General features: G+C 39.3%; 1 protein-coding gene across 1 annotated transcript; it reads right to left on the bottom strand.

Annotated features, from left to right (window-relative positions):
- Positions 1 to 7,042: 7,042 nt before the first annotated feature.
- LOC119657356 (protein singed) lies at positions 7,043 to 102,210 on the bottom strand. The gene is made up of 8 exons (XM_038064230.1): positions 101,469 to 102,210; positions 36,171 to 36,414; positions 14,912 to 15,168; positions 14,648 to 14,811; positions 14,039 to 14,134; positions 13,504 to 13,977; positions 13,095 to 13,343; positions 7,043 to 7,877 (listed from the first exon to the last, which is right to left on the bottom strand). The coding sequence occupies exons 2-8, from the start codon at positions 36,373 to 36,375 to the stop codon at positions 7,784 to 7,786; spliced, it is 1,539 nt and encodes a 512-aa protein (XP_037920158.1). The 5' UTR covers positions 36,376 to 36,414; positions 101,469 to 102,210; the 3' UTR covers positions 7,043 to 7,783.
- Positions 102,211 to 135,257: the final 33,047 nt, after the last annotated feature.

Raw genomic sequence — 135,257 nt, forward strand, 5'->3', positions numbered from 1 at the left:
AGTCAAGCTGTTTGATGGCGTTGAGTAGTCCTTTGATCACCTCAGAAATCGTTCAGGAATATAGTAACCGATTGAACTCTATTTCTAGTTTGAATACGTAGAACTACTCTGGATGAAGACGCTGAATCTGGGGAGCATTTTCTATGTGGCCTATGGACAGATAAAATATCAGATTTTAGGTGTTGATGTCCGCTAACAGAAATCCTGAAATCCACTACTGTTTGAGTGCTCACAGGATATGCCTCACCCTATCTCAAACACGCACACACATCTTTTTCAGATTCTTAGAAAGTTTGAGCAAAATCAAGACTTAGGCCTTTACAAAAAGCTCATTTGCAGACAAAAAATTGGAATACGATGGTATAAAAAGATAACAGATAATTGGTCTAGGTAGGTGAATGTAGGTTTGTTTGGTGTATTTGTAAAATACGAAAATTTCACAGGCGCATTGGATTACCTTTTCTATAAATTTCCACAACAACAGAGTAAACGTACTTAAAGTAATGGCACACGGAGGAATTTCGTCATGCCACGTAGGTTTTTTGTCCTTTGGCAAACACTAAGGTTCTACATCTATATCGATCTTCGTCGTTGAATGCCTCGAAATTGCTCCCATTATCATTACTCTTCGACAGGAGCTATTGACAAGTGGACGAGTTAGGAATACCTAGGACTGGTTAATAAGAAAATATGCAGGCAGTACTGGAGGAAGGAAAACTTAAAGGGCAGCTTATTGCTGAAGATTGAGGATTAGGAACGTTTCCTTGAAAATTCACAAGTTAATTATGATAAAGCACGATATTGAATACTCTATACGAACGAGTAAGCAAATTACCTGCAGTAAATCCTTGTATGGAAACAACACAAGAGGGAATTCCAAGTACACAAAGCCTGCTAGTGGTCAATTTCTTTGGCTAGGGTGTAACAGATACCTTTATATTTTATTTATTTGATCTTACTTCGATTGTGCTATATAACCCTGAACAGTTCAGGGTGAAGGTTTTAGCGAAAGGCGTAGTTTTGTTTTGCACACAGGGGAATGATCTGAGATGATTACTTATAATCTACTGAAGAGGTCAAATGGGGGGTAATCTTACCTACATTACTTACAGAAGACAACAACAGTTGAACGAAGTCATAAAAGGTTTTATACCTTTTAGCGGAACTATTAGATATTAATGGTACTGCAGTACCCACCGCCCACTTAAAGGATCATACAGGATGTACCAAGCTTCATAGTAAACGGTTCTTTTTTTTGTAGTTTACGAATGTTTAAGCCACGCCTTCGTCATCACCACGGCATGTCTTATGGTATTTACGATTCATGGTTTAGCAAAACGCCCATTAAAAATATTATACATTATATTGCAATGGCTGGTGCCACGAAAAAGATGCATATTGTCAGTGGTTCACAAGAGCCGCAAGCCCGAAATTGAAATTAGACTGGACCTCTTTCAATTAGGAGTCCCCGTTCACGTTCGGCGGTTATGGGAGTGCACGAAAAAAACTAGTCTGAATGAATGTCACATCAGCTCCTAGAGAGTTCTATTCACTCACAGAAAATGAGAGTGTGAGATGCAAATCCACATTGACGTATCATTAACCCTACCTTTTCATTATGAGGGTTACATCCCCAGTGTATCGTGACAAAAATGGATAAGCCTTTTGACTCCTGAATAGCGGTACTCTATGTTAGAAAAGGAAAGTCCAAAACAGAATAATCATGTTATGCTAGTTCTTTGACGACCATTTGGTTGCATGGTGAGTGTTCTTCTCCGCGTTCCTCCGTTTAGAAAAAATGTTCTTCAGCAACAACCCTCGAGACTGAATTATCTACGGAAAAACTGTATCCCATTATAGATGACTTTAAAAAAAACCTCTTTAAACATGTTGAAATGTGTAGACCCCCTACGTTGTAACTTTTAATATTTCGGTTCAATGTAGGCATCCATTTATTTGTTTGCCATTTATCAACTTTAGGTTGGCTTTTCCATAGATCACTCTGTACATATTATTATTTTGCCTTCTATTGTTTCTGTTCTGTTTTCTATTGGGGGAAAGATGGAAGGATATGATAAATGAAATGAATTTAATGAAATAGAAGAGGATAATAACGAAAACGGTAGACTCAGCTTACGGCGACTGTGGGGAACGTATTTTATTGAAATGTGACACAGCAGGGCCAGGCTGGTCTTTTATACCAATGAGTGCGGCGTGTATATAACACCCTTATCGAAATTGTTATAACATATAATATTCAGTGTTTCTACTTGCCAACCTAGCGCATCATTGCTATAGGTTGGAACATGTCAACCATTTATTCTCTTCACGAAGCATATAGATGTACTTTATCATTTAGCACTCTTCTTAGTTCTTCGCAACCATTGCCATCATAGAGTGGAATATAGCAGCTATTACATCTTAACGCACTTGTCTTCATCGGCATAGTGGCTTCATCTTATCTGCATTGGACGTTCTATGGAATCTAAACTCCAAAGTTCACGTAGCGAAGCCATTAGGAATTTTGTCCAAAGAATAATCATTAATCAAAATCACCATTTAGCTCTTACAAAGAAATAACTATTAAATTTTCAAGTAAACACAGGCTTTCGAGAAAAGCGAGTTTTCCTAGCTCCCGCGTAACAGGCCAATCTACCTACATTATCAGAAATGTGCGCGAAACTATGTAATGCAATTCAATAACTTTTTTTAGAAGGCCCGTATTTACCGGGGGCCTAGATTTTCTGCTACGGCCCTCCTCATAAAGGAATACGATTTAGAAAATATGGAGATAGACGGCGAGAAGGATGCCAAACGGATTTTCCCTTTGCGGCGCTCTAAGGATCTTCGAATAACATTTCACATTTTTTTCCACGTAAAAAGTTGAATCAGCATTAAAGCTTCCTGACCATTCCCTTGTGGAGTGTAGAACATCAACACTGCCACTTTTTCGAATTGTTATTCAAATATGAATTTCAATCAGATTGTGCTTATTACTACATAAATAATAAGCCTACAGCAGGGATATACACAGAAACGAACGCTGATGAACACAAACATCCATAACAATGGGAGTTTCTCTGGAGGATTTGTCAACGCACACAAAAATTATATCCCACATTTAACACATACGTTCCAGGACCTTATTAATTATCTGATGAACACGATGTAAATATTTATGTTAAAATATTTTCAATTTACCACGGAAGTATTTGTAGCGAAAACATTCGACGTAAACTTTTATTGACGTTGACCTGGCTTTATACCAGGTTCGAAAATTTGTAGAAAATTTTTGGAAAGGGAGTGCTACCTATTCAAGCAATATTATGTTAATCTGGTTGACGCAATTGCAAGAGGAAAGTTTCTTACTTGCAAGATACCCCTTGCAGAGAAAGCCTTCGATGGTCGATGGACAAGCAGTGCGGTTTATGTGAATAAATTACTACGTGCAGGCTTGCGCAAGAATTGAGGACTTCTATCCAGTTACCCAGTCAACATAGCTCCCCTTCTTATATTTTTTTCGTTTTTAATGAAACAGTTTGCCTCAATTTTATTATCCTCACACTTAGTGATGTACATACCGGCAAAAGCATTACTGGCATTTAATTTGTATTGAAGGTGTAGAAGTGGGTTCTACAGAAACTGCCCGGATAAAACTTGGCAGATCGTGTATGGATATGTTCATCACTTGTTTTCGATATTGAAATTATTCTTTTTTGGACAGTGTTATTATCGGAAACGAGAAGTGGATCATATACAATCATGCAGAAAGGAGCTGATATGCAATCTAGTGAACCTGGCCCCTTTGTGACAAAAACCCTCTTTGTGATAAGAGGACAAGTACAATTGATGGCGTGTTTCAAACTGGAGAAAGTATGAAGAAAGTACAAATCTATTTGAGAAAAGTATCGTAGGAAAAAGTCCATGATATAATAGCTTGGACAAAGTTCGAAATTGATTAAAACAATGCGAAATGGACTGAAAAAACTACTCATTTGACTGGGAAAAGCTATAATTATTAAGTTTAGTTGAAATTATAAAAATAGTACGAAGAAAGACTTCATTAACTTCTATTCGGCTTTGTCTGTAGTTTTTCAATGGCGAGACGGACGGAAGGGACTGTTTGTTCGCTCATTTTATTCTTCGTAAAGCTGTGGCTTCAGTCCCATTATCATAACACTTAATACTGTGCAAGCGACAAGCCAACAGCAGCAAGACAAGTAGAAAAACGAACACAAATATCTACGACGAGGGGAGTTCAAGCCCGAGACCACGAGATCGAGCAGATGACGCTCAACCAACTCTCAGGAAGGGATTACACGTTTTAATAAATGAAGATAAATTTAATGCAGTTAATTATGAATAGTGTTGTATTCGGTTTGGCGTGTATTTGAATGTTCAAATAATTTTGCTGATACTTGATCATTCAGCTACTCCTATAAACTATTTGCTGAGACTTGCTAGCACTGATGAAGGGAACAAGTGGTTCCCGAAATATCGGTTTTTGCGAAATATAAATCAACACTGGCGAATAGGAAAAACAAGTTTTTATTATTTCAAATATTTGCTGATAATAATAATAGTTGGCGCAAAAATCCATGTTGGATCAGGGCCTTGAAGTGTGTTAGAGCACTTCATTTAAGACCGTAACGGTACACTACAGTACACTGCAGGAGGCAAGGTGGTCAGCATTGCGCTCGCCCGCGATTATTACACTGATTTGACTCAGGTACTCTCATTCACAGGTGATTTGACTGGTATCCGACGTTAAATCACGATACAAATCCCACTGCCACCAGTGAGAATTGAGCCACGGCCTTCCGTATGATAGCCTTGTGCTCTAACCACTCAGCTATCCGGACACTAAACAGTTGATCATATTGGTAGAAGGACATCTCCTGCATTTCGTTAATGATATTCAAGTCTCAAACCATAAAAATGTATACGAAAGTTATTCAAAAACTTCTCGGAATAAAGTTTAGATGCACGGAATCGTCATTTGTTTTGTAAAGCCGCCTAAAAATCCATTTGATCAGCTATTTTTTGTTGGGTATGGGTTAGGCACCGGGTCTAGTCTCTCAGAAAAATGATCACACATACTTTGCAAAACCAAGTATATCTTATAAAATGGAATCGAATAGCAGTTTGCAAACATATCGGAAGCAGTCTAATAAATCAATTTAAATTTTCCACAGACCAGAAAACAATTTTCCTGAATAACTGATTATCCTTGCTTGTTTCACTCCCTAAAGTTACATTGGTAAGATGTCAGTGAAATGCATCATGAAAATTTTCCTGATTTGTTTTCTGACAGGTTTATAATCGGCTATTCGAAAAATGACAGCAAATTTCATTCCCCTTTCAATCCAAAATTTCCTTAAGATTTCTGAAGAGGCTTATAATTAGGGCCTCAAGTAAAATTTGTTAGTGGACTTTTGCAACAGTTATACTCATGTGGCTGATACTTTAGGCGGCTAGGTTCCCTCACTTTCAATAGTTTCCAAAAAGAGTAACAAATCTGAACTTGGTCGTGGAAAGGTGATCCTCGCAGTGTATTAAGAGAAGAAGTTATTAACAAGTTTCGCGATATGCTTTTGCAAGAAAGAAAGGTTAAAGATTTCAGATAAATAAACATTTCACATTTTGACTGACGAATTGCATTTGAGAAAGATAATCGCTGGTGGGTACTGCGTTGAAATAACTTCTCAATAGTCTTTGAATCTTTTGAAGAGAAATACGACTGATGTTGTTGGCAAATTTGTCACCGCAAAAGTCCTCCAAAATATTCTGGAAACTACATAGTGCAGGAAACGATATGTTGTAGTGTTTTCTTGACTATTAAGGGACTTGTATGCATAACTCCTTTTGCAAAGGGGTAGACAATAGCGAGAGAGTACTGTGTTGGATTTCTGGACTTGTTGGATAAAAATATTAAGCTAAAGAGACTACGTTTAGAGAAAAAACATTTACCAATTATTGTAATGTTAGGAAAAATACATGAATGAAAAATGAAATGAACAGATTTGCCGGAGCTGCCCCTTTATTGTCCACATTTAATTCTGTCTGGTTGTTATCCATTTCCATATGTTAAAGACGCGTTGACATTCGTATTAATAACTCATGTTGGGGGACCAGTAGGAGGTACTAATACGCCATCAGCAAGAATACCAAGCAGCAACCAATTCGCCAGTATGTACAAGTAAAACCGGTACAGAAAAGTTGACACTACCACAGGAAAATTGATTTCAAATCTACTTTGCTTTGGGAGAATGTTACCGGTAGAAAAAAATAAAAACCCAAGGAACGGAGAAAAAACACGAAAAACATTTAAACCTTGCTACAAAATGTATGAATGTTGTCCGAATTCTGATAGCAGTGAATAGAAAATGATTATCGCAAGAAGCTATGTTAGTTTTGAGTAATTTTTGGAAAATTTTCCATAAAAATATTCAAATATTAACCTGAGCTGAAGCACAGAAAAATCTATTAGTGAAATATCACCACCAGAACATAATTATTATTAGAATAAATCACCATAGGTAATTTTTACGAATGGTCGAGGATAAAATTTATTTTGTTTGGTAATATTGATGGTATTAAAAAATAAAAATAAATTTAAAAACATATAACCTGTCTTTCCTTCCTACCGAGAACATTCCAAAAAACCCTCGTAATTGTATAGGCTTAGTTGACGTAAAGAAGGCATAACCATTTATTCCTGCAACTTTAATTTGAACTTCAAAGAAATGTAGGAAATAAATCCCTTGATGAGAAGATTTGATTTTCCCACTAAAAAAAATAATTCTAATTGTTCCTACTTTCAATTACTTCACAAAAGTAGAAATTACGCCTTTAAGTAAATTCAATCTTGTGTATCGTTGTAAAATTTGTCCAAATACAACGTTTATCATGTTTTAAACCAATTCGTACGAATGATCTCACAGCTAAACAAGCAAATCACAATTTATAAGTTTAAGTACTCGTTGGTGTTATTATTGGCCACATAGACCAATCAGTTGATATTATTGAAATTAAAAAAAAATCAAATTTATAATTTTTAATATTCATTGCTATTCTCATTTTTATATATTCACTTTTATACGTTTATAAATAATAAAGAAATACATTAGAAACTAAAATATATTTAAAAATATAATATCATGCCCCTTATCGTGTTTCAATGAAATTTCCGATCAAAACACTACATACAAAACGTAAAACATGTACGATGACTAAATTTACGTTACTCAAACATTTCTTGCTCAACCAAGTTTGATCTCATAGAAATTTCATTGAACACGCTTGCGTATGTTGTTCTACCACTCTGTTGTATAGCATTACTCGTAAAACGTTTATAAAATTATTAAATTTCTTTCATAAAAAGCGTTTAAAATTGGCAATAAGCTTTTATCTCTTTTTCAGTATATTTAAATATCATCTTCTTGCAATTTTCTTTCGTCGTATAAAAGTACAAAAAGTTTTATTTTGTATTCTGCTTACAATTATTATGTATATACTTTATTTAATGTTGATTGCATTGTATATAATTTAAATTTATCATTGAAAAAAAAAATATATGTTATCAAAAAAATTTGCCACGATTGCTTCTCTCCATATCTCTCTCAGTAGGATCTTCTAGTATTCTCTCAAAGGATTTTTCAAAACAATTTTGGAATTTTTTCCACATACGTATCAACATTGGAAGTTGCAGTTTTGCAAATTATTATCATATCTTACAAAGTAAGGTAAGTTTTATTCGTTTCATTTTAATAAATAAATATTCTTAAAATTCCCACTGAGTTGCAGTCTCGGCCCCATCATCCACTAATTTGAATGCACCGTTTTTCGTTGCACCCAAATATCGACCATCGAGGGAACTGAAATTGTAAATGATAAGAAATGGTAAATATTGGCATCAATAGATAGATAATTCAATTTGAAGTGGAATGTAGCCTGTATCTCATTAGGAAACATATTGACTAACAAAAACCACATGCTACAAAAATAAAACTGAACACGTTCTTGAGATAATGATCAATCTACATTTTTAAATCCTCTTAACTTCTGATTGCTTTGGAGCAATAACATACATGGACAGTTTTGATGATAATTTATTTGAAATTTGAATAATTCGCACAAGTATAAATTGTAAGAGTTTTGACTGAGATTCTAAGCTATAACTGGTATCCATGATATTGCAAGCTCATTCTATTGAACAAATAAGCAATTTATCTTCGCCTTTGAATTGCTGAGGTAGCAAATGACAAGAAACACTTATTTAGTCATGTTCGCTAATTGGTCGCTCCAGGGCACACACAACATCGCTCTGACTTAAATTGTTATTTTTTTATTCGCTCTGAGCGATACTGTTGCTTCTTATTTGAGACTTTGTACTATTTTTGCATGTTGTCACCACTTCAATGGTGAATATCCCCAATATTCATTGTTTATATGAATCTATATTTATCGCGCGTATAATGCCTCCGTTTGTAAACCATTTTATTTTTTGGTGAAATTACCATACCGAAGAAATGCGAATCTTCGGGGTTACCCCGTAGAACACTTCTGAATACAAAAGAGAAACAGAGAAAGGAGAAAAATAATTGTGATCGAGCATCTCAATTTGATTTTGGCGACGGCGAAAAAAATTAATATCTTGGGCGAACCCTTTTTAAGGCTTTGTATGAAACAAAACCTTATTAGAATCGATTCAATGTATGTCTGTCAATTACGGAAACGGCTGGACCGATTGTCACGAATTTTGGTGAGAACGCACCTGTGAATTTCTTTGCATACAGCACTATACGACAATATTTTTCGTTGAGTTTAAAGGGGTGCTCCCAATATATACAAAAGAGGAGTACAAAATTTTTCCACAGTATATGGCCATGTGGGGAATTAAATGAAAAGATTCAATTAGCACTTTTCGAAACTGGTCCCATACTTGATATCAGGTGAAAAGTAGTGGAATGACGGCTCAAAATACGACCCCCAGAAAGTGTAACAGATTTCGTTCTCAGAACCCATCCAACACATACACATTCCGTTCAGAAGTTAATAATACTTCATAGTGTAGTCATAAGTTCTGTCAGTCAAACAAATCTTTATTTCTCACGAAGTAATAAACCAAATCTATCGAAAAGTACAGCATTAGAAAAGGGAAACATAGAGCTTTCAAGCGAAAAAAAATTATTCAAAATGGTTGCCGCTAGCAGCTATACAGGCCCGAAGTTTGTGAGGCCATGCATCGATCGCTTCACGCACGGTATGAAGGGCATTACTCGAGGTGTAAGTTCGATCGCAGGCAGTCTCCTCTAACTTAGCCCATTAAGGCTGTAGTCCAGAGGATTCAAATCTGGGTTGCCTGAGGCTCATTCATCTGCGGTTATGAAGTCAGGAATATGCGCCGCTAACCACTGCTAAATTATCTTGGCTTTGCGAGCGGCGACCGAGTCCTGCTGGAAGCACCACGGCTTTCCAGCGAATAGAAATTCACTCAATGGCTGAACTGCATCCTCCAACATCTTTTCGTACATGCTCGCATTGGTTTTGACGAACGCCTCGCAGAAACGACTGATATTCGTTTCTGCGAGGCCGTGATATGAGACGCCCCACCATACCATAACAGAAGTCATGACTCGCGGAGCATTTTCTTTGGCTTCATAACAATTATGAGCATATACTCGATCATTTTTTCGGTTGAATTTTTCCTCGATGGTAAATATTTTTTCATCAGAAAATAGGATTTTGCGATATTTTTTACCGGGAAATCGTCGAGTTCGTCGTATTTCCTTCAGTTTTGGCGTTAACATATGTCTAAAGCACCAGTATGCACCGAGATCGAGATCTTCTCGTAAAATACAACTCATACTTTGAGTTGAAACGCTCATTTCTGACGACATTTCTTTCAAAATCGCTTCCAACAAGAAGGCGAATATAATTGATAGACATTCACGAGGATACGAGGGTTGCTACTTATGTATTCAGAATCAGCTTCTTCAGTGCTTGGGTTCAAACCCCCAAAATATGGCGTAGCCTATGCACCTTCACTTCCGTTTTCCTACCACATCGCCTAAGAGCGCCAGACCTGTGTGCCGACAAAGTTTTTTGTTTGTAATAGTAGCACATCAGGCTAGTGTTCCTTGATGACACGTTGCAGACAGGTTTTCATGAACTCCAAGCGTTTCTTTGACTGACAGTACACTTTACACTTCCAATGTAGAGCAACTCCCATACAGTAACACAGAAAGAACATTAGCACAGAGTAGTCTCAACTTGATCTTGGCGTCGAGATAACTACATTTGCAGATTTTAGACAGGGCATCCAAAGGGGATCTAGCGCTGTTAATGCGTCGAGCGGCATTGAATTTGGTACCACCGTCGGCAGAAACGAGGCTTCCTAGATATACAAATTGATCGACGCCTTCAATGCTCTACCCACTAATTGAGATACGAAGAGTACAATGACCTATCAGATGGGAACCTTAGTTTTGTTGATGGTTATCTTTAATCCAACTCTACAACAATCACGTGGACTGACCCCACGGCACCGATCTTTTGACTATTGGAAATGGACTATGATTGACTTCTGGAATGTGCGCACGCTCCCCAAAAGTGGTACCAAGCAAGCAGAATGCTTACTTTCTCCAACACAAACGAGAATTCCGACGATATAATCTTTCTTAGTAGTACAAAAATGAAAAGATTCGAATTACTTGCTTTGCTCGAACACTAAATATAGCTTTTGAATTAGTAATAAAAGAAAATAAAGAAAAAAACTATCAACTAACAATTGAACTTCAGGGAATTTTAATTGCTTTAAAAGAATTAACGGATTGCATCATTTTGCTTCATCATAGGCCTGATCTGGATGGAGTCAAGAGGCTCTTCAATGACCATTTAGCGTATGAAGCCACGGTTATTTCTCTACCATTAATTCAGATACTCAGACCAATTGTAGCAACTGAGTTCTCGTCAATGCGAATTACATGTCCAATTTTTCCATGCCACTGACCCAAAGCGATATTTTTGTCTCCATTATCGCGAGGCGTCGTTCATTATCTTTCATAAACGGCCAACACTTAGAATCATAGAGGAAGGCAGGGAGGACAACAAGGAAAATTTTCGATCTGAGACGTTCGTTGATGCGTCGATCACAAAGAACGCCAGTTGCGGGACGCCATTTCAAAGTTGCGTTGATACGAACAGCAATTCCATAATACTGTTCACCATTGGCTGGTAGCATTGACCTGATCAGCCGCTGACGGTGATAGTGCCTAATTTATGACATCGGTCGCCCAAAATCCTGTTTTTTTTTCAGATCCAATCTCACTTCAAAATTTGCAAATATTTTACGATGGGTTCAGCAACCTGTGGTAGGGTATTCCTAACTGTAAAATCAGTTTGTTAAATCTATCCTAGTATGTCGGCCGTTTTTCTTTCAGAGCTCGACTTAGATGAGTTCGATAATGCTTTGATATCAACCCTTTCCTTCATTCAGTTTGAGGATAGCAAACCATATCAAGCCGATTTCACCAAATATAGAGTATGAGTTCCATTTCTTGAATATTAGACTTCGGTGTAGATATTAGTAAGTGTCAGGGTTTGCTTACGACTTTTTCCCTGGGGGTTATTGTAGTAGACCTATTGTTTATCAAGAGTCATAGTAAAATAAAAAATGCCCTTTATTTTGTCCGGTTAAGGAGCTATTCACACGTTAAAAAACCCTTTCAACGTCTTTCGATGTATCACAATTTGTCGAATAATACCTTTAATTCTGCATTTTTCAACGATTTCGACCTCGGATTTTCATCTAGTAACGTCCCTAAATATACATTTTTTACTACTTTGGCTATCCAGAGCTATCCTTGTAACGGGGAGAAAATGTTGGGCAGATACAAATTGATGAATATTTTGAAATCGTGTTATTGATATATTCACGTATGTCGTTTTTGGTCTAGCATTTTGGACGACATTTATCACTAGGATGACCTTATGGTAACCGTCGAGAACTTAGATGCACCGCCAATATTATGATAGTGGATATTTCAACAGAATGTGTAAAGTCATAGTTTTGGTTGGATAGGTTTGGCGAATGAGACATGTTACTTTATAATAAGCATGTTTTGAGCCCTCAGGAACTCGAAGGCAACAATAGTTTCAGAAAGTACTGATTGAGTTTTCCATTTGACACTCTATAAGACCATATTCAGACAAAATGCATATCTGCTTAATATCAAAGGAAAGTCATTGTTCAGACTTCAAAAACCACATACTCCTACTAATTTCGCTTCTAAACTGGCCTTAGAGGGGAGTAGGGGGACAGGGATGAAAATTATGCGGGCCTTCATATTATTCCTTAAACTAATTTCATCCTAAAAGTGGAGGCACTTTTCTTGCTGGAAGGTCGTTAAACGTGGAAATAGGAAGATCCTCCTTTAATTATCTGTAAGGCTTTGAAGCGACATTAGCTGAACTTGTAAGTATGAGACCGAAGAAGTGCTAGGAAATGGAGTATCGTCGAAGCTGGGCTTGGTCACCCGGGAAAACGTTACTCCGATATCCTTATCATTCCATACCCTTTTTTTATAGAGCAAACTAAAAGTTGAATACCATGCTGGATTTGGAAAGAATCGATCATGAAGATACGTAGATATGGTGGAAGTGCTTTGCTGAATTTAGGGGATATTGGTCACATATGTGTTTTGATTCGATGACGATAACAGGAAAGTTGAATGTGAGGCCAAACTAGGCATTGCAGTTTTGAACTCAGCTACAGAAATACAAGCGAGGCTTCCATTAGATGCGAACATTCTAATAAAGGTTGCAAACCACAAAACTGTGCACATCCCGCAGCTATTCTACTGGCGATAAAGACGAAAATGTGCTTCTTCACCGGTTGCGAATTCGAATTCAATTAACTAATAAAGAAATCGCAAATAAAAAAAAATAATTTTCTGGAACATTCGAAGCATTTTCTTACTAACAAAGCTAGTAAAACTGCTTTGTAAGATTCTCCCGAAGCCTCACAACAAGTTTCGATAAATTTTTTACTAATAACTATTGACTATATCAATGGATAAAATTTTTCTTACCGAATGCAAATCCTCGTTGGCTCCCTGAGTTCCAAATAGAATCCCTCTGCGGGTGCGTCGGCATCAACGGCTATTCCTTCGCCATCAATTCGCCAATACTTTCCACTGTGCGCTTTCAAGTTCACAACACCTTTCTGTGCTCGTTCTACGAGAATTGTTTCATACGTTGCCTTATTACATTCTAGTTTTGGATTGCTTGGTGCTTTGTATCCAACAAATCCTTGCTCGCATTTTAGTACCAAGATGGGGCTGGAAATGACAAAAATTTCACATTAAACATAATTTTCATTGAACTTGAAGAAGACACAAAGGCAAGTTGGTAAATGAATATATCAAAATCATTTTACACTTCATAATTCTATCTAAAGCTGATTCTAAACAAATTTATTCCATTGAATTTCAAACATACCGATTGATCAAGTAGAAATAGAATTTCGTGATTTCCTCTATGGTATCAGAGGTAGCAAAAAGGTGACCGGAGCGTTTTGTAGCCAAAAATTTTCCATTGTTTGCCCTGAAGGATAAGGAACCATCTCCGTGCCAAATCAGTTCGAATAGTGCATCAGCACATCTACGATTTCCAGTTGCCTGGATTCCACCACCAGTAGACAGGCACCAATAGCGATCCTGTGTTGTGCGTAATGCCCAGCGGTGAGCCGACCAATCGTATTCTAGTTGGAATGTTTCATTCTCTCCAATTTCATCTTGATTGGCGGTCACATCTACACCTTGTTTCACTGATACATATTTGGAATTCAAACCGGCAACGAATGATGCTTGGGGTAATGAATCTTCCAAAGAGAACAATTCATCGCGGGTAACTGTTTGTGAACGAGATTTTAGCACAGCCTTAGATCCAATTGGTGATAGGTATGATCCTTGACTGAAATCAATCATTTATTAATTATGTTGATCGCATATGAGAGGTATCAATTTTAAATTACCCGTCTCTCAAGGCTAAATGTCCTCCATGATATTCTGCACTGAAGAGACAATCGTCTGTACAAAGCGATTGAAGTTTTCCGTTACTGTTTAAATATCTGAAAATATATTTTGTTAGATGAAGGAGTTTAGGCGGTAGGAACAATAAATGTTACTTTTTTTTAGTAATGAAAGAAAGTGCTGGTAGAATCATAGTTTCTTTATAGCACTGACAGATATTCCGGAAGTGGTAGTTAATTTCGAGGGCTCATAAGCATCAAATCATCAAATAAAGGAATATATACAATTTTATTGCAATCAAATAGAATTGCTATCATAGACAGTTTCTAAAACTTGATACTGAGTCGAACCATTTCTGTGCCTTCTAATGCGAGTGAATCTTTTGCCGCGATAAATAATTTAGCTGTACGGGTTACCTTTTGTGGATCTCAATTAAGATGACTTATATTGTCTATCAATCATGACGTATCCCGATGTTAGAGGCACGAAGCATCTAGCAATTGAAACATTAATGCCAGAACAAACAATTTGAAGCGTTTATATTCCTTTATTTCTTACATACGAGTTGGGAGTTGGAATAACTTTTGAGTGTGTGTACAAAAATAACTTACTTGTTATTGCATGTATGCAGTGCATAGCGTCCCCCTTCATCGGCACGAAACTCAAGCGTAAAGAGTGTGTCTTCGCCCCAGGGAATGTTCGCATCGACATGAATCTCGTCTTGTGATTCTGATAGGTGTGCGAAACGTTTGCGTCCAACTGACCGTAAATTTACCTGTCAATTAAAAGGTAGAAATAGTAGATAACAAGATACACTTCAAGTAACATATTCATCTACTCGTCATTCATATCACACAACGTCACTAGTCACTAACCTGTGGTCGAGCGGCCAAATGTACTGTCCAAAATTCACCCTTGCCAGGTGTTTTAGCAGTACATACAAGTTTATCAGGTGTGCCACCAAGGAAGTATCCGCGTGACTCATTCTTTAGCGCCCAACGACCGGAACCGTCTTCTGCAATGCTAATTTGAAAGCGGCTACCGGCATCACGTTCATCTGATTCACATAGTACATTGCCAAATGAATCAACTGACAAGTATTTGTTGAGATGCGAACGAAGATAGATGATACCTGAAAGATGAGCAGATAACAGAAAATGTTGTTAGAGTATGGATAACAAAATGATATGAGATGACTGCCTAACAGGATTGACGAGTAAAAAGTATGTGGATAATTTCGACTTAACGTTTCTCTCGTTTACAGTACGATGTGGTAACCATTTACATTTACCATTTCATCAACTATTATTTTGCGTCTATTTCACATTTGTGCGATTTCATAGTTGCAGGAAAGTATGTATTTTCCTAGCAGTGTCCATGTACACGAGTAATTCGTCCCAAGAAACAGAAACAATTTGAATAATTGCAATCAAGTACGTCTACTTTACAAATAGTGCGCGTAGTAATGACTTTCCAGAAAAATATTTACATTTTCTGTTTCTGTTAGAAAACTGTTTAGTCTACTTAATTTAATGATTATAGATTTTAAATAGTGGTTCCATTTTTTTAGCTGGTAGACTTCTTTTACTACCTAAATCTATACACTCCTTTCTCAAGAAAAATGATCATAGCCAATTTGTGACAATAAAGTACGAGTAGATTCCCATTACGGGCCGAAATGGGCCCTAAGGGTCTTTCCAAAAACAATTGACACAAATATCGATTTGTAATTTTGCTGTTTTGGGGCCAACACATTGGATTACGAGCTCCACCTTTTCTAACTTGTTCCTTTTATTTATTGAAAGGCTTTGCATACCAATAGTATTGACTACTTTTGTAGAATTTGTTTTATTCAAATATGAGTAAGTAGCCATATATTTCCGTCACCATGACACATAGTGTAGATGATTTCTCACAACTTTGTGCTTCTTTCAACACGTCATTATGATATCAAAATTGAATGCACGTTGCGTCACCAATATAATCTAGAACAGTTTTCCAAATAAAAAAATAAATTGCTTGATGATGGGGACCAGATCTCGTTCCTTGGTATACATAGCTACGAGGAATACCAATCGAAGAACTGTCCAAGTTTCTTTAGAAAAAATGTATGCTTTACAACACTACCCAATACGAGTATATATGTACATGAGCAAAACTTAAATTTTGCATTTTCTGGAGTAAATTCGCACGAAAAAGGCTATTCTGACATGCTATGGCTTTGTTAAAAATGGTAGGCCATTTACCAAACTTCTTCGCAATGACGACTGGGATTCGATCCCAGAGCAACAAGATTCAGAGGCCGACGATCCAATGTAATATATACATCGTCTTTTAGTCCTTTTCCACCCCTCGATGAAAGCGTCTAGTTTAATAACCCACTTGCATAAAATGCGTTTAGCCACCTTAGGTTTAGCCGTTTCCGAGAAAAGTGCTCTCAGCTATCCGGACTACTTGACTATAAATTTCGGAAATTACTAATCAATTTCAGTACGCTTTCAATATAAAATCTCTCCTGAGTACGATCATAAGTTATCAACGGTGCTTGCGGGGAATTCCTTCTTCGTCATTGTGGTAATAGAGCCATCTTCAATTTAAGCCTACCCAATATACTGTCCCTAATAGTATCAGGTTAACGACCGGGTTCGTTGTGTGTTCGTGCCGAATAATAAATTAAGGCTTTTATATTTGCTGGTGATAATTTTGTGTGGATTTATTTTCCGAGGCATCTATAACCATGAAATCTATGAACAATATCGTTCTCTGTATAGTCATGGATAAAATCACGCGCAACAGGCCAGGATAAGCCGATTACTTGATCCAAACCGACAAAAAAAAATATAGGCAGAAAGTCGATAAGGGGAATGTTTATAGTAAGAGATGTGAGATATATCCTGACTTCGACGGATTGTGACAAGACGCCAAGAATTTATTTTGAGCGCCGAATTAGATGACCTTGGCGCAACACTGCGACTGTGGCAGATGTATTGACCACTTCAACCTGTTGTAGCTATTTCGCGCAATGAAACTTTGGCCGACCTTTTGTTACCTTAGTTGAAAAAGTGCGATAATTCTTCTAAAGAGGTGACACGGCATAAAATTAAGCCCGATCATGAAAAAGTCTTTAGAAGGAGTTGGAGTTCTAATTATTACACATCTTCAAGGTTAGTATCGATCGACCATCGCCGTCGATTATCGAGGATTGAATCAAAAAAATCTTGGAAGGCTGAAAGTGTAACCGTGTCACTTTTTCATTAGTATCCTGTGATTTGCGAACCAACCATTTCTGTTCCAACAGGATGTATTGTATAAAACTAAAAAATATAAATCATCATGTCTCCTAGGATCTGGAAGTATTTGATTTGAATTGACAATCACTGAGGCGAAATTCATATGGTAGTGTTGAAAGATTCTGGACATACAACTCATCTTATCAGGCAACCTATTTGCTCTAAAATTTAGAAAGCGCGTGATGAATATCAAACCGGGACAACATCGTCTATTCAAGCCTAAACTTAAATGACCCATGGTGAACGTATGTCAATGTGAGTCAAAAACAGAGCCCTCCCCCCCGCCCTCACTTCGGACTCGACTTTAAATTAAAATACAACCTTTATCAAATAGTGCATGGAATTGCCATTGTGTAGCAGTCCTACTGGCCATGCATTTAACTTCTGCTATTAAGTTGCCACATCTGTTACTGAGCTTACCTCTAACATTCTGCCGCATAGTTCAACAATTATGAAAATGACGCCGAGTTGAGTGCTCGTAGAATGACAGCTCATATTTTTTGTCAAGGAGCTGGTGGATTGCGATTGGTCTGCGGTAAAGCAATGGAGAAAATTCGTCAGTGAGACTTGTTGCTGATAAAAATACGGACCATTGCTACATGATTTAATCAAAGCGTGAACGCCAGGTACAAATGAAGTATACTACTTACTAATGAATAAAAAAAAAAGTTTGGTTTTGTGGCGCGGCAGGATTCGCGGCATTCGAAATTTATTGTTGCGAGCGGACAGAAGACGCCACCGGCGCTCTCCACTCAGTCTAGACCTCGCCACAGGAGTGGAGAGCAGGACGTCAATGAAAAGAAAAAAATAGAGAGTCTTCTGTCTTCGAGATTGGCTAGTGCGGCAATTAATATTAATTTAATTTCATGTTGTATATAATTAAGTGCTAAATATAATTTAATATCATAAAAACATAAAGTATTTAGCTCTTAAATCGTTACTTTAGCTCTTTTCATTAAGATAACAAAGACAAGTGCATAAATTTTGATATGGATCACGACAAGCCGACCCCGCTTGGGAGCGGGACAAAGGGTGAAGAAAAAGAAGCAGTCGGGAAACTGGAAGCTCGGCGCTTTAGGTATGAAACATTTTGTTGATCTTTCATGTAATAATATTCGGGTAGATGATGGTTTTACTTACACATAGTTCGTAGTGTATATACGTTGAACGTACCAGATATTCAATTCCATGAAAGGTTTCCAATAGTAATTTTCAATGCTGGGTCCAGTTCTGACATTTAATGCAAAAGAGAGGTGGCCAGGGACTGGAAAATGGTGATCGCATTCACGGACCCGTTCTCAGACCCTACCCAACCGAAAAGTCTGACAAAGGTCACTACACGATACCGAAATACCCTCCTTACCGATATCTGTTCCAATAAATTTAATGATAGCACAATATTTTACTATTTTTAGTAATTGACTGTGAAATCCGCCTTAATTTTGTAGTAGAATTATGAAATGTTGCAGTAATAAAGGTTATAATATAAGATATGATCCTATCAAGTGGAAATCACATTATTATTAACAAACCTATGGTAGGTCAAAGTTCTCGCTTAACTGCAAATTCTAAGACTTTAAATGTCAATATCACGGTTAAGTGAATATTCTGACACAATATACGTATATATTGCGCTTCGAGAGACGTACAAACTGCCTTCATCCAGGTCGAGCAGGCGGCGCGAGATCTTGGTCTGCAAATCAATGAAGGCAAGACAAAATATACGATGGCAATGTCAGCATCAAAAACCAGCAACATCAAACCATAGTGCTCAAATAGAAGAATAAAGATAGGAGACTACAACTTTGAGACCGTTGGTAATTTCTTTTACCTAGGGTCGAAAATCACAAGGTTGTTGGCGGCCAACAGAGCCTATTTCAGCTTACAAAAACTGTTCCGCTCGAAACGTCTCATCATAGGGTCAAAGCTCTTACTGTACAAGGCAATGATCTTGCCAGTCCTCATGTATTCCTGGAAGACTTGGATTCTTAGCAAGAAAAATTGCCAACTCTAAGCCACTTTCGAGAGAAGAATCCTCCGAAGGATTTTTGGCCGTCCACATGAGGATGGACGGTTCCGTAGCCTACACAACGACGAAATCTATTAGCGATACTATGACCGTCAGGTTGTGGACAAATTCCGGCTCAATAGGTTGCGGTGGGCGGGTCACTTATTGGGAAAGCTATAAGGCAATATCTATGGTAGAAAAAGAAGACGAGGCAGACCCCGCCTGAGATGGAGCGGCGGCGTAGGCTAGGACGCCAAGCAGCTTTTAGGAATATCGAATTAATTGACCTTGGCGCAAAACTTGGAAGTCTGGAGTTCCTTACTAAGGTAGGTCTAGACCAGATACCAGTTGTTGCGCCGTTGGTGATGATGATGATTGTGCTTCGGTTTAGTTTGGGTCTGAATATATAAGGCGGATTTCACTTGGACATAATTTGCACTCATGTCGTATTTGCGATTATATATAAGGGAGTGATTGCCATCTGTAGCTTTTTTTAGTCACACTGCTCCCAGGGCAAAGTAAATGTAACAAATGTCAATTTAAATATTTTTAATATAAGAAATATACAAAACCTTTCATACCTAAAGCACTCAGCTCGACTTGCTCATCGTACTACATGTAATAGGCTAAGATGAGCCGTCTCCTCCCGCTACATTTTATCGGATTAAAAAACCTTAACCATTTTACAAAGGTTTAAATGAAAATCCTTTCTCTTTGCCCCACAAAGCTGCAGAAAAATAAGTTTCTATAGAAGTAGCGCAGTTCTAAAAACAAACAGAAGGGCCTATAACAAAAAATAAATTGGGAAACCGGAAGCTGGACGCTTCAGATATGGAAGGTTTTGTGTATTTCTTTTATAAAATCATTTGAGGGACATTTGTCCCATGAGTACCTGGACAGAAGCGACAACCTTGACCTATTATAACTTTGTTAGTAATAGCGTGATTTCCACCAAACTCGGTAGGATCATGTTATATGTTATAGCCTGCATTGCTGCATTTCGTGATTCTTGGAAAAACTTAGGGAGGTTTTCAGCCAATTACAAAAAATTGTAGTAATAATATATTAATTTCATTTGAGTGGATATCGGTATGGAGAGTATTTCGGAGCCTAGGCACTATTCAGTGGCAGCCTCTTGATTTTTTCAGATTTTTGGCTTGGGGAGTTTCTGAAAATGGGTCAGTGAAAGAAATTATCACTTTCGACCTCCTGCGTTCCCCACCTTTCCAACAAATATCAAAACTAAGACCGGATTCTACTACTATCTGTACTATCCGAGACCTTTCAGTTGATATCCCGTCTGACTATATATGGTCCCTGGCGTATTCCCTTTGTATTCAATGTAGAATGATGTAATTCAATCCGTTAGCATTCAGACAGACAGTAAACTGATTTTAATCAGTTTAAAAAAAAAGATTTTTAAACTCTTTTCTTTTTAATTAACAGACCTAACGTTTTTAGTAATATTTAAGTATTTCTCCTATAAACATCACGGATTTCCAATCTCCTACCATTCCTTATGTACACCATATCGGCAGTGCTGATAGGCGACAGTAACCTTAAAGAAGCCATCAGAGATAATCAACGACAAGTGAGTCATTTGCAGTGACAGTGAACTATATTCTAATTGATGAGACATAACAATCATTATTTGTTATGTCTCATTAATTAGAATTATAAAGTTAGAAAGCTTGAAACTGGAGGGTGAAAAGCTTAATCAATGTATAATTTAACCTGTTAAAATAATCAATATGTACAACGAAATCGGCAGAAACATCATGACCACAAAGAAAGGACAATCATCTAGAAGAACGTTGTGAAGGATCCAATTTCCCATGTAATAGGACCTCCGCAGGGCCGTAGAGAGAGAATCCGGACCCGAAATGAAAATTATGTAAATCCCCTTTGAACCTGAACAGCAAATCTAATTTTGTTAAACACTTTGATCCTGAACCCTTCAAGAAAATTCAGGGCCCGGGGAGATGATCCGCTTCCCACCTCCTTCCTACGAGCCTAGATCTTCACGAAAACGATTTTTGATCTCCTACTATCTTTTCATTTGTCCATTCCACTGGGGTCACCTTTAAATTTATTAAACATGGTCATGATGGTAACAGCCGGTAGTTGCACAGCTGGTTTTTCGAAGGCATGTCTTTGTTACACCCATGCTTCCTTCCATGACCATTCCATTCCCAAAATGTTTACACAGTTTTCATGTTATTGTCTTTGATATCAATTTGCATCAGAAAAAACAATTACTTATCACCCTTACGAACATTCCAGTGTGTGCACTTCGACTACAAATCTCTCCAACTTCCGGAGAACAATATCACAAATGGACGGATGTTAATGTCCGATTATCTGTGCGTTGAATATAAAGTAGCCCTCGACCTTGGCTTAAGATTTATGGAAAAAACATCAACGGACAACTCTTCTGGATGGAAATTGAAAGCATTGAACAAGAAAGGAACGTAGAATATCTGATCATGAACGCAGTATGCGTTGCCCATGTATGCCGAGTGTCTTCATGTTTTCTTATTTACATCGGGGCTGAAAGAAAAATTATGTGTGATGTCTCATGCATATGACTCAAATGGTAATCGTTATTTTTACGCGGCATCCTCTTCAGACTTTAGGTTTAAGCCTATTGAAAAGTGCATTAAGACTTCACGAGCAGACTTTGGATTGCATTGGGAATATGAAGGTTGCATTCAGTTCGTAGATTGAAATGTTCGATAGGTGGACGATTTGCTGGGAACTGACAGCATTTGGATGAATAGTGATTGGATCATGTGGTCTATTGGTCTTGAGCAACATTTCGTTTCGACTGAAAATGTCACTATTCGTTGTAAAATTTACTGTTTAAATCTGACGATTTATAGTTCGGTACATTGAACTTTGCCTTTCGATTAATCGGTTTAGAAAGAAGATGGTAGTTATGGTTGAAATGGAGAGAATTGGATTCGTTGTAAATATAAATTTTAGATCATTTTGAAAGATTTGATGGGAAGAGATGAGTTCCAAGCGTCAACAATTTGGATTTACTATATATAAGAGCTTCCTAGACTGCAAAAGTGCCTTACACATAGTAGACAACGTGAAGAAGCTCATTTTCACTGAAGCGAGTACGTCAAAAATCAAAACTGCCGGAATTGGGATTCTGGAAATTCAAACAACTATTATATTGTTAACGTGTTGTTGTATAATGGAGGAGGCATGATTGGTGCGTATTTTTTCGAAAATAAGATTGATGCTAATGTTACCGTCCCTGGAGTGCACTAAAGGCATAGGTTAACTAGCTTTTTATGACCTATTTTTGATTATATGGATATGTAATACTTGTAGTTGCAACGAAACGGAACTGCATGGCACTCGGTGCCAGAAAATTCCAATATCTGTGAAAAGACCACAATGATGTAGAAATACATTCTAAACAACGTCTGATATTCGTTGATGATAAAATTCCTAGAACATGCTTTGGAAAAGAGCTATAGAATTTTCACACAAAAAGTGTGCTTCCTTTCAAAATAACCTTATTAGCAGACACCAATTATTTACTTTTGCTTCCAAATTGCATTTCTCTAATATTGAAACATTAATTCCGGAATCAAATATAACTGCCACTTTATCAGCAATTGAACCTACTAGAAATGTTACATACTTTCACACTTTCACATTAGGCCTGCAACATTTGTAGAGAACACAAACAATGACATTCGTGAAACGTGCTATCATAGTTGCATGTTTTTGTACTGATAAACCAGGAAAACACTGATTTATATCTATGAGTGATGTATATATTCTAGTAGAAATTGAATTTTAATGGTTTCTTTGGGAAGCAATTTTGGAGAGTATAAGATTAATTATTTTGTGAGAGTTTTGGTTTCATTATAGTTGACGGTATGGAATGCAATGGAAAAATTAAACAAAATTTTCCCTTTGTTCAAAAGAGTTCCCTAGACCGTATTCAATACTTCCCTTATTATCTTCCAACACCATTTCCTGTTTGTTGCAGAAGAGGAATGTGTTTGCTTTAATACAAATATTACATCCAAATTTTCCCCTGAGCTGGAGAAACTTGGAAATTCCAAGTGTTCAATATTTGCAAAATTATAACGCAGTTTGTTTCTCTTTCCACCAGAGAATAATACAGAGCGTCTTAAAAGAACATTTACATTTGTTTAGCTTACTGCGTAAATGTCAGTCATTTCCCTAATTTTTAGAAATTCAGTCGCTAGGGAGTGTCCCTCGAATGAAGAAATTTTCCAGTAATTGCAGGTTCATAGCTCCTCTTCACTCCTTTGTGGATTATAACGCATTTGTTTCTGTTTGAGTTTCAGTGAGGCTATGCTTAAATTCCTTCATTATCACACTTAATGCTATGCAAATGATAAGCCTACAGCAGTGGAACAACACAAAGATGAACAAAACATCTATGACAAATCATGATTGGAGTCCGCACTACCAACTCGGGTATCGAACCGTCAAACTGTCTATGCGTAACTTAAATGATGCATTAAATCTTGGGTTGAAGTTTTTGAGACTAGTTCAACGCTAGATAAATCCGGGCAACCAAGATCATCGAACACGGAGGAATCAAAACGAACTTTCCAATTCGCAAACGCACAAGTGCTTTAAAGTATATAGTTCAACGTTACGACGTATTTGGCCTGAAGATTATTTACCACTGCTCGTTGAGCCACGAAAATTGGTAAATGTGTGATTCTTATGAGTATTAAAGTCTTAGGATTCCAGTCATAGACTTCAATTCATTAAGTACAATCGTCATTGTTACAGTGTAAAAAAAATCTGAAATGGAAGTTTCAGACGCACATTCGCCTAAAATGACTGCATGGGCTGTCATCTTGGTTCCCGGAAGCTTTTGAAGAGGATAGTCAATATGCGATGATATTAAATGACTTTCTGTTACTGTAAATGCAAAAGTTTAAAAAAATATGGTTTCAGCAAGAGATGGCAGAGCACACACCTCTTTGCTAGTTTATCAAATTTGCCCCTGAAGTTAATCTCGAGGAGGTAAGATTCAAGAAACCAAAAATAAAAAGCAAAGGGGTGTGGACCTTGCAGACAGATTACCTACACTGGGTACTACGTGGAGTTTCTTCAAGTACTAAAGGAAATTGCCGCTAGCTGGGAGGTTCTCCTTCAAGGCAATGTTAATAACGACACTGTCCTGCACATTCATGAGTTCTTGGCGAAGCACAACTTGGCAGCGGTCTCCCTGTCTGTCCTTAAAATTCACATCAAATAATCCTGAGACTGCATCTTTCCTCCGAAAGTTATCGTTTTTGAAAAATTTTGTAACAATAGGAAGAAGGGAAAGTAAGACATCACAAGCATAAAAACATATTCTGAATGATCCAGAATTTTCCAATTTAATTCGCTTAAAATGTGTTTGATCATGGGGTGGTCTAGCGCCAAAAACTGCGACTTAGAACAAAAATGGCTATAAATTTCTCTCTCAATATAGTATTGTCATTGCCATCTCAGAGGATTTCCGTGATGACATTAAAGAAATCGAACGAGCAAGTCATCAATGCTAATGAAGCTCACCATTATATCCGCTGATCGCACTATTCACTTCTTCACTGCATACGACCGCAGATAGGTCGGCATTATGCTGAGAAAGATACCTTTTGGCAACTTCTCGATGCAACGTGTCTGCTGATGACTATATCATCATTGCAGACGACCTTAATGGTCAAATAGGTGAAAAGGCAGACGTTAACAGGTGTTGTGGGGAAGGGGGTTTGGAGCGCCCAATGAGGGTGGTGAGCGTATATTTTTGAGGACACCCATGACCTTGTACTTATGAATATATGGTTCATCAAACGATTAGTGCAACCTGGATGAAGTGGTGTTCTTTGTGATCGACGTATCAACGAACGTTTCAAATCCAAAATTTATCGATTTACCGTTCTTCCTGTCGCACCCTATGGTTCTTAGTGCGGGCCGACTATAAAAGACAATGAACGACGCAATGGAGACCCAGATATTGCGTTGAAATAGTGGCGTGACACGTTTTGATCACATCCGAAATGAGGATAACCGCGATCGATATGGGGCACCGATCGTGGAAAAATTGCGAGAGAAGCGTCTTCGATAGTATTGTCAGGTAATACGCGCTAACGAGAATTCACTTGCCAAGATTGACCTGAACATCAAAGTCGATGGTAAGCGACCAAAAGCTAGACCGAACAATGGTGGGTTGATACGCTGAATGGGGATTTGAAAGCCTCGCGATTACGTCCAGATCAGGCTTTTGATAGAACCAAAGTATCGAGGCATCTAGCCTAAAATTTTAAGACCATTACATTTAACTAACTTTTTTAAAAAATGTTTCATTTTTTATTCATTTCATTTTTGTTAAAAAGTACTCGTTTCCCAACACTAATTAGCAAATTTTCAAATATTTAACAGGTTAATGCATTCCCCTTTCGTCCTTTTTGTATTGATTTTTTGAGAATTTATATAATTCTTTAAGAGAGAATCAAGAACTATTGCTATATCCCAATTTAGGAGCTGAGGGATTTCATTTTTTGAAGACCGCTAATATCAGCAGGGTAGAATACCATTACCAATTCACGAACATATCACACTGCAGCTAAATATCTTTTTCTTGTTAGATCTTATGTGTGTGTTTGTGAGTTGTGTGTTTGAGGTGGGGGAGAGGCAAAACCTCTGAGCACTCGGACCTTAGTGGTCTATTGTACTCGATTCCCTCGTCTAACGGAATATCCTGGATTCGTTTATATATCGCAGGATTGCCGTTAGTGGATGTGATGCTACCCGCTGCAGTTAGAGCACATCAGCATCAAAAATCTGATGTCTGATGCGTCCATAGGTGGAGCAGACAAATAGAAAATGTTTCGTGGATTCCGCTTCCTCATTACAGGATGGACACGTATCATCTTGGATAATTCCTATTCTGAACATATGCCCAGCTAGTGAATTGTGGTCAGTCAGAATATCCACAATGCCTCTGCAAGTCTTCTTGCTTTTGCAACAGGATAGACTTTGCAGTATGTTTATTTGGTTCTGACAGGAAAAATTTGGTCTGTCTAGCAGCATTAAGGCTTCGCCACCTGTCATCATGGGAAGCTTGTTCCCAGTTTATGATAGCAGAATCAGCCAATGCTACCAACATTCCAATTGCTGGTTCCGATCCGGCATGGGGGAAGTTCAAGCCCCTTCTGCTAAGGAATCCGAGACCCGAAATTTCATTTCCCTCTACACCACAATGACCAAGTACCCAGAGTAAATCCACCGTATTGAATCTAGAAACAGAGTTCAATCGGTTTCTAAATTCCTGAACGATTTTTGAAGTGATCAAAGTACTACTCAACGCCCTCTTACGTACTTTGATAATGATTACCTATTGCATGTTCTCAAGCTATCAGCTAAACATTCATTCATTCGGTGCAACTAAATATTTCTGCCAGGAACTTGGCCACTATGGTGACATTTTCAAATAAGGAAGAAAGCAGACTGTCAACACAATCAGGAACCAAAAGAGGATCAGAAAACAAGTTAACAGAAATATTCCTTTTAGGAATGATGGGGTCCTAAGTCCGCATCAACTTAATGCTAGACCGGACCAAATGGGAAGCAACTTACTCCCTCTTTCCTGGTCCACGGACCCCTCGTTTAGGGCTTGCACCCAAACTTCTCAAAAAAGTGAAGCGATGGCGGCTTTACGGTTTCAGCACTCAACATCTGCGAGCCGCTACGGTCACGCTGCTCCCAGGGCAGAGGTGAGGCAGCGTCTGACGATTTGCCTCCGCCCTGGTAAGAAACCGTACAGCCGCCATCGCTTCACTTTTTTAAGTTAACAGAAGTCCGAGAGCTCAAGAAGAAATCGCCATGACATCCGTATCTGCGATCAATTAGTGCGACGAATGACCAAAAATACAAGAACCAAAATCTTCAACTTCTTATGGCAAAAAAGCAAGCCTTTTTGAATCCAAAGCGTTGGACTGAAAATCAGCACTGGAAGCATATTCTTTTTATAGACGAGAAACTGTCAACTGAGGACATCATTGAGTCGCGGACGATGCTGTTATGACATGGCGTTAATGTACTTCTACCACGTCACCAATTCGTATTGCAGCAGGACTTAGTGGTGGCCCACAAGGCGATTTTCTTCAAGCTTGAGAGTATAGGAAAAACTCTGTCGATCTGCGAGCAAGAATAGCACATCCATCACCTCTACATACCATCACCAAATTAATTATTTATCCCTAGTGATATTCACTATACACTAGTTCATTCGGTTTAAGGAGTTTACTCTATTTTCGCCCAGCTACATACAGAGTGTCAGCTTTGTAAGCAAGAGCTTGTTGATGATTTCTCAATTGGTCCGTTTGGCTTTCATGTGCCAAGTGATTGAGAAACGATCGAGAAAAGAAACCTTTTAATCATGAAGTACTGAGCTACTGAATAAGAAATGATTTTCGCTCTCCACTGTAGACTATTAGCGGATTGAATTATTCAACGACTAAAAATCAAACTTTCAAATCTTAATAAATGTCCTCATCGAACACAGCCATGCGGTAAAACATGGATTGATCACTAAATATTTGAAAAAAAAATCGACAAAGAGTAGCGATTACAAGTTGACTGCATCAAAGGTTATAATGCGATTTTCTGGAGAAAAAATTCTTGGCACCATATTCTCGCGTTCCAAAAACATTCTTTTTGTGGAAATCCTCCAGGGTCGGCGAATAATATAATCTGGTGTGCCCAAAACAAAAACTGCATAGTGAAGGAAAAGAACCACTAAATCCTTCACGATGGTACAAGGCTTCACATGCGGAAACTAACTTCAATCCAATCGAATAAATTTATTGGCAGTAGGACCCATCCTGTGGTTACTATCTATTTGAACCGTTGAAGGAAGAACTCCGAAGATCGGAGGTTCACTAGCCATGATGAGGTAGAACTATTTATCTGCTGTTGGTTACAGACTATAAATTTCAACTTTTTGTGATTCTTGAGTGAGGGAATTTCTAAAACCTGCACCAAAAACGAAAAAAATCTGGTTGGCCACAATGGAACTGAATGTGAAAATCTAGGATTAGTGAGAAAGTTAGCCATAGGGTTAAATTTATTAGCCTGCACATGAAAATTTCATCTAAAGAGATGCATTCGGTAGCAGGGAATATTGTGGCATATTTTTTTTGCATAAAAAATCCATTAGGATATGACGCCAAGGTAGACCACCGCAAAGTTGTTGCCCACGAGACGGGTTATGAAGCATTTCTATCTATTGAAGACGAATTGAAGTCAGGTTTTCATATAAACACTTTAAACCATGCACGAAAATTCTGACCTACTTCAGGAACGCATATTATGTTTTCTTGAGTTTTGGTAGTAGCTTGAAGGAGGGGAGAAGAGTCAATCATCGTGAAGACGTAAGTTTTGAACGATATTTACGAAAAACGAGTTCGATGCCTTCAACTTTATAACCGGCACACGAGGTATGAAGAAGAGATTAAATTTTTAATGCTCCAGCGCTTGCAGGGGATAAACATTTTATGCCACTCAAAAAGTGTATCCCGAATACGCTCATGTACTTATACTACATTTCAAAACTAATGGATGGTTTTAAAGGTAAGTAGTCTTCAAAATTATCAGAGTAGTGTTCCAAAATAATATGGACGACACCCTTGAATAAATCGTAAAAATGTCTGTGATCCAATAGTAGCACATGTAGTCTGTAAATGTCATGAACTCCCGAGGAAGAGAAAAAATATCCTATTCGGAATTTTCATCCCTCTAACGGATCATAACAGCTAATGAGATTTGACTGGCAAGAGTGTTATTCCTGCAAATTCGCTTCACACATGTCATACGTTCTATCTATTAACACAAAAACGTTTGGTTTGCTTACTGTGCCTTCGTTCTGTTCGTCTCTCTAAACCACTGAGTTTTTCCATGCTGCCAAGAAGGTGAAGAACGCGCTTGAGGCCATATGTCTTTTATGCAGAGTGTGAATTCCTTGCACTTGAACTCCTGCCATACGAAATGCATATGCTTGCAATGTTCCGGCTTAGTCATTCTTATGTGAAACAACAAACATGGGGATTCCATTCTGTTTCTTTCAAGCTCTCCAGGGGAATTATTTTAAGCTGCACATAAACGTTTTCAAGTTCTTTGCGACGATTAAATTAATGATTATTTGGGCTGGAATGAATTGGTGATTAATGAGGAGTTGTTCGGCTGGAAGCATTTGGTTTTGTGCTTGCTGATTGAGAGCGATTTGTCGATTAGGCTTAGTATTATAATCGGTGGTTGATTATATGTAATGATTGATTGGCTGAAAATTCATGTGGTTTCATGGTAGAATCGGTTAATGAAATGTGATGTACAATATATTGAAACGATTTGAGGAAGTACCAAAATATTTGGATAATATTCCAATTTGGAAACCTACATATTTTCGGAAAGATCAGGAATACAACGAAGGATTTGGACAACATTTGAATATAGAGATCTGAAATGGAAAAGTTGAGGATTTTTGTATCTTTTGTAATTCGTTATGTACCCCCCACCAAAAGGGGCCGTCGATAGATGGAGAGAAAAGCGAAATCCCCTCGAGGTCGGTATAGAGGCTTTAACAAAATTAGATTGATTGTACAATTCCTGGAAGGACGGACAGACATATTTCAATCCGGGCCTGGATTTGTCCTTATGACTGAGTGTTGCACTACTGCGAATAGGGACATAGGGAACATCTTGGATGCCGAGCGCTCATTAATATATTTTATTGCTCATAATTCGCGGCGAAGCTTTATCTGCAGATTGATTAAAAGGGGCAACTAATACTTCGTCACTCCTATTTATGGTCAAGGTACTCCCAAGGAACAGTGGTGACGCAGTACCTAATGTGTTGTCTTGGCTTTATACGAAACATTAGTCAATTTTTTTTGCGAACACTTTAACTATAAGACAAAATTTTTCGCATCATCATTAGTGGATATTAAGTTTATATATTCCAGAATATAAAGACATATTGACAGTTTTCAATTTAAACGATGATAGAGTTGTTATTGAAAACCCTTCATCGCATTTCGGAACATATTTACTGCTGAAAATAGGAAAATAATCGGTAGCTAGATGCAAATAAGTACAATCTGATAGAATATTGCCCCAGACACACTGCTTACCCGCTGCTTTACGTTTATCACTTGCACAGCATTAACTCTGATGATAACGAAACTAAAACATAGTCACATTGAAAACTGAGATTGTTCTATACTCTACAGAAGAGTGAACAGGCGGCACATCAACTGCTTTCCCACAGATCAAAGATGCATTCAAAGAGATATGCGTTGAAGCCAATCAAGGAAGTTCAAGGAAATTTCTGAAAATTCTGAATTAGATGCAGTTTCTTTCATGAACTGTTAACATAATCTGCTGTCAAGCTAATTTGAAACTTTTCATTGACAAAACCGAAGCACTGACGTCAATCTTTTTTTAACAAAGTTAGATACACTCGAATTTCACAAATACTAAGAAAATCGGGGGTATAAATACAAAACCTATTTCAAGCTATTAGGCCCGTGTGGGTCAACGGACTTATCTTCAAATTAATCAGCCTTGATTTCCCTATCCCGGTGATCAGACTTATAATAAGTTTCTTCGAAGATAGGCATTTTTACGTCAGCGTGAGAAATGATTATTCCGATCTCCTACCGGTCACTTCTGGTGTACCGCAGGGATCCATTTCAGGACCTACACTCTACAACATTTTCACGGCCGACGCTCCAATCCCAGAGAGCGGCACAGAACTATTACAGTTCGCTGACGACACGCTTATCTTCTCGTCGAGCCTCCGACCCGGTAAGGCAGCTAATGCTATAGAGAAATACTTAACAAATCTCTGCAAGTACTACCAAACCTGGGGGATAAAATTCAACGAGGCTAAAACACAGGTTATTACTCTTCGGAGAAAATCCAGATACTTGGGATCTAGATCTATCCACAGAAAAGCTAAACGCTTAAAGCTACGCATCGGGAATACCGTAGTAAACAGTTCACAACAAATGAAATACCTGGGAATGCTATTTCATGAACACCTACGATTCGACCCCCACCTTAATCTTGCTCTCAGCAGAGCACGCGGTGCACTAAGCAAAATCTACTCTATTCTTCGTAAAAGAGTAGGACTTTGCACTAAATCTAAACTGACCCTATACAAAGTCCTCATAAGACCGATTCTTTGCTACGGAGCCCCTACATGGATCTCTTGCTCGACCAAAGCTATGAAGAAGTGCGAGTCCTTCGAGCGCAAAATTTTGAGACACTGCGTCGCCTTGTCGTACAATTGGAAAACCAAGAAGTGCGGCCACAACGCCGAAGTGTACAGGCGAGCAAAAGTTAAACCTCTTCGAGAGTTCGCTCTCAACCTGTTAGAAAGATTCTTCGAAAGAACGGAGAATCACCCCAATCCACTCATGAGGCAACTTTATCTGGAGGGTAACTCCACCCCATTGGCCAAATTCTTAAGGCCTTGCCAAATTGTGAGCTCTGCATTAAAACCCGCCATTGTCTCTCTCTTCGACACTCCTTGCCTGGTAGGGGTGCACAGAGGTTAAGCGTGAAATTGTGAGCACTATAAAAACATTAGTTATAAGAATTAGATTTAAGTATTATTTATTAGATTAGATTAAGTTAGAATAAGTAAGTAAATAAGCCTTCTCGCGCTCTAGGTGCAGGCGCAGTTTTTTTCAAATATATGTCCAGTTTTTTTAATCATGAATTGTCAAGATCTATGTGTAAAGTAAATACACCGAAAAAAGTAATGTCAGAGAAGGTCGGGCAGGCCAAACATTGTAATAGCCACCCGTTTTTTTTTTTTATGACACATAAGCTACATTTAGGCTAGTAATAAGAAAGAAACGCTATGTATTTAATGTAAGTCACTGGTTTTTAAATAAATGATTTTAAAATGAAAAAAAAAAAGCTATTAGGCATAACCAACAGTTCTATAGGTGGTTCATCAATAGCAAAAGAAACAACTGAAAATCTGCCATTGAGATTCAAATGAGAAATTTAAAGAAACAATTCAAACGACGTTCGATTGTATTGTTAAGTTCCGAAACAGATCTAACTCAAAAGATACATAGTTTCAAGGTAGATGCATACTGTTTTTGTAATAGTATATGTCCAGATAATAAAATGTATGACAGGATTCATCATTTCCAAGAAACATCGGAAAGAAAAATGAGATTACGGGAAAGAAAGAACAGCTGAATTGGCATTATCTGTAATACATTGCTCGCCGAAACAAAAACAAAACCGAGCAGGTCGAATATCTTTTCAGCACCTTGAAAAACGAATTTGTACCAACTGATGATAAGAGTTCTAAATATAAGCATACGTTCTAGGTAACAAAGACTCTACCCAACGGATTAGACTGGACAGCATGTTTTGTGACCAATATAACAACAGGCTTCATTAGAAACCTGAGGCCTTGAGTATGAATGTTGCGTTGGGCGGGTCACTTAATCCATATGGGCGAGGAAGTCTGTAGGAGCAACATACATATATGGTAGAAAAAGAAAACGTGGCAGACCATGGCTAACATGGAGCGATGGCGTAGGTTAGACGCCAGACAACTTTTAGGGATATCAAATTGGTGGACGTCGGCGTGGGAATATCTGGAATTTCTTATTACGGTAGGCCTAGACCAGATACCAGCTGTTGCGCCGTCGTCTCGTCTTCTAAAAGTTATTGAGTTCACTTCCGTGATTCTCTCTAGATGATAGTTGGAGAAACAATTTTCATGAGTCTACTGAGTTCAAGCAGCGCCTGGTGATATTTCCATACCAACCGGATTAACACGGCGTTGCCATTTAGTGCTTGCTTAACTCTTGGAACAAATTCGAATGCCGAGTTTTTCAATTTATTCTGCTGCCAGTAGAGTAACGTACACATATCTCGGCTTAGAATATGGTCGTCACTTCTCTGAATGCTTAGGACACGTTACATAATCGGGTTTTCCGAAAAAATTCTTGAGTACGATCCCGTCGGTAAAGATGCCAATGATTCCAAACTTCTATGCGCCGTTTTCTGCGTTCCATTTCACGGGGATTATAATCTAGTCAGAATTTCAATGTCAGAAAATTATAACATTATAATGGCGCAAACTGTCACATCACCAAAGGAGATTTTCATAAAACTCGACAAAATAGCAAATCAAGTTGGTCTAAGAATTAACGAAAACAAGATGAAGATTATTACGTAAACGAGAAAAGTGATGGCTACCAGACAAAGAATATCGATAACGATTGACGAGTACAACTTGGAAAATATGAACAACTTTATATACTTAGGTGTAAAACTGACGAAAGATGGAAGTAACGTGGACGAAAAAAAACGAATTCAGCTCGGAAAGAAAGCCTTCTACTCGGCCCTGCCGACTTTAAAAGCCAGTTACATACCCAAAAAAGCGAAGCTCTGAGAATACAAATTGATAATGAGACCTGTGTTATTCTACAGATGCCAAATATGGATGCTGACACAAACTTCCGAAAAAAACTACTTTTGGGAACAGTGAAGAACGAAGAGGATGACCACTGGTCAGATACAATGCGGTGTATCAAATATTTGACGACCCTGGAGTCTCCCAAATATTCAAAGTAAAGGTCTGACCAACTTCAATGTATAGACGACACTCAGGTACCTACTAATAAGGCGCTTGAAGATGGAACAGAGGGACGAAGATCGTTGGAAAACCCCCAAAAATGCTGACCAAGACAGCCAATCGCTGCTCGGATTTCGAAATTGGAGGACACGATCGATGAATCGAGATGATTAAAGGGAGAACATCTTGATCCGAAATGGCCTGTAGAGCTTCGACGACAACGACGGCACGATTCTTGTCAAGCATTTTTTTCGGAAGTGTTAAGGATGAGGACGATACCCACAAAACTTATAATGAAACTGCTTATTTTAGCAAAAAACATAGTTCGGTAGACATCCCTCAGGTGTTGTTGAATAAAATCAACAACAAAACAGTATTTTTTAAGACATTCACTGCTCCCGATGGTCTTTTTTGGCGTTGTGATCTACTGCTGGAAGCATGTGATGTAACCAATGCGGCAGTAATTTGTATTTCTGTCACACTTCCGACTTGAAAACTCTTCAAAGCAAATATTACATACATTCAAGGTTCACGTTATTATGATGTGGCACCTTTTTATGCGATGCAAATTCCTGTTTTGTGTCCACATGGGTGATTAAAACAATATAATACGTGGAAGTTATTTCTGGAAGGCTTAGTGGTTAGAGCACTAGGGCGTCGAAAAGGAAGGTTGCGCCTCAAATCTCACTAGTGACAGAGGGATTTGCATCGTAATACCTGTCGACTCAGCTGTGAATGAGTATCTGAGTGAAATCAGGGTAACAATTACAGGCGAGTCCAATGGTGAGGATTCTGTAATCCTGTAGTGAACTGTTATGGTCTTCAAGAAAATGGTCTGTTATGGTCTTGAAGAAAATGCTGTGACACACTTTGAGGAACAGATCCAATTACTCGCCACCGTTTAATATTGGAAGTTAAGCACCGAATTGTAGTAAAACCACTTCTGGAAATTGCCGCTATCTCGTTTGTTTGTTCTACAACCATTATTCTACCTCAGTATATTCGTCGGACATCACCTTTTTAGCGCCCTACAGGGAAATGAAGGATCCTATAATCTAAAAACGAAAGAATGCAATTCAATAAGCTATAGTGGGCAGATGGCGTGACAGACCTTACCCCAGATGAATTAATGGCTTATTAAAGGACGACAGGCAGCTACTGGTGCTATTAAATCGATGGACGGCAAAACTGGGATATTTGGAATTCCTTACTAAGGCAGGCCTAGATGGAACATTATCTGTTGCGCCGTTGATGATGATGATGTGCGACCGTATCGACAAGATTGAGGAAAGGTGACATTTTGCGCGCATAGATTCTGAGCAGTTAGACGGGAGTGGTCGATTCTGTTAGTGGATATGATGCTCATCAGCGGGAAAAATGTGATAACTAATGCGTCCGGGGTGGGGACCTTACATAGGGAATTTCGTGGATTCAGCTTTTTCATTAAAGAATGAACACATATCACCTTGTAGAATTCATATTCTGAACAGGGCTAGTCAGAATGTCCACAATACAATTTTTTTTACTTTTTGAGATGATAAGCGTCACAGTATGTTTGTATGGTTCTGACAGCAGCATTAGCCAATACTAGAGAACATAGTACTACCAAATGAATTCACGAGTTTAAATTATAACTTGTTTGGCGACAAGAAGTAAACCTCTGCAACAATTCCAATTAATAAGGTTGACAATAGTCAGCATAAAATAGAAAATTAAAAAAAAACTGGGTAAAGTATTAGGGAGGAAATAATTTATCCATTGAATAGATGTGAAGTAAAGGTTGGTGATCATGCGAATAAACTGTAATCATTTAATTGACCTGACTAACCATGAAAGTTTGAATAATGTAATAAATGCTAAGTGGGATTAAAACAGTTATGTGAGAAAAATAACGCCCGAAAAAAGCCAAACAAAATAGCTATAAGGATCACATGTAGTTGGTCAACGAGATATTGTGTTTGGTCTGTTTCTAATTTAGTTTTCTTAGTATTATTTCATACAATAGTTTGACGTAAAAACAATTTGAACCAAATTAACAAAACACTAAATGCACTCAAAACGAATGAACACCTGCACGTTTAAAAATTAAAAGAGCGTTTTCAACTCTTTTTCTCAACATATTGTACTCAATATCTATTGTTATCACGAAAACAAAAAAAACTACTTACTTTCTCCTGTATTAGATGGCTCCAACGTCCACAGCTGCTTCTTCTTCAAACTAGATCCATTTGCATTCAATTTGAATCCAAATGTTTCTGCAGTCATATACTTATATTGGCCACTGATTAAGCCAATCGTCCACCATCCTTTCTGCTGGTTCTGTGATATAATATCACCGTTTGTATGGTTCAGTTCGTAACTTTGCCCATTCATTTTAGTGGTATATTGTAAAAGAAATTTGTTCAACGATATCTGTAACGATAATAAGACCAAACGTGAAACTACAGGCATATATAGGAGGATCAATATAAAGCACAATCAAAATACAGCTTTAATTGAATCACAGTTGGCGAATATTTTATTATCCACCATTTCATAAAGCACATTGCTCATGTGATTCCAATGGCATCAATCAATGTACCGTAGACTGTTCTAATTTAATTCCACATATGAATTCCACTGCTTTAATTATTAAAGATCACATTGGACGAATAAGAAAGTGGCATCGAGTCAAACACCTGAGAAAGGTGCAATTAAATTTTTCGCTGGCTTCACGCGGCTTTTTAATTATTTCTAACAAAAACATTTTTCGGTACCGAAATTGATCACCTCCGTATTTTTTCAAGAGTATCTGGCCGTGATTTATACAAAATCTAACAATTAGAAGAAATAACAGCAAGAAAAATCTTAAATGTTCATTAAAAATTTCAGGCATGCATGGTCTGGACGAAAGCAAGATTTCTCTAACAAGATCTTTTCCACTTTACGGGATGTCGGCGTAATTTGAGATGGTGATTACGAGTCATCTTAACGTTCATTGCTCGTTTCGGTTATAGCTGCCAGCTAAGCTGGGAAGTAAAGTCTGAGCTAACTCAGACGTAGATTAGAGAAATTCAATGAAAATTATATGATATTTATGACCCAGAAAATTTTGCTGGAGGGTGGTTACCCATATGATAACGAAGCGAATCAATGGTTTTTGTTTCTTGCACATTAGCGGGCAGCTGGCAATATCAATGATATCTAAAATACATATCTGATGCTGGATAACTCTATAATCAGTGTAGCGATGCGAGTTCGTGATTCTAATGTTATAAATGGTTAGTCAAGGTATTTCTTTTTTAAAGTATTCCGTTAGTCCACCTGGGCCAATGCGTCACCCATTTTAACACAAACTGGAAATTGAAAAACCATTTGGGCAGAAGAGAGTTGATCGAATCTTACGATTATCAATCATGTGCGGTTTCAAATTTGAGTGAATTTCCACTTCGTGCCGAAATTCGTCTTGCAAGCCACGTGGTCATAATTTGCACAAATTAGTGGCTGCCATTTTTCACATATCCAAATACTTCTCATCTTTCCTTCCAATAGACTCATGACCATGCGATTTTGTTACCTTTCAGAACGTAGGTACGTAGGATCGCGCCCCCAAGTTACTTAAAGTTGCGATATACCATAGCTTCTATTAAAGTACTAAGAAAGAATTTGACACCGATATTTATCACAATAGTTTTGGGTTCAGTGTGGCAGACTATTCGATATTTTGGCTATAGCGGTGGAAGCAATGATTCAGCAATATCCGCGATCTGAGAAAAACAAACGAACACTGTTGACGCAAGCAAGACCAGAAAAAGTAAATTAATGATTGTTTAGGCCCAGTGCAAAGAAAATTTAGACTTCAGACGTAACATTCAGAGGAGCTAGATTGCACTCGTCGTTGGCAGAAACTCACATAGAAAACATCGAGAAGAATTGGGGCAACTCAATCCAATTTTCACAGAGGAACCAATTTTTAGCCACGCAATGCAATCAGACCAGTCTAAATTAGGAAAAGTGGAACACTGCAGCAGTGCGACATGCACCATCCGGTAAGAGTTTCACGAGTACATAAATTGTTCAGGTTCATATCGAGAACAATAATTTCACCCAAAGAAAAAATAACGATCCTCAGGGTCCACTGGAATTCCAGTACAAGAAGACCTCTGGTTGCTCAGAACGCTTCCACCTATAACGTTGATGCTGGTCAAACTACATTAGTTAAAAACCTGTGATCGCAGTCACAAGTTAGACCTTAATTATTTTGACAGTTTTGTTTGAAAAGAGGAAAGCAAACCCGTATTGAGATCGATGTACAGTCTGTCTGTTTGTCCGTCTGTCTGTCTTTCTTTTTCGATGGGTGGTGGAAAGCTTCAAAAGCTACAATTAGCTCCTGCCATATAAAACTTTTACCAACTAACGCACATCTCCTTTCACTCATATTGTGTTATGTCACTAAGCTGGATCAGAATTTATCCTGCACTTGTTTTCACGTTCGTGTTTCTCTCTCATTCCTTCTGACGATAGACTTCCTCCTGCCTCAGCTTCTTATGGATGACTTCGGTCAACATTCAACGGTCAATTTCAACATATACTAAATGATGCTTTCGGGTGTTAAATGTTCCCCGGTTCTAGTTTCCAATGTAGGCCCTTTTAGCTGCGAATCTTGGGCATTAAATAAAAAAAGTTTTTTGCGTCCTCTGCAATATTCGGACACTTTGAGCAATATAGCGAATCACCGTGCCTAAATCGGTAGAGATATGAGAGATATGTTCGCTCAAAAGCTGTAGATCGAAACCTACTTCGCCGCTCGATCCATCTCCCAATATCCCATATGACTCTGCGGTTTCATTTTTTTTTTTGACTCGTTCCATCTCTCTTGCCATTCCGCAATAGTTGCTCTTCGTGCGAGCTGTCGAACGTGAAGACGTTGTCCTTCTTTTCCCAAAATATGAATCGGCATCATTCTTGCTATCACGCGGGCTGCTGCATCGGATACTAGTCTAACCACATGTTCGAAGTGCACTTATTCAAGCCGCAGGCAGAATTTTTCTCTTATTTCCTTTATTTTCCAGTATATCTTCCCACATTAGAGGTGCATATTGTAGGATCGAGCTGACCACCCTTGAAATAATAAGTCAGCGGCACGGTCTTGCGCCACCTATATTTGGTAGCATCCTAGTGATTGGCCCTCCGATATTATATGCCTTGGTTACTACACACTGCGCAAGTGATTTGAATTTTAGCTTCTGGTCGAGCATTACGCCTAAATACTTGGGGCAAGGTTGGGTATATATTGTTTGTGTTCCCATTTGATCTTCATAGAGGTGCACTTTCTTCACTTGGTGATAAGTACTTCTTCTCTCTTATGTTCTGTGAGCTAGAATAGGACTTAATGTCATAAACTACTTCATTCGCATAAAGGTCGATTTCTTCGAAGCGTGCAGGACACCAGTCCTTCATCTGATTCGCAGCACAAACGCCTAACAATTAAGAAGTCGACAACGATACACACCAAGCATTTTGTCTCACCTTGCGGAATTGAAAGCATTCTTCACATCGAGTGTTATCACTCCACAGCATTTATCCACGTCAAGTGCGGCTTTAGCTATATTAGTCAGCAGGGGAACTACTACCGCTTTCGAAATCCAAACTGATTCTCAGAGAAACCGCATTCATTCCGGGAATCGAGAACAATCTGTTATAGATTATTCATTCGAATACTTGGCCAGTATTACTGAGAAGACATATCGAGCTGGAAGACGAAAGTTCACCCAAGGTTTGTTTTGCTTGCGAATGAGTATTACCTTCTCCTTCTTTCACTCTGTGAGAAATATTTCTTTCTTAAGAACCAAGGCAGATGCCTCGGAAAACATTTCTCTGGCCTCGGAATACTAATACTAGTTTCTGCTTCTTCCATTGTGTGGGAAATGCTCCTTCTGTTGACGTTATGTTCACTGATTTGGTATGGATGCTATCCAAGTCAGGCGCTTTATTGTTGGCTATTTTCTGCGGAACATCGACGACCTCCTTCTCCCTTTCAATGCAACTTCAGCGGTATCATCTCGGCAGTGGGAAGGTTAGCGGTACTCATACCTTGTGGGAAAAGATACGTCACAATTTCGTCAAGCAGGTTCGGGCAGAGGATTGGTGGAAAGCGTTTGCCTTCGACTTTCGACATTGTTGTTTTGTAGGGGTCACACCAGTTGTCCGCGTCAGCTTCCTCACACAGTCACTTAAAGTGTTCACTCTTACTTCTTATGATAGCCAAATGCAATTTCTTCCGCGCCTCTTTGCATTCTTCATTCATTTTTGGTATTCAGATTGATTTCTGGTTCGCGGACTGCGTCTTCTGGCCATGAGGCAAGCCTTGCAGCATTCCTCGATCTCAGAATTTCACTAAAATTTCGGTACACGCTTCTGAGATACAGCACACCTTGGTATGGACGCCGTAACTTTTTTCGTCCGTCTATTAAGCTTTATCATCTGCGTTTCCTTCGAGTTTTGTATTTTGCTGCAAAACTTCTTTGGAAATCTTCTCGTCAAACTTATTGCCTTGCCATCTTTTAGCTCTCTGCCGAGGCCAACTTATTCTTATATGCTGTATGACTTTAAAATTATATCCTGCTGGTTGTTCACATTCTACTCGAGATCCTTACCTAAAATATTGCTGACAAATGTGACACCTATCACAGACTCCGTTCCCCTTTATCGAAAAGTGTAGGTACAAGATTCAGACAAGAAAGAGCTTCGAGTAATATAAGTCTAGCAAGGACAGCTTTGTACTGATCAAGGGAGTAAGTTGCTCCCGAAATATACATATACATAATAAAATAAAATTGTAGTTTGGAGTAAGCTACTGGTCTATCAATTTTAGGCTTAACTACAAATAAAAGACAATACCTAACCTCTAAGATGAAACGTGTTTTACGGCGTTTTATTCATTACCAAATTGTTAAATGCATTTTTCTCAAAACCACATTTTTCTAATTTCAAGAAAACCAATGAACCAATTGCGTTGAGGTTTTTTGTCGTTATTGTGTACACCATTATCTGCCTATTTCAGCTTACAAAAACTGTTCCGCTCGAATAGTCTCACCATAGGAACAAAACTCTTACTGTACAAGACAATGATCTCGGAAACTTGGGTTCTTAGCAAGAAAAATTACGAACTCTTGGCCGCGTTCGAGAGAAGAATCCTCCGAGGAATTGTTGGCCCCCTACATGAGGATGGACGATTCCGTACCCCACATAACGACGAAATCTAAGAGCGATGACCGTCCGGTTGTGGATAAAATCCGGCTCAATAGGTTACGGTGGGCGGGCCACTTAATCCGTATGGATGAGGATGATCCACCCGGAAAGTCTATAAGGGCAATATCTATGGTAGAAAAAGAAGACGAGGCACACCCTGCCTAGATGGAGCGATAGCGTAGGTCAGGACGCCAGACAGCTTTTAGGGATATCGAATTGGTGGACCTCGGCGCAAAACCGGGATGTCTTGTTTTACAGTTTAAGTATTACCAAATTTTTGTCCGAAAAATCATTATTTATGATTAAACGTCCGCCATTTTGTCATAAATCGATATTTTTAAAATCGGTTAGGCCAAGCACTAGATAAGAGTATTAATCTTTTTAGCTTTTTTTCTGATGATTTTTGAAAAAACGCGAGTACCTAGGTACGCCGATTTTTTACAAAAATTAAACATATTTTTGAAGGCATTCACTTTTAGATAATTAAAACCCTAATCTGAAATTTTAAATTATTTTTTTCTTGAAAAAAAATCAGAAAAACCTTCTTCCGGCTTCTAGGATTTACGGAAAAATTATTGTAGCACCGACGAAATTTACATTCATAAGTTTGTATTTTAAAATCCTTTGCAATTGAGCAGATGGTATCACAAATCTGGAGGGAAGGAAAGTTTATTCCGGTTTCCTGTTCACCCTTTTGTGGAGTATAGGGCATTCATACAGCCTCTTTTTGGTTCCTCTTCGATTTTCTAGCAGAGTGTACTTCAGTTTGATCAGTGTGATCACACTTAATGTTGTATAGTGCAAAAGCCTACAGCAGCAAGACCACATAAACATAAAGCCAAACATCCATGACCAATCGCAAATCAAACCCAGGGTAGCAGGAGGTGCAACCTTTGGGGAGCCTAAAAAAAGGATGCCAAGGAAGGTTGGGAACCCCAAAGCCTGTTGCTCTTAAAGATCTAAAGTAGGGGAAACATCGGTTAAGAATGCGATTCATGTTGGATATTCATTCGTGGCACTAATATCTCGAGTTGGACGACTCCATGTGCTCAGACGAGACCGTATTTTTTTTTTTATTTCTTCATTATAGCTACGTTCGTCTCAACTTCAACTTCAACAACGATTATGACAAAATGCTCAATGCCGCAAATGGTAGTCCTTATCCAATCATCAACTATTTTCAGTGTAAAAGGTTGGGAACGTTTTACTTTATTCCGAAATCAAATCTTGCGTTCATTGCCTCTTCGAGTTGTGCTCATTTGAACTCTTCTGAAATTCACCCCTTACTATTGGATGAGTGGAAGCATTCATTCTGAAAGGACGAACCTCGATTATGAAATATTGACGTACTTGCTGGTCCTAGTGCCCCTTGCCCAGCAGGTAGTTTGAGGTTCGTACACTATTGATTCTATGCAAATAACCGCCAATGGCTCGGTGTCGTTCATTTGAACAATAGCGGTGAGAATGACACAGTTTGAGAAAAAGATTCGAAATTTGCAAGGCTCAGTTGGTACCTAAATCTCAGTTCTAAGAAGACGTAGATATGTTACTTCTTGAAAACATTGACATGAATTACTTTTACATGCTGATTATATACTGCCTGTGGTGCATAGAATTTTTGTAATAGAAAAAAATAGCGTTGTTGTAAATTCTAGAAATTTGACCCCAAAAGGGGAAGTGTTAAATCATCAGATCAAAGTTCATTAATGACATTTTTAATATATTTCCTTTTTAATAAAACCGGGACCACCTGAAGTTAAATTTTTCCCGGTAGTAATTTATAACACACTTGATAGTCTCACTGCCTGTCATTCGGGTCGGTCATGAAAGGAATGATACCAAAAAAATACAGCTGCCTTCGATTTTAAGCTATTGTTCTGGTATAAAGGTATAAAAGACCAGTGTTTTCACGATACTTATAGGCCTTATTCTTTGGTTAATAATTTCTTCTTCCACACTTTTTGATTCATACGATTCCACGTGAAAAATGAAATAATTCGTATGCAGAACTAATCGATATAACATGTGTATCGTGCAGCAAGATAAATGTAATTTGGTTAAAGTTCGTTTGAGATTAATATTGCAATATGGCAAATTGCCCAGCTTATCTGATGATTAGGTTGCATAGGGAATTGGCCTTATATTTATTGTGTTGCGAACCTCCATGTGATAATTACTCCGCGCAAAGGTTCGCGACAATAAATATTAGGCAAATTAATTCCAAATATGTTATCAGAAGTATGAACAGTAATCGTCGCAAGAAAATGTTTTTTAATGGAAATCTCATAAGTATTCTGTTTACGCACGAATATACACTACTTATTCATAAGGCAATGATATATGAAAGAATTAAAAATACTATAAACTGCAGCATCCGAAAGGGGAAACGGTAAGATAAGTTTCTTGCAATGAGAAAATTGTTTCCCAGTTTAAAAACAGGTTTTTTGTTATTATCCAAGACATTTTATCGCCTTTCCGCGTGCAGGTTCACATTTGTAGTGTGTTTTTTTCTTGTTTTTCTCAATCTAGAATGGTATAAAGAAGATCTGAACTGTTAAGGAATGTGTTATTAAAAAGAGGTTCACTCGCGAAGAGCATGCTTGAGTTTCATTTACGGTGTAAGTACAAACATATTCCTTTGAGGTTTGACTAGCGCAATGAAAAATAGGTCTATATAAGCATTTACTATATTTGCTTGATACGCCTGCGTTATACTTGTCAATGTCTCATATCATGAATAATTAAAAACATTTCTTATTTATTTTATCTAATCGTGGGTTTCTTCTAACGGCGGACTGATTTATTTAATCTTTACCTTTTTGGATACTCATGGTAACTGACAAATACTAATGATGGTACACCTTTTTCCAAACCTTCTATCTATGCACTTCCTGTAGAGCAATACTTTACTAGTACTTGGATAAGAACTTTAGGAAATTACTCCAAAGTTGTTCTAAGGTTCACTGAAGAATATTTAACAGGTAGTGTTTTTCAGCACCATGGGTAGTCTCTTCAGGTGCTAGCTCCCTGTGGTGTTGTATGTAACATGGACACAGACATGAGATGATTGACACTAGACTTATTTAATGCATAGAACATTATATGACTCTGAATCGAATAAGCGAACAAATAAATTCTTCACTATTTAAGAAAACTTAAAACGGGATTAAACTGCTTCTTTCTAATTTTATTTTCAGGCATATATGCGTAATTCAACGACTACTTCTCTCAGTGCTGAAATTTGACTGCGGATATGCGAAAAATTAAAGAGCTTAGTAAACTGCCACGGAGTTTGTTACTTTAGATACGATATTTCCACCTGCATTAAATAGAAATGTACTATATATAGATGCTTTTTTGCCAGAAGGCTTTCACGTTATATCTTCTCATGGGCGCGGCCGACATCAGGAGAATGCTAGTACAATCATTTTTCCGTAAATCCTTTTCATAATACAACAGTCAAGTTGACAATTACAGTGGGTGGAGGAAGTTAACTTGGACACTTTTCCTCTTAGGTTTAGATTATTTCCCCCGAAGTTTTTGCCATTGAACTCCATAGTTTGATCAATCTATCCCCCCACTAGGTATTTCACTAATGCTAAATCCCCTTTGCGTTCACTACGAGTATGGTTCACGGTATTCGCAGTCTGTATGTGCGAAGTTTCAGGGGAGATATACATAGAACCCGGAAAAAGGCTCATTTATCCGATTTTCTTTCAAGATAAATTATTTATGAACTATCAATTGTATATTTATGAGCTATCAATTGTATATTTTATGAGCGTATTTTCTATAAAGTTATTTTTTTGAATATCTGAAAACCCAATCAATCTTTTTTCATGTTACGAAAACAATTCGAAAAACCCCTTTATGTCTATGTCTACCCCTTTGTCCCTTTTGCCGTTAAAACTCATTAAAATGACTGAATATCTGAATACCTAATCGTTAAAATAGTATTCCAATAAAATAAGTATCACCGAACCTTCCTCCAACTTAACAGTCCAAATAAATCGAATGTTCAGAAGCAGTCTGATGTTTACGGCTCCACAAACTTCCAAATGTATGGGCTCTCGAAAAAGCCAATAAACGAAGTATGCCTTTAAAATCGTGATTTTTTCTCAGCTCATTCAGCTAACCTCTTCTCTTCATGAACTTAAATGTGGAAAACCCACTTCGCGTGGGAAAAAACACGCAGATCATATGAACAGAATTACGAGCCAGCAATGCAATTTTTTCATTTTTAAGAATATTTTCTCAGTATTAGGTTCCATGAAAGTAACCTCCTGCGTGAAGATACCTGTTATATGTGCGTGACACGTTCATCACTTGCATATATATATAAATAGGTACCATTCATTTCTTAATGTGGCATAACAAGTCAACCACACCTACGCACCATCGTTCGAGGTTTGTTGAAATGCGTTTCAACTTCTTCCAGGACTTCCTCAGATGCCGGTACTTCTTCTTTACTCTTCAGCGCCAAGTGCTCTTCGGGGCAACCTACTCGACTAGCTTGGGAGAGTGGATTTCACTGCATGGCATAGCAAGCAATGCAATTGTCATCACTCCTCAATGTGTGATCTACCCATTGCGACTTCCGCCATCGCAGATAGGTGTTGACGAAGGACTAGAATTTTTGAGGAAGAGTGATAGTCACTTTCAATGTGCCACTCCCATATATGTAGCAACACAGAAAGAACATTAGCACATACAGTTGTTAATACGTCGAGCGATATCAAATTCGGTGCACCCATCGGTAGAAATCATGCTTCCTAGGAATTCAAACTGATCAGAACAAGGCTTTTGATGCTCTGTCCAGATAGGAAGAACACGATGACCCATCACCTTGAGCAATTTGGTTTCGTTGATGTTTACTTTTAGCAATATTTGCCGCTCTTTTCAAATCCAGAGTCATTTGACCAAAGTTCGTGGCTCGGCGATAGAGCAAGCAAGTGTGAACAACGTAACCGAGATGTTTGAGGAAAGATATCATCGTCCATTGAAGCCCTCTACATCTTCTGGATCTTCTGGCCAAGACAGCATGAACATACGTCACTCGTTATCGATAATATCAGTGATAAGATTCGCTTTTCGATCTCAAATTCCGCTGAGATTTTACCTCGATCCATCATATGTCGCTCTGATAATAGTTATTAGTTTCTCCGGAATTCTAGCCCTGCATAGAACACGCCAGATATACTCCATGTTCACGCTATCGAAAGCTTTCTGGAAATAGATGAAGAGCAGGTGAAGGCAAGATCTAAGCTTTTGCACACTATTCCAAAATGATTCGTGAGGTGTGGTGAATAAAAGAGGATTCGGAGTGCAAACTAGCCTGCTCCCTGTGCATCAAGTTTTCGAGATCTTCCTTGACGCGTTCCATTATTACTTTAGATATTATCTTTGAGACGGCAGGGAACATGCAGAGACCCCTCAAAATGTCACACTCGAAACCAGTGCGCATCTTTGGAACCTTAACGATCATTCCTTGTCCCACTCTGGGAGAGGTCTCAGATTTTCAGGACCACCATATGAGTGAATTGATGATCGAAATGATTTCTTTTCCGCTTGGAGGAACAGTTCGTATCCGCATGTTACGGTGACTAGCCATTTCATCTACAAAAAGCCGAGTTTCACCGGATGTGATACGGTTAAGAATCGTGGTGAAGTGTTCTTTCCACCTCTTTAGCTGCTCGTCAACCGTTAACGTATTTCACAGTACTATCGAAAGATTTTTGACCACATGCAAATTCTTTCCTGATGCAATATATGTTTTAACATCATTGCATTCTGCGGCATTTTCAATGACCCAACGCAAACAAAATTTCCTTTTGTCACAGCATACACCACGTCGAACTTCCCGGGATTTCGCAAGGTATCGGATTTCGTGCGCGTTATGCTCGCCACCATCCACAGCGGCCAATAGAACCTTCAATCCCTTCCGTTAATCGATCCGTTTCCACAATTTCTCTGTCAGCCAGACCTTACCTTCAGAAAAGAGCGAAAACTTGCATAGCACCCGATGAAAGTGAATTTCCGAAGCTCATCAATATTCTCAGGCAGGTTATTCAAGATATCTGCCGTTCGATCAGCAAGATAGCTCTCCAACCAGCGAAAGGCGGCTGGATCATACAATCGATCGCCTTCGAACTTGGGGTGTGTAGCTCTCCAACTCTGCGAGAACTGACCACGCAAATTGTAAGCAAAGCTAAGCGACCATCAGATGGTGATCCCTTTTGAGGCTGATATCAGTGAATCCCTTGTTATGCACATCATTATTATTATATTGCCGATCGCAAAGTGGTCAACTTGATTGCCTATACGGTGCCGGTCAATTGAAACCCAACTGACCTTATGGCAAGCTCGGTGCGCGAACAATGACGAGATGGTGGAAGCTGCAGAAATCCACAAACTTGCTACCATTATCGTTACCTTTACGAAAACCGTGTTCCCACGTCATGTATTCGAGCAGCGCGTTGTCAGAGACCACCTTAGCATTCAGATAACCCAATCAATGTCATCTTTAGGACGCCTCCCCTGAGAGAGAGAAAGCATCCTCCTCCACTAAATCGTGTGATACTCCTTAACCTGAGGAGTTCTCTCAAATTCCCACCATCTTACTTCGCTTAGGCTCAAGATGTTTAGCTCATATCGTTGGAATTCTCGCTCGATTTGGAGAAAGCAAGGATTCTGTAGACACTGGTTTTCCATAGCCAAAGGTCACAGCCATGATGTCAGTCCCTACCCGAGGCACTGGTGACGTTTCGATAGCATTGAAGCTTGGGAATTTGCAAACTGCTAGCCCACAAATTTCTAACCCCTTTTGTCGCCTTCTATGACAAGCAGTGAAGAATTTGAGTATATTCTTAAACTTCAACTCATATCATCCAATCCAAAGAAAATTAAAATTAGAGACGTCGTTTCTCTCTTTATTTATTAAAGCACATACCGAAATTTCGGGAACAGCTCGTTCCCTTTCCTTAATCCTGATGTGCTAGAAAGACCTTGAATGCATGTTAATGAAAGAAAAGTTGAACGAATGAACCAAACATTTTTTGAAATTATCATGTCAGGCCTTTTGGGGCGTGATTACAGCGAATTATGGTACGCAAGTCGGCATTAAGTATTTTCGCTGGCTGGTCAGCAATAGGAATCATAGTAGATGTCCGATGTGAACATGATTCGCTATTGGCTGAGAGCACTTATCCGAGGCATTTAAATCATGCAGTTCAAGACAGGTCGCAGCCACTGAGAGTGATAGTACCGGTTTCCTTGCATTCAATCGTTCGGAACTCTATTTTCGTTAGATCCAGTTCCATTCTAGTCGTCCGAGATCAACTTCGTTGTGAAACAGTAGGAAAACATCATCAGCCTAGAACAGTGCATATGACATTGGATGTCCACCGTGACACTATTCATCGCAATAATGAAGAGGAGAAATAAGTTTAAAAATACGAAACAGATAGTGTAGCAAATAAGCTACGCACAGGACTGCTGAAAATTCCTAATGAAATAAAACTCGTCAAAAATTTTAACAAGGACAATATGAGACAAAATGTGAAGAGGACTGAAATAAAGAGGTGGGTGTAGAAAAAGTTTGAAGTGAGCATGGTTAAGCACAAAAAGAAAACAATGGGCTAGTGAAGTATACCTATTATGTGGTAGTGATCATTTCGAAACACTTTTGAGTCACGTCCGTGCAAACCAGCGTGGAAAAAAGTTAAGAAAACAAATATCCAATAATATACATCCGCAGTGAAGCATGAAGGTAGGTTTTTGCCATTGATTTGTAAGATTTTTATAACGGTTCAAAACAAACCTTTATACTCATAAATACTTATTCACCATTATTTCCACCTTCAGCAGATATTTCCCGCACCGAAAATTGATAGTCAAATTTAAAATTTGCGTATTCCAGCAACAGTAAATTTTTAATAGGAACGAATTAAAGAATATCCTCGTAATGGAAAAACTGATGCAGTCAACGTCAGATGGTTTAAAGAGTACAATTAAATCTAAAGGCTGCCTATGGAATCAGAACAAACTTAAAAAAATATGAATTTAAAAAAAAAACACAAAAAGTGAATTCCTTCAGTCTTTTTTTGTAATTAACTAATTACATGTCTACCTTAGATGGTCAGTATTTTATCAGTCTGCCATAGGTCAATTATCAAAAATTGACTAATCGGAAACTGATGGACTGACGTGGTTAGTATAAACAGGACGACAAAGAAGCAATTTTTGTGCACATGCACATCCACATCATTCGGAAATCACGTTTCAATTAACAACGAAATGACAACTGTATTACACTAAACCATCAGTCTATCCAAACTGACAGATTTGATTAAAAATTTTAATATTCATCAGTCAACCAGTCGTTGTCATAAACGTTCAGTTTGCCATAATTTTGTTATTATGACTGACGCCAAACTGATGAAAAACTGATCGTGTAGGGTATGTCAAATATTTCTTTTCACTTTAATCATAACTTTTATCACAGACCTGCCACTAAAAAAAATATCAACCCTTGTTTATTTTATGAGCCCCATGTGTAAATGCAAGTAATTTCATACCGGTTCAGATGTAGAAGCAACCCCTTTCCTGGCGAATTATTGATTATGAGTTATGATGCGAATGAATAATGAAAACGTTCATGGTGGGAAATTTTTAGCAACTATAGGTGCTTTGGATAATCGAAAATAATGTTTAACATTTGTTCTATTCCTTCTTATATTAGGATAATAATTATTCTATTCAAACTTCAAATTGACACATATTTTTCAAATTAAATATTCATATTTTAAGGCATAATACGCTGCATATGTTCATTAAAATCTGCTTTAGAAGTTATCATGGCCATTTGTCCCTTATGACGCTTGAATACTTGTCCACCTTCCTTGCTTAGGCAAATTCAATGAACTAGATGCGGCTATTAATACCGCCTTCTGCGTAGGCAGTTTAGAGTAAATCCGATAATAGTTTTAAGCTCGTGCTGTTTCCAAAACCGTAAAAAATTTCACCCATAAATCGTGGGTCTATCAATTGACTTGTTCTTTGCGGCACTTTTGAAACTAAAGATAACCACAAAACATATTTCAAGTCGAAGCAAGATAAACGAATCTAATGTCGAACCAAATTACTGTCTTCTGCAGCAAACATGTTAATGCTAACCAGAATAACGGTCATTATTGTGAAATTATAGTTTACCAGATACCCATTTATCATTTACATAATTCTTATCCAACAAAATATGAATGTAAGTTCCAAGAAACGTGAGCTATTCTACACTTTGCAGATGAAAGATGCAACACGAGGTTCACATAAAATGAAGATAATCATAGATACGACGTGATACCACTAAATATACGTTTTAACAAAAATATGGAACACCAAATTCTGATCTACTCAGCGATATCTAACCAAGAAAAATACCCAAGCTATGGGGGGCATGTACAAAAGTCACGAACTATGTATCTACTACATAAGGAAGAGAAAGATACTATGAAAAAACTCACAGTGGATCCAATAAACAAAACAAGTTTTGAAAAGTGAGGCTCTGCATGTATTATACATTCATCACGACTAACTTTCTAAGCCGTCGTTCTGGAAAATATCTGCACATCATATCTTCCACAAGAATACGCTTCACCATATAAACTTAAAGATACATGCATCATCATTCTGGTGCGGAAAAAACTTTTTGGTGGTTACTGGGTCAATGTAATTAGAGGCTTCATAAGGGAGTAATTGCAAAATTTTTGTGTAATATTTTTTTTTTGCTCATGTTCCTGGTCTTTTGTAATTCGTACTTTTTGCTTGTAATGAAGAAGATTTCAACAGTGAAAAAATCGAAATGAAGCGGCAGGAAAGAGTTGAGTGTGTTATTAGTTTCGTTTTTCAGACAATGTAGGATTATGATTACCGTGAAATATGTGTGCTAGTTATCTAGAATTTAGTGGGTGAACGATTGGGTCTTGTAGGATAGACATGGATTTTAAGATTTTCTGGAAATTCTATCAAGAACTTAAAATGTGGAGGTTTTTAAGAACAAATATACTAAATAATTTAAGAATTGCGATTGCATATGATAATAGAACATACAGAGACAATTCACTTTTGAATAACCGAATCGAAAGAGTATCTGTATAGCTGGATGCACTTGCCATTTACCTAGGATATGAATTTTGTGAGACTTGTTGAAGAGGACCTTTGAAGGCTGTGCTAGATGTAGTGAGGTTTTTGGTATATTAACATAAACCATCGTTCATTACCTTTTCTTATTGCTTGGGTTACTTACATTCTCCATAAATGGAACACCGTACAGAATTTTGCAAGCATAAGGCTGATAGCTTGCTTCCCCATAACATTTGATTCATACCTTGAGACCAACAGAAGGGCGGATGCAAGGAGCGACTCTTTATCGATTCCTAGCTAATATAACCAATATCCAATTTTTACAGACGGTCATGGAAGAGTTACATATCATACTCTTCTAATAGTAAGATTTCAGAGCAGGATTTTCCAGAGGAATTTATTGATTTTGGTTTATAAAAAGAATGGAAGGAAGGTGGAAGGATTAAAAATGAAATATCTGATATTTTTAGATAACCTTATGCTGTTACCACACAACTCTATTAAATGATATAGCGACCTGTGTGTCCCATCAGGTGTCTCCCTTCGTACGGATAAGCGAATGGACATGAGATCCACACCGGACCATTTTCGTGAGGGTTTAGAGCAGAACGTAACCTCTCAACAGACGCGAATAATTCCCGTATGAATATTAACGATATTGTTGCAGAAGACGAACATAGAAGGCAGCAAAGTGGAACAGCGTTTCTTTCACTCAGAGAATGCATAAATGATCTGTGTGAGTTCATCAAGGAGAGGCGAAATATCCACCAAAAGATCAGGGGTCTAATACGAGATTTTAAGTTGTTCTATATTAGGGCATTAGATGAAAAAACGTTCAAGAGTCATGTGGCAAAGTTACGTGACGAACTCAGATGCAGGAGAACGGAGTAGGGGCGATATTAGCCAATCCATTGGTGTCAGCAAATTGAAAAGAAAACAGCTTCTTCGTCAAAAAAGCTGAGCCGACGAAAATTGGGGGAAAAGTTGACAGTTCTTAGATTATAGTCTCAAAATTGACAAAAGGGGAACAATCCGCAGTGCATAAACCCGAGCAGTGGACAACGATGGGCAGCAAAAAGCGGCAAAAGGACAAAAAGAAGAAGATCGATCCGGGTATAATCATTATTTCCAACGAGGGTGGTATGTCTTATACAGATATCCTTCGGAAACTGATACGGATACGGATTTGGGTAGTAGTGTGAGTTGTATCAGGCGAACGCAGAAAGGAGATCTGATCTTGGAGCTAAATAAATCTAGAGAAAGGTCGGTGGAAAGTTTTCGCGGCCGGATGGAAAATGAGCTAGCTGAGCAAGCAGAAGTAGAAGCCAGGATCTAGACAATATTACAAGGGGAGGATATCTGTGTTGCATTAAAAGAACAATTTGAAGTGGAACAGAAGATGTCCGTTATTATGAATTTGCCGATGGAATTAACGGTTAAATTGATTACCGCGGGCAAGGTAAGAAAACGTTAGGTTGTTTGCCAACTTTGGGAGCAAGCATTTCTTAGGAGATTCTTCAGGTCGATCTTCAAAGGCAGAGTATTAGGCCCGATCGTCGATTTGCCTTACTTCAGCTCCTCGATGGTAAGAGGGATGGTCTGGCAGATAAGCAAATGCTACACCCACATTACATTAGACGACATTAGAAACAGAGGAGGCGAGAATCAAATGCGCAAAAAAGTGGAAAACAGGATATCTGGCTGGTCTGCTGAAGCTTTCGAGGAGGAGATTATTCTGGTGGCTTAAGAAGGAGGTCACGACCTCTAGGGTAACTAAGGTATGCGACTCTACAGTACCGTCACGACATCTCCACCACAGTAGGAAATCAAACTACTGGTGGAATCAGGAAATCTCGTTGTTGAAATCATGGTATTCACGGACGCGACCTCAGCCAAAGATTCAACAGGACGTCTTCTCAATCCCCGAGTTGACCGAGGAGGAAATACGAAAGATTTGTGGATGAATTGACTTCGGAATTGGAAAGCGACTCCGAACAAAGCCCTGAAATTGACTTCAGGCCCTCACAGTTCATATGCACATTTGAATCGTGTAGAGTGGAAGGAATAAAGTCGGCAAAGACTAGCTCATCTCTAACAAAGATGATACATAATATTAGAGGACCAAAATATGCGGCTTATTGTAAGGCTAGTGAAATTCCTTTGCTATATGCGGCTCTTGTCTGGGCGGGAGCACTGGATAACGCAATGAATCGGAGAAGGTGAGTTCGGCATGCTGGCTAATCGTGCGAAATGTGTGTAGCGCATATATGATAGTTGGGTGAAGCAGTGCGTGTTATCGCGGGATTCCCTTGGATTTTATAGTGAATGAGAAGCACTGTCTCTACTAGAGAATGGGAACAAATCTCCCCGATGTGTCTGTAGACTTCCGAAAAGCCTCTAGGAAGAAGCAGTGCAGGAGATGGCAGCAACGGTGGTGTAATTCCCACAGGACCCAGACACTGATCTCTTGCATTGAAAGATTTGAATCACAAAGCAACAAAAAACGCGATATAAGGAAAGCTCCAGAAAGCAGATCGAGCCGGAGAGCAAGACGGACGCGTGATTGAACCGTGCTTTTTCCCCGCGCAGTAGCACTTCACGGCGGTCCGGCGGGGATATGGGTGGAGAAGTTGGGAGCGGTTTTAGTGGGAGAAAATCCGACAAAATGATGCAACTTGGCACATCAGGTTTTTTTTTAAGATTTCCGCTTCCATTAATGAAAAAAGTGATTTAGAGAAGGAGAAAAAAAGTGATTTTGGGCAGTTTCAGCTACCATAAGATAACCTTTTGTGAGCGCAATGCTGACTGCATTGCTTTCTACACTGTACTGTAGCTTTGAAGTGCGATCATTATGATATATTATTATTCCCCAGAGACGGATTAACCTGCAGTAGAATAGCTACACGACATACCGAATAAGGCCCTGAAGGTCGCGGTGAAATCTACACCGGAGATGTTCAATGTATCCAGGCCCGATAAGGCATTTATCGCATCATGGAAAGCGGCAGAAGTTGGTCATGTTGATTAGTAAATTTCCATGCGAGCCATCCACCTATAGAACCACATGCCTTTTAAACACTATGATAAGAATGTTGGGAGTGGTTGATGTGCTCCAGATGGCCTTCAGTTGTTGAGAGCCCCGAAGCCAGATTACCTTTTATTACAGTAAAACTGATAACTGGCTTGTTTGAGAACGTGACTCACAGAAAGGGTAGCAGAAATGGCAGGACGTGAGAAATTCGTTCAATACGGAATTCCTGATGAAGCCTCCAGCTATCTCGCTGATCTGTCCACATCTACTTACAACAACAAAGGCTAGGAAACGGGATGAAACATTGCTTATGTGTTCTCTATGCAGCTCCAGGTTGGGGGTAGCGCACCATATTTTACGCAATGCATATGAACTCGCCCTAAAGATGCCTTTTGTCTTGAGGATCGTCTCAAACGATGCGGAGTTCGTCATCTCGAAAATTCTGCAGCATAAATCAATGTAAATAATTGACGATCTTTTTACCTAGTATTTATTTTGGTACGCATATACCGATATTTCGGGAACCACTTGTTCCTCTATTCAGAGCTATGTTATAGCAGTGCCAAAAAACAAAAAATGTTAATCATTTCCACAATCATTTGCAGTTTCGATGAGATATGGAGAATATCGTTAGTTCCTCTGCAGGTTCAAATTGGACACTACCTCTGATTGCCCAAACTGTGATGGAGTCCCGGAAGTATCTAAGCACGTATTTTTCCAATGTCCGGGTTTCATGGATGAGAGGAGAAACTTAGAGCTAATACTAGAAAATGTTAGCGAATCGAAAGGATTGCAATGTGATCAATCAATGATCGTCAACTGCGAAAATCGAGAGATTCCAACGTGACACAGATAGTAAAATTGGCTGTGAGAGAAGTATGCTATATTGACAAGAGGTAAAATCATGTAAATTGAGGAGACAAAACTAAGAAGAAATGATAGAATATGTTGGGATAGGAGATGAGTTACATATTTTTATCTTTTCTACAATAGAACGAAATTTGTAGGACTACGACTGAGCAATCTTGAAATGAGAGTTTAAAATGCGTGCTACTTGGATAGATTACAGATATCAACTTTGCAATAAGTATGGAAGGATGATTCGCCTTCTAGGTGGTTTGCGTAGATTCAAGATAATTCAAACTATAATGAATTTTAGTTACCTAAACCAATACCATGTTAATATCCACTATCATCTCTTATAATTTATTCAACTCCATAAGTATATGTTGTTCGCGAGACCACGTTTTCGCAATCTTACCTGTAAAGAAAGAGAAAACAAAATTAGTTATTCATCAACTCTGCAGCATATAGAAAATTAAATCAATAAAAAAAACTGTTAACTGAGGAGAGCAATGTTTTCGCTTAATCAAAGTATATTCGAAACTGTTTACAATCGATTTCGATTACAACCGCAGAATCATCCACAGAAGATCTGTCATCAAGAAAGTCGTGCAGATTCAAAGAGGCAAATCAAGTGATTGATTTCTCAACTGCGGATTCCATTCATGGTTACATTCAGACCCACACACTATGGTAAAATAAAACTCTATGGCAAGCACTCTGCATTGCAACATAAAGTGCTCCTTTGATACTTCTTGCACAGGTGAAATTGTATGACTTTTGTGTTTAAACATTAAAAGCAACCTTACATTATGAGCTCGTATTCTCCTTTTATCACCGCATGCAAAAAAAAGAATGGAAGAAAGCTTAACCATGAAGCAATCAAAACCCAAGTTAGTTGTATGCGATTCCCTAGAGGTGAATAATGCGAATTCTTAGAAGCGGCTTGGGTCTTTCTTTAAGAGGTTTTTTCTTTAGTAGTTTCAGTAAAAGAGCAGGTGAGTTATTTACACAATAGACGCGAAAAGCATTCTTCTACCGCTTCTACTGTTCCCGAATCGTTTCTTGCACAATCCGATAAGAACGAAATTATTCACCGGTAACTGTGGAGCAAATGCGATTTTTTTAAGTCTTACCTGTTCTCTACTTTTTATGGCCTACATCGCCGCTTGGTTACTATTAAAAACGTATAAAGATGCTGATACTGTTGCCCACTCACCAATCGAGTGTCTGCACAAAGTAACTAATGTATGCAGATAGATCAGGGAAGCAAAGCTGGTGATAGTTCACCGGATTATAGCTTATATGTAGTACACTACTCGAAGATGCCACATTCCTATGTGCTCCATGATATTCCTGAGTTTCTGCTTAAAAACACAGTGGCGGGTGAAACACTTTTAAAGGTTGTTGGAAGAAAAAGACCTATGGGATAAAGACTTTTCTGATTTTTATATTTAAGAAAATTTAGATGCAAGGCGAGGTTCTAGTGATAGTAGCAAGAATGTTGTATGTTGTCTGAGATGTTAGACTTGTTCATCATAATTTTTTCGGATTTTCGTTTGGGTAGCTGTGAACGAACCCTGTGCCACCTTTAGTAATTGATCGGTTGTATTCGAAGGAAAGTCTTTACATCCCCTTTTCCATATATAAGGAGCCCTTTTTAAGGTCAACAAAAAAATTATACGATATAGTGAATGCCTTGGCCTTCATATGATTTTATGCTAATAGATCCAACCGTTTCTGGAAAAAGTGTATGTGACGGACAGAGCGATAGGAAATCGATTTCACTAAGTAATTTTATTAGGGTCGTCGCAGTACACATTCAATTAGAAATACAATCTTCGACTGTACTGTTTGTTACTAGAGCCTTTCCCCATCGGATTTTTATTTTACGGAAGTTTTTCGACTAAAATTAAGATTCCCCAGAGGAAGCAAAGTATACCAGGACAATTAAAGGGGAAAAACTTTCAAAAATACGTTAATTCTTCGACAAGATCAAGAGAAGTGAACAAATGATATTATACCTTAATAGGTTTTTCTTTCCGGTTTAATTAAATGAGGTGTTTTACGCAAGCATATATCGCACTTTCCATAAAATTCTACCATCTGGGGACGAGAGTTCAAGTTTGAGCGAAAGTCCAAGCACTGAACGGAATTCGCTGAGTTAAATATGGTTGTCACGGTACATTTTTATACCGTGGTGAAAAACTTATTCCATTATGATTAACGGTATTGTCTTAACTATTGCGAAACTTGACATTTCAAATTATTATTATTCTTGTTAATACAATAATTATTAAAATGAGGATATTAATAACACCAAGGAGTTATTGAGTGTGATTTATACTTAAGACGGAAAAATGGGGGAAAGTTATGAAATGAAGTTTGAAAATCAGTGACAAGTTTTTGAGTAACATTATAGGCGATTCTTCAGAATGCTGATTTATCGAATCGCCATAATTTTCCAGGTCGAAGGAGACCGACTTCAGTAAAAAAAAACTGCGGTGACAGTATGTTTATTATAAAAGCTCAGAGAGGCTATTGTTAGAACCGTAGCCTAAAACTCAATCCAGGCTAAGCAGATAAAACCGCACTGTTGGAAACTGCACCACCATATATTTGTTAACTGAGATTTCACCTTCCTTGAGTCCGATCCTAATATGCAGAGCAGAGAGGGACTTCTTGGCTACCTATCACGCACTGTTGCTACCAATTCATGGTAGGGTCGGTGATTTCCACTGAAGATGAATTTCTACACACTTAAATCTCCTCACTGGACGTAAATACGGCAAACCCACCGGTATGAAAGGAATTATTTGAAACAGAGCAGATCTTGAAGCCCTACATACCTAACTATCCTGCATATTATATGTCGTACCTCTGCAGGGATGGACAGTAGGTAGAGAGTTAGTGTGTAATTGTATAATACCAATAATATTACCACTTTTGGAACACATTTAGTCATAAAGAACGTAATGCTATACTTGATAGTTGATTAGGTAATGTTTGCGACTTCACAAAAGTGATATCACTTTAAAGTGTAATATTATACTACTATTTTACTATGTGATGATTTCCAGAAGTCGATTTTTTCCTTTTATATATATTTTGAAAGCAGAATATGTTGTATACTGCAGACATAAAATAAAATCTTTAAAATCTTTAACGAAACCATATTTTTTCAACTGGTGGGAAGCACAACTAAAAGTCTGTTGATCAGGATGAATTTTTACATATTTTTCTACACATCAGTAGTTCTAGTCTGAGCCATGATTATAATTTTTTATTTTTATTCTGCATTTTCTATGAAAAATTGACACCATTTTTGAAGATTTTTCATAACAACTCCGTCATTTTAATGCTTATTAAGATGAAATTATAATTCTAGTTGGGACGATAGAAACAAGTATACAGGTAATGTTCGAGATTCTAGTTCCACATTCTGCTTCTCACATTTTGGAGGAGCTCACTTTGAATGTATAAAAAAAAATCAAACGATTATCAAAACCCCTTAACATCAGAATGGTCTCAAATACCATAACATCATCCTATCATCACATAGTAGAGAAGTGATGATGATATTACTTTTGTGATAAGTGGTATTTGGTAACATGGTGCCGATGTGATATCACATCACAAAACAGCATCAAACATCACCGCGTGTTTGTACCATCTAAATTGCCTAATGCTAGGCAGAACAATAGAAATTGAATATTCTAAGCAATAAATATTTTCTAGTAATATCGGTGGCGATATATCACATCAAAAAACATCACGAAAAGTCACCATATGAAATTATGCGTTCGAAATGTCACACCGTACAGAAATTAGCGAGGCGTTTGTTCGCAAGAATCATGATTCCTTGTTCTTTCTATTTAAAAGTATCTTTTGTTTGTTTTCTCCTTTTCTTTTAGGAATGGGATCAAGGCGTGTTACACCACTAGTCCAATACAACATCTTTGTCCCCCCTTATCGCAAGACGCCGTTTATTGTCTTTTATAGTCGTGTGTCCGGATAGCTCAGTGGTTAGAGCACTAGGCTGTCATACGGAAGGTCGCGGTTCAAATCTCACTGGTGGCAGTGGAATTTGCATCGTGATTTGACGTCGGATACCAGTCGACTCAGCTGTGAATGAGTACCTGAGTCAAATCAGGGTAATAATCTCGGGCGAGCGTAATGCTGACCACATTACCTCCTAGTGTACCGTTACGGTCTTGAATGAAGTGCTCTAACACACTTCAAGGCCCTGATCCAATATGGATTGTTGCGCCAACGATTATTATTATTATTATATAGTCGCTCAATACTCAGAACCAGCGGGTGGCAAGGCAGAAGACGCTGCGGTAAATTCTAGAATTGAGACGTTGGTAGATACGTCGATCACAAAAAAGACCAGTAATTTAGCATCACTTCATCTAAGTTGCGCTAATGCGTGATGCAATTCAATAATGCAGTTCTCCATTGGTTGATAGCATTTACCCGAGATTTTAATCGCTCATTTCTGCTATTTATTGTATTATAAGGAATTTTACTTCAATAGTAGCAATATTTTTTTGACCCCCTACACAATGAAGAAATCTATGAGCGATACCATGACCGTCCGGTTGTGGATAAAATCCGGTTCAATAGGTTACGGTGCGCGGGTCACTTAATACGTATGGATGAGGATGATCCCACCCGGAAAGTCTATAAGGGCAATATCTATGGTAGAAAAAGAAGACGAGGCAGACCCTGCCTAAGATGGAGCGATGGCGTAGGTCAAGACGCCAGACAGCTTTTAGGGATATCGAATTGGTGGACCTCGGCGCAAAACCGGGATGTCTGGAGTTCCTTATTAAGGCAGGCCTAGACCGGATACCGGTTGTTGCGCCGTTGATGATGATGAGTAGCAATATTGAGAACTATATTTTATACAGATTGGTAGAAAACACTTCATGGCGTCAGGGATTGGAACTTCGGTATAATATTAACTGTGAGGATAAAATAAAAATGAAAAATTACCAGCGAATTTTCTGGCTTTAACTCTGAGATAAAAACGCGTTTAACTAAATTGACACTGCATTTTCAACGTTTGGTGCTAGATGATTGAGAAGGCCCATTTACGTACTTTTTTGAGGTTTTTTTGAGTGGGAAGAATTAGTTGGAATTCAATCAAATTGGACATTTTATTAGTCATATTTCGAATTACTTTTGCCATTTTTTTTGTGAAAAATTTAAGCCAAAAATAAAAGCACTACGCGACAATATTCCGCTGAGCTTTTAATTTTACATCACTAACTTATTTTGTAAGACTATGAAGCTCAATGCAGCAGAAAATAGTAAAAATCAAAAACTTTACACGTGTCAAAAAAAAAAATTTATTTCGCTTTATAACTTTTTGAGCTGCATGTCCGGCGAATGGAAAACGTAATTTTGAGAAAAACGCGTTTGAAAAACCCCTTTCGGATATGAAGAAAATTATTACTCTTAATTAAGAATAAAATACCGTTACAACAAATACAAATGCACTCGTACAAGGGACTGACGCCAAGTATTTCTAAATACACTTTTTACATAACCCTACATGTTTTCGTAAAGACATAAAGCAACTACTTCCTAGGCGGTGAACTCTGTGTCTCTACCCGGTAACCGCTTGGTTCTACGCCTATAAAATCTAAAGGACCGCGAATTTTGCTTTGAAATTTATGCAACATATTCTTGGAAAGCTAAGCTAACGATCTATGCAATAAAAAAGTCGATTCCGAAAACCTCCTAATGTGGTTTCCCCCCTTAAGAAAAAATAGATGATCGAATATTCGGCGCTGGTAGGCTGGAAAAATTATCTCTTTTTTGAATATTTCCTTCAGACAACGATTTATAGTATGCAAAAAAATATTGTCGAGAACTGAACAAAATGGAAAACACAATGGAAGGAAATCGTCCAATTGTTGTTCCTTTGACAATCAGATTTTAATCAAATAAACGAAAAATGTAAATACATATAAATCGCAGTGTGGAAGTTGTCAAAAGCAACTTTGTCAGTTAGACAACATGAACATCTCAAAAGTTTCTTCAATTTGTGGTCCATATAAAAATAGTCTGAAAATTATCTTGGAGTGGTTTAATCATAGCTGTGAAATCTGGTCTGAAGGATGCACTGTTTTACGTGGTGTTTGGCAACAACTTCATTTAACGGAACACTGTTCGAGGGGACTATAGATTGCGAAGGGAATGAACATTTCATCTTTAAATAAAATTGATTGATGTGTAGAATGAAAGGGCCTTATAAGTACCACTCAACCCCTTTTTACCTGGGTATAATACTAGGGGTGTAGAAGTTGAATTACTATATATGAGACTGAAATATCAATATTTGTCTCAAATAAAATGGGACTGTTATACACGTGCTTGTTAGTTGTATTTTATAAAAGAAATATTTATCAACTTCGCATAATGCCGCCCTCACCCTTTTCAACTGTTTTCGAATTGCTTTTTAAGAGGGAGGCTTACAGTCAGAATTTGAGGTGTCATTAAAATCGGCGTGATGAACACAGAAGGTATGGTCGAATATTTCTAGCTTCTTTATCAAATGAAAATGTAATTTCCAAAGTTTTGATTGTACAATAATATACATATGTATAGTATTTCCAGCTTCGTTCTACTGCTATTTAATAGATAAAGTCAGTAAATCATTATTACGTGGTGATTTGCATATTTCCTTTGAAATACATGCAAACAGGAAATAGATTTTGTCGACGCCACTGACTAAATTTGCACAATATTTCCCTCTATTGTAGTACATTTGCTCCAAGTGAACGTACATTTACCTTTCGCCCGATACCTGTTACACCATACGGTATCCATCATTTACTGACTTTTATATGTTTCGTGTATTAAAAGCACTGCATACATTGCATTCTCCACAGTCTCTTCTCCTTCTGTGAAACATTGTGACCGCGTCGAAGACAATTACTTGTTGGGGCATTATGTTCTTAAGAGCATTACATGAATCATTTTCTCCCTGAAAGTCAGCTCTGTTTCTTGTAAACAGGCACGGAAAAATAAAATCCAATACAATGTCGTCGCCATTCTTCGAGTTTTTCAGAAAGTGGTATCGATTACCACGTCAAGTGCTCATTCAAATACCATTTTAGTCGTCAATTTGAACAATAATTACCACAATCTGTACTGATGTATGTAAATCCGTGAATGGGGCTTCCAAGTGCAATTAGAGGAAAGTCTTCAAGAAATTGCTTCGTCAGTCAAAAAACTATTGGCTATAACTCTTTTGAGGCTAATGACTGACTGAAAGCAATACATTTTACATGCATATATATATCCATGAGAGTGGATAGATGGAAAGAACCATGGCCCCATTCGCAGGCCTAGACCTTCAAAACTAAAAGACATTATTCAATTGTTGCTCCGATTGGATTGAAATTCAGTTCCCAAACGCAATGTAATATTTCCATTGGAGTTACAGCTGGGATTTCACAAATATTCTCAACTTCCCACATGCTCAATAGTATCTTCACTAAACTGACTAAGATTAAGTGATTCAGGTACTTGATCTGGGAAATGTTGGTTTGGAAAGGAAAATAAACAAGTCATCGTAAAAAGGTTCACTATCGGATTGGTCGACGCGATACCTCTTCTGAACGCAGAAGAGGTCTCGAACCTTGAAGAAGGTAATCGATAGCACGCTTTTCATAGGTATGATTTCATGCTAGTCACAGCAGGAGTCTTGTTAGTATACTTTCAAGAAGTTTTCCTTGTCTCGTCCACCATAAATGTACATTATTACACATTCTGGGAATGTAAGAAGCTTCCCTTGAGAGAATAAATTAATACAATAATTAACAATGGAAGTTGGAAATAACTAACGCTGCAAACATACAGAGTGTTCTCATAAATTGTCCGTTGAGTTATGGCTAATCTAAGGTAGAAAATTTCTCTGCCGGCCGATCTATTGAATGCCATTTATATCAAAACTATTACTTCATTTAGCCAAGCCAATTAGCTTAAAAGATAATGAGATCTCTGAAAAAGAAGTCCAGGTTTATCGCTCATTTAAAATTCTAAGATGTAAGATGAACTAATTAATTGGCAAGACATCAGACTCAGAATGAGAGCCCCGGTTGGTCCTTATCTCTTTTCCAAACACTTTATCCGACGATATCATCAAAAGGAATGAAGGTACATATTAATTACTAACATACTTTTTCTTCGATTGCTTATTCTTATGGACGCCTTTATTGTGTATATTATCCATTTTTCCCGTTATTTTTTTTTTCTGGAATATGATCGTTCGTTTTTACTGATTTCCACCCAAAGTTTTGATATAGCAGATTTCACAAAGAATATGCAATACTGTAATGAGGATGGGGGATGATTGATGTGAACATCTAAAAATTTGACAATTCTCACCGTTCATAATTTTTATATCCAATTTCCTTTGAAGTAGATTAATTTTGTGATTTTTTATAGAGTTAAACAACAAATAAAAATTATCATTAGATACCACTACAAGAAAACTACTAACATCTATTCGGCATCGGTTTTTATGTTTATTATGTATTTTTTGGTATCTTTTTTTAATATCGCATTTCCTGCGGTTCCTTTAAAATTTACGCCACTGGGTTTTAATCAAAAACTTTATCCTTAATGCAGATATATAAATTATAATACTTGGCAGAAGTGTTCTACAATTATAATGAAATTACGAGCGAACAAACAACTCATAGAATCTTTCGTAACTATCCATTTCATCAATCGTCGTTGATCTCCTAGCAACGATATTCTCACTGTATCATAACCTTCAACCAAAATTACCCATCTTTCATTTAATTGTTCATAGAAATAACACTATTAGCATAAAAAGGAAATAAATATTTTATCTATAGCAACTTGAGAATACATGAGTTGAGAATACATGAGTTGGTCAAAAATTATTTTTTTTAGAGCTGAATTGAGCAAAAATAATACTAGACCATCAGATGAACTTTTCAGGCGATCCCAGAGTAATCTGACGGAATGGTAGTGGCCCCAATACTCAAATTTCAAGCTGGCTATAAAATTCACGTCCTCAGAAGTAACTTTCCGATTGATAAACACAATCAGGATAATGCAATATTTGAATACTATCAACCAACCCAGCAAGCAGTTCAAAAATATACAACCTTTCCCCGTCCATGTTAGTACCACACAAAGTCAATTTTTTTTTGCAACAGGGAAATGTAAAGCGTGTGACTCCTTTTCTTTTTTATCCTTTGTTCAGTTCGGTAGCTAATGCTTTCGTTCATACGCGGTTCTAAAATCTGGCGTACCGCTGTTTCCTTCGGATTTTCGAATTATACATTTCCTTTCGACTTGGATGTTTAGATTAACCTTTGCTAGCGAGGTACCACGGGTGTGGATCAGACGACCATACCAGGGAAGACGTCCGGCTCATGACTTCTCCACGATGATGTGCTTGCTTAAGTAAGTTTTTTATTTAACCATCGAGGGGCACACTTAGCCTGAGAAAATTTGTTTCCACCTTAGACATAATTTGCACAAATGACATGTTTGCGAATGCGTCGTGCGTCCATTTCGAAACTCCATGGCAAAGATCAGGCCCTGATGCCTACCAATCATATGGTTTCCAGATTTATTTTTGAAAAAACATACTCCGACCTAGTCACCAAAAGAGACGAATGGTGGATAAATGGCCACGAATGACCACCTTTGTTTAATTTCATTTGGAAAGTCTTAAATTTGATTTGGAAAAATGTTAATTTCATTTGCAGTTTTGAAATTGATTTGAAAAAATGTTAACTTCAGGGGGAATGTCTTGAATTTGATTTGAAAAAAAAATGTTAATGACACTTCGAAAGTTACGAATTTGATTTGGAAAGATGTGAATTTGCCGTGGAAATGTCAATTTAATGTGGAAAATTGTTAATTTCTCCTGAAATGTCACAAATTTGGCCTTCCAATATCAAGTCTCCTTTCAAGGGCCGGCCGACGACGAAAATCTTTGAAAGAGGAGTCGGGGCCACAAAAGCGGCAATTTTATTGACCCTTAGGAAGTGGGACAGGAAAACCCTTGTCGGCCTTTTAACGGGACCGCCAATGTGAGGAGGAAACGACGGTCTTGGAATTCATATGCAGCTACCGGACAATTTCGACACTGAGATGCAGTCAAGTAGAAAAACAAGGCATACAAGCAGCATCTTGGACGATCAAGGAAAATATGACAAACCAATTCGATTGTCTAAGAAAATGATACAACGCATTTTTCTGTTGCGTACGTCTTTACCAAAATTATTAAGAGCCCAACTAAGCAATTTATGAACAAAATGGTAAGAGAAGGAGAATGGTAGATTTACGAACATATCAAAACAGATATTCTCAGTTAAACATGTGCTAGAAAGCACAGGATAGTTTGAAATTAGAATAACGTCCAATTTAGTTAGAATCTAGAAAGTCGCGGTGATTGACGCCGAATCCTAAGTTAGAATCCAAAATGAAGCAATCCGCAGCTTTAAAACTTAAAGGCCTAAAACAGATAGATGACCTTGCCTATGGTCTACAACTTAACTCTGGAGTATATCATCAGGAAAATGCTTATCAACACCGTGGAATATTATTATATTTAAGTTCACTGAGATAGTAGGCGTATGCTGATGATATAAATATTATGACAACATCCGTATTACCAAGGGCGCATTCCTGCACCTAGAGTCATCATCACATTGGGCTGAAGGTTAATGAAGCTGAAACAAAAAATAAGCAGAACCAATAAAGGAAACATAGGAAAGACAAAAGAAAGTAAGGGACTATAACCAGGAGAGTATGGAAGACAGATGAAAGGTATTATAAATAGAGGATAGAAAGGAAAAGACGAGATCGAGTGATGTATTCACTTTTCTGGTCTTCCTGATGATAAAAAAATATAACAGAACAAGAGTGAATGCCCAGGCCATTAATGATGACGCAAAATAGAATTGTCCAAATATTCGATGCTAACGAGAATTCACTTGCCAGGATTGGTCTAAACATCGAAGTCGGTGATAAACCACTAAAAGGCAGGCCAAAACAACGGCGGCTTAATACGCTGGATGGAGATTTAAAAGCCTCGAGATTGCACCCAGATCAGGCATACGATAGAGCCAAATGGCGAAACCGATCACGACGAGCCGACCTCGCTTGCGAACGGGGCAAAGGCTGAAGAAAAAGAAGATATGTGGTATATATATATCACCCTTAAAGGTTTTTTTGTAAAATAAAACCTTATTAAAATCGGTTCACTGTCTGTCGGTCACAGGCGATTTTTCATGTCCTAATTTTAAGGTTATTTAAAAAAAAGCGGAACCGGATCCGGTAAACCGAAAGCTAGACGGCTCAGATATAAAAGGTTTTGTGTTTCGCTATGTGCGGAATGATGAGTGCATGACAGTTCCGTGTGTACATAGTTCAAAATTCAATTGCTTTCTACTTTTTAAAAAGCCATTTACATAAATAATTTGATCTGGAAAGCACTGTATTGATAACAGTCAACCTCATATGTTTTACACTAGAACTTCAATATTATTAGCAAATGTGAAGAAGTTAACCGACAACAGATACAAAAAAAATCGAGAAACCGGAAGCTCGACGCTTCAGGTATGAAAGGTTTTGTTTGTTTCTTGTGTGAGTATATTTGTGTGCAGAACTATCCCATGTGTACGTAGCCTTTAATGTATATTCATTTAGCATGTCAGCCTACTTACTTTTGTGAGTGTGATATTGATATTTAATACTTTGGGTTACAGTAGATTTATACGGTAAAGACAATTTTGAGCTACTGTAACTTTGTTAGTAATAGAAGGATTTTGATCAAACTTGGATAACATGCTTCATAATATAATCTATATTACCGCAAATTTTTATAATTCTAAGACAAACTTAAGAGGAGTTTCTAGTGAATTCCCCAGAAAGATAGTAAGCAGGTATCGATATGGAGAATATTTTGAGGCCTAGATATCTTATTGAGGCAGGTTCATGATTTTCTGGTTGGGTAGTTTCTGTGAATGGGTCCATTGAAGAAATCATCACTTTCAACCTCTCGCACTCCCCGCCTTTCCAAGAAATGTTAAAACTAAAACTAGCATCGAAAAGCAAGAAAAGTTCGTTTAATACACAACATGACTATATTCGGTTAAAAAACATTTTTTGTCCTGGGTTTTACGAAAAAAAAACCTCCAAAAGAGCTGGGCAGAACTGGTTTATTGATGCAATAAATTCGTGCGAAATTGAAAAGTTCGAATTGCTATAACTTTGTGTCTTTCATTAAACTTGGCATATGCAAGACACTGTCCTATATGCTGCATTTAGCACTCCTAACACGAACTTAAGAAGGGTTTTCAATCAATTTCTAAAAATGATAATATTCTATAGTATTAGTAAGTTTATTTGGACATATATTGAAACGGGACATATTTTGAGGCGTAGGTTTCATAGAAGCGCACCACCTCGATTTTTTTCAAATTTTTGGGGTGAGTAGTTAGAGAGAGGAGTAGCCGAAAAGCAGTCCTGTCTCACTTTAAGTGTGCACATTTTGACTCCTTACTCTACTACAATCCATGTCAAAACTAATATCAGATTCGGAAAGTACTAATCGATACCATTCATTTGATACCCCGCATCACTATATCCGGCGAAAAAATGTTTACACCCTCCTTTAATGTTTACACCCGCCTTTAAACTAGTTTATGCCATAATGTGAAGCACCATACTGGAAAGTTTAGTGGAAATCTCATTATTATTAAAGAAGATCAGAATTGTCACCTTCTACTTTTCACTAAGCAATTTAGTTGCAGCGAAAAGTCAGGATCATATTAAAGTGAATAGTCTTTCATACTTAATGTTTATACTCTACGGGATACGTACAAATGGGACCGTAGTGCCAATATATGCTTACATAAGACATACAAGCTTTCCATACCTAAACCGACGACTTTCTAACTCCTTTATCTGATCTCTGGAGTTTGCAACTTAAAATTGCTGGAATAAAGTGTCTTAACACTTTGTTGAAAAAAAAGAATCGCTGGCAACCGCATTACCTCATTATTTAAAACCTTTTTGCACAGTAATTCTTGACATTAATTCACATCTAGAACATAAGCAAAAGAGAATTTAGGAAAGAAGAATTAATGCCGCATCATCATCAAAATATTAACCACGATATGCACTATGCACTCTTGTTCTGTTATATTCCATTGTGATTTAAAACTACAATTTATCCAATTATTATTTCCCACTTTTAAATGTGTCTATGCTTTTCTCCCAATTAAGGAAACTCATTTTCAGAACAGCTTATTTTGGATTGCAATAAATTTGGTAGATTAGGTCTTAAAAAAGAAACCGGTTGTTTGCCGGCATACATATGCATGTACGTATCTCAAATAATAATCCAATAAGCCTGTGCCCCGCTACGTCTAGCCATGGTTCAAATGCAATTAGCAATTACTTTTAATTTATGAGTGATGTAAAAACATAATTACATTGCAGAGATCATACCGATTAATAGCAAATTCTCCGGGACTTTTTCTGTCTTCCAAGCAGTGACCTCACCTTAGACGATAGACTTTCCAGTACAGCAAAGTAGCTTCATTATGGATTGTATTTTTATTCAAAAGGAATTGATTGCGGATAATGAGCTATATCAATCTATATAAAGATTGTCTCGCATGACGGTAACAAGGTTTGTAAGAAATGAAGACTGGAGCCGGAAGCCTAAGACACTCAGCACACGTGATTAAGAGGTTTACTCCACTGGGTAATCATTAATCGGTCGGCATTGTTCTTGGGAGCTCATTTGTATGCAAGATCAAGAGTAGCTTTCAGTTTCAATGTGCCCCAAATATGGAAATGAGTTGAAATGTCTATCTAAATATGGGCCAAATAATAATGTGATGGATTTATTGCTTTCGGATATTTGTTGAAATTTTCAATTCATTGTTTTCCTTTTGACTTATTTTAATGGCTCCTGCTATTGTGATATTTTTAGTAAAAAATAATCGAAAGATTTCCATTGAAATGCAAACCGTAGTATTTTGACATTGAATAGCCAACATAAAATTTTTATATTTCCTTCGAAAGCTAAGAAAAAACTTTGAGATTAACAACAGAGCTGGATTGTTTTTAGCAAAGCCAAAGTACCAGTTAAATGGCTCTGACAAGTAACTCTAATGCAAGTTGAAAAAGGAGTGTTATCTTACAATAAAGATGAAGAATAGGCAATGAAACGGGAAAGGGAGTATCGAAATCACAGCACAGACAAAAATTACTGAAGCAAATGGCCAGTATTGAATTTAGATAATGTATATTAGAAGAGACATCCCCAAGGAAAATTTCACTGGTGTCATTGCCACACGTTTAGTTTTCACTGACAAGTCAGCCTTAACGAAACTATCCATTTGACATAAAGGTTCATAGTTGAAGTTTGTGTGGATAAATTTCTTCTGAATCCGAATTTCATTTTTCATCAAATCTATTTATTGTATTAGGTTGCTGCACATGAAATGGTCGATTTGGCAATCAAGTGAAGTTAGTTAAGATTTTGCTGTATCAAACCAATAAATACTCCTACATTTAATCAAGGAATTATTTCAGTTTTGACCATCATTCTGATAACAGTGAAAAAAAAGATGGAAAAGAACCAAGAACGTATACTTTTTTTGTATGAGTTCAAGCCCGGTCATAAAGCAGGGGAGGCGATCAGGAACATTAACAACGCATTTGGAGCTAACGAGCTGCGTTTGCTAGTCGAATCCGACACACGTCAGCCTGTGAGAGACATTGCAGAGAAACTGGACGTACACTATTCGACAGTTTCCCGGCACTGTTGCTGTTGCACAGCTTGGAAAGGTGAAAAATGGGTTCCACATGCCCTTACGAAGCAAAACATGGCGCTTCGAATGTAAATTTGCAGTTCTTTACTCTCCCGCAACAAAAGCGATCCCTTTTTGCACAGAATAGTGACATGTGATGAAAAGTGGATATTATACGACAATCGTCGCCGATCAGCACAATGGCCAGATGCTGATGAACCACAGAAGCATATGCCGAAACCGAGGTTCTATCCGAATTTGGCAATGGTGACTGTTTGGTTGTCTACAGCTGGAGTTATCCACTATTCTTTTCTGGCACATGGAGAAACAATAAATGCACAGAAATATTGTGCCCAACTCGAGGAAATGCATCAAAAATTGAGTATTCAAGGGCCCAGATTCGGCAACAGAGATGTGTATCCCGAACAAGGGTTCAAAGGTTGAACGAATAGCAGTATGAGACTCTGCCTCATCCGCCATATTCACCGGACCTCTCTCCAATCGACTACCACTTTTTCAAGCATTTGGATCATTTTTTGGTGGAAAAACAATTTAGGAATGAAGCGGGCATCAAAATTGCCTTCGGCGAGTTTTTCAACACCCGAAAATTGGACTTCTACGAAACTGGCATACATCTTATATCTCGCTAGGTGAAGTGTTTTGAATCGACTGGCACCTATTTTGATTAATTAAATAAATTTTTGTAAACTTTACAGTCGTTTCAAATTTTAGCACTAAATCGGCCATTTCATGTGCAACAACCTAATAAATCAAATATTTTACAGTATCACGGAAAAAAGACGTCAATCGAAGAGTCTTCAGGTAATTTTTTCAACTAACAAGCTGCCAGACAGTCATTCTCTGAAAGCTTTTACTTTATGGTATTGAAAGAGCACTCAGTCCATATTCATTTAAAATCGGACCACATCAACTGAGGAGAAAACGTCCACTCCGGAGGTTATCTTGCTGACCAGTAAGATATTTTTGGCACAGCTAGTAAATGCACACTAAGTCACTTGGAAAAGGTTGAATTTTCAACCTCATCCCCAGTGAGAGGGTGAGAAGTTTATGGCGGAGAATGGCTCCCTCTCCAAAGCCGATGAAAATTCGTAGTGGTCACTCCCCTTAAAAAATATGGCCCCTCAGCGGATTTTTTTTATATCATCATGATTATGTTTGAATTTTCAATCCTACTCCGTGAAGATATTGGGAGGATATGTGGAAAAAAGGGAAAGGTCTCCCTCTTTCTAATCCCGGTAAATAATTGCGGCAGGCAACCGTCCCTCCACCCAAAATACAATTGCGGCCCAAAGCGGGGCTAGTTTAATGTGAAAACGTTAGGGCTTAATGTTAAACTCTGTCCTTGCAAAGGTAAAGGAGGATATGATGGGGGGCAGCACGAGTTCCCCTCTCTTTTAAATCCAGTAAAAAATCACGGCGGACATCCCCCTTAAAAAGTTTTGGCGCTACAAATGGGAATATTTGATGTCACCGTAGTAAAGTTTGATATACCCCACCAACGGAGAAGGAGCGGAAAAAAGAGGACGTGCAGGAGGAAGAAGGTCCTCCTTTTTCACAACGTTAAAGGATTGGCAGGCTGTAGCGTCCCGAAAAAGGACTATTTTCGTATCATTAATAAGAACATACGCATCCGGCCGGGTGGGGAGAACCCACCTACCACGTCGCAACGATGATTACCCTAATAATAAAATTATTTTTCGCGGTGCCGAAAAGGGGTAGTGAACACTACAGGTTTTTTGCCTCTCCCTCTTTATGGTGGCGTTGGCAAACCCAACTTTATCATGATGATATGAAAATATCCTACATTTGAAGAGCCATATGTTTTTAAAACATTAAACATAATCCCATTGAAGATAAAACGAGGAAAAAACCGACAACAAGAACAAAGCTACTGCGTGGATGCCCTATGCTCTACAAAAAAGCAAGAGGAGATATATATATTTTTGGCTAGTGAGTTACTTGAAAGGCTAAGAGCAAAAGAAAGTACCTCTTTTTCAGGAAGTATGAGCTGCCATTATCTATTTCTCAATAGATTTACATCAAACTAAAATTACAAGTTTTCCATAGTATAACTTTTAGAAGTGGATTTCCATTTAAGACTCACATAATATTTTGCTGTCGTCGCAAAATTCAAAAGTTTGTGTTTGTCACTTTTATTTGATCTATGAAACCTCCTTGACTGAGTGTCTCAAATTTTTAAGTTCTTTGTTTACTATGATACACGAGTTGTGGGTTCTTTGGATTGAAAAACAAAACATCAGACGATAAAGTGCAGAAGGCAAGAACGTTTCTAATTTTAGATGAAGATAAGTCAGCCTCTATCTTCTTTTTTCGATTCCTTACTATAACGCATGCACGCCTACGCTTTAGGCATCTGATGATAGCTTGCTTATATTGGATAATGTGAACTTGAAATGCACTGTATTTTTTTTTTTAAATGTATGAAGTATTTGATATTTTGTAAAGGAGTATGTACTCAAATGCACTGTAAATGTTATTTCTGGAAAAATATGAAATATCCGATAATCTTTTGCATAAAGGAAAGGAATTTCTGGTCAGCTTTAGATTTGACAATTACGTATTCACCTTTTCGAAAATTATAAGAAAAGTTCCGTTCCAATTGTAATCATAAGGGAAGGACACGTACTACTCTTTGAAATTTCTTGGCTAGTTTTTATTCTGAAAATTAATTTAAAATTAGTTCAAACAAATGAATCTGGACTCCAGATTTTTAATTGGGTCCAAACAAGTTCTTGGGAAAGAGAAAGGCAAGCTCTACTCTACTTTAGGACAAACAAAAGAGATAAAGTCATTCATGCTCCTGACCCTACATTAATCATAGTTTTCCGAGGACAGTACTCCAATTTTCGCAAATAACCGCTTATTATATGAATGGTTTGTTGGGAGAGTCTGTAGATTATCTTGGTTTCTGCAATACTAAGTGACGGGAAATGGGAAGGTGGGAAAAATATCAGCAAAGAACTTTGCTTTGCTCAGCTAAATTTTCTTGTGGTCACCATTCCATTCGTATTGCACGCGTTTAAGAACAATATCTCAGGCATCCGAAGTGGCTGACATCTCCTGACTTAATGCCTTTCGAGACGCCAGATGGATACTCTCGTTCATAACATTATCACTCTGGGCAGGACACCATCGAACACAAACTTTGACAGAGTTTGCCCTACTCACTGGACCAGTAGAGATAGAGGCATTGCAAAAATGTTGTAAGTCAGTGATGATTGGTAATTTCCTGTCTTTCTCATGCTGTCTTGATAGCTTGTTGAATACTAAAATTTGAGCCGATAACACCGTAAGATTATTAATCTTGTACCTGAAATAGAAATCCCGCCTTGGAGAAAAAATAGGACATTCAACAGCGCTGTCCTCCACTGCAGCATCTGTCGCTACAATCAAATGGCACTGTACAGACTTCAGCTACCTTTAATTTGATGATAGGTGGTACCAGTGCTGTATTAAGAGATTACCGAGAGCTACGGTGGATAACACTGTCTATCCAGTTAGACTGAGGCACTTTCTGACTTATGCAGCAAGTTTGTTTTACCCACGCAAAGGATTAAATGTTAGGAAGTGTCTCAGGATTAAAAGCTGCCAGCCTTACTACGAAAGCCCCTTCTTACTTTCACGTTGGTAATCCCTGGTCAAAGTAAAGCAGCAGACAAAAGAGAGTGATGGGCGCGTTCTCTGCGCTGTAAAATAAAGATGAACTGACAATGGTTCAGGTTGGAATCTGTGCAATAGCCGATTGCATTGACATGAATAAGAGTCAGCTGAAAATTGCAATCAAGACGGTAGAAAAATCATTGGAGAAAACCATGTCGAAGAATAATATGCATATAAACAATTTCAGGAGCGACACGCAAGAGTTAAACGAGACAAATACATAAAATAAGATGTTTAACAGATCCGCAAAATGAAGAAATGTAAGCAGATTGACAACTTTAAAAGACATAAAAGGCGGTAGGCCCAGAACTATATTTTGACATGGAACAGATTAAAACTTGGGCCTAATGTTTCGAGGAGCTACTCAATATCATAACCCAACCTTTCCATATTGCAGTAGCAGAGGTTTTAGCCTGTCACACAACCTACACTAGAAGTCAGTAATGCACTTAAAACGCTCAGAAATAGCAAAGCGGCAATTGTGCTTTGAATATCTGTGGAGTTACTAAAAGAAATGCGCTGAAACTTCATGTATTCATAAACATTGTTTGGTCAGGCGAAATTATGTTGGAAAATTATCACAAAAGTATCATTTTTTCTCACTCAAGATACAAAAGGTGTTTCGGCACTGACATCGGATTAAAGTAAAACGAAGCCTAGCTGCCACAACAGTATTCAACATCGCTCTGGTGTATATAATCCGACAGACACAAATGGAACAAAATGGTATGCCACTATGCAAATACCACAGACACCTATGCGGATCTATGCGAAGGATGTAAGTATTATGGCATGATTGAAAGAAAATGAACAGGAAGCTCTGCTGAAGCTTGATGAAGTAGTAAAGGAAGTTGGCCTAAAAAAACAAAGAGGAGACAAAATCATGACAAAATTAGAAGGAAAAAAACACTTCACACTAAACGATTATAATAATAATAATCGTTGGTGCAACAATCCATACTGAATCAGGTCCTTGAAGTGCGTTAGAGCACTTCATTCAAGATCGTAACGGTAAACTACAGTACACTGTAGGAGGTAATGTGGTCAACATTGCGCTCGCCCGAGATTATCACCCTGATTTTACTCAGGTACTCATTCACAGCTGAGTTGACTGGTATCCGACGTCAAATCACGATACAAATCCCACTGGCACCAATATTTGAATCGCGACCTGCCGTATGACAGCCTTGTGTTCTAACCACTCAGCTATCCGGACACGATTATAACTTCAAAGAAATGGAGAGTTTTTTGTACTTTTCCGAAACTCTCCCAAAAGACAAAAATGAAATAAACGAAGTCAGCGGATGGAACATGCTTACCAAATAACATTCTGCCTTGTATTGCCAATTCTGATAAATAAATACAAATCCACCCAGGAAAGCAAGTTTAGAATATATAAAACTTTGATTCGGCTGGTCCTATGTTGGAGACGAAAAAATCAATGCTTTCGAATGTCGAGTCCTCAGGAGTATCTTTGGTCCAGTGAGAGTGGAATGATGCATACAGCCCTCGAACGAGAAACTGGAATTTGGCAGGCAAAGTAGTATCACTAGAGCGAGTAGAATGGCCATTTAACTCGTCGCATAGATACAAGTCTGCAGGTCCGGTTGGTATCATTCGTACGCTAGTAACAGAGAAAATGGATGCCCTGAGTCTACATATTCGGAATATATTCTGTGCATGCCTAGCACACGCTTATATTCCAATCAACTGGCATGGTGGGAAGGTGACATTTATTCTCAAACCAGGGAAATACACCTATACGGACGTAAAAAGCTTCCGACCGATCAATCTAACGTTCTTTCTACTAAAAGGACTAGAAAGACTAGTAAATCAGTTCATAAGAGATACATACATTCCTAAGTGGCCACTTTACTACAGGCAACATGCCTACGGAGATAGCACTGCATGAGCTCACAGCGAAAACTGAAAAGACAATGTCTGAAAAAGAATACGCCCTTAGGTGCATTCATGGACATTGGAGGTATTTTCAGTTATGCCTCATTTGCACCCATTTGTGACGCGGCAAGACATTGTGGAATCGATCCGCTGTTAAATATGTTAGATTGGAGAAAATATACATACTGTTCCACCAGAAGTCTACTGAGAAGGATGTCAAGCATTTACGGACGCTCTAGCTGTAATAATTAGCGGCAAGTTTGCGGATACAGTTTGTGACCCCTTGAATGTCATTCTGTATGAAATCCACAGTTGGTGCGTCCGTAACGGACTTACGGTGAACGCTAGGAAGACTGAACTAGTTATGTCTACTTGGAACGCCAGGTGGGGCAGCTACATGCTACCCACCTTAGCAGAGGCGGAAATCTAGACAAGTATTTAGCACATATCAACTCCAAGCTAACGTGGAGGCGCCATATCCAGAAACAGTATCAGAAATCCTGTAAATTACTCTCGTGCTGTAAGACTACTGTACTTCAAGGCCTTGAAAGTCCTCAGATCTTACCTATGACAGCAACAGATTTTTATTGGATGCAATAAATTCATAATAAAGCCTATTTTGATGTATACATACTTCGTTTGGTGGCCGAAACTGAACTTTGCTAACAGCAGGAAGTAGGTGGCGCAGATACAAAATCTCCGTTGCCTATGTACTACTGGAACAATGATTACTAAGCCAAAAACGTTACGATCATGTGTCCATCTAGAAATTCCTTGACAAACATTCGGTGGCTCTGATGCCAGGCGATCATATGTTAATCATTTTCGTATTTGAAAAGACATACTCTGTCGTAATCCTCGAAAGAAAGAAGAACGGTCGATAAATGGGTACGGGCCTTTAGGGTTTGCAGACTTAATAATTTTCACGGACGAGTCAGTCATGGAAGACGTAGACGACGAGAGAGCACCCAAACATCAATAGTAATGAGGAAGCTTATATATTAGCTCACTAAGATTCTGGAACCATAATGGTGGGGCCAGAACTAACTTGAGGCATCCGGACACCCACTGTCAACTTTACTCTGTAGGGCGAAATTGCAAGGATTCACTCAGCCGAGCGGAGAAATTTGAACTCTTACCAGCAGGCGAAAATCCTTGTCAAAGAACCTCCCATTTTTGTTGTCTCTTAAGAAGTGGAACATGAAAACCCTGGCAGGGCTTTTAATGGGACACGGCCCCTCAAACTGCTATAGGGGAAAAATTGGGGTGGTGGTTTCGGCTATATGCAGCCAAGGTTAAAAAGTGGAAGAGATGGCCCTGCACTTCATATTCAGCTGCCCAGTCTCCTCAGATCTCAGGCAAAGACACCTCGGTAAGGTTTTCTTCAACGAAGAATCTGCGCACTCTCTACCCTTAGGAAATGAATGTTCTCAGATTTGCAAAACCCATAGGCAGGAAGCCATTGAATAAGTGATTTACGGAGATGGTACACTGGGCCTAACAAAGGTCTGAGTGTTCGGAGCTACAGTTCTCCCATTAAACTAAACTAAAGCAACCACTTGGAAACCTCACCGTCAAAGAAATTATAATGATTATAGTATTATTTAGAGAACAGTTCCGCTCGACCCTATATTTCTCAATAATAGACTATTCTTTTAAAAGCTTAAACTGGAGTATTACAGTTCTATATGGTGGGAAAGCTACTAAAAACCATAGGGCTATATAGGCAAATTGGTAGCTGAAAAACTTAAGTTCCATGGTAGAGAGGTTTCGAAACGGTTCATGGAAGGCAATGAAAAACTGATGACTTGGTTAATATATTAGTCTCATCCTGACTGTGGAGAAATAAGCAACAGGAAGTGGTTCTTGAAAAGCAACATTGTCAAATTCTTAATAGGAATGTACACCCATCAAAAAAACTACCGTCACTTGATGTTATCTTTATTTCAAACTCCTCCAAATTAATAAACAATTTGTACTTTATTTGCATTTATTATCAAATAAAAAAACGGTATTGAACGAAATGTAGATCTCCCTTGAAACATAAATGGACCTCAACTCTACCCCCTCGAAGTATCTAAACCTTAAACCATCTAATAACCGGGTCTATTGTCTATGGTCATGTGATTCACGCTAATGAGAACTGACTAGCGAAGATTGGTCTAAACATCGAAGACAATGGAGAACGAACAAAAGGCCGAGCGAAACAGCGTTCGCTTGATACGATAGAGGGTCGAACTGAACGGATTTCTCTTGACTTTCTCAGCACTTTTTTAACGAAAGGACTCAAACAATTATTACTAGAATTAATTAAAAGGGTCCAAATAAAAAAGTTTTCCACATCGTGGTTTTAAAGATAAATTGCTACTTTTCCAAATTTCTCGATGCTTTCCTTTTCACCACACTGAAAATTCCGCTTCACCCCTTCATACTGTCTACAATAGTCTTCCTTATATGATCGATATTTTCTCTTGTCTATCCAAATAATCCAGAGATACCTTGCTTTAACTAAAGGCTATCGACGGACCTGAAATAAATACCGAGAGGGGCTAACCTTAATTTTTATCACTTTTTTTATTAGCATTGGATAGATACGACAATATTTGACAAATCAGCGGTCCCAATACCCTCAAAGACACTATTGAAATCGCCAGATATTGTAACTAAAAAATCCACCCAAATCAGGGCAAGGTCGTGTTTCACGTAGCTTCAACATCTATGTTATAATATGTTGGTCAATTTTTTATGAAGCGTAAATGTTTCTAGGGATGCGTTTGATAGAGACTAGAAGCTATTGCCTGACCGGCCAGAATTTTTTACTATGAAGCAAATTATCATTAAATAAAGCTGTTATCTCTTTGGATAACATGAAAACCCGTCATTTCCTTGCGTTCAGCACATAATTAATAACTATAAAATTAGCATCAGCGAAACATAGAAACTTAAGCCGTGTCCGGAATATCAAGATACATTCGTATGGTTAGCATTTCTGCTCCATATTAAACATCTGCATGCATTTCATTTTTTTTCCTTCCCATACAGAAGTGATAAGTTAAAATTTCCCGAGAAATTTATACTGTTAATTAGATTCATGCGGAGCAATCGTTCCGATCCAAAAATCGGTTGAAAAATGCATTCAACTTTCTAATTTGGCGCATCCATTGGAATGAGTGAAATCAGTTTATTCGGTTAGAGATTTTGATTTTGTGTCGTTTGATTTAAAATTCGTTATTTGGCCATTTTAAGTGACGTATGCATTTTTATGTAAAATGAATCATATCTAGCTGATTTTCTAGCTTTTTCGGTAGCTTTTGAATTTGAAGGTCACAGTAGAATTAGGTGAAGATCGCTAACTGATTTGATGTTCATGTAGAGAACATAAAAATTAAATTAGGCTGGCGATTGTCTATAATTAAGAACGCTTAACAATTGTATACAATAAACACAATTAGAAACGACTTACTTTTCAAGACGTAATTCGTGTGTTCAGTTGAAAGTTTCAGTTTGCGAAGTTAGCCCAGTGACTATTAAATTAACAAAAAATATGTACATTTTAAATACCTAAGAACAATAGATTATTATTCAAAATCCACCCGGAGCAAGTCAACGGCGCTGTCGACTGAAAATCGTACATTTTTCATAAACCGATAATCCAATGGTTTTTAATTTGTTGCGCTCTATTTCGTCACACTTTGAAGCAATCCACCGACAGCACGATTTCAAACTCAATGTCAATCATCGTATCAAGAGCGAGACATAATCCGATAAACACAGAAATTTATTGAATATGTCTCTGTCACGGCAGAAGCTAAATAAGTGGCAGGGGTGGCATTGTGTTTATAAATCGCATGCACTTCAGCACAGGACATGGCTTTCGTTTGACGTTTTTTCACGGAAAAGTTCTTATAAACACAGGATTTAGATAAGGTGTGGCACAGAGTACTGCGTTATCTTCCACGCATATCTTTGCATGTACCTTATCCTCAGATCCCATCTATTTATGTTTCTAGTTTAATAAAGGTCTTGTAGTGATGGGACGAGTAGATAACCAAATCTTCTACTCCCTATTTAGTGCCCTGCAGTGTCTTTGTGCCTGGCACTTTTCGGAGTTCACACTGGTCGAGGGATTCCCTTATTCGGGCTCTGAAATCATCCTATTACAATTAGTATGATTTGATGGTTATTTGTATTTCTACATTTTGGAAACACGCAACGTCAGCACCCACAAATCACAGCATTATATTGCTAAGTCCACTATCAAGTGACAAACATATGTACTTTGCGTAAAACTTATGACTATTAATATTTTCCGGGGAAATTTTCACATTTATCTAGACTTGTTTCGCGAATTTAATTCACTTATATATCGTGACTCAGTAAAAGTTTTGTTGACTAAGATAAGTAAATCTGCATAAAATTCTGGATACCTTGCCCTTTGTTTTCATGTTTATTTTAGTTTGATAAAGAATCCAAATGAGAGGTTGTTTTCTATTTTGTTAATTTGATGGTTATCAATGATTCAAATGAAACGAGGAACCATGAACTGTGACAACAATCTCTTAGCAAGGATTTTCATTAAAAGTGAAGGACGAAAAGCAGAACACGAAAAAATAAAACTATGACTGCAGTTTTTTCTGCACGAAATACGGACACACGATACTGCATGTTAAACAACTTTAAAGTAAACAGATCAAATGTACGAAAGGACGTTGGGAAAATAGCTATGCCGAGACTGCAGATAATCCTCAATGTGCATTGAAAATAGAGCTCAATGAATAAGTAAACTGATTGCATAGAAGTCTACATTTATTCGTAGCTCTTTGACCGACTTTTATCACTAAGGTTTCCTCATCAAAAGTAATTTTCGTTCTACATACGAGTATATACAAACGGTTGAAACAATTATATGTAGAACACTATCCTTTTAAATAATTGAAATACAGGATAGGATATTATAGGACGGGCTATGGAATTATTTCCTTAAATGTACCTAATTCAGACAACGTCAGTTCTTTGTGTTAGAAGAACTTTCTGAAAGACAGTACCATGTCATATAATATTAGGTATCATTGATTCGCCAAACCAAATTTGATATTCCTCTGAGAAGAAATTTTAGCATGTTTCCTACTTGAAGATATTTTAATCTCGCGTCTGGTATTAGGTATTCTCGCAGGTATAATTTTCTACTTTGTACTAGTCTCGAACATTGTCCCAAAATTTGTATGGAGGTTTCTTCGTTCTCCTCCAAAAATCTGCAGATATTGTACGTATTCAGTATTGGCAGCTTCCCCAGGAGGTAACGTAGCCTGCAATGATCTGCAAGTATTTCCACCCCTTTTCTTAGTGGAGTTCAGAAGATACTGCGAGCGAATTGGTTCATATCTTTCCATAGGCACCCTGGACTATTCATCTAAGTTTGTAAAGAATAGTTGCCCAACCGTTCCTCTCTCGAGTTCTGGTCTATTTATCGGCGTTTCTACGTCCTGTTGCTGTCCATTGTTTCCTAACCTAATATGGCCGAGAATACAAAGTATCCAGACCTTACGGGATAACCCAAGCATCTAGTAAGACATTTCCGTTGCCACTTGGAGTTCATCTTGCTGGAGCTATCCTGGTTTTACCTAAGTGAATTGATTGGCGCTTAGTTGTGAGTTAGGATCGCGACCTCTTTAGAGGCACTTGCGCCTAAAATATATTGGTATGCCTACCCATTGGTTAATAGTACTCTCTCCATGAACCAATGACACTTGCGCCTCGCTCCTTTTCTGTGCAGGAGTTGTCATTATACCAGGTAATCGGTAATCAATTGCTGGTTTAAGAAGGCCACAGAAATCAAAAAATGTCAACCTCTTTTCGGTTTAGGCAGCTCTCCGCCTCATTGATATCTCCGGGCATTCTGAAAATTGCCCTTCCACCTGCACCTGCATATGTATATGCCCTTTCGACCTGAATCCAGAAGGGGGTCAAGAGGTACATGTCCTCTACTTACCTCTTTTCTAACATTTTGTCGATCCAGAAGGCCAAAGTGTTTCTGAATGCCTGTGGATAAGGGCATTTTTCATAATTCAATAACCGAAAACGCAGACCGAGCGATTCTTTTGATGACTCATACATAGCGCACTATATTAAATATATCAACTGATGCAGGGCAGTTTTGAATGACCGGTATGCTGGAGATAACACTTCAAAACGCTGTTTTACTGTTTTCAGTACGAAAAATGTCAGACAAATTGCATCTCTCCTGGTTACTCCTTTGTGGATTACGTGGCATCCAGACAGTCTATTTTTCGTTTTGTTACTTTTATTTACTCCTATTTAATTTACGAGACTATGTTTCGGTTGCATTATCATCACACATAATGCCCAACAAGTGATAACCCTACAGTAGCGGAACAATACAAAGACGAATCCAAACATCCATAACCAAGTGGCGTTCGAACCTGGGCCAACGAGATCAAGAGGCTCACACTCAACCAACCTAGCCATCACACCGTTCAAGTAAATTGGTTTAAAAGATTTAGGACGAAAAGAATCCCTTAACTCGCTTTCGGAATGAAAATCACTTCTGCCCGCCTCCATGCATTTGGTATTTAACCCAGGACTATACTGCCTCCTACGACCATCAGGAGGGAGCCGAGAATGATTTATTCAATCGCTTCACAGAATTTCCTGAAGTTATTAGTAGTTTCGAACGTTCGCAACGTTGTGCTCAAAAATTGCAATCAATATCTTCGTCTTTTTCCAAGTTTTCCAAGGATTGGGGGCCAAATTTCGTGGACTTCCCAAATACACACGGTTGCATTGCAGAACGCCAAATAAAGGCTTCTTCTAAGACCAATGACAATATCCCTTCCATAATGTATTCTAGAAAACAATTGTCAAATTTATTTCGAATAAAAATCTAGTGCTGATTGTCTATCCTAAAAAGACAGTTAGGCGGCCATTAAGACTTTGTACTCAGTGGCGGCATCCAGCAACCTGGTGAGATAGTGAAGACACGCGCTGACCCATTCGAATAGCACGGTCAAATTCACCTTCCTGGGTTCCCGGTCATAGGAATATAAAGGGGAATAAGGGGATTGATTGACTGTCCAGGAGTTATTTTTGGCAGTTCCCCCCTGGAGACAGTCTACGTCCCGCTGGCGACTGTCAGAGGCCGAATATACGTGCTCTACTTAACAGTCGCTGACTTTAAATGGCAAAGGCTCACCACCTGCGTCAAAGGAAATTTGGCTCTCCTATGACAAGACCCGATCGAAGGAGCTTTTTAGCCAAGCGTGTGCAAATGCGTACAAGGCTATGCCGATCTGCATGGAGCACTGAACATGCCCCGGTATTCAGACTTGTCTAAATATATAAACATTATTTGAGTACAGAAAGAAGTATGCTGAGCTACAAAATTTAATTTTTTGTAGGAAATTCAAATCTTCAATAGCCTGACGCATACCTCGCTCGAGATAAATTTTACTCTTGTTCTTCTGAATGGATATCACAGAAACTAAACTTTTTTACAAATTTTTTAAAAGATTTCAATTGCAATGTAGTATCATGTAAAAAAAATCCCCCAAAGAGGGAATATTGATTAAAATTTTGTGAGTAATTTTATTGAGATAAGTATTCTGGAAGTCTGTATTCTATGAAAAATATTTTACCCATAATTGCTACTATTGACGAACTCGGATAATTATTCGAATTGCCATGGAGCTCAATCCATGGTATTTGAAAGATGAATTGAGAATGCAAGGGGTAGCAGAGAAGTTTATTTGCAGACGCCTACTGGGAATCAAGAGGATCTTCACGTCCAAGCCTAAAAGAGGCGTCAGAGGACGATGAGGCCATCTTGCAATCAAAAAGCTAGCTTCACGGCAGCCACGTCAATGAAAGTCACCTGGTTCATCCAAAAAAGGTCGTCTGGTATCAAATATGAAGTCGGTACTGATCTGCTCCTCAGATATCAAAAGTATCATAGACGGAAGCGCAGACAGGGTACCAACTATTGTATTTGTGGGATTTAAGAGAAAGGTCTCTGTATCATGACAACGCTCCTGCGCACGCAACTCTTAGTATTCTACAGTTTCAAGGCTAAACGAAGGCTATGACCTTGACTTACGAACTCTATGAGCAAATCATCATCATCATCTTCAACGGCGCAACAACCGGTATCCGGTCTAGGCCTGCCTTAATAAGGAACTCCAGACATCCCGGTTTTGCGCCGAGGTCCACCAATTCGATATCCCTATGAGCCAGTATGAGCAAATCAACATGTTTAAATATCCGTCCGTTTGAGGAAAAAGAAGTTCAATTGGTTTTCGTCACATGACATCAAATATTGTTTAATCGGTGGCATAGCGTTACCACCCACGTAGCTTCATTCTGACTTGTAGCGGGGTGATGGGAAGCATACACTTCTCTCAGAAACGGGTCCATCTATTGACAGACAGAAGCTGCGAGCCCCACGTTTGAATTGATACATGCAAAAAGGAGATTTATTTTTTTACGGTTGAGTATACGGTGCCGACTAGTACATTTCCGGTGAGTTCTTAATTGTGATAAAAAAGGGTGTCCAATTTTTTTTTAGAATATAGTTAGGGTTAATCTAGTACTTGCCGAAACTGGTTTAGCTTTTTATATCAGTTGGAAGGAGTGGGAATGTATACATCATAAAGTGACGCAGACCTTGTTTTCAACATCTTTCCAATACGAGAAACAACAAACATCAAACCGTTAGTGATGGTAAAAAAATCCCCGTAAGTAGATTTGTCAGCCGGGTCGTCACGATGCACAGCCTTGACAAAGCCTTTTTTGTACGGCCAACATATTGAAATCTTTTGAAAAAATAGATACAAAATTTATATTTTTTTGAAATTAATTTGGTCGGAGCGTATTTTACAGAGAATGCATTTCATTTGTCGTACTTGGGGGCTTCTTTGACACGATAATTAATATAGCTATAGTTAAATTGATGACAATTCAATTCAATAGTGAACAGAATAGCGTTTCTCCTGAAAAATTATGTTTTCTAAATTTTCAGAACACGTTTCTTCTAAACTAAATCATAGCTTTCTGATAAATAGAAAAAAATGTCAGAAAAAATTGTAAAAATTGATCCCATTCTTAATCGCACCTGTTTTTTCCATTTTATAGTTTTATTTAAATTAATGAAGAAAATAAAAATCTAAAAGATGAAAAAAAAACACTAATAAAATGTTCCCATTTTTTTCTTGCTTATTTCTCTGTTAACATAATTGTATGAGACATAGAATGAGATGTAAAAGAGAATAATACAAAAAGCGTGGGTTGGTTATCATCATCGGAACCGTAGGAAAATTAATTTAAAGTTCGCAAATACCAAGAGCATGTTAAACCAAGATAATACCTCCGTTAAGGCGTATAACAAGTATACCCGTAGCCAAGAGAGTTCAAAAATCGAAAAGGTAACTTGAAATTGGGCTAAAATGATAGATACATGCTGAAAAACCATTACAGGAGCTTTCCCAAAATAATTAAAAAGTATGAAGTGAAACAAAATAACTACCAAACAACAATTTTAAAAAAATTGGACCATTAGTAAATTATTCTGAAAGTTACTCAAAAAATATTTTAGTAATAGCTTTCAGAAAATATAGAACACGTTTTACTATTACGAATTACTTTTAATTAATGGATTTTTAGTCGCATTCAGGGGCACTTCAAGCAAACTTTAAGCTATTCATCACACTCCCACGTCAATTTATGATATATCGAAAGGTATTGATTAAATAGAAAACTTTTTAAGAGACCACATTGCGGTCAAAATCTACGTAATCTATCCAGACAATACATAACGAACTTCTTCATTTTTATGCATAGAAAGTAGGTCATTAACTGGATACATAACATACAAGCGCTATTATCACCACGCTTAGAAATAGAAAACTTAAAGTCAACTCATCTGACCGTAAACATAAATATCTTTCTAACACCTGACTAATTGTCCCTAACGATTTCAGAGCCCCCGGAGTAAATGACTGCTGAAAATTCAAATAAAAACGTGTGTAAATTATGGTGATTGATACCTTGACAGTTTATGGTTGACTTTTTGCATATGAGCTAAGGCAATTGATGCCGTGCTTTTTGTCAAGAATGAAGATATAAACACTTTCATGTTGCTCGCTTTATGGTCAGTCAAATCACTTTCAGTAACAGTACTCAAATCTAATTTTTATACAAATATTTAATAATGAGATTTTCTTTTGAGGCGGAACGGGTTCTTCAAGAAAATTATAGTTATATTGTACTTTTACCATGTAGGACAAACTAGATTGTAATATATTCAATGGTTTATGCTGGGATCGACAGAATATATCATCTAGAATATTGATGAAAACATCTGAACTAGATAGATCACTTAACGAAAATCATAAAGCACTATATGTATGTATTCATGCTACCGTGAAAATATAAGGTTAAGTCAATAGGCGTTTATCAGTTTCCTGAACCCTTAAAGCTCCTCAATGGCTTTCTTATAATTCCAGGTTGGAATGAATTGAAATGAATTATAATGCAGTTAGGTCAGCAACCCCATCTGTACACAGTAGGCACAGTAGGCCTGCGTGCAGATAAATCCCGAATTCACAGCAGTAAAAGTAGGTCCAAATTTTAAAAATCCATAGGATACTAATTAAATGTGGATAAAGTGAAAAGATCAAGAGCAATAGAGATGTATTTTTCATTCAAACGCACGTATCTCCTAATTCTTAAATTTGGTTGGGAATCTTTTGCATAGTTTGCATGTCTTATTTTGTAACAAATAAGATCTATTCTTAACCAGCTTGCCAATGCTGCTCTCAATGCCTTACTATGGGCACTACCCAGTATTGGTATCCTCCAGGCTATCTTGGTTATGTCTTGGCGACACCACATGGCCAAACTTACCATAACAAGTCAATAGGGAAATGAGGAGATCCTTCGGAGCTCTGGTTAAACGGAGTTCTCAGTTGAACATTCACCAGAGCTATTCAATATGCCAAAAGTAAACACATACCCTATGCAGAATGTGATAATAACGTTCACCATATATGCTGGGGAAGTTCCACCAACACGAGAATATCATGACTATTAGAGTATCCGGTGCAAACCTAACTGCAGGCACTCAACTATGGTAATGAACTCACTCACATCAATGTGGCCAGACGAGAGTGTGAAGAGTATCAAACGATATGATGCTCTCGGATTATAGGACCTCGGTCCTGTTGAGAATAATAATCAAGCATTCTTGACCACACTTCGTACTTTCGACTCTTTCTTTTCTAACATTCACTATCTAATCAATATATCCCGTAATGTTTCACCCAATCTCTGTAATTTGGCGTAGAAAAACTACAGGATATCCTGTGAAGCCTGCACTATTATTTCATTCCATTAAGCACTGATACCATTCCCCCTTTTTTCTCAAATTTTAATAGAATTAGAATTGATACCTATTTTTCTTACATAAATGTAAAGCAGGGTCATGCCATCTCACGCTTACCTGAAAATAGAAATAAAAAATTTGGTTATTGGTTATTATTGGAAATGTTTGGCAATAGTAATGAATAATGGATGTCTCAGCACAAGTTTACTGTATCCTTGAACGAAAGTATTAAAAGACAGTTAAAGCATATTTATACTAGATTATATTCCTTTAGTTCAATATGTGTAAAGAACACTTCATTCGGGGATGGCCCGGAATGACCATCTGAATTAACCACAATAGTAGAGCTAAAAAAAAACTGGTGGAAGTTGCCCACGTAGGTCAGCCAGTACAACTGTATTGAACTAATCCGTTGACCCGCACTTCGAGAGTTCTTTGTTAGCTAGGGTTAGGATGGCGAGTCGGGGTTTTCGAATCCTTCAGTCCCTCTAACGTCATATTCCAAATTCACATGTCTAAGGGTTTTGGTGCCCTTGGAGGTCACGCTAAGATGGATTCATTATCCCTACGAGGGGGTACCCAAAAAACCGAAATTATATTTTGAAAACTATTATTTACAATTTTTTCTGTAACACAATCTCATCCTCTTCAAAATACTCTCCATTACAACCAATACGTTTGTCCCACCCATATTTCCACTGTTCGAAGCATTTATTGAAGTCATCTTTAGAAACGGCTTACAGCTTCTGCCTCGTTTTTCCCTTGATCTCTTCAATATTGTTAAAGCGATGTCCTGTCATGTCCCTATTTATGCGTGGAAATAAGAAAAAATCGCATAGGGCCAGGTCCGGCGCGTAAGATACGTGGGGCAGCGGAATCATGCCATTTTAAGCCATTTTGCCAAAAACTGTTGAAATTTGTGATTGCCAGTCAGAGCCCGAACAGGAAAACTGACAACCCTTTTTATTTCAAAATCTTCCGTTAAAATTCGTGAAACCGAGTTCTAAAATAGCTTACCACTCAATGGGAGTGGATCAATTGTGTTTCGGCGGGCTGTGAATCTTGAATTTTTTGAAAATGTTCCTCGGTTTGAATAGTTTATGGACGCCCAGAACATTTGTCATTAATCGACATGTCACCATTTCTAAACCGAATAAACAACTCCTACACCTAAATTTTTCCCATAGCGTTATCTTTGTAAGCTGTTTTCAACAGTAGAACAGTTTTAGCACCATTTTTACGGAATAGAAAAAAAATTGCACAGCTGTACGTTACTCACGTAAGCTTACCATCATAAAAAATAAGAATAAAACAGCGCTAGCAAAACCAGCCTCTGCAGATAAATAGAACAAACCAGGCCGACAGCACAGGCGGTACTGAACTGGTAATGACTTTGGCTATACACGTCTAACAGCAGAAATGCATTCTACACAAGTTCCGCCCACGGCCCCTCATATATAGGAAAATCACAAAAGTTAAATTAAATGGACGCAAAGTTAAAATTGTATCGTCGAATTTGCCGGCGCTCATGACCTTATACCTTATTAAAGGGTTGTTTCATTTTCCTAAATTTTATAATGTATTGGTCGACCGCGAATTAAATTCTGTAGAATTCCCTAGAAAAGAGAAGAGATCACGCGACTACCGACTATTACGGGCGTCGAAGAAATGGGGAATCAAACTAACAATACGACCCACAAAGCGGCAAACTTCCGGATCACTTGGCTTTGGAATGACGATATCCAAATAACGGGGAACAAATGTCTCCGTCATAAGTTTCTCGTCGATGAACCGCTAGCCAATTGCCGACTTTATAAGAAAGCAGATTTTCGGAGTGCAAGTCTTCGGTGCTTCGTCGCAATCGCATTTTCCTCTGCACTGTTGCGAGATCGAGGAGAGCATGGCGAGCCTCAGGTCTCGGAAGTCACTTAGCTGCAATAAGATGACTGGCGAGATGTGTAAAGCCACCTGGCGAGCCATCCCATCTCGTGTCCAGTGTTTGCATGAGTGTTGTCTATGGGAGGACTATTTCCCCGCTTTCTAGAAGGCTGGCAGGGTTGTCATGCACCTGAAGTTGCCAGAGAAAGATGAGAGTGATCCCAGTTATACAGGGTCATATCTCTTCTCCCCAACTTTGGGAAGGCCCTGGAGAGGATAACGGTCCAGCGACTGGCAGTAAAAACATATCATTTGTTGTTGAAAAGGTAATATGGTTTCCAAAGTGGCTGGTCTACCGACAAGGCCTTAATGCATGCGAAAAACTTTCTTGTATGTTGTATTAACAAATACATGATTAATTTTTGTTAAGGGATCTGCAATATGATTGGCGAGGGATTAAAGTGGCCGTGGTGGACAGCCACCAGCTCAGTGAGTTTTGTGTTATTATAGTCCTGTGACGTCTTATGTGTTGTGTTGGATTATACGCAGAGCGATAGTTCGCTTATGGAAAAGTTTCGATGCGGTTCTCTGCACCGGACTGATTCTAATCAAACCGTTGGGGAGTACCGTACTTATGTACTCGAGTAGGGCGATCTAACGTTGGTCTGCAAGGAAGTCATCTGAAGTGACTCGTGCCACGAAGACTCAACCGAGATTGCCTGGTACTATACGAACCAGGATGGCCCTCTGGGACCATGTGCTCTAGGAAGATTTATGGAGAATCTGCTCATTTATTTGCGATTGCCCCTTGTGAGAGTTGCATAGTGGTTAAAGTTTCGTCTATATTGAAAGCAGAACTCCTTGTCGGTTCAAGCATGAATTCGCACTATACAACCCGGATCTCGTACCCCTTAGTTGTAACAGAGATTCCAGGTATGCCTCGCATCTACTGGTATGCATACTGACCTTGCACTCACTATAAACTGGTACTGCTGTGCCAGTCATGGCGGAGCTCTGATTGTGATCTCAATCCATTATCCAATTAATTAGAGTCCGAAAAGGACCGTGGCAGGTATTCACATTAAGCCTCCATCATGTCAGTGCCGCAGAAGTGGAAAAGCCAGAATGAAGCCAGACAAAGCAACGAAGTTTTGAGACCCAACAGTTGTTCAATCACGCTACTGAGCAGGGTAGAACATCATCTTAATAGCAAGAAAGTACAACCGTTTCAATATAGAAAAGGAAGGCAGATTCATGATAATCATATTCGCGATGTCGTTCAAAATAACGTGAATCCAGAACCGTGGAACTACACTGTGCGTTATACATTGCACTTCTATGTCTAGAGAAGGCGTCTAACCAGATCTGATACGCATTGCAATAATACCTGTTCCCAGCAAAATTCATGGACTTTGGAATTGTTCTATCACGATCCAAAGAATAAAGTCCGAAGTGTGGTAAATACATCAAAACCACTCCATACCCCTGCCAGTGTCTATAAAGGAAGCACCCTCTCGTCATTCCTGTTTGGTTTTATCATGGCCACACAAGACAAAATCTACGCAGTAACGTTCATTCTATCGCTCTGTAGGGCTGTGAGTGCTAGCCGACTACCAAAAATAATGAACGCTGACTCAAAGTAATGGAGATTAGATTAATGATGACGCTATGATTACATCCGAAGTAAGGACTTGCGCGATCGATATGCAGTTGTGTCCATCGCAAAAAGACTGTGAAAGAGGTGTCTTCGTTAGTAAGAACATGTAATTTGCGCTGACAAGAATTGGCTAGCTAAGATTGGAACAAATATCGGATTCGATGGGATTTAACCAAAAGGTCGACCGAAGCACCAATAGCCTGATACGCTAGATGGTTATTTGAGAGCCCCCTCCCAGACCAAGCCTAAGACCGTGAAAAGTGGCAAGTTCGATCTAGACAGTTCGACTCGTTACCCAACGAAGCAAAGGCTAACGCAAAGGGAATTCAGACAAAGGACCGCGCAAGTAGTATAATGTTTTGTGCATCAAATAGAATTTGCAATGAAGTGAAGATAATTACTTTTGAAGGAATAGACTAGAAATATTTTCGAATGCATAGAAGAACATCCTAGAATTTGAAAATCTAGATAATGGTACACTAATCCATAGAACATAATCCTTTTTGGCACCTACTCCATACATATTATTTTCGAAAAAGCTTACGACAGCGTTAATTGCTCGGAAATGCAATGTACAGATATAACACTTCAGAGAAAATGATACGAAAACGTATGTGTTCTGTAATGGCGCATATCACAATAAATACTGCAAGGAAGTAAAATTTTAGCGATTTAAAGTCCGAAATGAACCCTCTAACCTGTGTTTGTTTTACAAGAGGAAATGCAAGCACAATTTGCTTTGAGAACGTTGTAGAGCACAATAGACTATGACTTTCTCCGTTCAATTCATCTCCCGGGTTTTTTGCCCTGAAAATTGCAAATGTAAATCAAAGATGTATAGGAGTTCATTCTTACCTGCGTTAACCACAGGTACACAAAGGCCTAAGCAGTTAGCCTTGCCTATGAGAATGACGGCACCAAGCTCAAAGTCGATTGATTCATAAATAATGCAAACTCCTCGTTTGCTATGCGTTCTTAATTTGAAAGCGCAGTTACCTCAACTCTGTCATCACGAGGCGACGATTCCAAAGCAACACTTTTGCCATCTTGATAATGGAGATACGTCACTATTCCCCAGAAGCCAAAATGTATACAGATGAAATCAAGCCACAACTGCTCATAACACTGGAATTTAGCCATAAATAGTTATCACTTTATCATAATAAAGACCTGATGCCTCCGCTCCATATTGTGGTAAAGAATTTCAAGTAATCTACCAGCTACGGTAGAGATGTGCATACAGGCATGGATGTCCATCATTATCAGCCAAACCAATAACTTTTTAGTTCTTAGAAGTGATAACATCAATGAATAGTAACAAGAATTATTTGAAAATGCTCAATTATAATTCGATCTGATTCCTAAGAGAAACCACTGCTGAATTGGGACAGAATACCTCATCAGACACAAGAAACTAGTCTACTTCAAATGCTAATCAATTTATTATATGATGTACGAGTCAGTCATGATCGTCTAGAAACTTAACCGTTAAAGAAAACTACCAAATGGATAACGTTTAATCATGACGATCGAAAGCACTCAATTAACTTTAAACATTTTACAATTTGGGTTCAATACCGGTTTCTCATTCTATTCTTGGGGTTTTCATGCTCCAACGGCAACTAGCAGCATTAGATAGAGTATGTAACGAGATATGAGTATACTTTATCAGTGCGGAATTGCAGATACTGATCTGCGAACACGGAATGGGTGGCCAGCGTGATGAGGAGATGAAAGTTAGCATGAAGATAGAAATGTTATTGTTGATGAGTCAATTTTTTTTAGTAATTGGCAAACTATTCCGTTTGACTTAGGAATTTGGGTATTCAAATTGAAATATGTTCCTTTCATAAATCACAAGTATGGGGGATGTAATGCATTGTCTAGTCTAACACAACGGCAGGTTTGTGTTTTTGAGGAAATTTACAGTTTTGCTATTTAAGTTTTTTGAATACAAACAACAGAATAAAACCGGAACGTAGAAATGCGAAATTTGATTGAAGTTGATATGAAACTGTACTCCGAAGGTGTAATGATTTAGGTGCCAACCTCTCGACCTTGTTGTTCTGGATGCGAATCGCTTACCTTCCGGGCACAAATGCTTTTATATATTTTATCAAATACTCAAAAATAAATAATGATCACATGCTTCTTGCCGACAAAGTAGCACAATAGAAGGGACAATATATCAAAATCAGATCATGAAAAGGGAATGATTGCTTAGAATTTCCACAATTCTCTTTCCTGCAATGGTAAGTGCCAGAGGATCATTGATAGCATGTTGAGGAGCCCGCCTAAAAAGGGAAGTCTGCTCGTACTGTTATCGAAAAATGCAACTGCAAACTTTGCAAATACATAGAAGAAGTGAAGGTACACAGATTTGAAGCAACTTACAGGAAGACTCATGAGCTTCCCCCTCCGAGTCAATACTTAAACCGTCCTGGAGGAATGATGTTCAACACACTCCAATCGATCAATGACGGTTACTTTAGCGAGTAGATAAATTTGTAACACAACTTCTGCTATGACGATGATAACATAGAACATCATGCGCTGCTCGAAGGGGTCTTCATATGCGTATCTAGTCCCGAAATGAAGAGCTAGTATGTCTGCATGTCTTAAGCAACTGCATCATTTATATGCTTATACCTGAAAATTTGATGCTCAAAGACGATCATGTTCGTTGTACAACGCGCGTGGAACAAGATTTATACAGAATTATAGCAGATAAATGTTCATCTATGCTAAGGCAGTATATTCAGCACCATCCTACCACCAGTGGACCTTGCAGTACGGACGGCGAATTTCCTTTCCTTCATTGAAATTTGTATTTCGGGCGCCAGCAGCCCTGTCCATAGTCCTAAGTAGATGTGCAAAATAAACTCACAAAAACTTTTCAAATAAACGTAGCGTTAGGCAATGGCTTCCTCACTCTGATATTGGAATATGTCACCAAATATTGGCGAGCGTTAATTACATAAATATTATCATGTAATCAAAACCTTTAACGAAGGAGGCATTTTTGCTCTAGATTTGACAAAAAAGAAATTTGGTCTGAAAATTAACGACCCAAAAATAAAATCTTAACCTAAACCCGAGCCCATAGACCCTACAAGTCAAATCTGACTCTGGAAGAATACAATCTAGAAAATGTTGATCACTTCATTCATCTAGGACTGGAATCGGGCAGTTAAAGGATCGCTTATGCGAACTGGTACCTACGATAAAGCACAAATGCTGTTAAAATTGTATTGAACCAGGAGCACCACAACGCTGCTACCAAATCCTGTCCCTGTCTCTACATGGTGATCACACTCCTTTATTCAGACGGAGCATGTGGCGCGAAATCTTGAATCACACATTAATGGAAGCAAGACGATATTCATGGTGGTAACGTCAGGGAAGCAAAGACAACAATATTCAACAGCGCTAGTCAATTGAAGGCAATGAAGATAGGCAACTACAATTTTTCCCATCTTCCTTACAAAGTTGGTTTGGATCGGACACAAGTCATTTTGCCGTAGTTTGTGATAAATAGCTAATAAAAATAAAAATAAAGAGGGTAAAATTCAGCATTCTCACAAACAGATAAAACTTCAAAGAAAGTCCTCCTAGCAAGTCCGGCGAAAAATAAAAATCCGATCTAGACAAGCTAATCTCACCACTGAACAGGATAAAACCTAAAGCAGCAGAAAACTCAGTTTTCCTAATAATAAGGTCGAAAAATGTACAAAGAAGTAACAAGAACCACGTTTATAAAACTATTATAAGGACATGTGTTAATAAGCTGCTATTCATAACTATAGGACCAAGTGTGATTTTTTATTTTAAAATTCCGCTATACTTCAATTTAGATAAAATTATTCGTTCTTAAAAAAGGACCATTCCAAACCCTTGTCAACAATTTTACAGAAAATATTCAAGGCAAAATAACGAAGATGATAAACGATAAATTCGAGCGATTCAGAACTATAGGACCAGTTTCAGAAACAACAAATTTATCAAAGAAAAAATCAAATTAATAGCTGGTAGGTAACTACTAATAATCTGCGAACTTTTCAAGGTGGTTACTAAGCTTGAAAATGAATTTTCTCATGTTGTTAATGAGATTTCGCATAATCTATGTAGGATTCCATGCTGCGGGTGCTACGGGTAAGGTCATGTATGTTGTTGTTAATGTGTTTAACTATGATTGCCCAAAGGTTCTCCATTAGGTTTATGCCTGGTGATCAAGTGCAAACCAATGCGCGCATTGGCACAAATTATCACTTGTGCCAATGTATGTTCTCCGAATATTCAGGTCAAAACACTTAGAATAAAATTGTCTTTTAATTTCCATTCATCACCTTTTTGTCCGTTGGAAATCAATTTCTTTTTTACTGTGAGAAATTCAGTGTGTTTTTCACTTTTATGGTTCACAGTTCCAAGTCTATAGCTACCAATCAATAAAATAATAGCTGGTCACAAGCCCGCATGTGGAAGGAGGAGGGATGAGTAGCTCCAGTCTGGATGAGTGTAGACCACTGCAGCGCCTGCAGGGGTAGGTGAAGAAAGAGCAAGAACTTTGTGGTCTTACAGATTGCTCACTGAGGTTTTAATATGCACTGCAGTATCCATCGGCTGAATACTCCGCTGAGGTTCGGGACGAATTCCAAAGAGCGTGTATAGAACTTTCGAAATTGGATCCTTTGCATAAACCATAGACTCTATACATCTCCAGCTACTCCGGGAATTCTATCTCAAATCAATGATGAAATTGCATCTCGACTGTGTGCTGATTTGTAGCTCCTGTAATTGCAATCATTTGTGCATTGTGATGCAACTGTAGCTGTCAGGTTGCACGGTCAGAAGACTAGCTTTCGTGTTATTGATTTGAGCGACCAAAGAGAGGGGATACAAACTGCAATGTCCAAATTCCGAATGATTGTTTATCTCCTGTTCACTCAGACTATCCTTTAATTTCATTATCACCGCAATTAATGCTGTGGAAGTGATAAGTTCACTGCAGTAAGACAAACACAAACATACACGACGTCTGAAAGTCGAACCCAGAGCAACCAGATCGAAAGGCCAGCGCTTCAACCATCGCGTTGCCAATTCCGAATGTATTATCTGAATTCTGCCGTGCAGGGGACAAACCCTAGAGCCTGGTCACACCAGAAGGAGGAGCGTGGTTGCGGCCATGCATTTATTTTTACAGTAAAGACCAGGCGAGGTCCTTGCATGCGGCTGCTTGTAAGACAGATTGCGAGCTGACTACACGTAACTTGAAGGATCGACCTTTCAGTCCACTGAGAGAGGTCAAACTAAGAGCAGATCGATTAATGTATGCCTCTGACAGCCATTTGCCGAACAAATGTTTGTTAGCTAGGAAGCTCTTTGCGGCGACGAAGGGACTTGGCACTTGTGTGTGTGCCATTCGGGACGTTGTGGTCGTCACCCGAGTTTATAAAAAACTCATAATGAGAGAGCGGTGCAGAATATGTGGTTCGGCGTTAAAAATTCTGAACCATCTCATTTCTGCCTACACTATTCCACGTTGGGATAACACACAGAGATGAATCATCAAAGCCATCCAGTTTACCGATGTGAGCAGCTGGCAGTAATTGATAGTTCTGCTTACGGCATGTAATGAGACCGGCAAATTTTAACTGATCGCTATATACCGCACAACAAGCCTGTTAGTCGACAAGATACCTAGCTCTGCGTATATCCTATGATCAAAAAGTACCGGGAATTTTTTATTTAAACGAACGGAGCATGGCAGAACTGATTATTCTCAGTTTTTCCAAGTTGGTACCACATTAGCTGACGTATATGTCAGTATTTTAGCGGCAATGCCTCATTAGTATCTGCCTGCCGTCTGTTTACATCAATCAACTATTTACCTTTTGTCGCATTCTAATATGTATAGTTTGGTTGAACAAAGAATTTATTTGAAATTTTATGTTGTTAACGGAATTAAGCGTGCTAATGAAGTGAAACTGTTGCAAAGTGTTTGGGGATTCGAGTGGTGTAAAGGCTTTAAAAGTGTTACAGTGATAGCATTCCGGACCCCCATCCACGTTAAACACCAACGAAAACTTAAAACGAAAACGTGGAAAAAATGGTCCTTAAAAACCGTCATACTAGCCTAAGGCTGGCCTTAGAAGATCAGTATTTCAGTATTTCATCAGTTTGGCGTCAGTCAGAGTGACAAAATTATGGCAAACTGATCGTCTAGGCTATTTTTATGGCAATGACTGATGAAAATTTAAATTTTTAAATAAAATTTGTCAGTCTGATTGCACTGATGATAAGTTGAGTGTGTGACTTCCGGATGGTTCGAATCTTTAAATACATACAACAAAAATGGTCGTATTGTTAATACTGAACACGTCAGTCCATCAGTCATTTCATCAGTCCATTTTTGATGGGTGGACTTATGGCAGACTGATGGAATACTGTTCGTGTAAGATCAGCCTAAGAGAGATTGCTGAACTTTGTATTGCCTGTGGAACCGCTCGGCACATTGTCGTGAAAATTTTGCGTATAAAAGAGGCTCGTCCCAGCAGACCCGAATTTCGTGCAAAAACAATAGGGAAAAGGACATCAGGATTTCTGAAGCGAATAATGGCCTGACCTACATGAAAGGCATATTTATTGGTGCTGATACGTGGGTCTACGAGATAAAGGCCATAACTTTGACCTACCAGCGGTGTATAGACGAGTGATACAAATCAACCTCAACCATTGCGAGGCAGCTTAAGACTTGCTCTCGCAAACCATTCAAGAATCGAATGTGGATGTGGCGGTAATATGTGAACCTTATCGAAATTACGTTAATGCTACGTGGTTGAACGACTCATGGGGAAACGCGGCGATAGGGCCATGATGACGGCAAGCCATTCAAGAAACAATGACTTTCATCATCATCAATGGCGCAACAACCGGTATCCGGTCTAGCCCTGCCTTAATAAGGAACTCCAGACACCCAGGTTTTGCGCCAAGGTCCACCAATTCGATATCTCTAAAAGCTATTTGGTATCCTGAACTACGCCATGGCTCCATCTCAAACAGGATCTGCCTCGTCTTCTTTTTCTACCATAGATATTGCCCTTATAAACTTTCCGGGTTGGATCATCCTCAACCTGTTGAGCCGAATTTTATCCACAGCCAGACGGTCGTGGTAGCGCTCACAGATTTCGTCGTTATATAGGCTACGGAATCGTCCATCTTCATGAAGGGGCCAAAAATTCTTCGGAGGATTCTTCTCTCGAACGCGGCCAAGAGTTCGCAATTTTTGTGCTAAGAACCCAGGTTTCCGAGGAATACATAAGGACTGGCAAGATCATAGTCTTGTACAGTAAGAGCTTTGACCCTATGGTGAGACGTTTCGAGCGAAATAGTTTTTGTAAGTTGAAATAGACTTTGTTGTGATTTGCGACCCAAGCTAGCAGACATTTTCAACAATGTCAAAGATGTAGTCTCCTATCTTTATTGTTCTCGTTTGACCAGTGCAATTCGATGTTGATCGTTATTTCGGTTTTGGCGCTGACGTTGCCACCATGTACTTCGTCTTGCCTTTATTAATGTGCAGCTCAAGACCTCACGCCAATTGACACCAGCTCGATCTGAATGAAGGTAGACAATACATCTCGGGTTGTTCTTCCCATAACATCAATATCGTCAGCGCAGGCAGTTGAGTGGATTGCATACCAGCCAATCGCGTTGAGGGTATGTAATTCATATAGGACGGTGTCAGGCGAGGCAGTGTGTTATCGCCGGGATAACTCCCTTGGAGCTTCTTGCGAATGAGGCATATTGTTTCTACCAGAGATGGAGGGTGAATTCGGCCGAAGTGAGTGCCGGCTTCCGGAAGCCCACTAATAAGGAGCTGTAGAGGAGATGACAGCAAGGGTGAGATAATTCCGAAAAAGGCCGCTGGACTCATACACTGATCCCGCGTATTGAGAGATTGGTCGACCGCAAACATGAAGAATTGAATTACCACCTAACGCAGTTCTTTACGGGACATGGTGGATACAGGAAGCAATTCATCATCATTCAGCACACATCGCTTCGGATTGGATGAGTTACCAGACTTTTCCCAATGTGCTGCTACACTCGACGACCTGGAGCATGTTATATTCCACTGTCCGAGATTCGTGAATGAAAGAGGGAGATTAAACGACGCCCTCAACGCAGTCATCGGACCCCATAATTTCGTGGAGTTGCTGAGATCCGCAGCAAATTGGATTGCGATAAACACAATAGTAACTGCAATACAGGAAGCTTTGCAGGAACTGGAACGATTTCGGAAAACGCGGAAAGGGCAGAGAAGTGTGGGTAGTTTTAGCGGGTGGGAATCCAGCGCAGCAGCGTCTTTCTAAAATTTCCACCTCCAAACTAGAGGACCTGGTCTGAAAATGAGACCCGTGCAGTACCGAGCCTTTCTTGCAAATAATATCACAGCAAAGGAATAAATCACTTTCTACTCACGCCCACTCCATATAAAAGAAGGTTGTCGATAATCAACTCTATTTTCATGAATTACGGATGGAACACAAGCTAAGGAATTATATTCTGAGCGAGCAAAGATCTTCCACGCATATCGAGTCTATCCATTTCTTTGCAAAATCTTAGTCCTTTTATTCTTTTGGAATAGTTTTGAGTTTTTGGTTATTCAACGGCTTTTTCAGAATATTTACGCTAACAGTCGTGAAAGAATGTAATATTTGTTTAGTGTAATTCCTTTTATTTTTTTAAAGACTTCTATTCAGAACAACGCTTTCTAATGAATGAAACAATCATTCTTAATTTAGAGATACTCAAGGGACTTCATTCTCCAATTCCCCAAAAAAAAATACTTAATACAAACTTATTTATGAATATCATTCGGAGTGGTTACTACAACTCGTTTAGTTTTACGTAACTGGACTCATTGCTAGACATACGTCTATTGACTTTAAGGGGTCATCCCGTGGGAAGGCCGTTTTTTTTGGCTTTTTTTAGAAATTTTTTTTGAAGAACTGGAGAAAGATACATAAACGAATTTTTCACCATAGATTTATTATTATCTTGAGTGTGCATAGTAATTTTTCAAGCCCAATCACATGGTTCGTTATTGAAATACAGAGCAATTTATACACCCATATCCAAAAAAGGTGTTTTCCTGCTGCCACGCTAGAGAGCGCTGCGATCATCTTAGAGAAAAAATGTGAACGGCATTTTACACGTACAGACTTAACTACAGTCCGCAAACTAGGATTATTAAAAAATATTGAAAACTGAATTTTTGGTGCTAGAGAGCTTTTTTTTTAATTTTGGCGTTTTTTACAGCTTCTTCAATGAATAAAAAAAACTACTGATTGAATCGCAATTATCCTAATTTGCGGACTGTAGAAATATGTTCTGAATAAGTCGTGAAAATTTCAAAGAATTTCGTTGGAAAGATTTTGGGCTGTGGTGGCAGCCGATTTTGAACATGCGGTTTCGAGAAAAACGCATTTAAAAAGTAGAATGCGATTTTTAGCCATAAAGCCTTAACTGACCATTAATCTGCTATACCTAGTCCATAACCCTTAGGTTTCTTGAAGAAACACATGTACGGCCTTGGCTTCAAATCTTGTCCTTTTAGCGAAGTCATTCGAACGTCATTCAGACCGATAAATACGAGCTTTATTACGGCGATCTACATAAATCCGAACGACTCCGAATATCAAAAAATCACTTTAGCCATATATTCTACACTATATCTAGATACAATTGATGCCAAAAAAAAAATTCGATTCCGCGGATCCGACACACGGGATGACCCCCTTAATTTAGAGATACTCAAGGGACTCCATTCTCCAATTCCCAAAAAAAGTACTTAACACAAACTTATTTATGAATTTCATTCGGAGTGGTTATGTAACTGGACCCATTGCTAGACATACGTCTATTGACTTTAAATTTTTCGTAGCATTCAAATCTAAATATCTTGGGACGCTTTTTGAATCGATTTAGATTTCCTCTGTATCTCTGTGTCCTTCCAAGTTGTCTACAAGTTCCAAGGTTTTAAGACCTTCAGTGACTTTGAGGCAACTCAAATCACTTTCTTAAGTTTTTGGAATGACACTATGGCCATTAGTCCTCCAAACATATGCATTCCTTTTTGAATATACAGACAAAGCGAAAAGCAACATTAAAAATAAACCATCTGCCACGCCTTTCATCCCTTGTATTACTCATTGGGATATTCCCGTACTATCGAAACGGAAATCTTTCTCTCGTCACAAGGAATCATACGGACAAGAACGGAATTTCCACTATTCCAGCATCCCATGAGTCGCTCGAACTCACACAAAATAATTAAATTTACGCGGTGCCTGTACCTAAGTCCGCCGGCCATGCACGGAAAAGGTAGATACTGACAGAGGACGTTAAATGGCCTCCGGTAGAATAGTCCCTGAATCGTCCCAAAAATAATTTACATATCCCAACCATGTGTACCACACCCACACATTACAGCGACACACCGCTTGCCATTCATTTCTTTTTCTCCCAGGGGACACGTTCGGAGATCTTGTGAGCATTTCCATATTCCCAGCACAAGAAAGTCAACGGTGCCGGGAAAAAGGACTACAGCAACCATGGCCAAGGGCAAGCACTCGGCGTGGAGATTCAAAACGCGGCTGGACACCGGAGATCATATGCATGGGACCTGGTACATAACAGGAGGAAAGTGCTATCAGGCAGGCGCCATATGTGCTGTGCGTAGATGATTCGAGGTCTCTCCCTAGCCGGCAGCCGGCTTTTGACATAGTTGAAGCGTTCGCGAGGGATGGGTGGTTGCCGCACGAAGCAAAACGGAAACTGGCTATAAAGATTCAGACTCACCTAGTTCTGCTGAGCTTCCTTCCTTGGCTGTGTCGTCACTCGGGTTCTACGCAGCGTACGGGCAATTATCCCCTTCACGACTCGACCGGGCGGCGTGGAGTGCAATTAGAAAGCGAAGCTATTTTCCGCACAAATTCTTGTCTGAAACACTTTTAGCGCTCACGACTGCAAGCGAACTTTTCTTTGTATTACGGGACTTGGAAAGCACTGCGAACGTAATTAAAGCGAGTTCTGCAAAAAACCGAGACCAGCACTTGCAATTCGAAGATGACGAATCGCGGAACGAAATCCGTGGATTCCTTTCAAGACAACGACCAGCGAAAATGCACAGAACGGCGGCCGGGACAGCAGAGCACAGTCAGTGGAAAGCCGGTTCGACTGTTCGCGTACAAAAACAACGTCACACTTAGCAGTAAGTACTTCGACGGTTTCGAACTCGAAACTGCTCTCTGTGCACTGCACTCTCCGGGAATTATCGATTGCAGACAGTTTCCTTGTGCGGCTCCTGGCCAACTTTTGGATCCTTGCAGCGGCGGGTTCGCACTGGCGCGCTCAGAATCGCTAATGGCAAGTTGGGACTGGATCAAGGCGGCGACCGGGACGAGCACTTGCACACTTTCCTGGCTGAGGACGTGTCGGGATGTCTCCTTGGCTAGAGGTGCAGATGAAGATACTTGGATTCTTGGGACAGAGGTAGCTGTGCCGGACAGGTTGTGTGGCGTGTCCGCTTCGTACTCGAGCCGAACTACTAATGAAGCACAAGTCGCTGCTCTTGCTAGAAGGTCGCCTCGCAGTTGCCGCCGTCTTGCGTTCTTCAGCTCGGAGTCGAGTTGCTGGAGTTGGCACTGGCACGGCGGAGTAGCGTGGCCGCGGACACCCGATGGCTGCGCACCCATGCAACGCTCCGTGCGTCGGGCCTCTGCAAGCGCGGAGCCGCCGCCAGTGTTCTCGCTAGGGAAACTCGCTCGTGTGCCTGCATGGCTGCTTACCACGGAATTTGGAGTGCAGTCACGCATTAGCGATGCCACGGTTTGTAACTGAAGCGCTACTTCGGGAACTGGAACTTGTTTAGGTTGTCGGGTATTCGGTAGTTTCCCATCGCGGGCAATTACAAGGTTTAATTGTCGAATTTATTGCCAATTCATTTGTTATAAATTGGAAGATATCAGATTTTCTAAACCATGTGAGAATATAATTAAAGTAACCGTTCAATAAATGGACATTTTCCAGAAGTTGTTATCCTGCGATTTGTACAGTAGCAGTTAGCTTTTAATTACAACTTACCAAAAGCAATTTTATTATAGCGTTTGTTAGTAGAGTTCAGACGCATACCATATTTGCATATTGCAGTGAGCCAGGGCACTCTGGTATTTTGTTTTCAATTTTTCGGCTTTCAAAATCATTTTATAAGTAAAAATAATAGATTGGCAAAATGGACTTAGGGAGTCATAAAATTTGGCTAACTGCAGAGGGGGAAAGTACGCTTCACGATGGATCTTAACCACATCATATCCGGTGAGGTTCCTCCTCTTGTGGATGAAGTGGTTAGTTACCGTAGCATACGAATATGGACTGTTCTTCCAAGCAGAAGAGAAATCATTTCGGTCAACAATGCACTCAAACGGAGTAAAGCCGCTGGACTTGACTGTCTCGATCCAGAGATATTTATCGCTGCATCTGCAGTTACTACAGATATGCTACTCCCACTTGTACGAAAATCTTAAGAATCTGAGTCCTTTCCCAGAGAGTGGAAGAAGTGGATGATCGTCAAGGTCCCAAAGAACGGGGAACTGCTTTGAGTGTGACAATTGGAGGTGTATCTGCATACTCCCTCCCGTCGCAAAGGTAATAACTAAATCTAACTAATCTTGGAACGCATAAAAAAACATCTCGAAAGCATGATCGACAGAGAGCAGGCTGGTTTTCGTTCCGGATTCTCCTGCGTTGACCATATCAATAATCTACGGATAATTTTTGAACAGTGGGCGGAATTTAGATATTTGCGTCACGTGCTCTTCAATGATTTTGAGAGAACTTTCAATAGCGTGAACAGAGAGTGTATCTAGAGTTCTCTAGGCAGGAGCGACCTTCTAGAGAAACTAATAGCTATTATCAGAGCGACAAAATATCACGTGTGCACCGAGGAAAAATCTCGGAGGATTTTGAATTCCATAGCGGAATCCGCCAGGGTTGCATCTTGTCACTGATATTATTTCTTCTTGTTATCGGTAACGTTCTTCATGCTGCCCTGTCCGGAGGAAGTGGAGGAATTCAATGGACTATGCCATCTTTCCTCAAACACCTCGACTATAATAATATCTGTTTGCTGTCTCACCGGGTCATTGGAAAAAGATGCAAGTTGAGTTAGACTGAAGATAAATACCAACAAAACCAAGGTTCTCAGTCTAACGGGTCATCGTGCTCTCCCTATCTGCATTAATGTGCAGAGCATGAATGATGAATATATATATGTAGGAACCGTGGTTTCTACCGACGGTGGTATCGAACTGGATTTCGCCCGACGCATTAACAGCGCTAGATCCGATTTCGCTGCCCTGCCTAAAATCTGGGAATGCAGTTAGCTCGAAGCCAAAATCAAGTTGAGATTCTTTTGTGCTAGTGTTCTTTCTGTGTTGCTATACGGGAGTAGTACATGGAAAGTGAACTCCACTGTTACCCATAACTTTCGTCATTACTTATTTGCGTCGTATTATCGGAGTACGCTGGCCTGACACTATTTCAAATCAAGAACTTGGTCGCCGCACAGGCTTGGCACTTGTATGCGATGTGATAGGAAAACGGAGCTGGCAGTGAATAGGTCACACATTAAGGAGAATTGACAATTGCATTGCTGGCGACGGCATGCGGTGAAATCCACCTCCCGAGATGGCCGACGAGTGGGTCGCCCCAAGGGCACTTTGGGCAGAGCAGTTGAGGATGAGTGCGAACATCTCGGGAAGTCGTGGGGGGGTGGTAAAAGGCATTTATTTCAGGCAACCGCGAGCGATGACGCGTAGGTGTGGTTGATGCCCTATACCCTCCAAGGATTGAAAGACAACCATATATAAAATGAAGGAAAAACTATTCTAAAGATTAGTGAAAAGTAAACTAAACACTATGACCTATATGTTCTTGGATGAGGATGTTCCTTACCAGAAAGTCTAGAAGGTAGAAAAAGAAAACGTGGTAGACCCTGCCTGAGATGGAGTGGTGGCGTAGACTAGAACACCAGACACCTTCTAGGGATATCGAATTGGTGGACCTCGGTGGAAAACCGGGATATCTCGGGAGCTCCTTACTAAGACAAAACTCTGAAAAAAGTAGAATAGTTAGAAACTCTAATATTACAATAAAATGTAAGTTGTTCGATAAACCGAAGCTGTAACGTACATTGCGTTTCTTATGTAAGGAACTTTGTATGACTGCTATGATTCGTATGTAATTAAAAATTCAAATATAGTCCAGTCATTGAAACTTTCAACCTCCGAAGTCTTTCAATCAGGACCGATTGACATGAAATTTGGAGTGGGAATAAAGGGGGGCACAAGAAACAAAAGTTATATAGCGCAAATATGGAAAATGTTGCTCTCTTCTCCCTAAAACTCTAGGCAAGTTGTTTTTCACTATCGTCTTTATTTTTAAGGTTTTGTGTAAAACAACCTTATTAAAACCGATTTACTGTTTGCCTCTTTGTCTGTCTTTTTTTCCGAAATTGGAAATCTTTCAAAGACACTGATACCCATGTGCCAGCATGTGTAATTTTTACAACCAACACCAGAAGGCTCTAAATTCTTCCTTCGTCAATCGATAGCATTGGCAACCGCGCCTTTCCCGCCTCCTCTGCCTCTCTCAACCTGCACTAAACCCGCCCTACCATGCCGTTCACTACATCCCAGTCCTCCTGGCACGCAAACATTCTCCCAATTACATTTTCCGGTGCTACCGTTCCTCCCGATGTCTCCTCTATACTCTTTTTTCTGCGAATCTAGGACAATGGACGATAACATGTTTCGGGACCCAGGGAATTAGGTCGCAGCTGGAACAGTTGGGTGAGCTGCCCAGTTTAAACCTATAGAAGCATTTATGGTAACCTCAATCTGCCGTGGGAAACTGCGTGAGATCATAGTTTATCTCATCATGCGTTCTCTGCTTCTATACTTTGATGCTGAGAATCAATCTGTGGGTCCATCCACTCTCTTCCGTCCGCTCCCACCAGCGAAACGATGCCTCCCTTTCGACATTTTTCACGTGCCGACCAGAAGAAGAATCGGGTCCATTATGGATCCGGCCAAAATGTCGATCGGCACTATTCCGATCCGGCGGTCAAAGGGTAGTATAGGTCCCAGGGCGAAACGTGGATTGGTACCCACGATGGAGCATAAAACCTGAACCAACACCAACAGCTCTACTACCAAACCTTATCTCCACCTCCACGTGATGATTGCTTTATGAAAAACTGCTGACGGTTGGGGGTTGGGTAGGGAAACCGATGTTACGAAACCACGAAAAGAGCCTCGAACAGGATCGATTTTACAACGACGAACCCGGCAACGACAACGGATTAACGATTTGCGCATTTTCTCATGGAACGTGCGTTCCCTGTACAGACCGAATGCTGCTGATATTCTGTCCCAATATAAGGCTGATGTAACAGCGTTGCAAGAGATGCGTTGGACAGGGGCCGGTTTCCTGAAGAAGAGCCGCTACACCATATATTATAGCAGCCATCCAGTAAACCATGTGTTCGGAGTAGGTTTCTTAATCAGCCAAAAAAATGAAACCTGCTATTATCCACTTTGGAAATATAAGCGAAAGGCTATACACTCTGCGTTTGCGAGGCAAGTTTAGAAATATAAACCTCATAAACGTTCACGCTCCTACAGAGGAGACTGCAGAGGCGGAGAAGGATATCTTTTGCAAGGCAGTTGGCGGACCCTCGAAGCCTGTCCAAGTATGATATCAAAATCATACTTGAAGATTTTAACAGTTAAGTAGGGAAGGAGCCCGTATTCAGGCAATACGTCGGCTCCCATAGCTTACATCAAAATACAAATGATAACGGGCTGCGCATTGTCCACTTAGCAGTATTGCACGAAATGGTTGTTGGAAGTATCTGGTTTGTGCGATGGGACCAGTTTCAACCAAATTGACCAGGTGCTGATTGAACGCCGCCACCTATCAGCCTTGATGAATATCAGAACATATAGGGGGGCCAATATAGACTCGGACCATCTTCACAATTACCTGAAGAACATTATCATGCCGCATACCGAGTAATGTTGCATTCTCAAAGAACGCGGGCACGCGCAGAGACTTATCACGAATTCCGGCGAGCGGAGAAGCGACTTCGCAGACAGAAAAAGGAAGCCTGGGAGAACCAACAAGTCTGTGAACTAGAAAAGTACAGGGAGTAACCGCACCAGGCGCGCAAGTTTTACCAACAAGTTAGCAGGATGAAGCCTTATACACCTCGATGCTCATCCTGCCGAGATAAAGAAGGAAATCTGATTTCCGACAGAATGAACATATTGGAGCGATGGGTTGAGTACTTTGATGAGCTACTGAACAACCAAAACATCGGCGAGTTGGGGGTCCCGCCAACTGAAGACGACGGACAAATACTGCCACCACCAAGTATAGGAGAAACAGTCCGTGCAATTCATCGGCTTAAAAATCATAAGTCGCCAGGAGCCGATGGAATTACAGCCGAATTAGTTAAATATGGAGGCGACTAGTTACACCAAGTGGTTCATCAACTTGTGCTCAAGGTATGGGACAGCGAATCAATGCCTGACGATTGGCAACGAGGCATTATCTGTCTCATACATAAAAAGTGCACCAATTATAGAGGTATCACGTTGCTGAGTACCATCTATAAGATATTCTAAGCTGTGTTGCTAGGCTGGATAGCCCCATACGCCCAGAACATCATTGGCCCATACCAAAGAGGCTTCACTCCAGGCAAATCAGCAACAGATCAGATTTTCTGTGCGGCAAGCGACGGAAAAACTGTTGGTATATGGACAACAGTTGCACCATCTATTCATCGACTTTAAAGCCGCCTATGATAGCATAGCCCGTGTAAAACTATAGACGGCCATGAGAGAGTTCGGTATCCCGACGAAATTGATAAGACTGATTAGGCTGACCCTGACCAATGTGCGAGACTAGATAAAAGCAACAACGGTCTACGACAAGGGGATGCCCTTTAACCTGGCCCTGGAGAAAGTAATCCGTGATGCTAAGGTAAATGCAAGAGGTACGATCCACCTTAAGTCCACCCAACTACTGGCCTATGCTGACGATATCATTATCATAGGAAGAACCACCCGAGACGTTCAAACTGCCTTTATCCAGATCGAGCAGGCGACGCGAGATTTTGGGCTGCACATCAATGAAGGCAAGACAAAGTATATGGTGGCAACGTCAGCACCAAAAACCAACCAACCAACAACATCAAACCGCACTGGTCGAACGGGAAGAAGAAAGATAGGGGACTACAACTTTGAGACCGTTGATAATTTCTCCTATCTAGGGTCAAAAATCACAACCGATAACAGCTATGACGATGAAATCCGCGCACGGTCATTGGCTGCCAACAGAATCTATTTCAATTTACAAAAACTGTTTCGTTCGAAACATCTTACCATAGAGTCAAAGCTCTTACTGTACACGACTATGATCTTGCCAGTCCTCATGTATTCCTTGGAGACATGGGTTCTTAGCAAGAAAAATTGCGAACTCTTGGCCGCGTTGGAGAAAAGAATCATCCGAAGAATTTTTGGCCCCCTACATGAGGATGGACGATTCCGTAGCCTACATAACGACGAAATCTATGAGCGATACCGATACCGTCTGGTTGTGGATAAAATCCGGCTTAATAGGCTGCGGTGGGGAGGCCACCTAATCCGTATGGGAGAGGATGATCCAGGCCAGAAAGTCTATAAGGGCAACATTTATGGTAGAAAAAACACGAGGCAGATCCTGCCTGAGATGAAGCGATGACGTAGGCCAGGACGCCAGACAGCTTTTAGAGATATCGAACTGGAAAACTTTGGCGCAAAACCGGGATGTCTGCAGTTCCTTATTAAGACAGGCCTAGACCGGATACCGGTTGTTGCGCCGTTGGTGATGATGATGATAAGAGGACGGTTGACAGGTGGGTCGCTCTAGAGCCTATAGGGGAAGCGTGTAAACAGCAATTTTTCTGAAACGTTAATTTTTTTATCGGCATTGAAATTGCATGCCTGCAGACCTGGTAGTTTATCATTCGGCCTTTGAGCCCTTCAAGCTAGTGTAAATTGCATGCCTTTGAAGATGATCGAAATGCGTACATATTCCAGCAATGGAATTTACATTATGGCCAGATAGCGCGCCACCTAGCTCACACCCCTTTGGCATTGCATTTGTATTAATAATAATCCTTAAAAATGCATGCTGTATGAAATAGGGAAAAGATGTCTGTCACCGGCTCCGGGTCTATGAAGTGAAGGGTTACTCCAACTCTACGTGATATAGGACTCTCAAGAAGAACTGTGGGCGTTAAATAGTACTCAAATTCAATCTGACTTTATTGCTTAGGCACTATTCATCCTGCTGCTTATGTGTAATACTTGGATTTCGATGCCCCTTTTGTGATAGAAACAGGATTTTTCGCAGGATCTCAAAACATTTTGAGTGACATGTGCAGTGGGTTTGCTGGGAAACATGTTTGTACATTATGAAGAAAGAAAGAAATATCTTTTTAAATTTACACTCAAAATTTGAATTGTCTTCTCAAAACAAAAATAAAAACTGTGCCTCGGTCGGGAACTGTTCTCGAACTGTGTTCGGTTTTAATTCCTTAAACTTTTTCGCTAGAAACACCGCGAACACACATTGATTAGAAACAAATTGACAATTCTATGGAAGATAAATATTCTCAAGGATTCATTCAGAAACATACTTTCACGAAGCAATGTACAATTTTTGCAATCTGGGAACTCCGGTAGTATATTTTCTATACGTTATTATAATTTTCTTCAAGTTGTCTTTAGATTTCCATTCCACTGATTTGAACATTCTTTGTAGTTCCAATCACAGCTTGCTGACGGCAAGTAGCTCCTGATTCTATCTATAGAGAATTCCCGATAGGTAATTGAATACCTTTACATAGGCATGTATGTGATTCTTATCAAAAACCTTCGTCTCATGGGAATCTCAAAGGCCGCAAAGACCGGTTATAGTCCGATATGACATGAGGATGGTTGCTGTGAGCGATCCCTGCATTGCCAAAGCAAAACTAACACAAAAAGAGTATCTACATCCCTCGCTGCCATGTTAAAGGATTTCCAGTTTCCTTTTCCCTGCGCAGATGTATGAGTTCTTTTCCGAGCATGTTCGAATCTCAGAAATTGGCCCTATTTCAACCGAATTTCTCCCCTTCAGTTAGAGTTCAACCCTCACTCTCCTTTTCAACTGGAATTCTTTCGACCCTGGCTTCACACGCCGGCCGGTATAAGCGGCGCACAGGTATCTATGTACTACATACATACAATGTGGTCGAATGAATGTACATGTCCTTGAATGGTGTTTCCTATTTTATAGCACGCGCAGAATAATGATGTGATGTCATGTGCATTTTGCGAACAGGGACATGGAGTTATTCGAATAGGAAATTAGCACTTTGAAGACGTTGGTAAGATTTGAGATTTTATTAAAATAGTGAAACTGGAAATAGTCAATATTAGATAAATCATAAAATACGGCAATCCATAATTTAGAATTATTAGATTCCAAAAATGACAAAAAGAGATAATTTTGGGGTAGTAACGGGAAAGTTTTCGAATCCCATTTAATTGGAATATTGAAATATTTTTGAATTCATGTAAAAACGATCATGTACTGATTTTCGGAATATATATCCTCATTCCTCCTAAGCAGCAGAGAAGAACTTGTCTTAAAAGATTTAATTCCTGAAAGACAGTAGAAAGAGAATCTACTTATTACGTCTGTTTCATTCGCAGGGTCGGCAGCCGTTTTGAGCTCCTGAATTTAACATAAAGTTGCATAGTATTGTTAATACTACGGCAAAAAGAAAATGTCATTGTGCTGCTTATGAGAACCGAAGTCACGTAAATAGAAATAATGCAATACCGAGTATTTAGTACAACTTCGCAAAACAAAGCATAAAGCACTCTAATGTTACTCAAATGTAAAGCACTCTCCACCTTACTGCCTCCTTTTCTTCTAGGGCGCTTGATTACGATGTCGACCTCCCAAAGTGTTCACCTCTACTCTCAGCTGCTATTTTTTTCGAAGTTTTGTTGTAACATCGTTTTTTACAACATCCTTAATGTTTTGCTTGAAATCTTGCTATGTTTCTTTTCGTCAAGTTGTAGGCAGATCCTGAATGTCGAGGTTGCTAGGAGCATCTTGTTTTTTGTATGTGTGTCCTCCCATCTGAAGAGGTCCATGCTTCCTCCTGACAAATCGACGAGATTATAGGGTTTCTGCTGCATACAATTTCTATAAGTTTGCTGCCGCTCTCGCTGACCAACGACTTTTGTCGCCAATGGTTCCTTTACAACCTCAGTGTTAAGGTCGCCAAAAATGTTGTATCGTTTGACGGCAGTAGACCAGATATTGATTCAATGCGATAGGAGAAGTCGTCTTTGAGTAAATCGTCGTTGTCTTTCGGTGGTAAGGATGCATTTAATAGCCAAATCTTGAAAAGTTAACGTTTCCCTGAAAGCGCACATATCTTTTCATTGACTGACCAAAAAGTTGTGACATTTGCCGAATTTTTTGCAGATGGCAAAAGCATCACCGGGTACTCGTTTTTTGTACGGATTTTGAGAACAGTACACGAGTAAAATACCGTGCTACTTAGCAATTTCGTCTTCTGGTTTTTGGCACGTCATCAATATTGTATTTTGCGACCTGTTCGCAAAGTGTTCTGAAACCCCTGTCCGTATGTTTCAGATTTCAAATCGATATTCCTTTTACCGATTCATAATCGACATTGACGACATTATGATTTCGTTTTTTTAGTTTTCTTCCATCCATCCTTACTGATTTTATGCCTTAGCACTAGATGCCAGTTATATCCTCCATCCACGCCTCTTAACTGTGAACTTAAGTGGAATTTATGATTTCATGGACTACAAATGACAGCATGCTTGTGACAGTAGTCTGTCTCTCGAGGGGAGGATTTCAGCACTAGCAATGACGTTCGAACTGCGTGATCTCATTTTATATATAGTGATACACTAAAAGTTATGACACAATGGCAAGAGCAATAGCTGTCGTAAAAGATAGTCATGGTTCAAACTTCAATAGTATCAGAAGAATTTGTGTCATGACTGGATGTCGGATACCAATTGACTCTGCTGTGAATAAGTACTTGCACCATCTGAGGTCCGCCGTTGCTAAGTAGTGCGTAGTGGTACTAACGTTGTTGAAATGAGTCTCGCAGATTCGCTGGTGCTTTCAATATTCTGAGAATAGTCTAACTAGGACCGCCTCTTGGCATCTTGATGGCCGATTTCTACTTCTTCAAGCAGTTCTTGAATGGCTGCCAATATTTCTGCCTGTAGCAGATGTTAACCACCTCCTTGGTCAGCCTTCTGTGGCTGGACAAATTTTCATTCAACCACGGTGGCAATGTCTTCTTGCTTGTATTTAGCAGGGCCCGAGACTTTGGACGCGGTTTCGTATGCCTTTCACAGAGCCCCGACCGCCAATGTTACCAATTTGCGCATTAGAGTGTTTTGTTCTTTATAACTTGACCAAAGTTCGTCCAACTGATCACCCTGGGGTCTCTGAAAGGGTTGGAGACCTTTACCTCTTGCTGTGGAGGTCTCCAACCTTTTATACTAAAAAGTATCCAAATTTTATTTGAAAAGGATTTCTGGTCAAACCTCTACAGATGTTCATGCTGAAAATTCAGTTGTCGGTTAGTAGAGTGATATCAACAACCTTTTCCCAACCGTCACATTTCTCCAAACTGAGAGAATGGAAGGTTGCATGTTCCACGAAGATAGGTATTTATTGATAAAGAAGGCGAAGAGAAAATCACCTCTTTCGTTGCAAGTTATTTATGACGAGAATACTTGTGCTGTAGAATGAATTGTAATATTTCCTTGGAGTCCATTGCTCTTGGCATAGTTTGCGTAGCGGATCGTCAGTCTCGAACCGTGGATTTTCATCCATCCTCGCTCGCTCATTGAGCTGGATCGAGGTGATGATCAGTTCCTGGATCCAAACCGCACTTTATAGTCCACATTTTCCAGTACCTCCAGCTACTCTCCATTTATTCGATCTAGAAAAAAAATGAGCGTTCACCAGGGATTTCTCCTCCTTGATTACGGTCGTCCATGAGAATCCTTGGGTTTTAAAGAAGCAAGAGCTGGTCCTTAACCATGCGGATGCGAGCGACTGCTCTCCTGGGAATATCATCGTACAAGACAATCTTGAGCTTTACGCCCACACATGTGTTGCTGATCTTAGCGACACATGAACAGAGGAAGTCCCTGGGGATTCACTCCTCGCAGGTTACCATGTAGAACCCATGGATCAAATGGAAGAGATTAAAGCAGAGAAGAGATCCTCCCTGCTTTCTCTTGCAATCAAGGAACTGCCCGATAACTATCTCCGATAGCCTGATCTTAATACTGATCCACAAACACGGAATTACCATTCGCTAAAGTCACCTGTAGGTGGCTATGTCGTTGAATTGTTTCGCAGAACGTATCTCGTCGGTCCGCCGCTGCTGCCTGTTTGCAGAGATTGCTTGGCATTCGAGCCGGTGCACACTCTACTCCTCCATTGTACAACCTTATCTTAAGATTGATTGTACTTCAAGACGGTAAGTTTCGCTTTCTGCTGGTTTCTCAGGCATCTGCTGTTGTATTCCTCTATAAATGCCTGGTATTTAGCAAGGTCCTTTTCTTCCCACCCGTCGACAGTAGCGACCTCCTTATTCTTCACATTCTTTTTCTTACCCCACTTGAAATCGAATGCGCCCAAGGTATTCAGAGTCTGCATACTAGAAACTAAGATCTTCATTGGCCACGCAGTCTTATACGTACGTTGTTCCAACTTGGATTGGGATCCTATTAACTATTTGTCAGCACAGGACGAGCAGTCCCTGAACCGTTGCTTCTCGGCCAGATTTGCTTGCCCCTAAAATATGACCAGCAGGCAAACAGATCTTAGCCAGTTGGATGAATCTACTCTCAGCCCGGTCCTACACTCACACTGGGCCGCTCGAAGATTATTTCCAGTGGTCGGAGAGGAGTGAGGAGATCATGTGAAGACTTGCCGAATTATGTATCCTCAACCTAAAGCCTAATCACTCAAACACTCATTGCGAACTTTCGAAATTTATTCAGTAACCAATCGCACCTTGATGAAAACCTTCTGAAGAATCAAAAAGTGTATTTCTACTCGAGATGACCGCTGCAATTGATTGACGTCTTCCATAGGTTCCGAAACAGATCGGTGATTATGCTAAAAAATATAAAACTTGGAACTTAAGAGTTTTCACTGATGGATGCCAAAAGCGTAAGCAATTTAGGGGACTCATGGAGACTGTTCCATTGGTATCTCAACATCTTTAACTATCCTCCTCAAATTTGAAGGTAGATCCCATTATCTCCACAAGAATTCACATTGCAAATTACTGGAATTGATAAAGGTTATCAGGCGAATACATATGTATTTTGGTAGTTTTTGTAGATCCAGCTCCACGCTTTCAAGCTGACACCCCACTAAACTTATTTTTCAGTAAATTATGGGAGACTGACTAATTTGTAACTATTATTGTGTAAACGAAATAGTAAGAGAGTTTCACAACAAATTGTATGTGCTCATTGTCCAAATTGTGTTACATACAGTGAACGAAAAAGATATTCTGACGCCTTCTACGGTTCGCATCTCCATAAATTTTGGGCTTAAGGTGCTGAAGTAAGAATGGGAACTCCATGGGCAGCACCTTAAATGCAATCTTTCATGGATTTTCTTCCATCCCTCAACCGCAATATTCGCCATCGTAAATTACCTCCTCATTGAAAATTGTCAGAGCACAAAATCAGTCCAAATCCGAGGAGATGGGTACTCAACCAAAACCTGACTTTTTGAGATGCAGAGTCACTTTTCAAAGCGCGTTACTATTATACTTCACATTATTCTTTCCCTGGAAACATTATGCAATTACAGAGATTCCGATTCAACAATCTTCAGCTTCACCCGGAAATTCAGCCGAAAGGGTCAAGTCAACTAGAACTATCAGCCAATTTATCACAGATAGGTATCCAACAACAGAGTGGGTATGGCGATGCCTATTGATAAGAAGTTAGTTGAACTATAGCGAGGCCAAGAAACCCTATAAAGCTCCTAGTTAATGACTCCTAAACTTCCAACGATCTAACTAAATAAAATGTTCACTAATCTGTTTCTCATCATTCATCTTCAATCGTCTAGAGGTAGTAGCTCTTAAATAGCGTCTGAACCGGTTAATTTCCATCTAAAAAGTTCAAGTTAAAGTGCAGTCAGATAAGAAAAGTGCAACTATTTTTAGTTCAACTTGATACTACTAAGAAGCCGTCATCAGGCTCCTTTTCGTATCATTCAGATACACCCTAGTCACGATTAAAACTTCTCCAAGTAAGAAACAAATTGGTTTTTCACGGTGATGGCCGGTCAGTCCCCGATCTTGGGTCGATGGTCGGTAGTCGCCGGCCGGTTTGTTTATGTTGCGTGCCGGAGTACATTCATAATAATCACCTGAAAATGCTGCAAATTGAACAGATGACCGACTCTAGTCGTCGTCACCTTTGGCTAGAGGTACACAGGTGGATAGAAATTTGCTTGTGAGGAGGAACCGTAAGACACTCGGCCAATTCCATTCCAGCGATGAGTAATAAAAATAAGCAATTGTGTCCAGATTTGTGAAATGGGCGAAACGGAAGAAGAATCTGTCATAGCGTGAGATAGACCCATAAAAACAGTCTACAAATATAGATGTGAATAGACCCTTGATTATGTTGTAGATAAGATGGAGACGAATGAATGGGACTGCAATGATTAGAGCCTCTTTCATTATGGTTGAAGGTGAAGGGGTTGGGGATGTGGTGGAAATAATGAAAGTGTTCTGCTTGGTAGAAAAACCTCATATTTGACTCAATGAGGCCAGTCAATCAGTCGGGAGGTCAACGTATAAAGTTTTTTTTTTAAATAAGATACACATCAATCTGTAGGCGGTAGTATCAAGTAGTTCCATGATAGTAAGTTGTATGTTGGTAGGTATGATGCTTTGAAGGTGTATTCCACTGAATAGGGAAAAGTTCATGCGTATGTACTAGCAGTGGACACTAAGATCGTTATGTGCTCTTGTGAAGCGAGAAAGAGTTCGTTATTCCTAACTCTGATCATCATGCCCCAACAACAATACTAGAGGTATCAATTGTGATTAAATTATTATTTATTCGGTGCCCTGCGGCTTACCGAACCGGAACTCGAGTTTGGGTTAAAAATATACAGATTATAAAACGCACGAAGGCTACATGATTAATTATATGATTATGATGATATAATATGATTAATATGGCTAACTCCAATGAAGGTAAGAAATAATTCGGACCGATTGACGAAAATTAGGTTGGAAGAATGAGACCGCCTGATACGCCGATTCACCACTTTACAAACGAAAAAAATGCACCACTTTTTGACAAGATTAAAATGTGAGGAAAGCAATGCAATGGTCATGGGTGGGTGCATAGGTCCCAGGGCGAAATGTGAATTGAGATGGAACATAAAACCTAGGAAACGCCTGCTGAACCAACACCAACAGCTCTAATACCAAATCCTATCTCCACCTCCACGTGGTGACCGCCAAGAGCTCTTTTTTAACGAAAAGCTGTACACGGAGAAGGATGAAGGCGAGTCTCCCGCGCCTAAAAACGGGGCAAATTGTACCAATTGGTCCTCCAGGTTGGGGGTTGGGTAGGGTTGACAACCCTACACGGAAAGCAACCTGTTACGAAGCCACAACAGGAGCCTCGGACTGTATGGATAACAGAACGATGTACCCGGCCACCAAAAAGGAATAACGATTTGCGCATTTTCTCATGGAACGTGCGTTCCCTGTACAAAGATGAGGCTGCTGAGCTGATGTCACGGCGTTACAGGAGATGCGTTGGACAGGGACCGGTTTCCTGGAGAAGAGTCACTACACCATATATTATAGTGGCCATCCAGTAAACCGTGTGCTCGTAGTAGTTTTCTTAGTCAGCCAAAAAATGAAACCTGCTGTTATCGGCTTTGAAAACATAAGCGAACGGCTATGCACTCTGCGCTTGCGAGGCAAATTTAGAAACATAAGCCTCATTGATGTTCTCGCCCCTACAGAGGAGACTGCAGAGTCGGAGAAGGCTACCTTCTACGAGGCAATAGAACGAACCCTCAAAACCTGTCCCAGATATGATATCAAAATGATACTGGGGGATTTTAACAGCCAAGTAGGGAAGCAGCCCGTATTCAGGCGATACGTTGGCTCCCATAGCTTACACCGAAATTAAATGATAACGGACTGCGGATCATTCAATTAGCAGTGTCACACAGTATTGGAATTACCTGGTTTGCACGGAAAGACGGGACCGTTTTCAACCAAATTGACCACGTACTGATTGAACGCCGCCATCTCTCAGCCTTGATGAATGCCAGAACATATAGGGCCAACCCTCTACAAATTCAAAACGTTCATTATTAGTGGAATAGTCAATGCGCACCTCGCTCCGAAGAGCAGAAGCGCTGGTTTTGCATGGCACTGAACCCCCTTTCATGGCTACTGAATGATGCTAGAAGGCATGGTTTTGCAATTAAATATGACCTACGTGCCAAGTGCAAACTGACACACTTGATGTACTTAGAGGACTTGCTGCGACTTGCAAAGCTGGTACTGAAATCATATCTCTCGCTATCCATTCACCGGCTTATGCGTTCGAAATATTGACGTGGATGAAAACCGATCTGGAAAACGTCCAGCGACGCATACGGACAACTCTTCGCTGCGACCGACGGATTTATATGTGCCATTCAGGACGAGGTGGTAACCACCCGAGCTTATAAAAAGCCCATCATGAAAGAGCGGATGGAGACCAACCAGTGCGGAATGTGTGGTCCGGCATTAGGGACGTTGGACCTTCTCATTTCTGACTGCGCTGTTATGGCACCAGTGCAATACACGATGAGGTATAATGCTATATGTAAGGTGATCCATCAAAACCATGCATACAAGCATGGACTGATCACGGAAACATGTCCGGTTTACCGATATGAGCCGCAAGCAGTACTTGATAGTTCTGTTTGCAGCATGTATTGGGACCGGAAAGTTCTAACTCATCACCATATTCCACACAACAAGCCTGACGTGCTGTTAGTTGACAAGACGAGTCGCTCCGCGTACATTATTGATGTTGTTATCCCCCATAATAGGAACATTAAATGGAAATACGTGGAGAAGGTGAACTATCAACCACTGGCTCGGGAAATCAAAGAAATTTGGCGCCTCGAGCGGGTGGTTGTAGTTCCCATAATATTGTCAGCTGCAGGTATTGTACCTAAATTCCTCACGGCTTCCCTTGATGTCCTGGGACTCTCACACAGTCTGGTTCAAATCATGCAGAAATGTACCATTCTGCATATGTGCCCGATGTTGCGGGGAGTTCTCGATGGATTCTACCATTGATCTACCCCCGGCCACCACAACCAGTGCCCCTTTCTAATTTAAGTAGGTAGGATAGTCCGAGCTTAAATGATTGGCACTTAGTGATAGTCATAGGTAAAATCCGGCATCTGCCGAGATTGTGACACCTGGAGAAAAAAAATAATCGTTGGCGCAACAATCCATATTGGATCAGGGCCTTGAAATGTGTTAGAGCACTTCATTTAAGACCGTGACGGTACACTACAGTATACTGTAGGAGGTAATATGATAAGCATTGTACTCGCCCGAGATTATTACCCTGATTTGAGTCAGATACTCATTCACAGCTGAGTCGACTGACATCCAACATCCAGTCACGACAAGAAATCCCTCTGCCGCCAATGAGATTTGAACTGTGACTTGCTCTAACCACTAGGACATAAGGAAGCACTTTGTCATTCATGACAACATACTTTATGTATGCTATTATAAGCAATTACTCGTGATTCGTTACATTTTGGACAGCTAGAAATAGATGGTAGAGGAAAACATACATCTTAGGTACTCATGTGTTGACTAAATATCTCGCACTTATAATGCACTAAAATTTAATCTCTCTGACCAAACTTTAGTAGTAAACCCGTTGCTAAAATGCACGCGAAAATAGAGCAGATTAATAAAAACTTTCATCTTCGCCTACCTCAGACCCATTAATCAAAGCTTGCTCATATTCTGGAAGTTCTCGCCAGAAGTTGCTTTGCAGATCGCTTCCTGATTTAGGTTTTACTGCAAGTTTAGGTTTTAATACGCATACCTAACATACTTAACACCTAATTAACTGAGAACTGATATCAGTAGCATCAACAAATGTTTCCGGTTATTGAACAGATTCCATGACGTAGCTAGAAAAGAATTTGAGACAATTAGATGGCATGTGGCATATAAAGCCGTCATTATTTATGGATTTTCCAGGTAGACGGTTACTAATCGAATGCAACGTCTTGAGGAACGTGGCTCATCAAACACAAATTTTCTTCGACTTAGTGTTAGTCGCAGTCGTAGTCATATTGCAACTTAAATGGTACAGGCTAGAAAAATCTTCAGCTTCCAGCTATACCCAGTCAGCGCGATAGCTAATGACTCGTCATGCAGCCTCCATGCAACCGCTCTCCTCCTTAGCACGTAGCTCCATGAATTTTGATAGTAAGTAGTGAATATGTTACACAGCCACATAACGATCGAACAGTAACCTGTTCCAATTAATGTGAGGTAAATGCAAGACATGAACTGTTCCTTCGCATAGCGGAACAATTACCAAAACCAAAACTAACAAGAGAAGCTTAAAGAAGTGAATGTGGAAGCACACAATCCTCCTCAGCAAGTTGAATATTGAGGCATTTACTAATAGCCATCAGAGATAAAAATCTCCATCCAGAGGAGAAAGAAGTCTTCAATCTTCACTTCTTTCACAGTCCGTCAGAGCTTGAAAAGAAAATATTCTGGAAACACACAATGTGTCTGGCCTAGCTGTTGTTGCATGCATAGATCTACCGTAAAGCCATGCGCGATCTGTTGAAAAATCGATGCTTCGTTGCATTTTTGTGTTATTCGCTATGCGAAAAGTCAATAAAATTAAAATGTTTATTGCTTACGTTTAAATATTTAGAGCAGGGGTTAAATAATTGTTTGCCGTTCCTTTTCTTCTGTGCTACTTGGCCAAACCGAACTCAGAAACAAATTGTAATTATAAAATGTTAAGTCCAAAATCATGCATATCTAGCAAACTCCTAGATTTTAGATTGAAAACTTACAGTAGATATTTCTAAAGTTTGATATTCGACAAATGTAGAAGCGTGAATATTAAGAAGCGAATATCATGGTCACTAGATTAGAGGAGAAAACTTAAAAAGTGGTGTACAGAGTTGTGGACCCCCGACCCACATAATAGCATTTGCATCAAATTTTCGAATAGCTAAATTTCCGACTCTCGGCTGAACTTAAGAGGTGTAGTAAGTTTAGGAAATATGGTAAAATGCGACCTCTTTCCTATCCTTACCTGTCCCTGTTTGCTTTATGCCGACGACCTTAAGCTGTTTTCGGCTATATCGTCGCCTATGGACTGTGTAGACACTCTGGTTCGTTGGTGCTCGACTAATGGTTTAGCGCTAAACGTCAGAAAGTGTCTCTCTACGTGCTGCTCACTTAAATCCTCACCCACGTCCTTCTCCTACTCTCTTAACGGACATCCCTTATCATCCCTAAATTCCAACCCTCCTAATCATCATCATCATCATCAACGGCGCAACAACCGGTATCCGGGCTAGGCCTGCCTTAATAGGTAATTCCAGACATCCCGGTTTTGCGCCGAGGTCCACCAATTCGATATCCCTAAAAGCTGTCTGGCGTCCTGACCTACGCCATCGCTCCATCTTAGACAGGGTCTGCCTCGTCTTCTTTTTCTACCATAGATATTGCTCTTATAGACTTTCCGGGTGGGATCATCCTCATCCATACGGATTAAGTGGCCCGCCCACCGTAACCTATTGAGCCGGATTTTCTCCACAACCGGACGGTCATGGTATCGCTCTTAGATTTCGTCGTTATGTAGGGTACGGAATCGTCCATCCTCATGTAGGGGGCCAACAATTCCTCGGAGAATTCTTTTCTCGAACGCGGCCAAGAGTTCGCAATTTTTCTTGCTAAGGACCCAATTCTCCGAGGAATACATGAGGAATGGCAAGATCATAGTCTTGTACAGTAAGAGCTTCGACCCTATGGTGAGACGTTTCGAGAGGAACAGTTTTTGTAAACTAAAATAGGTTCTGTTAGCTGCCAACAACCGTGCGCGGGTTTCAAAATCGTAGCTGTTGTCGGTTGTGATTTTCGACCCTAGATAGGAGAAATTGTCAACGGTCTCCAAGTTGTATTCTCCTCTCCTTATTCTTCTTCGTGTTTGACCAGTGCGGTTTGATGTTGTTGGTTGATCCGTCTTCGGTGCTGACGTTGCCACCATATATTTTGTCTTGTCTTCATGACCGTGTACAGTGTTGCTATGCTATTATAGGCGGGTTTAAAGTCGATGAATAGATGGTGCAACTGTTGTCCATATTCCAACAGTTTTTCCATCGCTTGCCGCACAGAGAAAATCTGATCTGTTGCTAATTTGTCTGGAGTGAAGCCTCTTTGGTATGGGTCAATGATGTTCTGAGTGAATGGGGCTATCCGGCCTAGCAAGATAGAGGAGAATTTCTTCTAGATGGTACTCAGCAACGTGACACCTCTATAATTGCTGCACTGTGTGATATCTCCCTTTTTATGTATGAGACAGATAATGCCTCTTTGCCAGTAGTCAGGCATTGATTCGCTGTCCCACACCTTGAGCATCAGCTGATGAACCACTTGGTGTAATTGGTCACCTCCATATTTAACCAATTCGGCTGTAATTCCATCCTGGCGACTTATGATTTTTTAGCCGATGAATTGCACGGACTGTTTCTCCTATACTTGGTGGTGGCAGTATTTGTCCGTCGTCTTCAGTTGGCGGGATCTCCAACTCGCCGATGTTCTGGTTGTTCAGTAACTCATTAAAGTACTCAACCCATTGCTCCAATATGCCCATTCTGTCGTAAATCAGATTTCCCTCTTTGTCTCGGCAGGATGAGCATCGAGGTGTATAAGGCTTCATCCTGCTGACTTTTTGGTAAAACTTCCGTGCCTGGTGTGGTTGCTCCCTGTACTTTTCGAGTTCACAGACCTGTTGGTTCCCCCAGGCTTCCTTTTTTTTTTCTTAGCTCTCTTTTATTCCTTTGTTAGAAATATCCTCGAGTACTGCTCCGTGATCTGGCCACCTTCCTTGTGATTATCTTGCCCTGAAAAAGTGCAACGTAATTTCACCCGTTCCGTCTTCTTAAAAAAAAAAGCTTCCCTCGTGTGGACTACCCTTCCCGCCTCCGATTTCTGATCCTTTCCTTCCTACAGCAGCGTAGATACTTTCTGGATTTATGCACATTTTTTAAACCTTCCTCCGGTCGGACTTACTGATCCGCCACTAACGACATTATAACACACGTAAGGCAGACATTTTCAACGTGCCCTTCGCAGATCCCGAAGTCCACTTTCATTCCCCGATTCCTAGGCTTTGCCGAAATCGCAACGGACAACAGCTTTGTTTTTTAACTTCTCTACTTTAAGTAGTTTAAAGCATAGGATAAGATTATTGCTTTCTCCTCCTCCTGAGAACAATAAGTAATTGGATTTTACGAGCATACGTATAAGAAAACCAGCAAAAACCTCAAGCTGGCCATCCAGCGTAGCAAGAGGAAATGTTTTAAGAAGCTCTGCTCGAAGATGGATGCAAACCGTGGCGCCTACAGATTTGTGATGGGACGACTCAGAGGCCGGTCACCTCCACAGATGACGCACCCAACTCTCTTGATAAAAATCGCCCAGGGCTTATTCCCAAAGGAAGGGAAGGGCGCCGAGACCTCTCAGAAATCTCTACATGTGGTGGCAATTTCGGCAGTAGCCATAGAAGAGCTGTGGGAGATATGCAGTAGAGTAGGGGATAATAAAGCTTCTATATTTTTTTGCTATCTAACACTGGTTAATTTTCAGGTGAGCCATCGTCTTATAGACCCATATGCCACTATGGGTAAAAAGTTGAGAGAAAAGGTTTTTTAAATCAATCGAAAATCATGGATGTCATTAAACTGGTTACTGGCTTGGTCGAGAATGCAATTCACTAAAAGGTAGTACAACAAATATTGCGTGGTGGTGACCCTAGATAGGAATTCCGCCAATTGGAGCCTTATACACAAGTCCTTGTAGACGATTGATGTTCCCACCTATTTCGTTGCCATTGTCGATAACTACTGGTATAAACCTGATAATAGACCCAAGGAGTACGTTGCCTCCAAGGGTGTCCCACAGGGCTCCGTATTAGGTCCAGTACTGGGGATTATCATATATAATGATGTGCTTAATCTGCCGGTTCCGAAGGAGGCCAGGGTGGTCGCTTACGCCGATGGTAAAGCGCTGGCTGTGGTAGTGAAGCATCTTGAAGATGCTAAGATGCACTCTTGCAAAGCACTTGTGGAGGAAAATACTGAAACGACATCTTGACAGACGAAATGACTAACATCTATAACGTGAAGTCCATCCCTCCTTTATTACAGGTGAAAACACTTGAAATGGAGAGATCTATAAGTAAACGGTACTAGCGATGGGACCACTCAAAACAGAGTCGCTGGACACACAGTTTCTCACGGTGCATGAAGGTTTGTGGAAGCAAAAAGGAACTTAGAAGAAACTCTAGGTGAAATGCTATTACTGAAAAATTTTATCCAGAGAATCGAAGCATGCCCGGCGGATTGTTACACAATCAACTCCATCATCATGAAAATCGAAAGCGGTCAGGAAAAAACCGTTTCGAATGCCACCAATGGAAGGAAGGAGACCTAGCTAAAATAAGCTAATTCGCTCCCCGTTCCGTGATGTAATACCTAATGGTGGTTTCACGAGACAGGGGGAGTCGGGGGAGATTTTAGTGGATTAAAAACTCACATGCTGGGGTGTCAAGGACAGTGTCCTTTGAAGATCACTTCCTTAAAAACTTCAATAAAGATAATTATATAACATCCTTAAAACAAAGGGGCTCGGATTTTCTCCACATGGGCCTGACAATCATCACTCCAATTGTTTCATCAAGTGTTGCACATTTTGTACAATTTATCATAACTTCTCCCAAACTGTACAGTTTATCCATCAGCAATTTTTACACATTAATCTACATTTCTAATTCGATCACTGTGAAAATAGTGTGAAATTCGCATCTTTCAAATCTCGTTAAAAGCCACGGAGATTTATTATCATCAAAGAAAAGAAGTATACGTGGTTATGATACAAAAAAGCGTGACCACATGAAGCTGTGATTATCGGAGCATGAGCGTTTCAATCTTTACCATATACTTCTTCACCACACTTGTACAATAATGTAGATTCTTTTTTAAGGCGTTTTCCATGATAGAATGCATTTCACTTGATTTGAATTTATAACTTCAGCCTATTTAAAGAATAACAACCAGTAACACGTTATTTTAAATCATATTTTCAACGACGTTTTGCCTTCATACAGATCATTTTTTAAGATTTTTCCGTTAAATTAGATAAAAACCCGATTTCTGAAGATAACGTTGAAATGAATAAAAATTACAGGTTTTTGACGAAAAAGTCTCTTTGAATACATTGCGATTAGTTAACAGTACAGTGACTAGTGGAATGCAACTTTCGAAAATGTTTTATCTGATCTAATATTGATGGGAGCATTTTTGGCTGGTGATGGATGTGAGCTCCAAATATTGTATGGTTGATGATGGTTTGCCGCTTGATTCGAATATTAGCGAAAGCGCGTTTTTCACGCAAACGAGGGGCTTGGCAAAAGATCTAATTTATCATTGAAATCCGCAGTGTCTTTCAAAAATAAATTACAGAAGAAAGACTTAATATCGATAGTATTCCACTTTTCAATCGAAAAAGCATCTGTGAGCATAATCACATCGATACTGCACAGATGGTTTCGTCGCGTTATATGCCTGATGCAGATATGAGAGTTTTTCCCCCAGTTGCAGAATTGTGTCATAATTCCCGGAGTATTTTATTGTTTCCATCATCTTTGATAGCGGATACATAGTTGTCGATGATCGGAAAAGTTGGCTAAAGTGAAGAAAAACAATTTGAAATTAAAAGCTGAGCACTTCAGGTGTGATTGATTTTGTGGCTTAATTATGAAGAGATGGTGGGTGCACTATTCTTCACTCAAGGCGAATAGTGAATCACAGCAAGTGCTATGTCAGAGGAAGAAAACACCACTTTGATATTGAGGCTCCAAGCGTTAATGGAGCCAATGATCAACCATGCAAAAGCTGCATTTGAAGTAATTGCAAGGGCAATTTCCAAGGAAAACATTGAAATAGTGCTAGTCCAAGAACCTCCCATTATTAAATCTAAAATATATAATAATATACTTGCGTTTCAGAGTTTCTAACTGGAAATCTTTTGGCTACCCAAGTTCCTTGCAGGCTGGAGGTAAAACTCGAGAGGCAGTCGTGGCATCGGGCTACTTTCCTGGAGATGACACTCGATTCTAGAATAAACCGTAGATAGTTGCAGTACTGCTACAGTAAGGCGCTACCACTTCTTCTTCGCCGGGATGACAATACACGCAACGATATCTCGAAAAGCATGGACACAAATCCAAGAAGTAAAATGTAGAAAAGACTCCAACCTTCGTGATTAACACCAGGCGACCTCGACATAATTGTAGGGAAGACCCCAACAAAGTCATCATTCACAAGAAAAAGGCCAGGTTTCTGATTACGATAGCCATTTCACCAAAAGATGAAGCTAGCCAGAATGAGGACAAAGTTCCGCAAACGCTTTGCCCTAAGAGAAACAAACCGGGGCATGGTCAAGGTACAAAGACGAACTCATGACCTGCAGTAACGGGCTCAGAGAAGCAAATAATAATAATAATAATCGTTGGCACAACAATCCATATTGGATCAGGGCCTTGAAGTGTGTTAGAGCACTTTGTTCAAGACCGTAACGGTACACTACAGAACACTGTAGGAGGCAATGTGGTCAGCATTATGCTCGCCCGAGATTATTACCCTGATTTGACTCAGGTACTCATTCACAGCTGAGTCGACTGGTATCCGACGTCAAATCACGATACAAACCAATTGAATCAGGGCCTGCAAGTGTGTTAGAGCACCGCCACCAGTGAGATTTGAACCGCGACCTTTCGTGTGACAGCCCAGTGCTTTAACCACTGAGCTCACCAGCAAAGCGAAATAACCTTCAGAACAATCTCCCCCGTCTGCCTGAAAAACAACAAGAATTAGAACGACAGGGTACACCTGTTTTTTTCAAAACGCATTTTCTAGGGTTTTATTCCACGACGAAGGACGATAACAATCGATCTGATACCCCAATAACAGACAGAGAGAAGAAAAAAGAAAATTAAAGAATATCGAAAGAGATATGTTCGGAAACTAGAACCAATAGAAAGTAGAAACTTTTAAATCACAGAAATCCCCCAGGACTACTCGAAAATGACCTAGAAGTCATTGTCAGATCTCTCCCAAAGGTGATAAGGGGAACTATAACCTTGGGACACATACCAAGGGCATGGAGGAAGGCAAAAGTAATTTTCTTTCCGAAAGCAGGTAAAATGGAACCTTTTCACCGAAACACTTTCAGACTACTTTACCTGACATCCTTTATACTGAAAAGAATGGAGAATGTCCCGGATGACTACATTAGAACTAACATTCTAACGCGTGATCCCTTACATCCATGCTGATATGGTTATCGGGCTGGACGATCAACCAAAACTGCCTAATATCAGCTGAAGAAATAGACGCCAAGAAAAAGCTAGACATTGAATTAAATTCAATACCACAGTGAGGCAGTTCTAATCGAGACTTTTCATTTGATATCCCACTTATATATATTTGACTTGAACTTGAAGTTGGTGTTGAGATAGTTGCATTTCCTGATTTTGAACAAAATACGGCCGCTGTTTGCTGTCGTTCCGAGATCCAAGGAGAGCAAATAAATGTCACCAGTGTATCATAGTCCACGTTCTCCAGCCAATGCAACATGAAGAACGTCACCTATAACGAGAAGAAAAACTATGATACTTTAGAGTGAAATAAATTTCCCCAAAACATCTGAGATAATAAAAAACTTGTTGTTTCTTTTTCGTTGGTGTGGATATTTATTCTTGCAAATGCTGATATTTCGGGAACGACTTGTTCCCTTCATCAGTGCTAACAAGTTTTACACTCAGATCCCCAAAACAGGCACCTTTATTTATAATAGTCGGATTTCCAACAAACTTTTCGGAACGGTGCTCCATGTGGTCTACATTACTGTAACTTTGTTCTTGTAATAAAAACTAAAGAGCAGTTCCAGTAAGTTCATCATCATCTTCATTAATAGCGCAACAACGGATATCCGATCTAAACTTGTCTTAATAAGAAACTCCAGACATCACGGTTTTGCCCCAAGGTCCACCAATTCGGTATCCTTAAAAACAGTCTGGCGTCCTAGCCTACGTCATCGCTCAACCTCAGGTAAGGTCTGCCTCATCTTATTTTTCTACCATAGATTAATAGACCAGTAGCTTACTCCAAACTACAATTTTATTTTATTATGTATATATATATATATTTCGGGAGCAACTTACTCCCTTCATCAGTACAAAGCCACCTGTCTAGCTATTGTGTAGCTTTGTACTGATGAAGGGAGTAAGTTGCTCCCGAAATATATATATAAAAAAAATTGTAGTTTGTAGTAAGCTACTGGTCTATAAATTTTAGACTTAACTACAAATAGAAGACAATATCTAACCTCCTACCGTAGATGTTGCCCTTATAGACTTTTCGGGCTGAAGCATCCTCCTCCATGCGGATTAAGTGACCCGCCCACCGTAACCTATTCAGCCGAATTTTGCCCACAACCAGTTACTGTATCATATATAGATTTCTTCGTTATATAGGCTACGTCGTTTATCCTCCTGTTGGGGGCCAACAATTTGTCGGAGGATTCTTCTTTCGAACATGACCAAGAGTCCGCAAATTTTTCTTGCTAAGAACCCAAGTCTCCGAAGTATACATGGGGACTGGGAAGATCATTGTCTTGTTTGGTAAGAGCTTTGACCCTATGGTGAGCCGTTTCGAGCGAAACAGTTTTTGCAAGCTGCAAGCCAACAACCATGCGCGGATTTCATCGTCGTAGCTGTTATCGGTTGTGATTTTCGACCTTAGATAGAAGAAATTATCAATGTTCTTAAAGTTGTAGCCTCTTATATTTATGTTGCTCTCGCGACGACTGTTTGCTCTGGACGCAGGTAGATAGTACATCGACGGTTGTCCTTCCCTTGATGTCGATATCGTCAGCATATGCCAATAGTTGGGTGGACTTAAAGAGGACCGTACTTTTCGCACTAACCTCAGCATCGCAGATCACTTTTTCCAGGATCAGGTTAAAGAGGACGCATGATAGGGCATGATAGGAAATCGCTTTATCTTAGAACGTTGTTGATGTCGAACGTTCTCGAGAATGATTCTGCAGCTTTTATCGTTCCTCGCACATTGGCCAGGGTCAACCTAGTCAGTCTTATCAATTTCCTCGGGCTACCGAATTCTTTCATGGGCGTGTACAGTTTTACCCTGGCTATTCTATCATAAGCAACCTTGAAGTCGATGAAAAGATAATGTAACTGTTGACCACATTCCAACAGCTTTTTCATCGCTTGCCGCAGAACAAAAACTAACGGACAGATAATGTCCCTTTGCCAGTCATCAGGCGTTAATTCGCCGTTCTACACCTTGGGTATAAGTTGAAGAACTGTTTGGTATAATTGGACGCCTTCATATTTAACTAATTCAGCTGTTATTCCATCAGGATGGACCGTTTCCTCTATGCTTGGTATTGGCAGTATTTGTCAGTCGTCTTCAGTTGGGGGCATCTCCAACTCGTCAACATTCTGATTGTTGAGCAATTCATCGAGGTACCCATCGCTCCAATATGTCGGAAATCAGATTTCATTCTTTGTCTCGGGAGGATGTGCATCGAGGTGTATAAGACATCATCCTGCTGACTTGTTGATAAAACTTCCGCGCCTGGTGCAGGCTTTCTTTTTCGATTTGTGAAGTCACTTCTCCATTCGACGAAATTCTTGGTAAGTCTCTGCGCGTGGCCGCGTTCTTTGAGAATGCAACATTGCCCGGTATGCAGCATTCTTCCGTTCCGTTGTTAGCTTATTCCTGATATTTTTGCGCCTGGCCATTGATAACGTCCTTCAAATGATTGTAGAAATCATTTATCGATGCTTCCTATCCAGGACCTCTGTTGACTGGGGTTATTGCGGTATCCATTTCCCCCTTATAGGTGTAATGGAGGGTTGTGGATATTTTCGGTATTAACTCTCACCTTAAATGCTTCCTTTCTAATCCCCCATTTCTCCTTCCGTCTTTGCATTTGATGCCAAAATTAAAACCTGTTTCAGGAACTACTAATCCAAGCCATTCATTTGATACCCTACATGGCTATATTCAGTAAAAACATATTCCATACCCCTCTTTTGCGTGTATGGGAACCCTTTTAAGTTTAGAACGAAGTACGCATGTAGACAGACAGTCAACTAGCATTGATAAGGTTTATCAAGGATAGAAAGGAACGAATCTAGCTTAAGGGGGTCATCCCGTGTGAAGGCCGTTTTTTTTGCCTTTTTTTGAAAAATTATTTTGAAGGACTGGATAAAGATAGGAACGTGATTTTTTCACCATATGTTTATTGATATCTCTAGTATATGCGATAAATTTCTCAGCTTGATTTCGTAGCTAATTTTCGGAATAGGTGTTAATTTATGCACCCAAACTAAACGGCATTTTAATGTGGACAATATTCCACGGTCCGCAAACTAGGATAATTGGAAAATATTAAAAGGTAAATTTTTGGTAAGCTTTTAAACTTAATTTTTTTGGATTTTGGTGTTTTTTTACGGCTTTTTTTATGAATAAAAAAAAAACGACCCGTCCGATTGCAATTATCCTAGTTTGCGGACCGTAGAAATATATACTAAAGAAGCCGTGAAAATTTCAAAGAATTTGGTTGGATAGATTTTGAGCTATGGTGGCAGCCGATTTTCAAGATGCAGTTTCGAGAAAAACGCATTTGAAAATTTAAATGTGATTATCAACAGTAAAATTTTAGCCCACCATTAATCTGCTGGTCCATAGAGAGCACCCTCCGTTTCTTCAAAAAAGTCTTGTAAGGCCGATTGTTGCTCTCTGGTGTCAATTGTGGCTCTTTTAGCGAGGTCAGTCGATGGTCGTTCGGACCACCAAATTCGCACTTCATTACGGCGGTCGGCATAAACCTGACATATCTGACCAACTTGACATCCCATTGTCACTAGGATTTTGAGAATGCCATTGAATCCTTCATTGAAAATAATTACAGCCAGAAAAGTGGCTATTTCTACGACCTTGGTCCCAGAATGGAGGTGTTTAGGAGCGAAAGTTCAGTTCAATGCATTTAACGACTCATACAATGGGCCAACACGGCCTGAGTGCTCAGAAGCTGTAGCTTCTCCCCACCACACACACACACATTGTTATTCTGGGTCTCTGCTCCTAAACATCTGTTCAAGAGATCATCTCGTGACAAATCTTCATAGATTGGCTTGATGACTGTTTGAACTCCTTCAGTCAAAGGTGCCTTCTCGTAGTGAAAACTATCCAGTTCTCCTTTAGCATCCACTTTGCGCCGTTTGCACCAACTGTCCTCGCCTGCTGGACAATTTTGATGCTGAGGATTTTCGTCTGTAGAACAATTATGGAAGAAAGTTTCCCAAATTTCTTGCTTCATTCCTTCTATCGAATTTGCGTGTCGACGAATAGCTAGCCCAGAAAATGTAGTGAGGTCCGTATCAGTAAGTTTTCCAGCCCCTTTTCCACCAATGCCTTTGTGATTCTTCTTTGCATTTCTAAGCCGCGTTCCCATTCTTTTCTCGACATGTCTTACGTATTCCTTTTTTACTACTACGTACACTTAATTATTTGCAGAAATTTGCAGAAATACCGAAGACAACTGCAGTAAAATCCAATATACAATATACAAAACTTGTCGCAATTGGAACATCCATGTTCATGCTTGCTAAAAGTTTCTTTGCTGATGTTGATGCGAAGTCCTTTTTCTTCTCTGATAACTATCGATTCCCATGAAATACTCGTTTTTTAGTGCAAGCATGACGTTGAACGCTAAAGGGATCTCCCTTCGTACGATCCATTTAAAAAAATCACTGAACACAAAAACAGCACAATACTTACAACAAAATATAAGTGAGTATAACTTGAACGCCTTTCAGTGCTCACTCTAGACTGGATTATCCTTTTTATTCCAAACAACAAATAAGTTTAGACAATTGATTGGTTTTTCATCTTTTTATATTTATACCTGTGTTCAAATTTATAAGGCTCAGGTAAAAAACTAACAGGGTAAAAAAAGATTCGATGCTCTTTCTCATCGAGTACTCTAGCTGTGGCTGCAAACTCCTTACCTGTTTAACCCTGTAATTTCTGAAGGACTCGGAATATCGGAAAATCCCTTTGCCCACATATTCTCCACTATATATAGATACAATTCATGCAAAAAAAATCGATTTCTCCAACCCGACACACGGGATGACCCCCTTAAGAAGAAAAATTTCATATTGGTATGTGTTGATCGAATTTATCTTTCAACTCCCACTGCAAATCACTCCGTAGAAGACCCTTTCTTGTGGTTTTAAACAAATGTAATTGAGGGATAATGTTATGCTATTTTCTTATTCAGATTACAGTTCTTTTCAAATCACCTTTTAATTCATATTCATCAAAAGAAATGTAAGCCGTACTAGTATCCAAAGAAAATTTCAGTTCACAAAGTCAGTTAGATTAAGTTGCATCCGGTTAGGACATCAAACCGCTATTAAGTCTTAACCCAAATAGATTTGAATATGCATCCAACCACGAGAAGCGTAATTCAATTTGCAAATGCTTGTTCTCGCGCATTTAAATGTTTGCAGCGAAAGACAATTTGAAAGGTATTTCAAACGAGTACATTCTAAGCCAAGTTAGCAGCAGCGTAATAAATTATTTTTATATACGATCTTAAAATGAAGATATACCCATCTTACAATTATACTAACAGGTACCATCTGACAATCTAAACGGCACATTATTCACGAGTCTTTAGTTAAATAGACTATTATATGTTACTGGAATAAAGTTGCAGTCACTTGTTGGGACCCCAAGATATTTCCTATATTCAGTAAAAATGTTGTGCGACAACCGACATTACGGTGCAACAAAATCCATTGGTTTAATGTTCTCTTTTTTCCATGGAGATCTTACAACTTTTATTAAAAATTACTGCCTTGCAGTTAGAAATACGTGACGAGTGCTTGTATTGTGGCATTATCAACAAACAGATTTTATGCAAAAAAATTGGGGCAAGATGAGAGAGAAAGTAGTAGTGTAACCGGTTCAAGGAGGTGTGCCAAATTTTCCTGGAGTTGGCTGGCATATGTAACTAAATTGTTTGCATCGCTCAACAGCGGAAGATGTCTACCGCTCCAAAAATATAGGTCCATTTACATTTTCAGCGGATTTATGTCTTACTCTTACGGATTTCGTGTTAGAAAATAGGAAATTTTTAGTGTATCACACTAACATGAAAATCAAAATCGGCCCCACAAAATGATAGATCCATTAATTCTGTTCCTATTTTTTCTATATTTTAATAATTTATCATTTGACCTTGGTATGACACGCGGAGCTGCGCTAAATCAATTTTTTTCTTAGAATCTTAATTCATTATCTAAGCACAGAATATTGAAAATCCAGGCTAAAGGCGCCAAAATCCTTGTTCATTATAAATAGTCTAAACTCACGACGATTAGGTCCCTAATTACATGGTTGTTCTGAACTATATAAGTGTAACTTCTTGATATATATATATAAATAATGCAAAAAATCACTGAAAAGCCACTTTTAAACATTCCAAGCTAACTATAGAGCAATTAGGATTACTAATCCTCAGATTCACTTTACTTTCCGTTGAAACCTCTGATCACAGATAAACTTCTTCCAAAGAAAATTCCTCGTTGAAGACGAATGCATCGAGCGGCATACCGGCAAGAATGCAAATTTATCCATTCGACTCTGTGAACCCTTGTAACTTCGGTCTTCGGAGCAGACTTAATAGTGGGTGGCTTGGTATCAAATTCCGGCCCTCCCTGGGCAAACTCAGGCCTCTGGTAAGACGCTGTTTATGGCGAGGGTGTTATGAATCGAACCCAAGTGGTTATGAGTTTGATGAGAGCAGAACAATTTTTGATGAGGATCAGAGGCGTGGAAGACCTTCCATTTTCATCGATGAGTTAGTCCAAAAATTGAGAAAACTGTTCGTGAAGATTAGCGACTGACCCTGGATAAAATTTCTGGTATATTTCTCTCCCGATCTCCCTTACACAAAACAATTTCTAAAATGCTTGGATTGTAAAGGTTGAACCCAAGAAACCATCAACAAAAGAGCACAAACTAAATCGGGTTGCTCGCGAGCTTGTTAAGCAATTTAACTTGAAATTGGCTCATTGCTCCTCTGGGACAAAAAGACAATAAACAAAGAGCGGCATACCAGTTCTTCATCCCCATCATTTCGGGCAAAAAAATTACGCCTTAGGAGCGAAAAGGATCATTGTGATCGAATTTCTCCCTCAGATGAAGTCGACAGCTTAAGAACGCAATTGAAAACAAACGGAAATGTTGACGAGGGCAGCATGCTTGTTGCAGAGTAACACCTGGTTGCACACGGACAACGCCACCAATTGAACGTATTTGTTTGGGACAATTTGAACCACCTCTTATACATATCTGAATTGGTAGCTGCAAACTTTCATTTCGTTACATCTCTCAAGACGGCGAGGTCGAACAACAGGTCTTGAACTCGAAAAGAGAGCGGTCGGGAGAATTCTCTGAGGATGCCATTACACAATTCATACCACGGCTTACAACCTGCATAGAATGCGCGATTTTATATTGAATGCAATTTTTTCGAATCGAGAATTCTTACATTCTGAATGATTGGTGGGACCCTACCAGTTTTATCTCAAAATCTCTTTGGTTGCCGATAAAATGGCGTACATGCCCGTCTGGAATATAGTCTTCATTTTTTCAAGTAAATACACTACCACCTCTTTTAGTGATTACGGTAGAGTATGTCATCTCAAAGATAAATCGGAAAACAGAAAAAAAAACAGCATCCCTCCGATGATTGCCCTTCTTCAAAGTTTTCTGAGCCATTTCCAATCTAAAGTTAAATCGATGTTCAGGGCTTGATTGATGAGTGCTATTGTTGTTCAACTCTGTTTTGCCGAATCTAAGTACCACGATGATGTTAGGCAGTGTGCCCGAAAACATTATGTTTGGTGATTGTTTATCCTAGGTAAAATATTTACTCGATTACCTGCATCAGGGTTTCCTCCTCACTCAAGGTCAGATAGCCACAATCAAAAATTTGATTTTGGTTTTTGATTGTTTTCTTTTTTTTTTAATGATTGGCTAGAATGACCTTGATTTGACCGGGGAAGGGATGAAAATCTCGGCAGGACGGCTTTTTGAAGAGACAAAGATAGTTTAAAGTAAGGGTCTCCATCAGGAGACTCACTAACACAGCAGCCATACGTTGGTTTGACTTTTAATTAACTTCAAGTTTTCCTGTTAGCTCTCTGTAATACTTGATGAACCTCTGATGGATAACTACAGCAATGGATCTTCTGATATTAAAAAAAAATTAGCAGCGTTCAAGAACCGTAAAAGAAGTATCATATTGAACGCGGCTACGCAAAAGAATGGTTCGCGCAAGAGGCAGTGAAGTAAAAATTTTACTTCCCAGCTTTGTACTGCTACAAATTTTAATAGTTTAGTAGAGCTGGACCTACATTAGGCGGCAAAAAGGCCTACCTAATGCTGGGGACCTGTTTGCCCATTCCCAGAAGCCATCAGTAACTGATAACTGCCCATAAATGAAAATTTTTGTTTAGGAATTGAGGGATTCCTAAGTCCACCATCCACTTAATCGCAGACCGGACCAGTTGGAAAACAACAGGCTTTCGCGGATGTTGTCCACAGAACCCTCGTTTTTGGCCAAGCACCCAAGATGCAAAATTTAAGACTTGCGGTTTCATCCAGAGCAGAGGCAACTCATCAGAACTTGCCTCACCGCAAGTCTTAGATTTTGTATCTTGGGTACTTACCCAAGAACTAGGGTTCCGTGGACCACAACCGCGAAAGTATGTTGCTTTCCAACTGGTCCGGTCCGCCATTAGGTGGATGGCGGACTTAGGAACCCTCATTTCCTAAACAAAATTTTATTTTAGTCTTGGCCGGCTTAGGTCCAAAAAATTGTACAAGGCGGATTTGTGTCCGTTATAATTCATACACATGGCGTGTTTTTGAATTAATAAAAGGGAGCAAATACCACCTTGTAAC

Source organism: Hermetia illucens, chromosome 5, assembly GCF_905115235.1.
Source record: "Hermetia illucens chromosome 5, iHerIll2.2.curated.20191125, whole genome shotgun sequence".
Classification (NCBI taxonomy): Eukaryota; Metazoa; Arthropoda; class Insecta; order Diptera; family Stratiomyidae; genus Hermetia; species Hermetia illucens.

Bases quoted from the DNA above. Each gene is read 5' to 3' on its own strand.
- LOC119657356 (XM_038064230.1), bottom strand. From the start codon at position 36,375: ATGAATGGGCAAAGTTACGAACTGAACCATACAAACGGTGATATTATA. The intron at 15,169-36,170 runs GTAAGTAGTTTT...CTCATCTTTCAG, and splicing joins GCCATCTAATACAGGAGAAA to GTATCATCTATCTTCGTTCG. The intron at 13,344-13,503 runs GTATGTTTGAAA...TGTCATTTCCAG, and splicing joins TATTTCTACTTGATCAATCG to CCCCATCTTGGTACTAAAAT.